The 144179-nt window shown below is 35.1% G+C and overlaps 5 protein-coding genes and 1 pseudogene across 10 annotated transcripts; 2 read left to right on the forward strand and 4 right to left on the reverse strand.

Moving 5' to 3' along the window:
* The first annotated feature begins 19611 nt into the window (after positions 1–19611).
* On the forward strand, positions 19612–21357 carry LOC114425755. The gene is made up of 3 exons (XM_028392709.1): positions 19612–19822; positions 19917–20180; positions 20262–21357. The coding sequence occupies exons 2-3, from the start codon at positions 20010–20012 to the stop codon at positions 20457–20459; spliced, it is 369 nt and encodes a 122-aa protein (XP_028248510.1). The 5' UTR covers positions 19612–19822; positions 19917–20009; the 3' UTR covers positions 20460–21357.
* An 18615-nt stretch (positions 21358–39972) lies between these two features.
* On the reverse strand, positions 39973–42939 carry LOC114367350. Its single transcript, XM_028324514.1, has 4 exons — positions 42738–42939; positions 42374–42619; positions 41524–41664; positions 39973–40554 (listed from the first exon to the last, which is right to left on the reverse strand). The coding sequence occupies exons 1-4, from the start codon at positions 42744–42746 to the stop codon at positions 40231–40233; spliced, it is 720 nt and encodes a 239-aa protein (XP_028180315.1). The 5' UTR covers positions 42747–42939; the 3' UTR covers positions 39973–40230.
* A 25415-nt stretch (positions 42940–68354) lies between these two features.
* On the forward strand, positions 68355–75060 carry LOC114368190 (annotated as a pseudogene).
* Positions 75061–89288: 14228 nt separating this feature from the next.
* Positions 89289–93863, reverse strand: LOC114367155 (probable flavin-containing monooxygenase 1). The gene is made up of 5 exons (XM_028324263.1): positions 93252–93863; positions 92418–92655; positions 92110–92285; positions 91251–91609; positions 89289–89674 (listed from the first exon to the last, which is right to left on the reverse strand). The coding sequence occupies exons 1-5, from the start codon at positions 93687–93689 to the stop codon at positions 89323–89325; spliced, it is 1563 nt and encodes a 520-aa protein (XP_028180064.1). The 5' UTR covers positions 93690–93863; the 3' UTR covers positions 89289–89322.
* Positions 93864–94714: 851 nt separating this feature from the next.
* On the reverse strand, positions 94715–99262 carry LOC114366823 (uncharacterized methyltransferase At2g41040, chloroplastic-like). Of its 6 annotated transcripts, none has more exons than XM_028323824.1 (8): positions 98929–99262; positions 97830–97930; positions 97579–97704; positions 97171–97252; positions 96784–96977; positions 96547–96658; positions 95356–95460; positions 94715–95105 (listed from the first exon to the last, which is right to left on the reverse strand). In XM_028323824.1, the coding sequence occupies exons 1-8, from the start codon at positions 99133–99135 to the stop codon at positions 94977–94979; spliced, it is 1056 nt and encodes a 351-aa protein (XP_028179625.1). In that variant the 5' UTR covers positions 99136–99262; the 3' UTR covers positions 94715–94976. The 6 variants fall into 6 exon arrangements, with proteins under 6 accessions (XP_028179625.1, XP_028179624.1, XP_028179623.1 ...); XM_028323823.1 differs by having other exon boundaries at positions 97171–97249; positions 97579–97719; XM_028323822.1 differs by having other exon boundaries at positions 97579–97719; positions 98929–99260.
* Positions 99263–116282: 17020 nt separating this feature from the next.
* Positions 116283–119857, reverse strand: LOC114425343 (probable flavin-containing monooxygenase 1). Its single transcript, XM_028392236.1, has 5 exons — positions 119307–119857; positions 118667–118904; positions 118072–118247; positions 117424–117782; positions 116283–116888 (listed from the first exon to the last, which is right to left on the reverse strand). The coding sequence occupies exons 1-5, from the start codon at positions 119745–119747 to the stop codon at positions 116534–116536; spliced, it is 1569 nt and encodes a 522-aa protein (XP_028248037.1). The 5' UTR covers positions 119748–119857; the 3' UTR covers positions 116283–116533.
* Positions 119858–144179: the final 24322 nt, after the last annotated feature.

Below are 144179 nucleotides of genomic sequence, written 5' to 3' on the forward strand. Positions count from 1 at the left end.
CATGATAGTTCTCAACCTGCCAAAGAGCACTTTCACAATAATTTTGTACAAGCTTTTGATGAGTGAAATTGGCCTATAATCAGATAGACCTTCTGGAAATTCCTTCTTCGGTATAAGAGCAAGAAATGAGGCGTTTGTCCCTCTAGGAAGCTTCCTAAAAAAGTAGAATTTAGTCATCATCCACATAATGTCTGACTTTAAAACATCCCAAAAAAGCTTTAAAAATTTGAAGTTGTAACTATTTGGACTAGGACTTTTGGATCCATAGCATTCCTAGATTTTTGATCTCACCTCTTCTTCAGAAAACACTTGCTTCATGGATCTACATATACCCTCAAGCAACTAACAAAAACACCATTTAACCTCACCCGCACATCAGCCTGTTGCTAAAATCTCTATTGAAAGAAATGTTATTAATCCCCCATTTTAGAGTTTCAGGGTCATCAACCCACTGCCATCCATATGTAAGCCTCTTATGGTGTTAGACTTTCGCCTCTAGTTAACCATGGTATGGTAAAACTGGGTGTTTGAGTCCCCTTCTCGCAACCATATAACCTTCATCTTCTAAGCAAGGACCGACTCCAGCCTTTTACTATACTTCCAAAAATCAGCCATCACCCCTCTTTTTTTTAGAAACCTCCTTTGCTGATAGTTGTTGTTGTTCCACTTTCAGGTCTAGGGCCACCATATTTTTTTGTAACACCTCACATCTTCCTTCCAGATCTCCAAAGTTTGATTTCACTCCTTTAAGTAAACCTTAAGGGTCTTCAATTTCTTCTTCAATACGAAGGCATCCCTTTACGACGACCTTAAGGGTGTTGGAGTTGATAAAGTAATTCAAACTCACTTACTTAATCTATTTAACTCACAAAATTTAATAAGCAGGGTTACATATACAAACATTTACAGTTTTGCTAATGTACACGGTCTTGTTTTCTTAGTATGAGTTAATGTAGCTCCATGTAAAGCTTGTAGGCCTTGGATCTTCTTCATCAATGAAGTCCCTTACTTCTTGAAGATCAATGACAACAGAATAGAGAAGGAGGAAAGGTGATTGGAGGCGCCACTTCAAGGAGAAGATGAGTCAAGAACAAGCTCACCACCATAAGAAACCATGGATAAGAGCTTGAAGGTAGAAGAAGATAAGTGGAGGAAGAAGGAAAGAAGGGAACAAAATTTTGAGAGAGAGAAGAGGGAGAATGAGGTTTGAAATTTGAAGTTTAATTTCTCAAATGATCAAAGTTGCAAAATGCACACACAAAATTGGAGTAAAATTTGAATTTCTATTCAAATTTTATTTGAATTCGAATTTGAATTTGTAAAGTCAAATTTGGAGTCAAAATTTTACTAATTATGATTAGTGAATTTCAGCTATGGTTCAACCCACTAATCTAAGATCAAATCCAAGATTCTCTACTAAGTGTGCTTAGGTGTCATGAGGCATGTAAAACATGAAAGACATGCACAAAATGTGATTATATGATGTGGTAATGGGATGTAGTAAGCAAATGCTCACCTCCCCCATAGGATGGTTCGAAATTTAATTGGATTGGGGTTCTCTCGCAATTCAATTAAATTTCTCTCCCAACACACACATCAAATAAAGCACTTAATGCATGTGAAATTATAAAACTACCCATAATATAAAAATTAGTCTAGGTGTCCTAAAATACAAGGGTTGAAAAATCCTACATTATTAGGGTACCCTCCTTACACTATGGAGCCCTAAATACAAGGCCTAAAAATAATGAAATCCTAATATAATGTTGACAAAGATAAGTGAACTCATACTTAGCCTCTGAACCCAAAATTTACCCTAAGGCTGATGAGAACTCTAGGATCTTCTCCTATATCTCTGCCTCAATCTTCTTGGAGGCTTCTATTCAATGTCCTTGGGGAATAAGATTGTATCATGAGTGCATTAGCAAACTATAACTAGAAAATATCTTAAAATATACAATAATGTAACTTGCTAATGCACTCAAAATAAAAAGCTTAGATGTGTACGTTAGCAAATGTGTGAGATTTATTAAGATACATATTCTTATTTTTTAGTATAAGTATATTAACAAATTATAATTAAAGAATATCTTAAAATAAATGATGTAAACACATCAATTATTCAACCGGTAGGATGAAGTTAGTGGTGAGGTGGGACGGGTTAATTTATTGGATTATTTTTATTTCCTAATTATAAATTTTAAATTAGTTTCCAATTCTTACTTTTCGCCATTCCCATTTTTTATTTCTATTTACATTTACCTTTTTAAAAATCTTTTTATTTTCTCCCTTTTGTTATTTTTTATTTTTATTATTTAAGTAGATTAACTAACTAACCTACTAATTTGTTACAATGAAATGAATTGACATTTTCCACTTTAAAAAAATCGGCGAATCAATCCCTTCCCATTTTTTGTTGATGTTGATAGATTGGTGATAAGACAAAGCAATTGTCTCACTTTAACACCTTTATTATTAAGCTATAACTTAATTGGATCTAATATAATCTAAGAATACGTTAACCAAATAGCGGGACAATCTAAATTAATATACAACCAAGATTAATCCCTCAAGAGGCAATGAGTGAGATAGTCAGGTTGTTGAAAATTTTGGATTTCTTGTGGGATTAAACTAAGAACTAAACTGTTAGGGTATTCATGTTTTGTTTTTATCTCTTTAATTTCCATTCCATGCATTGTAAAACAAATATTAAAAATTGGGTTAATGTAAACAATGCAGAGATTTATAAAGTAATCAATTGCACTTTAAATTAATTGTAAGAGTAATTACACGTTGAATATGTATCCCCGCCAAAAAAATTAATTAAGTGGAATATAATTAACTATAAACTATAGTTCTTTAATTTTGTATTTAGTGAGGTTCAATTATTGTTCCATATAAACCAAGGCGACCCTACAAACTGCACTGAATATTTTCGGCAATGCATATTAATTACTAATATATTTTATGTTCATGCATGCACCTGGAAGAAAATCCCACTGTCAACAATAAAAGACATTTTATTATGAATCATGAAACTTTTCTGATGTGGCTAGAACCATCGAGCTCTTCCCCACGAAGCTGCCATTTTATATCAAATACACAGGTTTTACCTTAAAGTTGGCAACTTTTTATTGTTTCCTTTTAATTTATTGATATAAAATGTTAATGACCTTATCAATAGATACGGTTTTTCCAAAAGCAGTTATAAAATTATCAAAAACAAAATCTTAGCTATACTGTGCCTGCAATATTATTCACGTAACAATATCTGTGAGTATATGTTAATAAAAGGTTTAATTATGATATTGATGTAGTTTCTTAAAACAATAAAAATAAAATCTAAATTCTTTTATCCTAAACATTATAAATATATAAAAAAATGTTTGATGGACATCAAACTTAATTATTTTATAACTAACACCTAGAGAAGTAAAAAAGTATAAATGTGATATGTAAATATGCAATATAATAAGATAAGAAAAGAGATTTTGAGAAAAAAAATATTAATAAAATATATAATACATACAGATGTTTATATATCATTACTCAAATTCCACTAGCAATAGCAATGGTATTTAAATGTTATTCTTTTTCCAAAGTAGGACATTATAACCTAAGGCTAGCTAGGCGGTTTCAGCATGGGAAAACTTCCTGGGTGCTGGGTAATGGCTGAAAGGTGCATAAATAAAGACAACATTATTTGTCTTATTATCTTAATTTAGTATACTTAACTAGTCCCATCGTACTTATAAAGTGTTCATTAGTGGGTATCCCTTTAAGAACACCATATTAAGGGGCCGGAAATCACACAAGATTATGTTAGGTTGGATAAACCATTATAAACTAGATCTGATTAATTATAAATATGAGAATGAAAAGGAACAGTAGTAGTAATGCCTCCATTAGGAATATAAACAGTACATTAAATTAAACAAGAGCCGAGTAAAATAAACAAAATTAAATCATAAACTTGACCAATGAGAAGGATAGAAGGTCTAGTGCCTTTTTTGTGGGAATAAAGCTGAAATAGTCATCAAAATTGGAGCATTATATATGTGCATGAGCATGACGTGACTCTACCAAGGGCGCATCATAATCTGTCGTTAGAGGTAAAGCTTTTAATTAGAGGCGAATTATTTTGAAGGTCATGATGCTTTTATCTATACCACCATGCAAATTAATGCTTTGATTGACAAATGCTTTAATTCCACAAGTTGTAGCTTTTTTTTAAGAAAAAAATGTATTTGTGTAATAAATTTATATAACTTTTAACGATGAAGAGAGAAATAAAATAAAAAGAGATAAAATAGATATTTTTTGTGTGTGATAATCAAGGCTTAAATATTAAATTTTGGAGAAACTAGCTATCTCAATCTCACCACTAGATGGACCCTAGTAAGTTATAAAATATAATTGATATGATGAAGAGTGATTGAACAAGTATTTATCTATAAATATTTATATGAGAAGAAAATAAAATAAATTAAAGTTTTTCTATTCATTAAAATTAACTTACACACTTTATTTTTACATATATAAACTCTCTCGTTTATTAACATATTGTCGGTCCGAGTGACAATTGATTTAAATTTTTTAAATAAGGTTTTAAGTTTAAGTTTTGTAATTGAAAAAAATGTTAAAAAGAGAAATTCTACTAAAGATATTTAGGTATGTTTTTCAACGGATATTAATAATCGATAAAATTATTGAATACTAATGTGATGAAAAAAACAACTTACTAAAGATAATCGGATATGTTTTTCGATGAATATTAATAATCAATAAAATTATTGAATACTAATGTGATCAGAAAACCACTTTCATATAACTTCCCAATCATTATTGTCAAAAGAGATTTTTTTTATGAAGTGTAATGTTTAATCATTATTTTGGGTTGTAGTTTAATTCCCTACAGTTATTATCCATGATCTAACCAGCTTATAAGCTAGGCAAAGAACTTCTAAATTATCCGAATATATTTTACCAAAAACCAAAGAGTCAAGTATATATGGACATCAAAAGAAAAAACAAAAAGAGATAAGGATGAAGTTCAGGCGCGGCACTGGATCATAATACACTATTAAAGGTCTTGAGATATGGTAATAATAAGAACTTGAGATAGTGGGAAATAATTCAATTCGGTTAATCATGTTTTACAGTAATAACAAAGAATGTTGAGATGAAAGTATTGATCTTTTATAGTGAGTGAATATGACATGATAGAGACAAAACCAGATTTGCAAATCTTAAGTCTTGAGTGTATGATTGAAAATGTAAGTTTCACTTGCTTCTCAATCTACACTTATTTATGGGTAGGGATTAGCATATGTATTTATGCGTCATGGCTTGCAACGTCCTTTTGTGTTGGATGGCCTTAACTTGTGACCAAACGTCAATGCAATTCGCACGATTGCAATATTTTACTATTGGTATGAGTTGCAAAATAGAAGGAAAACTTCATTGAATTCGAGGTTTTTTTTCTTCTTTTTCTTCTTTTTTTACTGAATTTGTGGGGGTTCTTTCTCCATTGGTAAAAAAGACAAAAATATTTAATATTTTTTTTATTTATGATGATATTAATATAAAATAGTATTTGTTAAAAAGGATGATTAATTTTCGTCAAAAATCATAAATACACACAAATGAGTATTTTTCTTTTAACATAATTTATTTCATATCAAGTATCAACTACTAAGATTTGAATAAGGAACAAAAATCTCTATCACTTGCGCAAATCAATCAACCGTGTTAGTAGTTAAATATTTGTTACAATATCTTCTATTTTTGGTTATGCTTTTTTTTTTTATAAAATATTTTTTATCTTAGCATTTTTTCACGCTAATATATTTTTAAATTTAAATAACATTATTAATAAATGTAACAAAATTTAATAAAATAATATCTCTAATATCGTTTTACTATAACCATGCATATTTTATTAGTCTAATAGTTAAGTCATGTGACATTCTTGTGAGGAACACATATATAAAATTTTATATGATTGACATTCGTTAAAAAGTAATTAAACGGTAATTGTTAATTTATATTTTAAATAACATTATTTTTTAAAATAAAGTGAGACCGTAAAGTATCAATAATTTTTTAATCAAGTAAAAATTTATAAATTTGAATGACTTTATAAAATTTACTTTTAATAAACATTATTGAATATGTTATTTTACTAAATTTGGCATTTTTGGTATAATGCTAATGACATTATGCTATAAAAATAATAATATTAAATTTGCTAGTCATTGAAAATATATTATTTTAATTTCATAACTTAAAAGATTAACTTAAAATAAAAAATCTAAAATTTCAAAAGTAGAAAATGAAAATATGCCTATGGCAACAAAAAGAAAATGGGCACAAATAATGACCAGTTATTTGTTATTGCAACTTTTTTCTTATCCTTGTTAATTTCGGTCCAAATATTTATATTTCTGAACTTGCGTATAGAATCCATTCTGTACAACGGATAAATGGTTGTTTTCAGGGCCAAGCCCAGTACCCACGCACAAACGAAACATTTTGTAAGAAATGGATGAGGCCCCACTTAATGGACCACCATCTTGTCTCATATAATAAGTCCAAACAAAGTTTGGACCAAATAAATCTTAGTGCAAATCAAGTAGACATTTCACTATCTTCCCTAATTTTGAGAATCACATGTAGACCATTAAGTGGCAAAAAGGAAAATACATGTAGACTATTACTTTATTTTTTTTTCAATTTTATTATTACATTTTTCAAATTTAATTTTTAGATTGAATATATTATTAAATATTTTTGAATGTTTGTGCAGCAGTTATTCTACGCAACTTCATTCTCCATCTTCTGAACCTCTTCTTGAGTTTTCTTCATCATCTATGCTCTTCTTCACTGCCAAGACAATTTGCACATTTTGAATTTGAAATGTATCCATTGAGTGCTAGATGTTGGTGTTAGTGGTTCCTTATGGTTTTCGAATTTGAATCATGGAAAGTCTTATGAAGTTTGGTTTGCATCATGTCTTTTGTAGATGTTGTTGTTACAACACAATGTGTTAATGTGCTTCAATCTTCATTCTACTGATTGTTTGTTCTTTGACTAGGGCATGTTGTTTTCTTTGAGTTCCTTGTTTGAAAATCTCCAAAGATAGTGAAGAACTCATAAACACTAATATATGTCTTCAATTGGGTGTGTGATTTTCATGGTGTAGACACGTTTGTCTTCATGAACCAATCCAACAATGCAACTTTTGATAATCCTTAGTCATGTGTAGCTTATGATATCCGCCCCTCGACTAATGCTACCCTCAACACCATGCTTTGTTGGACCTTGTGGCCTCAATAACTTAAGAGGGATAGGCTTAGAATGCAGAAGAAGCAACAATCAATTTGATAATGTTCTTTAAACATAAAATACAAGATTGATTGCAACAAAATAAATGAGATAAGGAAAGAGAGAATGCAAACATAGTTTTATACTGGTTCGACCACTTCCCGTGCCTATGTCCAGTACTCAAGCAACTCACTTGAGATTTCCACTATCTTTGTAAAATCCTTTACAACTTCTGAACCACACAGGGACAATCCATCCCTTGTGTTCAAGAATCCTTACAACTCAAGAGACCCTCGGTCCCTTAATCACTCTCATTGAGTAAGAAGACTGGAAGAAGAATTCTCTCTTCAAGAGAAGAATATTACAATGAAGATCCATGGATGAACTCTTAATGGATTTGCAAGTGTTTGGCCAAGAGTTCTAGAGAGAGCATTTGACAATGAAGTTCTCTTGAAATCTCTCTCATTTTCTTTTGAGAGGATAAGATATTTTGGACCAACAAAACTCTCTCTTAAAAATTCGTGCCCAAGTTACCTATTTATAGGCCTTTGATGGTCATTCATAAATCTAATGAAAAGATGTGACTGTTGGCAGATTTTCTGAAAACTTTCCACTGGTAATCGATTACAATGTTTGTATAATCGATTGCACAGTTATAATTTGAAGGGTTATGACTTTTGAATTTGAATTTCCAAAGTTCCGTTGCTGGTAATCGATTATAGACATATGGTAATCGATTACATGTTGAAAATTCAAATTCAAAACCTTTTTCAATAGCTATTTCTCAACCCTGTCTTCTGGTAATCGATTACACTTCCTGGTAATCGATTACTAGAGCCTTGCATGTCTTGAAAGCACTTTGTTTTAAGACAAGACTTGGTCTTTAGTAAATTTTGAAACAAGGCTTTGTTTGTTGAAACAATCTTGAATTATTCTTGAAGCAAATGCTTATCATTTGAAGCAGCCTTGTTAGATTCTTCTTTGACATCATCAAAATCATGTATACATACATTCACATGCTTATGATCATACATAACTTATATATGCACTTTTGACCCAAAAAAATATAATTGCCTTTCAGCTTTTGAATAACTCTCCTTTTGATGATCCTGCTTCTAAATGAAAATCCATATCTTGAAAAGTTTCCACTATATGCCTATGCTTCACACATTTTCTATGGTTCCACATTCGTCCTGTCTTATTTAAGAACACTTAAAGCAACCATTAATTAACAACTAAGTTTAAATAACTTGAGATTTGCTTCTTGATGACTTGTCATCATTAAAACTCTAGCTTCTAGAGAGACTTTGTCTCAAGGTTCTCCCCTTTTGATGATGACAAATACTTAGCAAAATCAAGTTTTTAACTTAGGAGTAGAGAGACAAATGTAGAAACTTACTCCCCTCAATAGGTGCAAAGTTATCCTGTTGCATATATAAGTTAAACTCCCCCTTAATTTATGTTCCCTTCCCCTTAGGTGGACATAATTAATATCAAGTAGAAATAGTTGGAATCATAAAAAATCATGGATTTCATAGATGTTAAAAGGTTACACAATAAAGGTATTCCATAATACAATTAAAGCATATATACTGCTATAAGAAAACCATCATCATTCTAAACTCAAAAAGATAATGAACTACATGCTTCAACTATCTCCTAATTTCTTAATGAACTCCTCCTAAGTCTTAATAAACTACTACTTCTTCTCCCCCTTTAGTCATCAACAAGACAACTTCTACCATGGGAGACATTGGTAGGTCTCCCAATTTGGGGAATTTCTTTTAACCATTAGATTTATTAATATTTAAATGAAGGGTTTAGATTATTATTCCTTTTTTTTTCTTCTTCTTTTTCTTTGTATTTCCCGACATCTCCCTACCTATTTTTCTCACTCCAAATCATACACTATTTTTGTCACCACCTACCAACATCCACCAATGTCAATGTCCTCCTTGCTTCATCTTCTATAGCTATTGTGACCACTTTGGCGATGACACCTCCACTGCAACCACCTTCAATGGAGACAATCAGCATCGACTCACTTGACAAAAGCCACTCACGTTGCTAATCTCTCTTTCACCAACCACACAAACCCATTCACCCCAAACCCTAATCTAGAACCTTCAAAGCATTATTAAACTTTAATAGATTCAAGCAAACATGATTCAATCACCGATGAAAAAAAAGAAATAAAGCAATCAGAGAGGCACAAAAACAATTTTGAAATCCCAATGCACCGAGTTGGGGTTTCATTGCCATTGTGGGCGCGACCTAAAACGTTTTTAGTTCACCCCTCACTATCAATGACCACTGTGTCATTGTGTGTCAACCACCATGGGATCCAGATCTGGTTATTTGTCTTCATTTTTGATCTCTAATATGGTTTTGGATCTCAGATTTGGTTGTTTGGTTCTTCTCTCGGCATCCTCGAGCAAACAACCATGGATTTGGATTTTTTGGCACACTGGGACTTGGTCATGGCAGTGAGCAAATAAGATTAAAATTAAGATTCAGAAGGGGGAAGGACAAGTACATATCAATGGGTTGCGAGGAAGGTGGGGGAACATAAGGGAAACTTGGGTAAAAGGAGGAAAAAAGAAAAAGGAAAAAGGAAAAAATGAAAAAAAATTAACCTTTGATTAAAAACCATTACATTTAACAATTAAAAAAAGTTTCTCAAGTTGGGAGACCTACCAATGTCTCCTATGGTAGAAGTTGTCCATCAACAAAAAAAAAGTGGAAAGGAAGATATGTAACACCCCATTTTTTATTAAATAAATTAAAAATGATTTTATTTAAAAATAAATAGAATTTTAAGAAAATAATGAGGTTTTTGTAATTAAATAAATAAGAAGAAATAATTTTATTAATTAAAGTAATGGTTTTAGGGTAAATAAAATAACTATATGTTCTTAGAACATAAAAATGATGTTTTATTTATTCATTTGATAGGGAGTAAAATAGTGTTCCTTTTTATAAAATAATAAAATATAGTAAACAATAGGCTGAGAGTACCCTAACTATAAATAGAGACATATTAGATTAGTTTTTACATTTATGATACGTCACTACGCTCTCTCTCCCTCTCAGCTCTGTTTTCCTTTCCCCCTCTTCCAAAACCCTCTATTTTTTCACATTCACTCAAACACATCCTAGTAAAACTAAAATCTTAGGCTTCTTAATCATTGGATTGTCATGAAGTTTGAATATCAGGTTTGGAGTGCAATTTTTTACATCCCTACCATTGGGATTTGCAAAATAATGTCTATGGTGAGATCAATTTCCCTCGCACGTAGGTTTCTTTTTCTCGCATATACCCAAACTTATCCCAGTAAAACTACAATCTGAGAATTGTTAACCATTGGATCGCTTTGTAATTTCAACATCATGTTCATAACTCATTGTCTCATATCCTCACCGTTGGGACTCGTGAAATAATGTTTTTGGTGAGAGAAGTGTCCCTCGGACAAAGACAATAAAATGGAGGCTCCAATCCCTTCTCTTTATCTTTAACGCTCGAAAACCCTAGCAGAAAAACTAGAGGGAAAGCTTGAAGAATCTTAGGGAACCACTAGAGACGTCGCTATCACTGTCGAACTACACACGTGAACCCGCTTAGAAGTAAGGGATGAATTTTTCGTAATTGGGGTTAAAATGAATATGTTTAGGGATCCTTAGAGGATCAAATTGGGATTTTTTTCGGGATATTTACTGTATTATAATTCTACCTCTACAATTATAATTACAAGATTATTATGTTTGATAGGCCAATTGATGCCCTGATGCGATTTGGTTGATAAAATGGAATGCTTTTGGTGTTTTCGTGTTTTTGACTCATGATTTTGATTCATTTGATTTTGATATGATTATGTAAAATTGTTTGAGGGGTTTAATCATATGAACATAACATATTAATATTATTAATTTATGACATGTATATGATGAAAGGGGCGTGATAACGTGTTATCTTGGGATTATGGAAGTGTGATGAATTGTGTGTAAGTGACAAGTTGAGTGTTAAATTGTGAGATCACACATGTATTGAGATATTGTGTGCATCGAGTTGTGAACTATGAGCTGTACAATCACACGACTGTAACACTCTTTAAGGGCGACGAGTTAATTTGCGACGAGTATTGTGATGAGATCCACTGTGGGAACCCGATGAGATTAATCACTTTGAGACTCGATGAGTTAAAAGTATTTTAAGAACAATTGATGAGTCATGTATTTTGTACAGTTCATAGATAGAGTCTGTATGCTAAAATATTTTATGAATTGGACCTGAATCAGGAGGGAGAGTCCCTGACGAACTCTTCGGAGTGTAGGCCTTGGGGGTAAATATCACTACTAAAAAAATAAGTTTTAACATCGTCCTATTAACATCAATTATTTGAAAATTGATGTCGTTAAGCACTTATAACATCAATTTTCAAATAATCGATGTTAACAACTCGATTTAGTGCGATTTTATCACCGGTTATTTTAAAACCGATGTTGTAAGTGCTTAACAATATAGGTTTTCAAATAACCGATGTTAACAGTTAGATTTAGTGCGATTTTAACATCGATTATTTTAAAATCAATGTCGTTAAGCACTTACAACATCGGTTTTAAAATAATTGATGTTAATATAAACTTTTTTTTAATTATTTATATATTTTAAAAAAATCATATATTGAGTTATTAATTATATTTTAATTTAAAAAATATAATAATTAATAAACAATAAAACATTCAAAAGGTAAGAATTTAAAAATTAAACTAAATTTTTAAAATAAATTCTGTAATTTTAATTTTATTATTTCATGATTATCATTTAAATGTAATACACATTTATATTAATTATTCCATATTAGTTCATTTGAAAATTAAAAAAAAAACTTTTTCTAATAGTAGAGTTAACTTTTATAGAATTTTTATAGAATGTTGGTAAAAACAATTATATCGTCAAACAATTAAAATTTATTATTAATATGTTTTATTTAATTATTATAATAAAAAATTTATCATACAAAAGCATTTATACAAACAATGTATATATTATTTATTATCAAAATATCTAATAAATATTTAAAAAATATATTTTATGAGATATTTGTCATCATTCTATAAATAAATATTAAATCATCATTATATTTTAAAATCTTTACAAACTTATACCTACAACTACTTTTACTTATGAATGTAATTAACTGTAGATTAAATATATATAATTTATTATTTTAAAAAATTATATTTTTTATTGATGTAAATATTTTTTTATTTTAATTTTAATATGCATAAATAATTATTAAGATTATTCATTAATTTTTTTATTTTAACATTATAATTAAGTGTTATTTTAACATTAAAATTAAGTGTTATTTTAACATTAGATTTTTTCTTTGGTAATGATGCATATGTGATGTTTCGGACACTAAAGTGAGTTCTTCTTTGTTGCCTCTTCCCTCTCCCATTTCTCTTTCTTGGCCAACTGTTCCTCCTTCCATTCCAACAACAACAACAAACTAAGTGTTGGTGTGGTGAATGCCCTTTCTGTTCTGCGTGTGCATGTCACCTCTCTCAACTAGTGTTCACTACACCCACGACACAAGCTCACTTTATTAATTTTCAGGTGCACACTCCGCGATTCTCTTGCTTTATTTTCTTTCTAAACTCCTGTGTGAGGGTTAGGTTATTTTTCATTTCTTTGTAAACTCCTGTGTATGTAAGAGTAAATATTGGTCATTAATGTTTCATCCAACTAAATTTTAAATTTATAAACATTTAATGTTATTTTATATTTTAAATCTATAAAGAAAAACCAAAATGTTTGTATAAGAAAGCATATTTATTTAATAGTTTTAGGTAAAAACAATTATCAATAGGACCAAATCTATAAAGTTTTAAAAATAGATCAATGTTTCACAATATGGAAGTTTAATATGGTCAATGCACAATTTAAAGTAAAGAAACTAAAAGTATTACTATTTTTAAGTTAAAAAAAAAGACAAGAAAAAGGAAGGAAAATAGCACAAGTGTACAATTCATTGAGTAACGCTTGTAACGGTGCATCATCATAAGCAAAAAATTAGACACCAAAACATCATCGTTTTAGTGGTGAGAACTAGGGAAAGAAAAACACAAAATGAAATAGGAGAAAAACCCTTCACTCATTCGCTCTGCTTTTTGAACCCGTGATTGTGAACGCGAAGAACACCTTCCTCTTTGCACTTAGCATAGTCGCATAGTTCTGAAATTCGACGCTCAGGGTAAGTTATTTGAATCTCTACATTTGTGTTCTAAGAATGCCTTTTTCTCTTTTGGGTTTCTGTTTTTGGATTAACTTTACTTTTAAATCCATTTTAGTTGTGAATTTCTTAAATAAGTTCTAATTTTAGTGGGTGTGTTCTGTGTTATAGACTCATTAGTTTTCAAAAGATTTGAGGTAATTGCAAGCTGTTATTATCTGTTGATTTTCTGTTTTTGTGATTTCGTGTTTATTGTTCAAATTTTCAAAATGCATAGGGAAATGGGATTTCATGTTTATTGCTCAAGTTTGACTGACAGCTGAGTCTTTGCGGGGAAGCAATATTTGGCTGAGCTTGCTGACTGACTGAGGTTAAAGGTGATTAACAAATACTTAGGGAAATGGGATCCACTGACTGAGGTTAAAGGTGATAAACAAATGCTTAGGTGATAAACAAATTGCTCAATCTATTTCCTTGCTTATGTTTCTACTAAAATACCAATCACCAACGACTTCTGCAAGTGAAACAATTGTGTAAGTGCCTAAATTAACAAAACCAAGATAAACAAAACCACTTTGATTTAAAAAGTGGTTTAAAAAATGGTTTCCTTGTTAGCTTAGAATATGGAGGTAAAAGACTCAAGAAAATCTTTCATTGTAACAATTGTGTAAGTTACCTATCATTGTACCAGTTTGATTTAAAAAGTTAAGGAGCAGATTAAAGTAATAATCTTGACGGCCACGTAAAAGACTCAAGAAAATCTTTCATTGAAATTTACGTACCTTATTTTAAAATATTTAACTCTAAAATTACATTATATTAAGATATTTTTATTTTTAGTGGGATCATATATAATTATGTAGAAGAGCATAGAAGTTCTTTTAGAGTAGGAATTAAAGCGCCACAAGCTAGCCAGAGCATGCAGCTCATTACGACATTTTTCTTCTATCTCTTTTTGATACATTTTTTCTTCGTAAATAGCTCTTGGTTTACTTTTATTTATTTATATAACATATAATTGCTTTTTTTTTTTTTTTTCTGTTTTGATCTCTGTTTTTTATGTTAATCCCTAACGTCGGGATTCTACATGAATAACAAAGATTAAAATATAAATTTGATGGTCTAAATAATAGAGAATTAAAATGAAGCAAAAATCAATATTATAGAAAGAATCTATTAAAAAAATTCACATTTTGAATTTGTAGAGTTTAATTAAAACAACAATATTAGAAATTAAAATAAAACAAAAAATTTATTAAATTAGTCACATAGTTCCTTAACTTTATAGTAGGTTACAATTTGGTCCCTATTTGTTAAACAATGTAAAATAATCCCTTAAAATTATAAATTGATCCCTTAATTAATTATTTTGTAACAAATTGGGATTAATTAGGCTACAAGGCCATTAGAAAATAGTAGAAAATATATACTAGGAAAACGTTTTCATATATCTTTTCATTTAAGTCATATTATATTATTCAAATAATGTAGTTAATTGTTTGGACATGCTTTTCCAAAAAAATTAATAGTGTAACAAAGCAAACTAATGCATTTTTTCTTAGCTTGGACATGTTGATTTGGATTCTAGCACGTGATATTAACTTGGCTTCAAATAGGAATTATGAAAGTGGGTATATATTCTTTATTAAGGTCAATATATTGGATAAAATGACAAATAGGCTTGATATGATTCTTAATGAATTAAGGCTAATGTTCCCGATGGAATTCACAAACATTAGTGGTCTTTATTCATTGATTATCATCTAGGTTTTTGCATCATGATCACCATATTCACTACTGCACACTGTTCTGGTCATCATAACAGGTACCAAACTTTTTCATAAACTTTTTATGCTTAATTTTGTTACAATTGTTTTTGTATGTTATTAATGAATTTTGCTTTAATTAGATACAAGTTTTGTTCATAAAGAGTGAACCTTAGATTCTCGTTTGAGATTGAATACAATGATTCCTGTAGACAGTTTGCATTAATCATTGTATTGAATCTTGAATTGTCCGTTTGGATAGTTTGGGGATACTCATATTTTTATGTTAGATCCATGCTTTAAGGTTAACATTATTTTGTTTAGTTTGATTAAATTTCGGTATAATGCATTTCTAGTTGTTCTCTGAGTGCATACTTGATTATCGGGGAATTAATGTCACCAATTTCATGTTGTGTACTTGAGACCAATGCAAAATCCTGTCGAAATTTCATCAAATTTAACAAAATAAGATTAACCTTGACACATGAATCTACCATAAAAAAGTGTCTTTCTGAATGGGATAAGGCCACACCTTAAATGAAAAAGTGAGATTTCATGCATTGAATGAGTTTCGGAGTATGACGGAGTTATTATTTAGATGGATCGAGGTTGGATGAATGAAAATCGCTTGAGCCTTGTGTATGAGGAAGGCGTGGAACAGTTCCTACAATTTGCTTCAGAAAGAAGTCGATCGGATGAAAATAACAAGTTTTTTTGTTTGTGCATAAATTGTTTGAAAGGGAGACGACAAAAAGTCGATGACATACGGGAGCATCTATTGTGTGATGTAATTAAGAGGAATTATACGACGTGATGTGACATGGTGAATTAACAGACATGCAGAGTGGGTCCCAATCTAAACCGTTTGATGTGGAAATGGGAGATCGCTTGGAGGATATGATTCGTGACCTTGGACAAAAGTCTTTTCAGCAAGCACATGCCCCTATGTAGGATACATTGCAAAGTGATTCAAAGAAACCTTTGTATCCGGGGTGCAAGAATTTGTTGGCGGTGTTAAGTTTGGTTAATGTCAAGGCCAGATATGGGTGGAGTGACAAAAGTTTTAGTTCGTTGCTTCAAGTAGTGCACGACATGCTTCCAGAGGAAAACACATTGCCTAAAATTTACTATCAGGCGAAGAAAATATTGTGTCCGATGGGTATGGAGTATCAGAAGATTCATGCTTGCTCGAATGGCTTCATATTGTACATACATCAATTTCAAGAAATGTCGAAATGCCTTAGGTGTGGGGTATCACGGTACAAAGTCAAGGATGATGAGGAGTGTAGCAGTGATGAAAACTCAAACACGGGCCCCCCAACAAAGGTGTTGTGGTATCTTCCGATCATTCCAAGGTTTAAGCGTTTGTTTGCTAATGGATACGATGCAAATGACCTTACATGGCATGCAAATGGGAGAAACTGCGATGGAATGCTCCATCATCCGGCTGATTCCTCGCAGTGGAAGAAGATAGATCGTTTGTATCCGAATTTTGGAAAAGAGGCAAGAAATCTTAGGCTTAGACTAGCCATTGATGGAATGAATCCATATGGCAGTTTAAGCACTCAACACAGTTCGTGGCCAGTTCTACTAGTAATTTACAATTTGCCTCATTGGTTGTGCATGAAGCGAAAATACATGATGTTGTCTATGATGATATCAGGCCCAAGGCAGCCAGGAAATGACATTGATGTTTATCTAAGTCCCTTGATTGAAGACTTGACAAATTTATGGGACGAGGGGGTTGTAGTGTTTGATGGGTTTCGAAATGAGACTTTTCAAATGCGTGCAATGTTTTTTTGTACCATTAATGACTTTCCAGCATATGGGAATTTGAGCGGTTACAGTGTTAAGGGTCATCGTGCATGCCCCATTTGTGAAGAAGACACAAGCTACATATAATTGAAACATGGTAGAAAAATAATGTACACTAGGCATCGATGTTTTCTAAAACCTCATCACCTTTACTGCCGATTGAAAAAAGCATTTAATGGAAGTCAAGAGCATGGAAATGCACCGGTACCGTTGACTGGTGAGCAGGTGTTCCAGCAGGTTCAACACCTGAATACAATATATGGAAAGATCCAAAAGAAGGACAAAAGTAAGACTTGCATATGGAAGAAAAGGTCAATTTTGTTTGATCTTCCATACTGGGCTGATCTAGATGTTAGACATTGTATTGATGTTATGCATGTGGAGAAAAATGTATGTGATAGTGTCCTTGGAATGCTCCTTAACATTCAAGGCAAGACGAAAGATGGTTTGAATACTCGTCAAGATCTAGCTGAGATGGCTATACGACTGTCGTTACATCCAAGGTCTGATGGTAAAAAAATATACTTGCCTCCAACTTGTCATACTTTGTCCAGAAAGGAGAAGATCAGTTTCTGTCAGTGCCTACGCCGAGTTAAAGTCCCACAAGGATACTCTTCAAATATTAAGAGCCTTGTGTATTTGAAGGATCTTAACTTGGTAGGCTTAAAGTCTCACGATTGTCACATCTTGATGCAACAATTGTTATCTGTGGCCATACGAGATATTTTGCCTAACAAAATCAGGCTTGCCATAACTCGGCTATGCTTTTTCGTTAATGCCATAGGTAGCAAAGTCCTTGATTTTGTGAAGTTAGACGAGCTGGAAAATGAGGCTGCTATTATATTGTGTGAGTTGGAGATGTATTTTTCGTCTGCTTTCTTTGACATCATGGTTCACTTAATTTTTCATTTGGTCAGAGAAATCAAATATTGTGGTCTTGTTTATTTGCGGTGGATGTACCTGGTTGAGCGATACATGAAGATCTTAAAAGGGTATACCAAGAATCTACATTGTCCGGAAGCATCTATTGTTGAAAGGTATATTGAAGAAGAAGCCATTGAATTTTGTTTAGAGTACATTGAAAAAGCTAAACCTGTTGGCCTTCTCGAGTCTTGACATGACAAAAGAGTGAGAGGTAAGGGTTCAAGAGGATTGCATGTCATCACTCCAAGTGTAGAAGATTTGCAACAAGCTCATTTGTATGTGTTGAATAACAATAATGAAGTTTTGCCATACATAGTTCATCATGAAGGTTTATTCAAACAAAGTAATCCAAAAATTTTGAAGAACTAGGTGTTGAAAAAGCATAACAAGACTTTCCTAGATTGGTTTAAAGACACAATCTTGGCCAATGATAATGCTTTTGAAATGTTGAGAAAGTTAGCAGATGGGCCTAAAAGAAATGTTATAACTTGGCAAAGATATGATATAAACAAGTATTCCTTCTATACAAAAGCACAAGACCAAAAAGGTACAATGCAAAACAGTGGGGTTACCCTAAGGGCTGAATCTCAACACTTTGCTAGTGTACATGATGACAATCCCCGTGTAGCTTTCATCCCTTACTTTGGTTTCATTGAAAAAATTTGGGAGGTTAACTATGTCAAATTCACTGTCTGTGTTTTCAAATGAAAGTGGGTTGATAGTAATACCGGTGTGCGGACCGATGATGTAGGATTTACGTTGGTGGATCTTTACAAACCTGCTTACCATAATGATCCTTTCATCATGACAGAACAAGTGAAACAGGTATTTTATGTGGAAGACCCTTGTGATCAAAGGTGGTCAGTGGTTCTACATGGAAAACAATAGGTGTCAATGTTGAAGATGATGATTCATACATTGATACTTATGTTAGTCCTTTGTACACATAAATGTCGCCTAATATCATCAGAGAAGAAGAAGCTGACGATGTTCATGCTAATCGTAATGATCATGATGAAGGAGAATTAATTAACATCGTCTAATGTAATTTTTTTATTTTGTACTTAATTTTAGTCCATTGAATTACATTGATATGCATTTATTCTTGATAACATCCTAAATTATTGTTTTTTTCTTGGTTTACAGCCAAATGGCTACACTGCCCAGCTTTCCTCCGCCTCTTCCTCCTACTGGTGCAGCATCGCATTCGCCATCAATGTTGAAGCGGACTAGAAAGGCCTCACGCCTAAGATCATTGGCGACTAGACCAGTTGGGGCAGAGAGACCTCTGGTCCATGTGGATTCTGCTACCGGCAAAGCGGACGGTCCCCACAGCAAGAAATTAAGAACATATTTGGGGATCGTTGCTCGTGATAAGGTGGATGTCACATACGACAATTGGAAGCACATCCCTACTGCTCAAAAGGATTTGATATGGGAGGATATTCATGTATCATGTAGTATTTCATGTTTCATATTGTTTGTTAGCCAAATATTTGAATTTAGTAATAATAAAACCTAATTTACTCTTTGTCAGGATGAATTTGATATCCCTGAAGCATCTGATGTAAGGACAAAAAAGAAAATACTTCAGACTGTGGGGGAGCGATGGAGACAGTTTATGTCTGATTTGATGTCAAAATGGGCACTTGCAACTGACAAGGATAGTGTCGATGACACTATATGCAAAAAGTACGACATTAGCAGGAGAAATGGACCCAATTTTGTCAGAGCCGCAGAGATCCTTTGTGGGAGGTAACTAATTTGTGATTTTCATTGTTTTCAACTTTAAATTCACTTATTATAATACATTGTAATCATGATTTTCATTAATGTTGCATTTTTGCAGGATGTGCGAAAAAAGGCATAGGCTATCTAGAAGCAAAACATTTCCCTTCATGTGTTGTCTCGTGGGGGTTATGAATATTTAGAAAATAAGTTGATGGATGAGAAGAGAGAGAAAAAATTGAAGGAAGTTGCTCAATCCAGGAGCACTGACACTATCATTGATCCTCCATCTCCCATCAAACGACACGTGAAGTGGAAGCTAGCTCGCACCAAGAAAACTGGCCACATGTCATCTGAGGTAGCAAAGGAAATTGTTGACAGGATTGTAAGTCACTTTCAATTCATAATTGTAATTATTTTTTGTTTATTGTGTGATTGAGTAAACCAATAAATGTGCTCTTCACAGGATTCGTTGGAGGAGAAAGCCTCACAGGGTTCCTTTGTCATCCATGGACGTCATGATGTACTGACTGTTGCCATTGGGCAACCAAAACACCCTGGTAGTGTGCGTGCTGCAGGAGCCAGTGTAACCATCAAACAATACTTTGGATCGGCTTCAAGGACCTCCTGCACTTCTTCCTCCATGGCTCCCGAAGACCTATAACAGTTGACGCAACAAATCAGGGACCAGTTGGAGGACTCGATCACAAAAAAAGTAACTCAACGGCTAATGTTATCGTTCAGCCAGATGTAGTCCTAGTTTCAGTCGCAGATGCAATCACAGGGACTCGCATTGCCTCCTGAACCTAAGGTTGGTCCTTCAGCTGCTCATGTCAGCATAAAGGAGAGTTGTGTTAATCCCTGTCATACATTAATTTCGTTCAGGGACCATTGTTTGTCGGTATGCGACTTTCATTTGACCACTTCAAAATATTTAACATCCATCGCCATGGAATCTATAAACTTCCGAGATGTTTCGAAGAGAAACCGACCAAGAACACGAAAATGAGAGTGTATTTAGCAAAGTGGGGGAGTGTGTAAATAGACTGTTACACCCTAATTTCATCTGGGGACCGCTGATGATCGCTTTGGAAGGCATAACACCCATCGCCGTGGAATCCGTAAAGTTCCATGAGGTTTTAGAAGGAAAACAGCCAAAAAACACAAAAAAATGGGAGGTGAACTTATCAGTCTGGGAGTGTAAATAGCAATTTTAAAATCTGGGCCCCTCTAGAAGATTCTGGGCATTTCATTGCTTAAGGTGGAAGCAACCTAGCTCTCCGGGGCGAGCTGGGCGGCAACCACCTCCTTCGTTTTGTTAAAAAATGGCTTCTAGGGCTTTTGTAATGCTTCCATAAAATTTCCGAAAACCTTGGATAAGCATATTTAACTTTATATTAGTGAAAGGGAATAGAAAAAAAGAGGAAAATCAAGTCCTATATGCTTTCGTAAGGCTTCTGTAACTTTTCTGTAAATTACGAAAAAGGGGGGGAGAACTTATCAAGATGGGGGTGCAAATAGAATTTTCAAATTTTCGAATCTTGGTCCTTACAGATCATTTTGGAAGCTGGATTACTTAAGGAGGAAGCAACCCAGTTCGCTTGGGCGAGCTGGACGGCAACCTCCTCCCCACTTTTCCTATAAATAGGTGAAGGGGGGGGGGGCTGTTCCAAAGGGTCCCTAACCCCCTTAGCTATGCATTTGAGTTGTTTTGGGTGAAAAAATGTATTTCCGTGAAGAAAATCCAAGCAGAGGTGCTTCCATAACGCTTCCAAGACGTTTCTCTGAGCAAATCCGTGAAGATTTTCTGCCGTTCTTCACCGTTCTTCGTTCTTCAACCAGTAAGTTTTTGAATCCGAGGCTTTCAATTTATTTCTTGTTTTGTTGGATTTTGTCTTCATTTTGTTCACTTTCGGGTTTCTTTTCTTCCGTTTTTAACGAGCTTTAACCGATCGTTTAAGCTGTTATCTCACCTAATAAATGATAAAATGAATTTCAACCGATCATTTGTGTTGTAATCTCATTTAATCATTGTAAAAACAAAATCTAACTGATCGTTCACCTGTAACCTCAGTTAAACCAAAAAAAGCAAAATAATAATAAAATAATCAAAATATCTTGAAAAAAAAAATAATCAAAAAAATCAATCAGACATTTTTCTTTGAAAGTTTCCTTGAATGAATTGATTAATAACCAAAGTGAAACTAAAGTTAAAATCAACTCACAAATCAAGCTTTGTCCACAAAAATCACTAAAAACCGTTTTAAGGTCCAACGCCTTAAACGATCCTCTTTGCTTTTATCGGTTAATATGGACCGTTCAAAAGTATAAAATCAACATGTAACTTTACCGCTTTTGCAAGAACTACGTAGGTCCAATTTCCTCATCGCAATTGAGGATACATAGGAGCAAAAACCCCGCTTTTGTCGACCACCCCAAGAGATCATTAATGGTCCAACGCCTTAACGTTTCTCTCCTTTCAAAACCAAGAGATCGTTAATGGTCCAACGCCTTAATGTTTCTCTCCTTTCAAAATCAAAATATTGTTTAATGGTCCAACGCCTTAAACGATTTTTGTGCGGTTAAAATTGATCTTGTGGAAAAAGATCAAAACAACTTAACCAACGTATAATTCTCTAAGAACTAAGTAGGTCTGATTTCCTCATCTCAATTGAGGATACGTAGGAGCAAGGGAAACACCCTTGTCGACCACAAAAAGATAAAAAACATAAAAACACATAAAAACGTAAAAAAAGGAAAATAAAACATTTTGAAGTCATATTTGCACATTTGACTAAAGGCTGTCGTCCCTTGTGACAGACGCGTGGGGTGCTAATACCTTCCCCGTGCGTAAAAATAACTCCCAAACCTTTCACGATTAAAGTTCGTAGACCACACGTTCCAGTTTTTCCGACGTTTTCCTCGAATAAACTTTGGTGGCGACTCCGCGCATTTTCGTCCCTTGGAAGACGCACCCGTGAGCCCTCCCGCCGAAGGGTAGGTTGCGACAGTTGGCGATTCCACTGGGGACTGTTTTTAGAGAGTTAGGCCTTCTAATCTCGTGCAATATCATGACTTCCTCTTTTGTCGGTTTCCTTTTATTTCTCTTACGTTCTTATATATAACTCTTTGATGCTTTTAATGTGTTTTTGAAATGTATGCATGAGATAGATATTTATTCATTGATGCACACAAACATCAACACTATTTGTACACACAGTGAGTTGAAAAGGGGCCCTATACCCGAGTCCATGGGAATATAAGGAGTGGAGGTGAATCTGTGGTCATGCTGGGTCTCCAACTTGCTTGATAACAGTGAACCCTCATCTAGAGTTTTTCTCTTTGATAACATATTGTTGCTGGTAGTCCCTACTGCCGCAATATATTTTTTCGAAGGGGATGATACCTCTAGAAACCATCAAGAGAGATATGACCACCTTGGGTATTATCACTAAAAGCCTTTTAGTTCCTCCCGTTTAGGTTCCTAAAATAAGGGCACGAAGCGAACACGCTGCATGCCTTTTAAACACTACCATTCATATAACCTAAATGTCATGTACGCCTTTGCTGTATGATTATTTGAGGATATTACCATGTTGTGTACATCCCCCTGTTGCGCTTTTACCCATCTGCATCATGTCGTCACGCATGCATTGTATGTTGGTCTCGTCTTTTGTCACGGGAAGCCGGAAGGTCCATATCACCTTTTTAACTGCACACATGGGGCACTGCGCCCTCGAATGTGCAAGTAAGAAGAGATGACTTTCCGGGCTCTCGTGTCCGTAAATGAATTCGTATCATGCATCACATAAGCATCTCTTCATGGCATCATAATGGGCGTATCATTCATGCATTTGTCACGTATCATTTCATCACCATGCATCTGCATCTAACATGTTTTTTTGCATACCATTTATTTTCATGTTTACTCATGCATGATCCTTGCATTTTCCTCTGCAAAACAAAAACAAAAAAGGAAGCGTGAAAATTCACATTGCATTCTTAGTTGCATGTGTTAGGTACCATGAGCCAACCAGGTTGGGATCATAAACCCTTTTCTAAAAAAAAAACAACAACAAAACAAAATGATTGAGCATGGTACCTAATGCGTGGTTAACTAGGAAATGATGTCTCTTCGGGCATCTCAATCTCATAATTACGTTTTCCATGAATAGCATACGTATTCCTGAGTCTTTCATCCCTATGAAATGTTGTCGAAGTATTGGCGATCAGAATTGTCATTCCTTGGATTATAGGGTTGAACCAAGCTCATGCTTTTACGAAAAGGTTCATCAAGTCAAGTTAAAGTATGGAAGTAACCATCTTGCAAAAAATCGGGGCAAAAGATGGATCAGGTTACATCGCTGCTTCGTTTACTGCCAAACACATTTAGGACTGTTGATGTTCTTGTTACTTCTAGTTTCACCTTGATAAAGATGTCATGCACCATGTTGAAAATCTAAATTGATTCAACCCCATGCCCTGCGTAAAAATTCGCAATACTTCAACTGCGCATCATTCGCATACATCCTTGCTTTTCATTGGTTGCATTGCTCATTGCATTTTTTTCTTGAAAAAAAATGAACTTAATCATTGTTATCAAAAAGAAAAGAACACGCTTTACGACGCCCTTACCGAACCCATGCTAGAGCTAGAGTAATGGGTGAAGTAAAGGAGGTGCAAGAGCAGATCAAGGCTGACATGGAGACCATGAAAGAGAAAATGGACATAATGATGGAGGCCAATATAAGCATGAAGGAGATAATGGAGGTCAATGCGGCTGCATTGCTGAGGTGGACCTGACTCACCTATCTAGCCTTAATCAAATAAGTCATCCAACCTTGGATGTGAGAGGCAAAGAGTTGGCAAGTATGGGCGGCCCCCATTGTGTGCAAATTCAAAATAAGCATGCCTTCACGCCATATGACTTGCCTCTCAACTATACACCACCTAATACGGCGTACACTCCCGGTGAGGATGTTAATAACTCCCTCTCCCATACTCATTGAGAACCGATAACCTCGTCATGCACATATCTCTCAACCCATGGGGGAGACATATGAAATACCCCATCACAATCTAGCCAACTTCGAGCCTCGCCTCGGATGTGCCACTAAAGGGCAAGCAGTTCGTGGTATACCCTTGCAAACACTTTGGAGGGCCCTCATTTTCGCCCACAACCGCAACCCTTGCATTTTGCGGTGGGAAGAGCCCCTCCTGCTATGGCTGAAAATGGAAAGTTGGATCAGATAGAGGAAAGGCTAAAGGTCATTGAAGGAAGTGGAGATTATGCCTTTGCTAACCTAGAAGAGTTGTTCCTAGTACCCGATATCATCACCCCTCCCAAGTTCAAGGTGCCGGACTTTGACAAGTACAAGGGGACTACTTGTCCCAAGAACCATCTAAAGATGTATTGTTGAAAGATGGGGGCATACGCAAAAGATGAGGAACTGCTGATACGTTTCTTCCAAGAAAGTCTTACTGGGGTAGCTGTTACCTAGTACACTAACTTGGAACCTTCCCGAGTCCATTCATGGAAGGACCTAATGGTTGCCTTCGTTAGGCAGTATCAGTACAATTCTGATACGGCTCCAGATAGGATGCAACTATAGAACATGTGCAAAAAGGGGCACAAATCTTTCAAAGAATATGCCTAAAGGTGGAAAGACTTGACAACCCAAGTGGTTCCCTCAAATAAAGGAGAAAGAAATGATAACAATGATAGTAGACACATTACCAGTGTTCTACTATGAAAAATGGTGGGTTACACACCTTCAAGCTTTGTGGATTTGGTCTTTGCCGGCGAAAGGATCAAAGTGGGTCTGGAAAGAGGCAAATCTGATCATCCTACTTTGATGAATGCGAAAATTGGGGCAAATGAAGAGGGTGAGAATGAAGGAGAAACCCATGCTGCGACTGCCGTTCCTACATGGAAAATCCCCCACCAGCTCAACAACATCATTACTCAGCCAATATCAGCCCTTCTCATTACCCACAACCCAGTCCATCCCTAAATCAACCACAAAGCCTGTCTATCGCACGCCCAATGCCCAAACACCACCTTTAGCGAAAACCAAAAAGGAATTTTGCAACAAAAAGCCTGTAGGATTCACCCCAAATTCCAGTGTCATATGCTAACTTGCTTCCATATCTACTTGATAATACAATGGTAGCAGTAACCCCTGCCAGGGTTCCTCAACCTCCATTTTTCCGAGGATACGACTCGAATGCAACATGTGCATATCATGGAGGAGTTCCGGGACATTCCATTGAGCATTGTATGACCTTGAAGCGTAAGGTGCAAAGTCTAATTAAGGCAGGCTGCCTGAAATTTGAGGAGAATTGCTTGTGAATCCTAACATTGACAAGCGATACCACACACGGGGCAATTTTGAAAGCTGTTGTTAGATGTCTCTAATGACTCATCAGGATTTTCAAGTTTATGCCATTATTGTAAACCACAGTTACAATGCTAAATAAAATGGATAAATTTGACATCTTTGTCCCTCATCCTCTCGTAATTACATCTTTGCTTCCACTGGAATGTGGGTGCAAGCCATTGGTTTGTTTGCTCAAGCAACCTACGCTCCTGAGTTTGGACTTCCAAAACCGTTCAATCAAAAATTACTCGTGCTACACATTTGGTGAGGATGCCGTAAACAACGAGTAAAGCAGAAAAGTTCAAAAAGAAAAGGAAAAAACATTTGATTGACTGTGTTTTCAAGTAAAAATATAGACGTTCATGTGACCTCATTTTATCATTCTCGAAAGTTTGTCCTTTTTAGAGAGAAATGAGTTATCAAGAATAGGAGTCATTTGACTTAATCCATCAACTGAAAAAATCCTTCAACTATTTCTCGTACTTGAAAAATTCTTTTTACGAGAATCAACCGCTTCTTTCATTCTTCCTTGCTACAAGGTTATGAAAAAAAAACAACAATGGATACCTCAGAGCCCTACACTGGGGCAATGAAAGACACCATGCATAAATCTCAAGCGAACCTAGGGGCAGATTAGAAGTTCTCACCCAATAGATTCCCTGCTACAAGGTCATGACGAAAGACAACGATTGGTACCTCAAAGCCTTACACTGGGGCAATGAGGGGCACCGTGCATGAGCCTCAAGCGAACCTAGGGGCAGATCAAAAGTTCTCACCCGTCAATGTTTTTTAAACAAAAAAGGGGGGACAAACCCAGGGATTTCAATGGATTGATTAAAAGTCAAACAGCTCCATTACCGTCACTCCAAAATGGTCAAGTGACTAAATCAAACAGGACATACACTCTGAGGGACTTCCCAGAGAGATTTGCGAAAGATAGGATAAGGTTGCATGAATTATCACCTCTTTCAAAAGGACAATCAATCTGTGTTTTTTCAAAAATCAAATCAAAATCACAAAATAAGGAAAGAATGTCATGAACATTGTACAACTTTCCATGACATTGCATTGTTGCATACGAAGTCTGCATTTACCGCATTTCAAGACAAAGGTTGCATGCATTTGCATCCCTAAAAATCATGTTAACTGCATAGATTTCTTACCTCTAATGTCCAATCTTTTGAATTTGGGATGATTGGCCCTCACAATGACTCAATCTCTTGCTTTCTCATAAGGGTGGACCATTAGGTACTAGTACCCTCGCCTTGAGAGAGCTGCACGCCCTCGCCTTCAGAGGGCTACACGCCCTTTCCTTCAGAGGACTACACGTCCTCGCCTCCAGAGGACTACACGCCCTTGCCTTTAGAGGACTACACGTCCTCACCTCCAGAGGACTACACGCCCTTGCCTTTAGAGGACTACACAACCTCGCCTTCAGAGGGTTACACGCCCTCGCCTTTAGAGGACTACACACCCTCTCCTTCAGAGGGCTACACGCCCTCGCCTTCAGAGGATTACACATCCTCACCTTTAGAGGACTGCACGCCCTCGCCTTCAGAGGGCTACACGCCCTCGCCTTCAGAGGACTACACGTCCTCACCTTTAGAGGACTACACATCCTCGCCTTCAGAGGACTACACGTCCTCTCCTTCAGAGGACTACACGTCCTCCCATTCAGAGGACTGCACGTCCTCACCTTCAGAGGACTACACATCCTCTCCTTTAGAGGACTACACGTTCTCCCTTTCAGAGGACTACACATCCTCACCTTTAGAGGACTACACGTCTTCCCCTTCAGAGGACTACATGTCCTCGTCTTCAGAGGACTACATGTCGTTCCTTTCAGAAGACTACACGTCCTCGCCATCAGAGGGCTACACGTCCTCGTCTTCAGAGGGCTACACGTCCTCGCCTTCAGAGGACTACACGTCCTCGCCTTCGGAGGACTACACGTCCTCGCCTTTAGAGGACTACACGTCGTCCCCTTTAGAATACTACACGTCCTCGCCATCAGAGGACTACATGTCCTCGCCTTTAGAGGGCTACACGTCCTCGCTTTTAGAGGGCTACACGTCCTCCCCTTCAGAGGACTACACATACTCGCCTTCAGAGGACTACACGTCCTTACCTTCAGAGGACTGCATGTCCTCGCCTTCAGAGGGCTACAGGTCCTCGCATCAGAGGAGTACACATCCTCGCCTTCAGAGGGCTACACGTCCTCCCCTTCAGAGGACTGCACGCCCTCGCCTTCTTAGGACTAAACGCCCTCGCCTTCAGAGGGCTACACGCCCTCGCCTTCAGAGGGCTACACGTCCTTACCTTCAGAGGACTACACATCCTCGCATTCAGGGGACTACACGTCCTCCTTTTCAGAAAACTGCACGCCCTCGCTTTCTTAGGGCTACACGCCCTTACCTTCAGAGGACTACACGTCCTCACCTTTAGAGGGCTACACGCCCTCGCCTTCAGAGGGCTACACGTCCTTTCCTTCAGAGGGCTACACGTCCTCGCCTTCAGAGGGCTACACATCCTCGCCTTCAAAGGGCTACACGTCCTCGCCTTCAGAGGACTACACATCCTCGCCTTCAGGGGACTACACGTCCTCCCCTTCAGAGGACTACACGTGCTCCCCTTCAGAGGGCTACACACCCTCGCCTTTAGAGGGCTACACGTCCTCACCTTCAAAGGGCTACACGCCCTCGCCTTCAGAGGACTGCACGTCCTCACTTTCAGAGGTTTGCACATCATCGCTTTCAGAGGGCTCCACATGTGCGCCTTCAGAGAACGCAAGGTCCTCTGCCCTTAATGCTTAATTGAGGCTTGCACTCCCTGTGAGGGGCTAGAAGCTTGCTTTTATCAGTTCCTGGGTCACCCCCTAATATTGGAGGGTGACCAACTGTGCAAGCATAACCAGAGGAGGAGACTATTGCACAGCTACTATACATACCGGGGCATGATTTCACCCAACCGTTGCAAGGAGATGAGTGTGGATCGTGCGTACCAACATATGGATGATGTTGCTACTTAGCAACCTTCTTCCCAGCGACCACCACTCCGATCTCCCCCTGCTGAAGTGTCAGCTGGTTTATGCCATCATGACATAGGTAAGTATGCACGTGGCTCAACTGTTCGCTGATGCCATCTACTGTTTGCAGGGATCACGCCCGCAAGACACCCAGTAAATCCGAAGAAGTTCAACAGGGCCCTGGGGTACTAGCTCTAATTTAGGGCCTCTGTCGATTCTATGGAGTGATCACCACTTCGATCTCTCCTTGCCGAAGTGTCAACTAGTTTATGTCATCATGACATAGGTAAGTATGCACGTGGCTCAACCAATTTCTGATGCCATCTACTGTTTGCAAGGATCGCGCCTACAAGATACTCAGTGGACCCGGTGAAGTCCAACAGGGTCCTAGGGTTTCCAGCTCTGATTACGAGCCTCTGTCAGTTCTACGGAGTGCTCGTCACCACCAACAGGGTCATTAGGCCCCTATTAATAAGGCTTTCATCGAGAAGTACTGCGCCCCCAGGCAGGCGCAAGGAGAGGCATCACAGTAACGGGTAATAGACGCACCGCCACCACCTCCAGAGTTCGCCTCAGCTCATCTACAAAAAGGCTGGAGCGTTGCCTACGACACATGGCCGACCAGTAGGCAACCAAGTCCAAAGCCAAAGGTATGAGAAAATACTAGGCTCGTGACCGACAAGTCATCACGCGTCCGACTCAAGACGTTAAAGAAGCGCTACTAGGAGGCAACCTAGAATTGGCTGCGAGGAAGCTCCCCACGAAGAGGTCCAGGAAAGAACCATTGGAGAGGGTTCTAGTGCGGCCCTGCAAGCCGACACAGACTTCGACAAACAATGATTCCAGAGCATGGAACATTAGTAGCATTTCGAGGACATTGAGGGATGGCGATTCCTCAGACAGAGACAGAGGCAGCTAAGGGATGATGAATTTCTGGATTTCCTTGGAGGAGGCGGACCCATACGACTAGAATCGCCAAACTTGTGATTTATCCTTCATTATTGCTTTCAGTTATTTTGTTATTTCCCTTGTGATCTAACATTGGTTGCTTCCAATTATTATGTCCATTGTGATTAAACTGAACATGCAGTTATCTGTCGTATTGCGAGTAATTTATCGCTTTGGGCATATGGTCGTACTTACTTTACGATGATTTGTCTGAAACGTACAAAAATGTGTAGGTCTTGTGCACTTTCATTCGCACGCCTTTTTAAAAAAAATATGTGATCTCGGGCATCAACCGTGTCCAGGTTACAAGCTGTTTTTAATCTTTTGAAAAAAAAGAAAGAAAAAAAACATCATTCCTGAAAAAGTTCTATTGATCCATGATCATGCATGTAATCTTTGATTTGATAGGAAATGATTTGCAAAATCAAGTCATGACATATCTATGGTTCGAAATTAGGATAAAACACTTGTCTGTGTGAGATTGATACACTTCGAGTGATTTTCTTATATGTTGTTGGACCCAGTGATTCCTCTAAATGGTCGTTTAGAAATGAAACGCTAACATCTAAAATCTCATTTGTGGTTATGAGAAAATTTCATTAGCATACTCTACTTCCCCAATAGACACATTATTTTTCACCAAAAATCATATGTTGCTTTGATCAGTTTGGAGGTTTTGTTTCTTTACTAAAGCATGCTCACATTTTAGTGAAAGAACACCGAGACTATTTTAGTGTCACAAAATCAAGAACTACGTAGGTTTTAGTTCCTCATCACAAATTGAGGATATGTAGGAGCAAAAGCCCCACTTTTGTCGACCACCCCACCTTTTGCTATTGTGACCTGCGAGTCCGGTGGCATGCGGACACACCTTATGGTTATCCGCACCTTTTGTCAGCTAGAGGCAAGCGAGCCCATTGACACGCAGAGACAAACGTCGTCATCTGCACCTTTGTCATTCAGAGACGACGAGTCCGATGACATGCGGAGATACCTTATGATTATCTGCACCTTTTGTCAACTAGAGGCAAGCGAGATCATTGACACGTAGAGACTAACATCGTCATCTGCACCTTTGTCATCTAGAGAAGGCAAGTCCGATGACATGCATAGATACCTTATGGTTATGCACATCTTTTGTTAGCCAGAGGAAAGCGAGCCCGTTGACACGCAGAGACAAACGTCATCATCTGCACCTTTGTCATCTAGAGACGGTGAGTCCGATGACATGCGGAGATACCTTATGGTTATCCGCACCTTTTGTCAACTAGAGGCAAGCGAGCCCGTTGACACGCAGAGACTAACGACGTCATCTGCACCTTTGTCATCCAGAGACGGCAAGTCCGATGACATGCGGAGATACCTTATGGTTATCCACACCTTTTGTTAGCCAGAGGCAAGTGAGCCAGTTGACACACAGAAACTAACGTCGTCATCTACACCTTTTGTCATCCAGAGACAGCGTGTCCGATGACATGCGGAGATACCTTATGGTTATCCGCACCTTTTGTCAACCAGAGGCAAGCGAGCCCATTGACACCCAGAGACTAACGTCGTTATCTGCACCTTTGTCATCAAGAGACGGTGAGTCCAATGACATGCACAGATACCTTATGGTTATACGCACCTTTTGTCAGCTAGAGGCAAGCGAGCCCGTTGACACGCAGAGACAAATGTCGTCATCTGCACCTTTGTCATCCAGAGACGGCGAGTCCAATGACATGCGAAGATACCTTATAGTTATCCGCACCTTTTGTCAGCTACAGGCAAGCGAGCCCGTTGACACGCAGAGACTAACGTCATCATCTGCTCCTTTTTCATCCAGAGACGGCGAGTCCGATGACATACAGAGATACCTTATGGTTATCCACACCTTTTGTCAGCCAGAGGCAAGCGAGCCCGTTAACATGCAGAGACTAATGTCATCATCTACACCTTTTTCATCCAGAGACGGCGAGTCCGATGACATGCGAAGATACCCGAGTGGTTATCCATACAAACACACTTCTATTAATCCTGACCCATGAAGTCAGGTGGTAGGCGGAGATACCCGAGTGGTTAACTGTACAAGCACAACTTCTGTTAATCCTGACTCGTGAAGTCAGGTGGTAGGCGGAAATACCCTAAGTGGTTATCCGTACACAAACAGTTTTGCTACCCCGACCTGTGAGAAGTCAGGTAGCATGCGGAGATGCCCTATACAGTAATCCACACACATTTCAAAGACAAAAATGTCTTCAGTCATTGCATGCCTTCAAAGGCGACAATGACCCTCATTTACATTTCAAAGACGACAATGTCTTTAGTCATTGCATACCTTCCAAAGGCGACAATGTCTTCGTTTGCATTTCGAAGACGACAATGTCTTCACCTCAAAAACTTCAATATCTTTTTCCCCTGTGCTTCGTAGGACTCGACGTCCTTTGTTTGTACGCTTAAAAGAAAAAGAATGAAAATGAAAATGAATTAAACGAGAAAAGAAGGAATTTCAATGTCTTCATGCCTTCACGGGTTTTACTGCTTGGATATGCGCTAGTGGCCGGTCGGGTAAAGATTCAGCTCGAACGAAATTAGTGTCTTATCTTTACTTCCCTTTTATCTCCAATAAAAGATAAGTAAAGAGAGACAACTGTCATTCCCTAATTTCGTCCGGGGACCATTGTTTGTCGGCATGCGACTTTCATTTGATCACTTCAAAATGCTTAACATCCATCGCCATGGAATCTGTAAACTTCTGGGATGTTTTAGAGAGAAACCGGCCAAGAACACGAAAATGAGAGTGTATTTAGCAAAGTGGGGGAGAATGTAAATAGATTGTTACACCCTAATTTCATCCGGGGACCACTGATGATCGCTTAGGAAGGCATAGCACCCATCGCCGTGGAATCCATAAAGTTCCGTGAGGTTTTGGAAGGAAAACAACCAAAAAACACAAAAAATGGGAGGTGAACTTATCAAGCTGGGGGTGTAAATAGCAATTTTAAATCTGGGGCCCTCTAAAAGATTCTGGGAATTTCCTTGCTTAAGGTGGAAGCAACCTAGCTCGCCTGGGCGAGCTGAGCGGCAACCACCTCCCCTATTTTGTTAAAAAATGGCTTCCAGGACTTCCGGGGCTTCTGAATGCTTTCGTAAAATTTCCAAAAAACTTGGGTAAGCATATTTCACTTTATATTGGTGAAAGGGAAGATAAAAAAGAGATAAATCAAGTTTTATATGCTTCCGTAACTTTTCCGTAAATTATGAAAAATGAGGGGGTGAACTTATCATTATGGGGGTGCGAATGGCTTTTTTTTTCAAATTTCCAAATCTTAGCTCTTCCAGAACATTTTGGAAGCTAGATTACTTAAGGAGGAAGCAACCCAGCTCGCCTGGGCGAGTTGGGCGCCAACCTCCTCCCCACTTTTCCTTTAAATAGGCGAAGGGGGGCTGTTCAAAAGGGTCCCTAACCCCCTTGGCTATGCATTTCAGCTGTTTTGGGTGAAAAAATGTATTTCTGTGAAGAAAATCCAAGTCGAGGTGCTTCCATAACGCTTCCAAGATGTTTCCCTGAGTAAATCTGTGAAGATTTTCCGCTTTTCTTCACCGTTCTTCGTTCTTCAACCGGTAAGTTTTTGAATCCCAGGCTTTCAATTCATTTCTTGTTTTGTTGGCTTTCGTCTTCATTTCATTCACTTTTGGTTTTCTCTTCTTCCGTTTTTAACGAGCTTTAACCGATCGTTTAAGCCGTTATCTCGCCTAATAAATGATAAAATGAATTTCAACCGATCATTTGCGTTGTAATCTCGTTTAATCACTGTTAAAACAAAATCTAACTGATCGTTCACACTGTAACCTCGGTTAAACAAAAAAAAAACAAAATAATAATAAAATAATCAAAATATCTTGAAAAAAAAAATAAAAAAAATCAATCGGACATTTTTCTTTGAAAGTTTCCTTGAATGAATTGACTAATAACCAAAGTGAAACTAAAGCTAAAATTAATTCACAAATCAAGCTTTGTCCACAAAAATAACTAAAAACCGTTTTAAGGTCCAACGCCTTAAACGATCATCTTTGCTTATATCGATTAACATGGATCGTTCAAAAGCATAAAATCAACATGTAACTTTACCGTTTTTTGCAAGAACTATGTAGGTCTGATTTCCTAATCGCAATTGAGGATATATAGGAGCAAAAGCCCCGCTTTTGTCGACCACCCCAAGAGATCGTTAATGGTCCAACGCCTTAACGTTTCTCTCCTTTCAAAACCAAGAGATCGTTAATGGTCCAATGTCTTAACGTTTCTCTCCTTTCAAAAACAAGAGATCGTTAATGCTCCAACACCTTAACGTTTCTCTCCTTTCAAAATCAAAAGATCGTTTAATGGTCCAACGCCTTAAACGATTTTTGTGCGGTTAAAATCGATCTTGTGAAAAAAGATCAAAACAACTTAACCAACGTATAATTGTCAAAGAACTACGTAGGTTTGATTTCCTCATCGCAATTGAGGATACGTAGGAATGAGGGCAACACCCTTGTCGACCACAAAAAGATAAAAAGCATAAAAACACATAAAAACGTAAAAAAAAGGGAAAATAAAACATTTTGAAGTCATATTTGCAAATTTGATTAAAGGTTTTCGTCCCTTGTGACGGACACGTGGGGTGCTAATACCTTCCCCGTGCGTAAAAACAACTCCTAAACCTTTCACAATTAAAGTTCGTAGACCATACGTTCTGGTTTTTCCGACGTTTTCCTTGAATAAACGTTGGTGGCGACTCCACGCATTTTCCTTCCTTGGAAGACGCACCTGTGAGCCCTCACATCGCCCTACCACCGAAGGATAGGTTGCGACAATCCCTCAGGGAACGATCTAGATACGGGTGACTCAGACAAATGCGAGTTGTACATTAAAGAATATCCTCCCCGCTTGGTTGTCTTAGGAAGAGTTTATGAGGGATCCACAACCGTTCACAACATTCCTTTGTTGCATGATCAAGTCAAGGTTGGTGTTGAGGAGGTTTGAGATGCAGATGCTCCCATTCTTGTACCCGCTGAAGAGGTTAAGGTCATAGGGCAGACACTTAACACCTTCCTTGCTTGGCTGACACATCTTGTCAAGCGTTTATCAGAACATGTATTTCAGTGTCATTAAATGCTTATTTTTTCCATTACAGGGTTCACTGTGATTAAATTATGTTAATTAACTATGTTGGATAAACAGGGAGTTGTGGGACCTGCAAAACCTGCAGATAGGCCGAATCATGAAGTCGATGATCCCCTATATCTGATGACATTGACCATTCCACAACTTTTTTTGAAGCCATTGCAGGTTATGTGGGATGCTACCTTTTTTGGCCTGTTTAATGAAGATTTTCCCTTGTACATAAAGCATGAAGATCTGTCTAAAATAGCACACGGTGGTCAATGTCTCAGCATCTCTATTATACAGTTGTGGATTCTGTAAGTCAATTTTGATTGTTATTAATTACCTAACTTATTGTTTTACCTTCATACATAATTTACTTTATGTTAACAACAATAGGCATATGACTGAGACAAGTATGCGAGCGGGGAATGATGATATGTATGGATTCCTCGAGCCACGGCCTATCAAGAGATCTGGCCAATCACAATTTGAATCAGAAAGTTACATTAAGAACTGGATGCAAAATTCAAAATGGGACGTGTACCTAGGAGCTTACCTGAATGGGTAACTTAAATTGAAAAAATGAATTTAAATAATGTATAATAGTATAATAACCTATATTGGTCTCCACTGCAGTGTACATTGGTAAATGGTCGTCATTTTGCCTAATGAAAATGTTGTCATCTGGTTTTGTTCGTTGCATAATAGGCCAGACAACTACCTCAAAGGCATAATTAACAAGTCAGTGTTGTTTTTCAATACATTTGCATTAGAATTAGTCAAGAACATCAAAATTTTAATTGTACAATAAACATCAATGTTTGTATTCAACAGTGCTTTGAAAGGACTTGATGATACTCAACAAAGTAAATCCAAGCCTGCGGCTAGGTGGAATGTTGTTAAAGTAAGTCATTTAAACAATATGCTTCTACTTATATTTTAGTATTGTGTAGACTAATTTGTACTTAACGTTGAATATCTACATTTCATAATGTATTTAGTGTAATAGATAAAAAGGAAGCACTGAGTGTGGGTATTACGTCATGCACTGGATGTCAATTATAATCGTAGGAAATTTCAAGAATAATTGGGAAATGATAATTTTTAATTCACCAAATTTCTTTTTTTTATGATTGCTATTATATTATTAACTTATGTTTTATTATGTCATGCAGTATTTCATTGATACTAGACCATTGGAACCAGAGAGATTGAAGGCGCTTCGCATTCAGTGGGCAAAGTACTATTTGAAAGTTAAAAATGAAACTTAGGATGTTTAGGCAATTTTGTAATTGTAGTTTATATTTACTTACTTTACATTTTTTACAATTCATGTCTCAACATTAAATATGTCTTTAATTCATAGTAATTAGTAAATTTCTCATGGAATTTCTGGTAAAAGCTGTTTAAAAACAGAATGAAAATTATATGTTGTGTGGTCTGGTTTTAAAATTTGCAGGTTAATTTTGGGTTTATTGAAAAAACAAACAACATATTATAAAAAAAGTTCTAAAACAACATTGGTTAACATCCTAAGTTAAAAAACCAATCTTGTTAGTGTCAGTTAACATCGGTTTTTTAAAAATCAATTTTTTAAAAAACCGATGTTGTTATTGCCAGTTAACATCGGTTTTTTAAAAAACTGTTGTTGATATGTAGATTTATAACTTTCTTTTTTCATAATTCTTATCATATAACATCGGCTATTCAAATAACCGATGTTGTATTTATTAGTTAATATCGGATTTGAAAAATCGATGTTAACGATATTACTTTCAACATCGGTTAATAATCGATGTTGAAAGTCTTAAATAACCTATATAAAAACCTTATTTTCTAGTAGTGTACACTTGGTTTGAATGTTCCTTCAAGCCTATGTTGATCCCATATGGTTGGAGTGTTCTCACAAAATAGAGCGACCCTGACTGGTTTTCTTATGATTTTACCTAGTGAGAGTGACTTGACATACCAATGTGTGGTCTGTCTTGTCATGTACTCCTAGGCACTCGACGAGGTATTTCACTGACATGGTACCACATTGCATATAAGATTGAGTCGTAGTATATTTTTTGCATAACGCTTGTGTATTGATCGATAATGATTGGTTGAGTGATATTGTGTTTCAATCCTTGAGTACATGAATGATGTGAAAATGTGTGAGACGTGTAGTGTTGAGATGTGATGTTACTAGATAAGTGGTGGAATGATGTGAGCTTTATTGAAGTCAACTGTATTTCATTTATATGATATGTATATCTATGTTGTTTCGTTTCTCTCTATTAGTTAGGAATGTGATAACTCACTCCCTGTGTATTTTTTGTGTTTGGATCCTGTAATGATCTCAAACTTTGTGTTCGTGGAAACAAATTGTCAGGTGGATGACTATGGAGAACCTCACACTAGAGGACGTCAAGACATAATGCTCTGATAGGATGTGACATTGAGGCATGATTTCTGCATTAATTGCATAAAGTTTTGGACATGTAGTTTTTAACATTTTGTTTTACATGTTGAATCTTTAGTTCATTCTTTGGAGTTTTGTTTGGTGATTAACATGAATGTAAACATTTTACCCACGTGGATTTACTTACAATTTTATTAAATAAAATTAATTTAATTAGATTCCACATTTTATGTGTTTTTTCATTTATATGTATGTTGGGATAGAGGATGTCACAAGTTACACTATATAATCTATATACACTGATGATGAGGAATCTCCGAAGGGGACTAAGGCAAATAAGGATAACAATGGTTGGATAACACACGTTGAGTTTAAGCGGAAGAACTTAAATTCGATCCACGTAGCCTTAAGGAGTGAGGGGCTTTAAGTGTGAATAAATACACAAACCTATGATTAGTCTCATAACCAATCCAAAGAATCAAAACTTCTAAAAATACCTTATGGTTCCATCAGAAAGTCAAAGATCCCAATTAAAATGGTTACTAAACTAAATACTTATAATGAACATAACAACAACATATATACTTGAAGTAAGAGAAAATTAAATCCTAACAAAATAAAAGGCTAGCCTTATAATGCAACTTAGAAACACTATTGTAATTAAAGTTAATTAGTATTTTCAGATATTGAAGTTAATTAGTATTTTGAGGAAGGCTTCTCTAAAGAAACATTATCTTATTTTTCCACAAACATTTTTTAGAAGCACTTTAATAAATAAGCATTATTTTAAAGCATTAGTAGTATTAACGAAAACCTATTTTTTTCTTGTAAAAATTAACATCAATTAATTATATATATCAAATATGCTATAAGTCTTTAACTACTTTCATTTTGGTTAACTTATTAGGTAAAGGAACAACATTGCGCCAGGCTTCCGACATCCAACATAAACTTTGTTAATATCCCAACATATATCATTCACGATAGAATATGTGCTAATGTAGGATGTCAAAATGGACCAAGACTCTATAGTCACTCATAAAAGTATTTACAAGTAAGGATAGGAGTATGTATTTACTCGTAAATTTTTGAGGGAATAAGTATAAGTACGGAGTACAGGTACTATAATATTCATCTCGTCCCACCCACATATACCATATATATTATATATTAATATAATTAAAATATGTTAGTTAAGTAAATGATTTATTTTACACATACTTTTATGTAAAAAAAATAATTATATTTTTCTAATTAAATTGGTATTTTAAAGTCAGGATTCATGTTTTCCAATTCAAGTGCTGATGTGTGGTAATTAAGGTTATTGAATTAAGGATGTGTGATTGATTTTATTTCATGGAAATATCTTTAAATTTATGTTGGAACGGTGAAATATAACCATGATTTTAGTTTGTAAATTTCATGTTAGCACTTTTATATTGAAGTCAATATTATCCATATACTTTTAAGTATCATTTTGGTTTTGGATTGACTTGTAAATCCATAATATTATTTTGTGAAGAAGGATGATATTAGATTTAGCATACATTATATATATTTGTTTCACTCTACTTAAAAATATTGAAATTATTATTTACTTTTATGTGTATAAATTTATGACTTTGTTGATAGGTCTTAGAGAATATTATTATCACATGATGTCCAAGTTTAATTAGAGTTTTTGTTAAATAATTTGAACATTAACTTTAAGAATTGGTATGCTGGATGATTATCTTTTTAATGTTGTTTATTTATGACCTAAGTTTGGAGGAATCAAGTTATATTTGTTTGTTTTTAATATTATGTGTGAATGTTTTTAATGTTATGTTTGAATTATTTAAGAGTGAATTTTTAATTTACTTGTAATAATTTTTTTAATTAATATATATTTTTTATTTTTATAAATAATTAAAGTGTGAATCGTGGATATGCGTATGAGTATATATGTAATTAGCGGGTATGAGAATAAACTTTTGTTACCCGTATGAGTATAAGATGGGCTATAGATATTTTTTTCAAATACGAGTATGAGGACGAATAAGATCATATCCAAACCTATCCATTTTCATCCCTATGCTAATGGTAAGTTGTTAGCTAGAAGTAACATGCTGCATCATGATTCAAGCACAATTTTAAACAGCCTATATATACTGCTACTCCATACGCATAATCGTAACTAGGGGAAACATTTATTTTATTCTTAAATTTAATTAAAGATATTGAATATATGAGTTTTTCAATCGTTATACCATACTTTAAACGAAAACTATTTCAAAAAAATGAAGAGTATTAAAATGAATCAATGTACCATTGCTTGGAATGGGCAACCACGTGACACCACCGAACAAATGCTCCGACCAAGTGATTAATTAAAATAAAGACTTCAATTTCGAGAGTGGGAGAGAAGATTTTGAAAATCCCACTTCAGTCAAAATATCCTATTATTAATAAATAAAAAAGTTAACATTTTTTTGTTGTTGTTGTAGTAAACTAACAGTAATTAATCCTTTTGTTTTCCCCTAGTTAGGGTTACGCCTCCGGATGATGGTTCTAACACAAAGGAGATCTATGAGGGATGCCTTTCCTTCTACTAATGCTTGTAACCATGTCTTCATGCGAAACCTTGTTGCTCATTGATGTTGCACACACATTCCACCCACTACGCCTCTTCCTAACAATTTCGGTGCAAGCCATGCTCATGTTCTCTGACCCTGAAGACGAGCTCATTGGTTCATCAAAATCCACAATGGTTGAACGAGTTGTTTCATCATCACCCATCTCTTGTGGGATTAGGAAATCGGGACCTAGATGCAAGGACTTGCATGTTCTCAAATAGGGAGAGAGGTCCTTGTAGTGTTTCAGCACAAAATCCACCTAAAAATATTAACATACAAATGCACATGAGCTATACAAATTACAAAATCAAATTATTTGTGTTGATACTTAAATTCTCACGTTTGATTTAATGGGATAACATTAGATCATTCATCGAACACTTATTTATTTTTTATCGACTAATATTAATAGTTAATTTGTTAGAAAAAATTAAACCCATGATTTTATATTAATTTTCCTCCTTTCCTTCTTTCTAAACCACTCAACTAATTTTATATCTTCTATTCATGGATGACTTAGATCATAGTTATTATTTTTATTGTTTGTTTCATAAATTCATTCGTGTTATTTAACCTAACTATTTAAGCTAAGACATCTAATAGTTTGAGATTGTCAGTTCATATATAACAATCTGGAAAATAATGCATGAACACTCTATGTTATTTGACATCCATCATAGAATTGAAAGAGATAGAAGGTACATGAGTCTAATTGTGATAAATGATATGATGCAAAAAAAGAAAGAGATAATGAAAAAATGTGTGTTAATGAAGTGCTTTCACTTTGAGTTATCCAAATAATATTACTCTAATAATATATGCATTCTTCATTTGTTGATGTCTAAAAACTTTACGCTGTGGTTAGTGCATGGATGCTTTAAATTGCAGTTGTAGTGTTGTCTATAAATTTTACATGGGAAATAGTGACCAATGTGATCACATTGTGGTTGCATAGAGTAAAAAATACCGTCGTTGTTGTTGCGGCTGAAATTTTGATCATAGATCATCTTTTAAAATCATGATGTGGTCACATCTGTGACCCCGTAAAGAGAAAAAAAAAACATGACGTTGCGGCTAAAATCGTGGTCACAGACAATATCTTAAAATCATGATTTTGATTAATTTGCTTATATGTAATCAGTTGCACAATTTTAAGTTAAATTGCAAAAGGGTTTTAGATTGTTATTCACATCAGCAAAAAGGGTGGAATATTTTTGTTTGTATGTACCTTGCATCCTAGAGAGCAATGGATAAAAGGTTCTTGAAGACTTCTATCACATGAAGTGCAGTAGTTTGCTGACCCCTTGAGTTGCCTGTTTTGTGGTCTCTTCTTGATGAACACCACCTTGGCACTATTGATGGTGTAAGGCTAATAGAATTGAAAAGTTTTTGAATTAGCAAACCACATACTATTGTCAAGTTATTACTTTAGTAAGAGCTAAGAAACATTGAATTGGAATATATATTAATATTCTAATGAATCAATTAACTTCTCATATACTTTCTCGGTATCACATTATAAAGATTAAGCTACTTAAAAAAAGTAATTATTATTGTATTATATTTATTAACTATTTATACTATCATTTTTAAAATTATTATTTTTATTCTCTTTCTATCCAATTTATTCTTTCTCATTAATGTTTGAAGAGAGAATAACTAAGAATATATAAGAAAAAATAATAATTAATACACTAAAAAATTAAAAAATAGTTTTATAAAAAAGGATAAACAAATTTTTGAAAAGAATATTATGATTAGGGACAGAAGAAGTAATAAACTAGCTAGTATTTTTTTTCTATTTTTTTTATGGAATACTACTAGCTAGTACTTTCTTGATTCCTAATTATAAGATCTTAGTAATTAGATTAGTTAATCATATTATCATTTCAAAATCACCCTTTTCTTATCTCTCAACTCAATTGCTTCTTATGAATGTTTAGAGAATATAATTAAGTATATGTATGAAAAAAAAATCAATGCATCTAGAGAAAAATCTTATAAAAAAAACAAATAATTTTCTTAAAAGTATCTTATAATTAGGAATGAAAGAAATACTTAATTGTATAGAGTTATACCTGCACGTTAGAGCAATCTATGAGTTTCTGAAGATCTTCCAATCTGACAACATCATGATAAACGTAACGGCGAACCTGAAGAAGCCTATGGCAGCGATGTGATGGCAAACAGTGAGGGCAAATACTGGTGCAACAATCTAAGCAGCATATGTTCTTCTCGTTTTTTTTAGCATTCTCATGGTGAGAGCACCCCACAAAGAACTTTTGTGCGTAAAGAGCTTCCAACCATGCTGGTTTTTGGTGTCCCTACATCAACCACAACAGCCAAGAGAAGCCTTGTAAGACATTTTGAACCAAAGGGTCATCAAAATCAATAAGAATTTGCATATATAGACAGAGGAGAAAACAGGGGAATTCTTCAAACCATGATCATGTGTGCAAAGTGCAAACACTTAATTGCAAGGCTAATTAACTCAATGATCTTCTCCTTGAGTTGTGACCAAGGCAGTGAGAGAGAGAGAGAGGGACTTAGAGCATGGGAATAAGAGTATTTATGGAGAATCACAAGATAAAGAAAAGGACATTATATATTTATTCTTCCTTGAATAGGTAGACACCATTTTGTCCATGGGGGAAGGGTTATTATATGAGAGAGAGAAAACCCTAAGCCATAAAAAAACAAGTTGAGATATGAGAGAGGAACGTGCGCGTTGTTTCCGTGTCTCCCATTTCTCTATTTTTAGGCTTTTAAAGTATTCGCAGCTCTCCTTGGCTTAAGAGCTCTTTTGTTAAACAACCTAACCTCTCTTTAAACCAGCTGCAATTCCATTTTTTTAAAGGATCAAATTGGTATCTGAAAAGAAAATATGGGAAACACTTTGGTTACTCAAAAAATCCTTTGGATTATGAAGACCCATCAGGATTAAGATAAACTTCAAAACTAAAAAAATATTTACAAAGATACTTACATATTATCTACAAATTTAATAATACTAAAATTTAATTATTTTTCTTTACTTTTAATACATGATTAATCCTTGAAAAAATAAATCATATATAGCAATAATAAAAGAAAAAAAGCTAGTAACACTCCTTTAAATACATTCTTTTTAAATACATTCTTTGCTGTAAGCCAAAATATATCAGAATTATGTAATTTTGTGTATCATATTTAATATTTAATGAGTCCAACTCATAATTTTATAATTCATGATAAATTTTAACTAATTATATCAAAAATAATTTGTTTTTAGCCCTCCTTGTAACAAAATCATTAGTAACCAAAATTAATATTTTAAAATATAACTCAAATGTATGAAAAGACTAAACTATCTCAAATTTATAATCTCAAGAAATTAAATTATTATTTTTTAGGAATTATAAAATGTCACCTGTCCTTTCCAAAAGAAAAATGTCATCTGTAATTTTCTTAGACCAATATAAACATTTGCTCTTTTTCTAATTGTTAAATCATCACCACTTTGATTCTTCCTCAATTTGTAATATATAGTTGATATATAGGACTTTGAAAGAGAGAGAGAGCATTTTTTTTTTTTGTGTGGACTTAATTATTATATATTCATTTCACACTTCAGTAATGAATGTGGTAGTAGTTTCTTTTCTTGGGTATACACATTCCTGCTCTGCGGGTAAACATATCAAAATTGAAAGGATTTTTAATTGTCAAATGCAAGAGAAAAACGCCTCTGGCATGCACCCTCAAGGGATGAAAGAGAATGTTCAATATTTGCTCAATAAATTAAGTGAGCATTATTAAGCTCCTAAACTAATCTTATCCCCGGTTATATAGAGTTCGATAAGCATCCATTATGCATCATCATTTAATTAGAAATTATTTTAATTAAATAAATATTGTAAATATTATTTAAAAAAATATAAACATAGTAAATTTATTGTATATAATAGTTTATAATTAAATGACAATATATAATATCTTTTCAGTAACATTGTTTATCCTTATATACAAAATGTAGCCCATGCATTAATATCATCTTTTAGCTTTTTCAAATAAATATAAAATGTAGCACATAAATTTGTAATCTCGTGACTCATTGTGATTTGATGACCCCTTATATAAAAATACTTTTATTATTATTATTATTATTATTATTATTATTATTATTATTTTAGGATTTTTTTTTGTCATGCCACACTATATTTTTGTCCATGCCGTAACAAAAACTAATTAATTAATTATGCAGTTTCTAAACCTAATAATTAATTTTATAGAGCTTGCTCATACAATCAGTTACTTCAACCTTATATTTGAAATTAATTTATCCAAACTATACTGTTTGGGAGTTAAAGATCTAATATATATAAATTTTTATATTTATTTGGAACACAAATTTGTGATCATTGAAAATGTTAACTACCCAAATTTTAATAATTTTTATATTAAACTAATTTCAGGTACGCAAATTTTAATTGATCATTTATTAAGTGATAATAAATTAATAAGGTTGAAATACTTTCACTCAATTTAGGTTATGTTTAACAAAATTAGTTAAAAATTAAAAAAATTAGTTTATTAAATTATAATTATTTAATAAAATTAATTATTAAAATAACTGAAAAATATAAAATGACATATAAATAATAAAATCATGATTTATTTTAAAAATATAAGAAGAAAATTTGATAAATATATTACGGATAAAAAACTAAAAACTAACGTTTTAAAAAATATTGCTTGAAATGTCACTTCAAATAACATTTAAAAAATATTAAAAATTACTAAAATAATTATTTATCAAATAGTAAAATAATTTTTTTATTTAGTAAAAAGAAAAGTAAAAACTAGCTGACTGAATTGCCCTGGAGAAAGTAACGTTAGTTTTCTTAATTTTCAAACTTTTTGTATCCAAGCCTTTTTTTGTTATCCCACCTCAATCAACATTATCAGTTACAAAATGTGAGTCAAGACTCTTTTTAATATCCACCCTGGAATCGAGGGTTCATGCATGCACCTTTATGGCTTTATTGCCATTGATCTGGCATAAAAAAGACATTCACGATTGGTGAGTCACCAATAATAGAAGGTCAAATAAAAATTCTAATTGCAAGAATGCACTGGTCTAAGAATGATGCATGCCTTAATTCGAGTTCATACGTAGTTACGTACTAACAAAATTAGAAAGAGACATGCATCAACAGTCATTAGCAATTCCTGTTAGAAGTGGAGGGTAGGCCAGCGTAGACATAAAGCGGTCCAATCTCTTACTTTACTTTTTCTGAAAAAATGTTATTTAATATTTATATTTTTTATTATTAAGGTAGTTAAAGTGCATTGAAAGAAAACCAATTTTTATTTTGTGTAAGACTCCTATTTTTTCTGTTATTTTATTAATTTTAAAGAAGGTTTTACTTCAAAATCTGTCTTATGCCTAAAAATATGTTGTTGAGTTAATTAGCCCTAAAATATTGACTCAAGTAAACTTGAATTCCCACTCAAGATTGGAGCAAACTAGGCTTTTGTATCAAAATAGTGCAATTTTTTCCATAAATTATCAAAATGGGTAAATTTAAAAAAAAATTACAAAAATGGATACATCCTACTTTTAAAGACCATTTCAACATGAAAAAAAACCATACTCCCAAAGACGATTTCAACATGAAAAAAATCCTACTCCCAAAGACAATTTCACTTATCCAATTCTTTGTTTTTTTTTTAAATTATGACAGTTAAAAACCGTTACAAATAATTTCTTTAGCCCCCACCAAGTAGACATTTGTCTTGTTTCTTTAGCTGCCACAAATTGCTACCTAGCTTGGCAATAATTCCTACCAAGGTCCAACCTAGTAGGTAACCCATTCTTGACGTACTGTGACGTATCAAGGAATAATGTATTGTTACCAAATAAAGTTACAGTTAAGAATGCTGCCATAGTAACAACAAACGAAAATTTTCGTTTGTTACACGAAAAATCTTTTGTGGACCAAGATGTTATTTCAATTTATCTTCTTTTTCACCATGAAATCTTTTCTGTTTGCTGCTTTAATTTCCCAATTGAGTTTGGAAAATGAAGCAGCTAAAGGACGAAATTTAGATGGATTTTTTTAGTGTTATTTTTTTAAATTAAAATTGAAATTTATTTTGATAATTAATGTAATATCTATGTTAACATAGGTGATGACTGTATCTTTTCAGTCAGAAACACATAAACTAGCTCATTAAAGAGCTGAATTTGCTTTAGTCTCTTTCATATTTCAAGATGAATTTAAAGCTGAAGAGTTATATATTCTTCCAACTTTAAGGGGTTATTTTGCTGTGTGAAAGAGAAAATATAGAAAAAAATTGAGAAAAATATTTAAATTAAAATAGAGATAAAGAGTGTGATACCCACACAAATTTTAGAAATTTTTTTCTCCTTTCCTCTCCTTTGAACACAACCAAATCATCCCTAAGGTATACTACTTTATAATATATCCCTCAAATCAATGAGAATTTTGAGCGCTAAGGTTTAAAGTTTAAAATGTCATAATGTGCATGCTCGGTTGCGGATGATGTGTTGGTTGGTAAGACTTTATTGTGAAAAGTATACAAGAGATAGTTCACAATCAAAGTAATCGTCACTTGATTCCAATAATAACTATTCTAATATAACAGGAGTGTTTGATTGAATAAAATGAAATAGAACAATAAAAAAAATATTTAAATTAAAGTATTAAGATAGATATATATGTGAGGCTTATTATTTTTTGAAAAATTTCGTCCATTTTCCTTGTACAGTGCACTCATCAAACACAATTTTCTATAAACAAACATAATCGATATTCAAATCGATCTTTTAAAAATCTTCCTTAACTCGTATAATTACTGAAGTGAAACTTCAATTATGATTTAAAGAAAAGAATCAAAACTATCAAGGTTTCTAGGCTTTAACAACTAAAAAGACAAAACAAAAAAGACAAATGAAAGTGTGTACTTGCCCAACCTTTCTCATTTTCCATTCTCTCACTAATAAAAGCAACAAGCTGTTCCAACCAAACCAAATTATTCGACCCATACCGCAGCAGCAAAGATTGTCCTTGGTGCTATGTGCTGTGCATGTGGCAGTACATGGAATCGCAGGATCGCCTAAACTTAGCTGCAAAAATCTGAAAAAACAAGACATGTACGACGAAATGCCATGTTTTGTGGGGAATCAATCAGCAAAGGGCAACAACATTCAACCAATTGGCCACTTCAATTAAACCAATCATCACTGAGCAGTGTGTACTTTATTAATTATGTGGATTTGTAACCAACTTTTGACAGACAAGGACAACACATTTAGCACTACCCAGGAAAATATAATGACAAATTAATTGTTTAAGGGGCTTGATTTAGTGCTAATTTTGAGGACCTTAATTACTCATTGTGCTGCCTCTACTCTATAACCAAGACCTTTCTTTTCTTGGGCTTTGAAAGAGTGGTTTGTTTCTTTAGGCTTTAGGCTTAATTTTAGTCATTTGAGATAGGTTTTGCAAAACCCGTTCCCGTGATCAGACATTTTGGCAAAGAAGATATGGAACACAAGTTGATCCCTAATTTCATTTCTGTGAATGTATAGGTCCTGATATATGGTTTTTTTTTCCTCCCCTAAACAATCATTATAATCTCTCTTGGAAAGCTTGTCCGGCTTTTTTTAGTAGGATCTCTTCTTCTAATCATATTTTTTTTTTTCATTCATAAGGTTCAAATATAAAACTTAGATTAAGGAATTATGTCTAGGGAAAATGCATTATCAAGTGATGGTGCAAAAATATTTTATATTAATAGTAAATATAAATTAGATTCAACAATAATTATACTTTACATATTTTTAGTTTTGATAATATTATTGATACGAAGTATTTGCTGATTTTATTGATAATTAAACTTCATCATAGAATCTAATTAGTCATATTTAGTGGAGTCTTCCTTTTCAACTATGTTTTAATTTTTCATCCACAAGACTTAAATTCGAAACCTTATTTAAAGGGACCAAATTTTATACCACTTGGGTTAACAGCCTATTAGTATTGTTTGCATGTTTACATAATACCAAAATGGTGATATAATATTAAAATATAAAGATATTTTTACTCTAATATTAAAAATTTAATTTTCATGTATTGTATGTATAAAGACTCTTATATTTTCAATTAATCAAAAAATCATTTTAAAGTGTGAATTTTGAGATAATTATTACAACTTTTGTAAAAAAATAATTATTATAAAAGTTAATAGATTTAGTATATAATAATTTATTTTTAAATGATACTATAAAAAAACTTTCACATAGTAGCCAAATTCTTTTATTAATACATATATAAACAAATTTCTTGTTCCTCAACAGAAATGCAATTTTAAAGTTTAAAGGTTAAAACCACGTAAAGGTCTATATAATCTCCTTTTCCTCATCCTTATAGTAAATTAAGTTTGCTTAATTGACGTAGCAAGCAGTCAGAGGTCAAACATCCATATATATATATATATATATATATATATATAGGGAGAGAGAGTGAGATGAGTGTTTTATTATAAAAGGTGAGATGATTAAATAATAATTCTTACATCAAAATAGAAGATTCAAATTTAATTGCAAATTAAAGCTGCATGTGCATCTAATTTTGACTCTCCCATATGCAATGTTTTTCTCACTTTTGAGTTCCTAATTCTTTCATGCGTATTATAAGTTTGGGTGTCAAGGAGATTTTTTTGGTTCGAACTATCTGAGAACAATCGAAATTTTAAGTTTGTCTATTATGACTTTTTCTTTTAAAATGGATTCACCCGTAAGACACCCATTGATTTGTAATTTCAAATTCCTAGTATGGTATTTTTATTTTGGCTAGGTGTTTCAAAGTTTAATTTGCTCATACTTAAGATAAGAAAAGCAATTTGAAAGGGTCAGATTCTCATTTTCTGCTACTTACTAACTTGGCCAATTTGGAAAAAATGTGAGAACTTATCAAACAAAGAACTGATCACCACATGTACAATCTCCCAAGTGATGTATATTACTCGGGCAAAAATAAAATAGTGAAATGCATTATTTGGTAGACATTTAATACATTTAAATTCAAAGGACCGATACTTTCAAATGGTTATTTCCAAATAGTTATTTTCACTATCATTGACACCAAAAACATATTAATTGCTTCACAATTAACTGATGCAGAAATGCATATTTAAACAATGATACTTGAGTTCCCCATCAAGCTCAAGCAGAACAAAGTGCTAAGGTATTAACTTATGCACCAATACATTTAAATTGGAAGGACTGATATTTTCAAATGGTTATTTCCAAATAGTTATTTTCACAATCATTGACACCAAAAACATATTAATTGCTTCACAATTAACCGATGCAAAAATGCATATTTAAACAATGATACTTAAGTCCCCCATCAAGCTCAAGCAGAACAAAGTGCTAAGGTACTAACTTATGCACCAATAGTTGTACTGGCTACTAGCAGAATACTAGTGTATGATAGATGGTACATTATACCCTAATGACTACAAATTCTTCCTTACACTTTTAACTCAACATGTGCATTTTCACTTGATATTAGCAAAAACATTGAAGCTTGGTTGCTCCATTTTTCTACAATTTTTTCTTCATTTTCTTCCTTTGCCAATCCTCCAAATTAACCTGATAAGCATAACATATAACAAATAGAATTTGATAAATAACAAAATAGTATATAACAAAGATGATAAAATACAATTTTTCATGTATATTAGAGGAAAGTTTCTTACCAAAATTAGGGAGATAATTTTTGGGGACAATTACGGCTATAATGAAATGCTTATTGGCCACATGTTTTACAAAGACACATTCTTTTTTATTGTTGTTCAATAGCTTTCTCTTTGCCGCTTTTGATTCGTTTACCACTTCCTTTTGTCTTTGAAAATTATGGTGGAAGAATTCCCACTTCTTTAGGAATGCTTGATCCAACAAAGGTTTGTAAATCTTTGTCTTTGTTTGCTTAGAATCCCCTTCATACTTAACCAATTTTTTTTCAATGTTCACAACTCCATTCATCACAAGAAGCAAGTTTTCCTTATGTTGTCCAACCTTGTCCATACACCTAAAGAAGTGGCCTCATACATCTGATATGAACTTACTCTCATTTTCTGGCTTAGAAAATGTGTCTAGGACATTGTCAGCAATATCAAAAACAAGTTTTCTATTTGCCAATTTAATCCACCTATTCACATTATAATTACTCGGTATCTCAGTTAAACCTTTCCCTTTTAGGACACAAAGTATATGTCTACAAGGTATGCCCTGAGATTGAAACATTTTGCATGAACAAGTTGCATTGTGACTAGAAGAATTATAAACCACTCCTCGCAATCTCCCATTGGTTCATTGTTATCAATTACATGTAATATTTTCATTCCATGTTCTTTTGCTTATTTTCAACCCCACAATCTACACATGCAATCCACAACTCTTTGAAATATATAAAAGTTCTCATGAGTATAAATATCTCTTCCATGCTTCTCTAAACTGGGATTCAACTTTAATTCAGGTAAAGAATGAAGTGAATCTTTGCCAACAAGTAATTCCTTCCGCCTCTGTGCTTCTATTGAGAAATCAAGCCTCATTCAAAATTCAACCAGGCTAACATTAGGATTCAAAAAGTTACCATAAAAAGAATTCTCACTTTCTGATCTTGATGTTGTTTTCAATATTCCAACCAAAAACATGTCTCTAAAATAAGCTGGTATCCACATGTCTCTAAAAACATGTGCATCAAAATCTTTAATCAAGGTCTTTAAATCTCTTGTTAGGAAAGTTAATATTGTATGATTCTTGTTATTATGAGAGTTAATTGTATCCCATGATTCTTGCTTTAAATATGGTAACAATCAGTCATATTAGAATGACTTGATTATAGGAATAGATTGCTGAGTTATAGGGGCAGAATCATCTAATTAGATATATGTATTTGTGTATATATTGCCTCTATGATTCTGAATGAAAACACAACCAAATTATTTTCATCTTCTCTTTCCATTTTTTACATGGCATCAGAGCAGTAACGATTTGCTTTTTCTCTTTCCCATTTTTTTACCTTTCAAACATTTTTTTTTCTAAACCATTATGGCTAACGATGGAAACAAATCTTATTCCAATAGCTCTTACTCTCTTCACCATTCCTATCATCCTGGAATGGTCCCATCAGCACATGTTCAGCCCCTTGTGAATGGATTGACTGAATTACAATTACAACAAATTTTGTCTATTATGCAGGGCAATGGAGCATCTCAATCAGCTTCTCCCAAGGCAAATAATGTCAATGTTTCTTCAGGTTTGTCCGCACCCAAGTTGATAATTGATAGTGGTGCAACAAATCACATAACTTCTTCTCCATCTCTACTTGTCAACCGTAAAGAAAACACTTCTTTACCACCAGTTGTTATGCCAAATGGAGATCAAGCTCCAATTATTTATACTAGAAATTTACCTTTGAGTCCTATTATTTGTTTGAAGAATGTACTTGGGGTACCATCTTGTAAGGTGGATTTGATGTTTGTGAGTCAAGTCACAAGAGAATTAAATTGTTCAGTAAACTTTTTCCCTTAATTATGTATTTTTTAAGATTTGATGACGGGGATGATGATTAGTTTGGGTGAACAACGAGATGGACTCTGTTACTTGGTTTCAATGAATAAGACACACAAAGTAAATACCATCAAAGCTGCCTCCACTTCAAACACCTCAAGTATATTGTGGCATAAACGTCTAGGACACTTATCCTCTTCTCGATTAGACTTTGATGGCCAAAAACCTCCTTCATTTCCCTTTCAAGCAAAACAATGATTGTACTGTTTGTGCTCTAGCAAAACAAACTAGGCTTCCTTTTTCCACAAGTTCAATTTCCTCTGATAAACCTTTTGAATTAATACATTATGATATTTGAGGGCTTTTCAAAGTTCCTTCCCTTTCTGGTGCAAAATATTTTTTGACTATTGTGGATGACTTTTCTCGTTTTACTTGGGATTTTCAAATGTATCATAAAAGTGAGACAAAAAAATTTCTAACCAATTTTTTCTCATATGTGAAAACCCAATTCAATACTATAATAGCAAATATTCGAGTTGACAATGGAGGAGAGTTTTTCTCTATGCAAGATTTTTTTCCTAACAAGGCACTAATTATCAACATTGTTGCATTTACACACATCAACAAAATGGGGTGGTTGAGCCCAAACATAGACATATCCTTGAGTCAGCCCAAGCTCTTCATTTTCAATCTCATCTCTCTTTACACTTTTGGGTAGAATGTATCTCCGCTGCTGTTCATATAATTAATAGGTTGTCCACATCTATACTTTCTCACCAAACTCCTTTCGAAAAAATTTATAAAAAAAATTCCCTCTTATTCTCACCTTAGAGTTTTTGGATGTCTAGCTTATGCTACAAATGTTCATGTACCCCATAAGTTTGCTCCTCGTGCCACCAAATGTGTTTTTATTGGTTATCCAGTTGGTCAGAAAACTCACAAATTATATGATATTGAAACCAATAAAGTCTTGACTAGTCATGATATTATTTTCCACGAGGATATTATTCCCTACGAATCCATTTCTCCTTCCCCAACTAAAACAGATTCTGTCCTACCCATTGTTGTCTTAGATTTCTCATCCATCCAGCCAACACATGCGGAATCTAACCCTGCCACTACTGCTTCTCCAACAACCCCTTTGCGTCGTTCTCAAAGAGCTCATGTCCCCCCTATAGCCTTGAGTGATTATGTTTGTAATCAAGTAAGTTCTCCCGAATCATTGTCATTCTTGTCATCTTTTCCAAGTAAAGGTACACGATATCCTCTATGCAATTTTGTCTCATATGATTGTTACTCACCACAACATAGATCCTTTATTGCTACTATTACTAATAATGTTGAACCTACATGTTATGAACAAGCTGCTTCCCAATCTCATTGGCAAATAGCAATGTAATCTGAGTTGGCTGCTTTAAATAGCAATGTTTTTGAAGGTTTCTCCTGTAACCGGGGTCGGAAGAGCTCTCAAATCTAGGAAGTTGACACCCAAGTATCTAGGTCCGTATCAGATTTTGAAGAAGATTGGGCCTGTAGCTTATCATATCACCTTACCTTCGAGTTTATCGAATTTGCATCCTGTGTTTCATGTCTCTCAACTGAGACGGTACAACCCAGATCCATCACATATACTTGCAGTGGACGAGGTACAGGTGAAGGATAACCTCACCTATAAAGCACAACCTCAGAAGATCACTGACCGAAGAATGAAGTCGTTGAGAGGAAAGGAGATCGCGTTGGTGAAGGTGTAGTGGGGAACCGATGAGGGTGATTCTACATGGGAGTTGGAGGATAGGATGAGAGAATTGTACCCAAGTTTGTTCATAGAGTAGTTAATTTCGGGGACGAAATTCCTAAAAGGGTGGGAGTATTGTGACATCCTGGAAATTCTACCCGGAATTTTTGGAAACGATGTATTTTGAATGATTATATATATATATATATATATATAAGTATTATTCAGTGCATATGCATATATGTTCTTGATAGAAGTAAGAATGGTGGAGGCAAGATATGCGGGTTAGGCTAATTAAGGAAGAGAAGTCCATAACTGGGAGGTTATGGGTTAATTCTTAATTAATTAGTTTAAAAATCATCGTTTTGCGTGCGACTTAAAATTTAACAAAACCAACCTCTGAACCATGCTCGGGGTTTTATTCTGAGCGTTTTGATATATATATATATTGATTACTTTCGAAAACTGGCCCCGACGGACGCAGAGAAACGCGAGGAACTGGAACCAGAGAAACGGAACGCAAACCGAGGCAAGATTTTAGCGTTTCAAAGGTCAGATTTTTCTCACTTTTTGTGACTGAGTATGGGTCACAATCAAAAGAGAAAGTGGGACCTTTTGCTCCACTCAAATGGGGACATGTGGCATTGCTTAAATAAAATAATAGAAAAAGAGAAAACCCTTTTTTTTAAAACCAAAAAGCTATATTCGCTCTCCTCACTCAGCCCAAAAATTTCAGAAGCCTTTTCCTCTCTCTCTCACGTTGCCATTCTCTTCTCCTTCATTCTCCATTGAAGCTCCAAACAAAGCTTCAACCTTTGGTGCCCATTTCTGCTCCAAATCGCGAAAGGAGGGCATTTTCGGAGTCGTGAAGCGCGTCTCTACGTGTGGGACTTCGAAATTTCAGGTTTGGGTGGACTTCTTTCTCTCTTGATTTTCGTGGGTATGGGGTTTTGGGAGATATGATGGGTAGTTTTGCTAGTTTTCTGCTTCATGATAGTTATTTGTGAAGACACTTGTTGAAAGCATGTGGAACTTGCCATGTTTGGATGAGTTAAACATACCCATTCTGTTTTAGGGTTTTTATGATGATGCTTGTGATGTTTATGTGCTGAAATTGCTTATGGAAAACTATTAGAGATGAAGGGTAGAGTTAACCTAGGGTTAGAAAGTGAGAATGTGGCGTTATGAGTGGAAAAAGAGTGAGGCTTTGAGAGTGGGAAGATTAAATCTGGATTCTGTGGTAAATGGAGGTTAAAGTGAGTTAATCCTAGCTTGAAATGTCATTTAGGACTTATGAGAAAGCTTGGACTGTGCTAGAGAGAAAAACAAATGACCAAAGTGAACCAAGAGCCATTTCTAGGGCAAAATTGGGTGTTGAGGAGTCAAATTTTGATTCGGTGGAAGTTTAGGTGTAAATCCAGTTTGAGAAAGTTTAGATTGATGTTATAGACTTGTGTGAGTTGAGAGTTTGCTCCAAATTTACATCATTCTCAATTTCACTTCTCAAACCTAGAAAACCCATTGAATTGAGGGGTATTGGACACCTAGATTCTGTGTTGTTGTGTTTTGAAGCTTGACTTTGGTTTAGACATGATTGATACATGATTTGGGACTTGTAGGATTTGATTTGGGCAAGATTGGATGAGGGAAAGTGTGATTTTCGAAATCTGCACTTATGCAGAATTTTGCTGTCAAATAGGTACAGCAGAATTTTGGCTTTGTGCAGAAAAATGCTATGCATTTGCTGGTTGTGGAAAGAGTAGTGCAGAATTAGTTCTGGATGTTTGCTAGTAGATCCCAACGGTCAAAATGTAGGCTTATGTACTAGAGACTTCCAGTAAACTTTTCGAGTCGATCCAACGGTTAACGAACTGGAACGAAGGAATTGTTACTGGGGTCTTTAAGTGAGAAAAGCTGTGATTTTGGTTGGTGTTTTGGGCAGAGTTTTCTGCCTTTGCCCTGTTTTCTTTGGCTGTGATAGTTTGTGTGGTTTGAATGTTGAATTACTTGGATGTTGGGGAAGCTTGGGAGGATTGATGGGGACCCGGTGTTGAGAGAAACGAGGATATGGGCTACGTGGGAGTACGTGAGCTCGGTTGGAGGTGGGCAACAGGGGATGGTGGGTTTATGCACGATTTGTGGATGTGGAAAACTTGTTGTGCACCATCGCCCGACCGCCACCTAGTACCACATGTGATGGGTACCCCATAATCCTACAAGCTTGAAAAGAGGAAGTGTAGAAGGGTGAAACTTCCTGCTTTTATTCGTTGACCACAGAGTGGTACCTGGAGATATGTCGTGGGGGTCAGGAGACCTTGGGGACGTCAGGTGGGGTGCTATTTCCCAAAACCAAGCTTGACCAATCCCGACCCAACCCAGGCATAGTCGGTCAGTGAGAACCTGTGATGTACCTAAACAGGCGAGCTCCTGGCAGTCAACAGATAAAAGGAACAAAGACCACAAAGCAAGGAGGCTTGTGTGGTGGCTGGCCAGCTGTGAATCTTGTGTGATATATGGGTTATGGCCTCTGGTAATCGATTACCAAGGGTGGGTAATCGATTACAAGGCTTAAAAATGAAGACAAGAGGCTAAGATGTGTGAATGTATGTATACATGATTTTGATGATGTCAAAGAAGAATCTAACAAGGCTGCTTCAAATGATAAGCATTTGCTTCAAGAATAATTCAAGATTGCTTCAACAAACAAAGCCTTGTTTCAAGATTCACTAAAGACCAAGCCTTGCCTTAAAACAAAGTGCTTTCAAGACATGCAAGGCTCTGGTAATCGATTACCAGGAAGTGTAATCGATTACCAGAAGACAGGGTTGAGAAATAGCTGTTGAAAAAGGTTTTGAATTTGAATTTTCAACATGTAATCGATTACCATATGTCTGTAATCGATTACCAGCAACGAAACTTTGGAAATTCAAATTCAAAAGTCATAACCCTTCAAATTATAACTGTGTAATCGATTACACAAACATTGTAATCGATTACCAGTGGAAAGTTTTCAAAAAATCTGCCAACAGTCACATCTTTTCATTAGATTTGTGAATGGTCATCAAAGGCCTATAAATAGGTGACTTGGGCACGAATTTTAGACAGAGAGTATTTTTGGTCCAAAATGTCTTATCCTCTCAAAAGACAATGAGAGAGATTCCAAAAGAACTTCATTGTCAAATGCTCTCTCAAAAGAAATCCTTGACCAAACACTTGTAAAATCTATAAGGATTCTTACATGATCTTCATTGTAATATTCTTCTCTTGAAGAGAGAATTCTTCTTCCATTCTTCTTATTCAATGAGATTGGTTAAGAGACTGTAAGTCTCTTGTTGTAAAGGATTCCTGAACACAAGGGATGGGTTGTCCCTGTGTGGTTCAGACTTTGTAATGGATTTTACAAAGATAGTGGAAATCTCAAGTGGGTTGCTTGAGTACTGGATGTAGGCACGGGAAGTGGCCGAACCAGTATAAAAATGTGTTTGCATTCTCTCTTCCCTTATCTCATTTATGTTATTGCAATCAATTTTGCCTTGGATGTTTATAGAACATTATTAAATTGATTGTTGTTGCTTCTTCTGCATTCTAAGCCTATCCCTCTTAAGATTATTGAGGCCACAAGGTCCAACAAGTGGTATCAGAGCAGGATTCTTGTATAAAGTTTAAAAACTTCAAGAATAGATATGGCCTCATCCAAATTTCCATTTCCTGAGGGAAATTATATCAATAGGCTCTTATGTTCAATGGTGAGGGTTATCATTATTGGAAAACCCGAATGCAGATCTTTATAGAAGCCATAGATCTAAAGATATGGGAAGCCATTGAATTTGATTCATTTATTCCTACAGTGGTAGAGAGAAATGCAACTACATAAAAAAAAACTAGAGAAGAAAGAAGATGATGATGAAAGAAGAAAGAAGAAGGTTTCTCTTTAGCCCCAAAATGCTGAGTGCGATCAACTTGGGCACATGAGATTCAATTGTCCTGTGTTTAAAAGAAGAATGGAAAAATCCGACAAGATGAATTTCAAAGAGCAGAAAGAAAAGAAAGGATATATCACTTGGGAAGATAATGTCATAAATTATTCAAGTGATTCAAAGAAGAAAATCATAAGTCTGGGTATCATGATGAAAGACTATGAAAATGGAGAAGAGCAAAGTCGATACATTGATAGCAATTTCTCCAAACACATGGCATGCATCAAAGTTTATTCATATTTCTCCCCAAGATAAATGAATATGTGATTTATGGAGACAACAAACGAAGGCTTCATTTCTCACTAAGAAAAGTGAATATGCGATTTATGGAGACAACGAACAAAGGCCACTTGATCAACAAGCCCAACAAGTGATATCAAATGATACCAACAAGTCACTTGTCTTTGATTAATTACTTTTGATGCTTGTTTGCTACTTGAGTTTAGATTTTCCTTGATGATTGTGTTTGATGATTGATTGATTGTGTTTTTTGATTAATGTGTTTGTTTTTGCTTGTTTGATATTTAATGTTTGTTAGTTTAATTGATTGATTATATTTTATATTTGATTAATTGTTTTTGATGATTGTGTGTTTGATTGTCTTTGATGTTTGTTCCTGATTGAGTTTTTGATTGTTTTTAAAGAATCTATTAAACTTTTCAAATTAGTTTCATGTTTTAAGAAAACTATTTGAAATTTAGAAAAGGAAATTTTGAAATTGAAATTTGAAATTGAAAATTGAAATTTGAAAAGTTAAATTTGAAAATTGAAAATTAAAATTTGAAATTTGAAATTAAAATTTGGAAGTTGGAAGTTGGAAGTAGTTATTGGAAGTTGAAAGTTAAAAATGGAAGTTGGAAGTTGGAAGTGGAAGTTACTGGAAGTTGGAAGTTGGAAGTTGGAAATGAAAGTTATTGGAAGTTGAAAGTTGAAAATGGAGGTTGGAAGTTGGAAGGGGAAGTTACTAAAAGTTGAAATTGGAAGTTGGAATTTAAAATTTAAAATTTAAAATTTAAAATTTAAATTTTAAAATTTGAAATTTGGAATTTGAATTTTTTAATAATAGAAATTATTGTGTATAGTTAGTTGATTGTTAATTTAATTAATTTGATTTGAAATATTTGATGATTGATTGTATTTGATTGTGTTTGATTGATGTGTTATTGTACTTGTTTTTGCTTGATTAATATTGAATGATTGTTTTAATGCCTTTTGGTATCACTTGATTCTCATACATTGCAACAAGTGGTAACATCTTTCTCCTCTCTATTCATGATTTGTTTTTGATGTTGACAAAGGGGGAGAGAAAGATAAAAGATAAAATAGTAAGAAAAATTATCTATTGTTTTATGAGACAACTTTTTATATATGAAAAATATGAAATCTTCAATTGTCTCATATAAGCAATCATTGTAAAACCAAGGGGGAGTAAACTATATGCAAATAGATATTTTCTTTGTTGTTGCTCCTAACCTACAGGTGGTTGTCATCATCAAAAAGGGGGAGAATGTAAATCATGAAGATTTTGATGATATCAAGAAGAATTTGCTTGAGAAAGAGGGAGATGTAAATCATGCAAGCTTTGATAGTGTCGAGAAGAAATCACATGTTTGTCATCATCAAAAAGGGGGAGAATGTGAATGTATGTATACATGATTTTGATGATGTCAAAGAAGAATCTAACAAGGCTGCTTCAAATGATAAGCATTTGCTTCAAGAATAATTCAAGATTGCTTCAACAAACAAAGCCTTGTTTCAAGATTCACTAAAGACCAAGCCTTGCCTTAAAACAAAGTGCTTTCAAGACATGCAAGGCTCTGGTAATCGATTACCAGGAAGTGTAATCGATTACCAGAAGACAGGGTTGAGAAATAGCTGTTGAAAAAGGTTTTGAATTTGAATTTTCAACATGTAATCGATTACCATATGTCTGTAATCGATTACCAGCAACGAAACTTTGGAAATTCAAATTCAAAAGTCATAACCCTTCAAATTATAACTGTGTAATCGATTACACAAACATTGTAATCGATTACCAGTGGAAAGTTTTCAAAAAATCTGCCAACAGTCACATCTTTTCATTAGATTTGTGAATGGTCATCAAAGGCCTATAAATAGGTGACTTGGGCACGAATTTTAGACAGAGAGTATTTTTGGTCCAAAATGTCTTATCCTCTCAAAAGACAATGAGAGAGATTCCAAAAGAACTTCATTGTCAAATGCTCTCTCAAAAGAAATCCTTGACCAAACACTTGTAAAATCTATAAGGATTCTTACATGATCTTCATTGTAATATTCTTCTCTTGAAGAGAGAATTCTTCTTCCATTCTTCTTATTCAATGAGATTGGTTAAGAGACTGTAAGTCTCTTGTTGTAAAGGATTCCTGAACACAAGGGATGGGTTGTCCCTGTGTGGTTCAGACTTTGTAATGGATTTTACAAAGATAGTGGAAATCTCAAGTGGGTTGCTTGAGTACTGGATGTAGGCACGGGAAGTGGCCGAACCAGTATAAAAATGTGTTTGCATTCTCTCTTCCCTTATCTCATTTATGTTATTGCAATCAATTTTGCCTTGGATGTTTATAGAACATTATTAAATTGATTGTTGTTGCTTCTTCTGCATTCTAAGCCTATCCCTCTTAAGATTATTGAGGCCACAAGGTCCAACAAGATGGTCTCTGGTAATCGATTACCACGGGGTGTAATCGATTACCAGGCTTGAAAACGAGGTCAGGAAGCTAGGGAAGCCTCTGGTAATCGATTACCAAGGGGTGTAATCGATTACCAGGCTTCAAAAAGGGAACTGGAAGACTATGGAGGCCTCTGGTAATCGATTACCAGTCTGTGTAATCGATTACACAGAGGGATGGGTCACTGGTAATCGATTACCAGGTATGTGTAATCGATTACACAGTGCCTTTCTCAGGTTTTCATGTCCTGAAGCTGTGTAATTCGAGTTTGGCCTCTGGTAATCGATTACCAAGGCTGTGTAATCGATTATCGGAGATGAAAAGCCTAAAGATACCCCTTTTACTTGCATGTAGTGGTTATGAGACGAATTGTGTGCGGCATAGTTAGATTTTCGTGAAAGAGTCTACCCCTTTCTTTTCTTTCTTGTAGATCGTGATGGCGGCGCAGCTAATCCATGATCGAGTAGAGATGGAGTGCCTAGAGGGAGCTTGGGAGACCCTCAAAGGCAACGCGAAGTTCCGATTTCGGGGCACGATTCGATTCACGGCTACTTCTTTGGTGCATCCAGATGAACCTGCACGGACGCTTCAGCGCACTGTGGAGTGGATACTACCCACGCCTACACCATATCGTCTAGAGGAGCCCGTCCAAGTGATCGAGGTAACGTCATCCGAGGAAGACCCCGAGGAGGATCTTGAGGAGCTACCTCCTGAGCCTGCTGTGGATGCTCTTGACTTTCTAGAGGGTGATGAGGATCCACTTCTTGAGGTGGATTCTCCCGAGGAAGTCATGTCGGCATCTGAGGCAGATTCTACAGAGGATAGTGGCCCGGGGGAGATGGCGATCAGCGGAGGCTCTTCATCCTAGTGGACAGCTCTTCGGACTAGTTTTATATACTTTTTGAGGGTGGGTGTATCTAGGACTAACTGTTAGGTTTACTCTTTTGTTTTTGTATGGGTAGACCTGTTGTATAGGAATTTGACGATTGTATACATGTGGCTGAAGCCACCACTGTGGACACCTTTGCTCTGGATGACACTATGTATTTTGTAAAACTCCCATATTTTGGACAGCTTTAAATGATGAATGTATTTATGATCAATCTTGTTATTGGAGAAGAAAGCATTTGCAACTTTATTTGTAAAAGAGTTTATTGACCGTATTTTATTCTTTTATTTTCACGTGACGACCTAAAGTAATGGCTGGTACATTCTTCCTTTTGAAACAACAAATTAGTTTAGAGATTATGCGCGGTAAGAAAGAAATGACTCCGAATAGAGTTGTGAACTGGCCATTCAGGACTCTATAGTGAGGATTTTCCTTCTAAACCTAGTTATGGTGAAAAGAGAAAGAAATGAAAAAGAAAAAGAAGAAAAAAAAATTTACCATGGTTTTTGTTATTTAAATTATTACCATCAAACCAGTCATTAATTTAGGGACGCCACAGGGTCTACAAAATCAAGCGCAAATCAGATGGTTCTCTTGAACACTGTAAAGCATGGTTAGTAGCAAAAGGTTACACACAAATTGAAGGGATTGATTACCATGACACTTTTTCACCTACTACTAAAATGGTTACAATACGTTGTTTATTAGCTTTGGCAGCTGCTCAAAATTGGTCACTTCATCAACTTGATGTCCACAATGCATTTCTTCACGGAGATCTTTCTGAAGAAATTTATATGTCTCTTATATGGATTAAAACCTTGTGTGTCGCCTCAACAAATCCTTATATGGATTAAAACAAGCCTTTCGCCAATGGTTTGCCAAGTTCTCTACAACTATTCAAGGTGTTGGATTTATTCAATCAAAAGCAGATTATTCATTGTTTACATGTAAGAAAGGCAAAATCATTTACTGCCTTATTGATCTATGTTGATGACATCCTCATAACTGGTAATGATCCTAATGCCATAATTGCTCTTAAAAAGTTTTTGCATAATCAATTCCGGATTAAAGATTTGGGTGACTTGAAGTATTTTTTGGTCATGGAGGTTTCTCGGTCAAAGAAAGGTATATTCATTTCCCAAAGAAAATATACTTTGGAAATTCTAAAAGATGGAGGATGTTTGGGAGCTAAGCCTGTGAATTTTCCCATGGAGCAAAATGTAAAATTGTCAAATGAAGGAGAATTGTTGAAAGATCCATCCCCATATAGGCGACTTGTAGGACGCCTAATTTATTTGACTGTTACTCATTCGGATATCACCTACTCAGTGCACATATTGAGTAGATTCATGCATGCTCCTCACAAACCTCATATGGAAGCTGTCATGCGAATATTTCGGTATCTAAAGAACAATCTAAGTCAAGGTTTATTTTTCTCTTCCCAAAATGATTTATCTTTACGTGCTTTTTGTGATTTAGATTGGGGAGGTTGTCCAATATCCAGAAAATCAACTACAGGGTATTGTGTTTTTTTGGGATCCTCTCTAATTTCTTGGCGAACAAAAAGACAAAAGACAGTTTCTCTATCATTAGCTGAAGTAGAATATAGAGCTATGACAGGCACATGTTGTGAGTTGTCTTTGCTACGTTCATTGTTGAAGGATTTGGGGATATTGCACTCAAGGGCAGCACTGTTGTATTGTGACAACAAAGCAGCTCTTCACATTGCGTCTAATCCAGCATTTCATGAAAGAACTCGACATATAGAGATAGATTTTCATTTTATTCATGATAAAATTCAAGATGGTTCAGTTGCAACTGAGTATGTTCCTTCAATAGAATAAGTTGCCGATGTGTTCACTAAACCACTAGGGAAGGAATCCTTTCTTACAATGAAGCGCAAGTTGGGAGTTCTTGATATCCACTCTCCAACTTGAGGGGGAGTGTTAGGAAAGTCAATATTCTATGATTCTTGTTATTATGAGAGTTAATTGTATCCCATGATTCTTACTTTAAATATGATAACAATCAGTCATATTAGAATGACTTGATTGTAGGAATAGATTGCTGAGTTATAGGAGCAGAATCATCTAATTAGAGATATGTATTTGTGTATATATTGCCTCTATGATTCTAAATGAAAACACAACCAAATTATTTGCATCTTCTCTTTCCATTTTTTACATCTCTTGAATAATTTTGAAGATCTCTATCATGCACCCAATATTTTGATAACCCCTAAACTATTTTTTCAATAAGTTTTTGAAGCCCCAATATTTTCCCTATCATATGCATGCAATAAATTCTTGTGGACATGATTCACCTTTCTTGTTGATCTTAGAAATCGTCTCTTCATAGGTGAAGCAACTGCATGTGTATGGGTTTCGTGAAATTGAATAAGCTCATATTTACCTTTCTCTACCAGTTTGAAGACAACCTTTGCATTGTATCCTTCTCTTGTAAGACTCCTTCTTCTAGACTTAATAGTTTATTCACTTTGCTCCACCACTTTTGTCGTATTGGATTTGTAACATTCTTTTGAGCAAACAAAATACTTCCAATGCTTCAAACCTTTTTTATCTTTTGTTTCTGATGAACAACACACACTAAATCCAACATTATATGCATATTTTTTTTTGTGAAATTGTTCCCCTTCCCCTTCCTCTAACCTTTCAAATAGTTTTTCCAACCTTAGGCTTTAATTCTTCATCACAATTTGGCACCCATTCGTTTTCCTAAAAAGAAAAAAAAATCATAATGTAAATAAAATCATACAAAAAAAGCAATATGATTTTAATAACAAAATGACAACTCATTGATGGTTTGACAGAGGTAATTACCAAATGAATGAGTGACGTAGGCCTTGCCGAGTTGAGCTCAGAAGTGACATGGGGTAGAGGACTTTGCATATCTTTCGTAGTGGTGCCATGGGTGAGGCAAGTCCTTGATGGGGATATGGTGCTACTCATCTCTAAATATAGCAATACACGTTAATTCAGATACTTTGATATGGTATTACTTATAAGAGGATTTGAAGATTACTGAATATTAATTGTAGTTGCTAAAAACATAATCGAGAAAAGGATCACCCAAAAAGATTGCATCTTAAATAAGGAAAAGGTTACTAAATATTCCTATCATGGCTTGGTGTGTATTATTAGAAGTTACGTATTAAATTGAAAGGGAGGGAATGAGTTGAATTTTTTCACCACATAAAACTATAATAAAACCTATATGTGGGCAAAAGCCACGTTCACGATTTGTTGTCCCAACATTTTTGAATAATAGTAAAGTAGTGCTACCATTATCACTACACCACTAATAAATCATACTGATATATTTTGCAAAAATAAACATTTTCATAAAATACCTTAAACCAGAAAGTGCTTGAGCCTTTGTGCAGGAAGGCAGTGAAAACAGAGCAAGCTGAAAAACCCAAGAGAAAGAAGTGACATGGAGAGGCTTGTTCTTGATAAAATTTATACAGGTACTGATCTAAACATGCAAATCAATTTAAATGGCATATTCAGATCAAACAGTGGAAACTAAATATTACGAGCGTACCTCCATCCATTGCAGATCAAACGCGAAGCAACGCATACACGAACCCGAAGGCAACTTTGTTCTTCCGAACCCTTACTCACTCTGAATAAATGATGTATTTTTCTGAATAGAGAAGTGGGTTTGGTGATACCAAACTGAGAGCATCCCATCCTATTTATAAAGTTTGTCCATCACAGAGCTCAACCAATTCGTTATCAGAACGTGGACTTGAGGATAGGTACGTGAGTTTGTTACTGAAGGTTGCTGAGATAAAGGTTGAATGTAGAAGGAAAATAGACCAGATTTAGAAAAAAGAATTCCCAAAAAATTGCAACGGGAAAAAATAATAAAAAAAAAGAAACATGGAATGTGGGCCGAACGTGGGCCATTCCATCATTCTCCCACTTGGTCCATTTAACTCTAACATCAACCGTAACAAGAAACATAATATATGAGTCATGGCGATAGGTTCTCTGATGATGAGTAATATCTTCCATGTACCACAATATATCAAGTTTCTCAACGTTAGCTCTTAACTTAATGAATAAACCATATGTTTATTCTAGATCTAAACCGAATGATTTTTCTCGAAATAAATAAATATGTGCAAAAAACCATTTGAGAAAATATCTAATTGAATAAGAGTTTCATTGAAAATAACAAATGTACGTACAATGAAATTACATCATGGAACCAAGTCCCATTTGTACTACATGATCCTTAAAATTCTTTGGTGGCATGCCTTTAGTTAAAGGATCAGCAATCATCAACTCAGTGCTGACATGTTCAATGACCACTTTCTTCTCTTTAACACGTTCTCTTATGGCTAAGTACTTGATGTCGATGTGCTTACTTCGACTTCCACTTTTGTTGTTTTTAGCCATAAACACCACAGCAAAGTTGTCACAGTACAACTTTAATGGCCTGGAAATAGAGTCCACAACTCTAAGGCCAGACATGAAACTCTTCAACCATACATCATGCGAGGTAGCTTCAAAATAGGAAACGAACTCAGCCTCCATAGGGGAAGTAGCAGTTAAGGTTTGCTTGGCACTTCTCCAAGATATAGCTCCACCGGCTAACATAAAAATATAACCAAATGTTGATCTTCGTGAATCAACGCAACCAGCAAAGTCTAAATCGAAGTAGCCAATCACTTCCAAAAAATCAGTCCGTCTGTACATGAGCATGTAATCCTTTGTCCCTTGAAGATATCTCATCACTTTCTTTGCAGCTTTCCAACGGTCAATACCTGGATTACTCTGATATCTTCCCAAAACTCCAACAACATGTCAGGTCTGGTACAAATTTGTGCATAAATAAGGCTTCTAACAGCTGAAGCATATGGAGTATTCTTCATGTGTTCCCGCTCAAAATCATTTTTCAGGCACTAACTCAAAGCGAGTTTGTCACCTTTCACAATGGGAGCTACACTTGGTGAACAATCTTTCATGTTAAATCTCTCTAAAACTTTGTTAATATAAGTCTCCTGAGACAAACCCAAAATGCCTCGAGATATTTCCCTATGGATCTTAATCCCAATGACATAACATGTCTCTCCCATATCCTTCATATCAAAGTTCTTCGAGAGAAATTGTTTCATCTCATATAGCAAACCTTTATCATTAGTTGCAAGCAAAATGTCATCCACGTATAACACAAGAAAGCAAATCTTACTCCCACTGGCCTTTTGGTATATACATTGATCCATGATGTTCTCTTCAAAGCCAAATGAAGTGATAACATCATGAAACCTCAGATACCATTGGCGGGAGGCTTGCTTCAAGCCATAGATTGATTTATTAAGCTTGCAAACTAAGTGCTCACCTTTAGCAGAGGAGAATCCTTCAGGTTGTTTCATGTAAACCTCTTCCTCTAGATGACCCTTAAGGAATGTTGTTTTCACATCCATTTGATGTAACTCAAAGTCAAAATGAGCTACTAATGCCATAATTACTCGGAAAGAATATTTCTTAGATACAAGAGAAAAAGTCTCTGTGTAATCAATTCCTTCTCTTTGAGTGAACCCTTTGGCAACAAGTCTTTTCTTATGTATCTCAATGTTGCCTTGTGAGTCTTTCTTGGTTTTAAAAACCCATCTACATCCAATGGCTTTTACACCACTAGGCAACTGTATGAGATCCCAGACTTGGTTAAACGCCATAGAATCTATCTCATCTTTCATGGCATTGTGCCACAAGTTTGATTCTTTAGAACTCATGGGCTGTGAAAACGTTTCAGGATCATTTGCAGCTCCAATGTTGTAGTATGAGTCTTGCAGATACACTACATAGTCACTAGGAATTGCTGACCTTTTGACTCTAGTAGATTTTCTTAATGTTACCTCATCACTTTCTTGAGAAACTTGTTGCTCAACCGGTTGTTCAACAGGTTGTTTAACATTATCTTGATATTCCTAATCAATAACTTGATTTGTATGATTGTCTCCAATAATTTGTGGATTTTCAATCATTGGTTGTCTAACACCTGTTTGTACTTGAGGGGTATGAATGGCAACCAATCTATTACTTGAGCTAGAGGGATGAGCTTCATAGTGATCTTTTTCAAAAGCAATGTCCTGAAATTGATCACTCCCACTAATCAAGTCATTCTCAAGAAATTTGGCATTTCTTGATTCCACAATCCTAGTGCTATGTGATGGACAATAGAATCTATACCTTTTGGACTTTTCAACATATCCAATGAAATACCCACTAATAGTCCTTGGGTCTAGTTTCTTCTCTTGTGGGTTATAAACTTTCACTTCAGATGGGCATCCCCAAACGCATATATGTCGCAAACTCAGTTTCCAACCTTTGAATAACTCAAAAAGGTGTCTTTAAGACAGCCTTGGTTGGAACTCAGTTTAATATATACACAATCGTCTTTAATGCTTCAATCCATAAGAATTAAGGAAGTTTTTTTATTACTTCTCATACTTCTTACCATGTCCATTAAAGTTTGGTTTCTTCTTTTTGCCACGCCATTCTGATCCGGAGAACTAGGCATAATGTACTGGGCAACAATCCCATGTTCCTGAAGAAACTTCACAAACAGACCAGGTGCTTGTCCATTCTCCGTGTATCTACCATAGTACTCTCCACCTCGATCAAATCTCACGATCTTAATTTGCTTTCCACATTGTTTCTCGACTTCAGCCTTAAAAATTTTAAAGGCATCCAAAGCTTCATCCTTAGTACGAAGTAAGTAGAGATACATATATCGTGAATAATCGTCTATAAAGGTGATAAAGTATTTTGGACTACTTGCATCCATATCTGGACAACAAATATCTGTATATATGATTTCTAATAGGTTTGAGCTCCTCTTTGCACCTTTTTTAGATTTGTCAGTTTGCTTACCCTTAATGCAATCCACACAAGTCTCAAAATCAGCAAAATCCAAAGTACTAAGTACTCCTTCATTTACCAATCTTTTAATTCTCTCGATAGAGATGTGTCCTAATCTACGGTGCCACAACATAGAGGATTCCTTATCCACTACCACCACCACCGCCCCCGCTGGCATCACTGCTCTCCTTTGTTTGCTGGATCACGGCGGCAAAGATCCCTCTTCCAAGGCCCATCGCATCAGTCTCTCCTCGTAAAACCCTAACCGCACTCTCCCTCTTCTCTTCCCCAATGGAGGTCGAAGTCAAGCTACATCTTGCAGATGCCAACGCCCACTGCCACATCACCACTCTACTCTCGCCCTTTGATGTCATCATCCACCGCTAGCAGAGCCTCTTCTTCGACGGTGCTACCTCTGAGGTCTCCATGCGCTGTGCCGTCCTCCGCCTCCACTTCTACGGCGACGACGAGCACTGCATCGCTTCGTTGAAGGCGTGGGCGATGCTGGAGGATAGCATGAGCCGCGTGGAGGAGGACGAGGAGGATTTGGACCCAAGCATCAGGCACAAATGCATGGCGGAGCCGACGAAGTTGGGGTCGGTGGAGTCTACGGTTTTGAAGAGGGTGCAAGAGGAATTTGGAACTGCAAAATGATTGGAAGGGTTTGAAATTGGAGGTGGATGAAACCAATTTTGATTTTGGAACACTCTATGAGATTGAATGTGAGAGTTCTGATCCTAAAAGAGCTAAACGCCTCCTTAAGGAGTTCTTGAAGGAGAATGAAATCAATTATTCTCTGCCAGAGAGAGAGAAAGAGAGAAAAACGAGAATAAGGAAAGAAATAAAGGGTCTATGTTGCCCGGCCGATAAGATAAGAGAGAAAAACAATGAGAAAAATATAACTATTCAAAGACGGTTTTTTTATTAACCGTCCTTAAACTTACAACTTAATTACGATACTGCCATCCCATTATCTTCAAAGACGGGTTCTACCAACTGATGTTATTAGTGCATCGTAGTAAATAGGTTTTGTAGTAGTGACAACTGGAAAAAGAAAAAGGATGGGAATTAAACACTGGGCACTACTATTGCCTTATTTTCATTTTCTTGGGTGTTTTTATCTGTGATAAAAAAATTTATTTTAACTTTTTTTCTTTAACATATTGTAGATGGAATAATTTATCATTTTTTGTAATGTGGAGTATGAATTAATTAAACAGTGACAAAGATGAGCGGGTATAGCAAGTAGCTTGACAAGCATTAGATGTGGTTAAATCTTGAAAAACATAAGGCTTCTTGGAGCTTTGTTTTCTATTGTACTGATTTTATTGATGTTCAATTCATTGAGCTTTCTCTATAAATAGCACTTTTTATTTTAGGAGAGTTTTGATGTTTAGTTATTCTATTAGATATTGTCCTCTTCTAGATCTATAAGTGTTGAAGTATTTAACTGGTGATGCTTACTTTATATAAGGCATTATCTTCTACAAACAATTAATGCATGATTAGTTAGACAAATCACATCATATTATAAGCTACCCTAAATGTATTTCACTTTTCATTATTTGACTGTGTTACGCTTCTGCATAATTTCTTTTTCATTGTAGTGTTCAATTAAGCTTTCATGCTGTAGTTTTTTAATTTCCTGATTAATGTCTAATATAAGGATCTTAGACATTTGGTTTGGGACAATGAAAAATTAAGTCTTCTCATGTTACATTATATGCATTTTTGGATATTTTTCACAAAAATGTTCATGTGTAAATGTTTCTCTTTGTAGATTGTAGTCTTAGGAGGGAATGACTTTATTGGTTCTGCCATATTTATTTAACAAACATTTTGTTTTAAAAGTCAGGGGGACCTACTTACTCAAGTGCATGGGTAGACCGGAGTGAACTAATGATAATTATTTTTTCTGGTGTATTTTTTTTATAAAAAGACATTCTCTGATAGTTCTCTAAAAAATCGTCTTAGAATCGTCACTTTCTTTAATTTTAATTTTTTTTAAAAAAAGACATTTGAAGACGGTTATTTGAAAAACCGTCTTAAAATTTCTAATACGGTTTTCCAAAAAATCATCTTAGAATACTCAATTAAAAAAAACATTTTAAGACGGTTTTTCAGAGAACCATCTTAGAAGGTCTACTTTCTAAGATGGTTTTTCCCAAAATTTGTCTTGAAAAGGTCCATCTTTTTTAAATTTTTTAGAAAACAATTTCTATGACGGTTCTTGACAAAACCATATTAAAAATTGGATATTCTAAGACTGTTTCAAAGACAGTTGAAAACCATCACAAAAATCCCTTCTAAACCGTCATGGAAAGCAATTTTTTTAGTAATGTTTACAGAGATTGATTAAAAAAGTATATTGTAAAAACAAAAGTGATCAAAATTTAAAGACAAAAAAAGATATTTAAGCCTAGACAAAACATGGAATAAGATAAAATGAAAGTAAGACTTCCTCACATTATAAAATAAGTATATTGGTATGTTGTACAACAATATGCCAAGTTCCTTTGAAGCAGAAGGGCCTGCCATTACCACCCCACAAATCCCATAACTTAATTTCTTCACTAGACTCTGCACCAACATAATCTATATCAATGACTTTAGAGTTGAATCTAATGTAATAAATAAGGGGAAAATGTTCATCATAGGAGTTAAGATAATCAAGCACTTGGTTATTACTTGGATTATCTTCTTTAATTGAAGAAGGCCATGGAAAATCCATGAATTGGTATTCTTGTTTCTTGTTTTGGAGCTTGGTGGACTCTATAGTATGTCTCCATAGTTCTCCAACACCATCATCAACTTCAAAGATAATTGGATTAAATCCAAATTCTATAAGGTATTTGCAGACAATTAGATTACAACCCTTCTTTCCATTTAAGCTATGGAGACAACAATTGCAAGGAACTAAATTAATAGCAAAAAAGATTTGTCACTAACATGATTTCAGAAAATTCAAAACTTAGAAAATAGAAATGTGCTTAATTTGCATCGACATGTGCACTTTTGTTATATAGCTCAATCTGACTAGTTTATATTAATCATGCAATGCAGGGAACAATTAAAAACTATAATATTCTTAATATAAGAATTAATAGTACATGTATTGGTTATATAAAGATATTACATCTATTCGAATCACAAACAATGAATTAGTATTATTAGGATGTGTAGGGCCCTAGTTTTATGATTTCCTAGTCAGCTAAATCATTTACATAATGATTTTTTTATGGCAGACTCTATCTGGAGCATGGATAATATATTTTAAATGGTGAATGATTTAGATTTTAGATTATAAAGTCTCATATAGCACCAAATTTGTTGTTGTTGGCTTGGGAAAATGGTTTCACCAATGTTTAGGTGGAGTGACTCCAAAGTTGTTGTTGATCTTCTGATGTTGAATACTACCTGCTCATCATATATAGCAACCCTTTTTGCCTTAGCTAAGCATCTCTTAAATAGATAGTAGTCTATCAAAGTCTCTCGCATGTATAGATTGAGAAACACATTTTGTGGCTCATAAATTAGCTAGTTTTTCTTATACATTTCTATAGTGATTCTAAGTTATAAGATTGACTAGGAGATTGAGAAGGAGGTTTAAGGGTTAAAGGAAGAGAGAGAGAAGAGATTGTGGGTTCGAATCATCCAACTAATATTCTAACAAACTAACAACTAACATTAGTTTATTTATAAAAAAACACTTGTATAGTGATCCACCTTCTACTTGTAAATTTTTTTCCTAGTGGGATGTTATTGAGGTCAGTTAGCCTCGATCTACATTAATATGAAAAAAAGCACACATATGTAGCACATCAAATGGAAATTAATAAAGATGAATAGTCAAATTAGGAAGCAAAAACTATGCTACTCTACTCCTAAGGAAAACACCATTAAAGACTATAGAGAAAACAATAAAGAAGATAAATGGGAAACGATAAAAATTTCATTCATTTCTCATTAATTAGTTTCCTAAAAGAGGAATACATTTATATAGACCTAATTGATGCTAATCAATGAATACTATCTATTCATGTGTCAACATCTAATTATTTATAATAAAAATAATATACAAATATCAACTCCAACCTATATAATCTTTTAACCACTTGAATTTTAGGATATATTTGGGCCTTTTAAAGCCCATCCCAACACTACTACTGGAACTAAGAAGAATTAAATGCAAGGGAAACTAAACAAATAAAACAAAAGACTGTCGTGTTCATCTTTCATAACCTTGATCTTCAACCAATATATATATGGGGATAAAAGGTTTAAACAACAAGGCCCATTAGGGCTACAATCCCAAAAATAAATAACATAGTCTAAAATATAGAGGGCCCATGAAGGGCTACTAACAGATAAAAGGAACAACATCAAGGACCATACTAAGCATAGTTCTTCAACCACACTAATTTTTGAGGGGTTCTTTTTTATCTTGATTAGGCCAACAGATTCGGCCCACTAATAATACCATCCACTTTAGCTTGCACTTTGTCCTCAAATTGTGAATTGGTTTTGGTGGAAAGAGAGTCTATGGCACAGATTGCTGATGTGGAGAGGTGGGGAGTGTTGATGGATATTGGATGAATGGGATCTAAAGGAAGGATGGGATGGATCAAGGTGGGATAGGAAATTGAGTTTGGAGTGTTTAACGAGGAAGGTGGAGTAGGTGGGGGGTTTTGTGTGTTAATGGGGCCATGTTACCAGTGAAGGCTTGGGAAGTTGGGAACAGCTGGTTCCCAGCTGGCCTCATTGGGGATAGGAAAAGTAAGGTCAAGATGGAAGAAATCCAACGGTTGGGATGAAGCTTGGGAAAATGAAGGCATTGGGGATACATGTTTGGCAGGGGAGGGAATAAAAGTAGATTTGGGATTAGATATGGGTATGCTACTCTACTTCAACTCCTAATAAAACACCATAAAAACCTAGAGAAAAGCAATAAAGAGATAAACAGGATAAATTTCAGATTTCTTCATTGATACATTAATAGGTGAAAACCTCACATTATATAATATGATGCAATCCTACCCCCCTCCCCCAAGGGCATTGGATAGAAGACTCTAAGAAGATTGGGCCAGAGATGTAGGAGAAGGCCCTAGGATTCTCATGAGCCTTAGGGTAGATTTTAGGCAAATGGGCTAAGTATAAGCCCACTTTTCTTTGTAAATATTAGAATAGGTTTTCCTTCTTTTGGGCCTTGTATTTTGGCCATTTTAGGTTTGTAGGGCCCTACAAATTAAGAACACCCTACCCTACGAGTTAAGGGTACCTTAGTAAGATGGAGTTTTAGCCTTGTATTTCAAGGCATTTTGAGTAGTTTTTGTAGTAGGGACTTTTTTGTATTTTCATGTATTTTGGCATGAGGGTGAGCTAAGCTATTAGAGGGGTGTGTGTAGTTTCTCCCCCCTAGCTTCTCAAGGAATATGTTAAGATGCCTTTGGCATATTCTTGGAATATTCTTGTGGCATATTCATTTCCCATGTGCTAGAGTCACACCTTTCATTCTTGTGGCATCTAAAGGGAATATGCTAAGATGCCTTTGGCATATCCTTGGAATATTCCTCTTAGATTCACATTAGTTAGTGACCTAGGCTACAAATAGAAACATGTATAACACTTATCACAACTTTAATGAATGTGAAACTTGTGAGACACACTTCAAAATTCAATTTCTCTCCTTCTTTTTCTCCCTCAATTTCGTGTTCCCCCTTTCTCTCTCTCTCATTCTCTTCCTCCATTGAAGCTTTCTCTCTAAGCTTCTTATCCAAGGCACTCTCTTGGTGGTGAAGCTCCTCCTTCCATGACTTATTCCCTAGTGCATGGCGCCTCCTCTCACCTCTTCTCCTTTATCTTCCGTTGCATCTCCATAGTTGAAAATCACCATTGAAGGACCTCATTGAAGCTCAAAGATCCAGTCTCCATAGAAGCTTCTCAAGCAAGCTTCCATTATAATAACCCTAATGGATGACAACCATACATGTGTCACAATCTAGGATTTTAGGAAATTTAAATAAAATCAAATAACATCAAAAGGATAATATCTAAATTGCCTAATATATAAAAGCCATCTATTTGGGCCTCCTAGGCCTATCCTATCATTGCCGACAAATTCAGTTGGACCTTTCCCTCAAGGTTCGTAGAAGAAATTGGACTTGTCGAAAAAGAAAACATTAGAACATGAAGGAGGCAAGTTTCATTCATTTGTTTTTGTTTATATGTCCAAGGGAATGAACAAAAATTGAAGGAATAGATTGAGAGCTGATAAAAAAAATTGCCACTGTTATAGGACAACCTGTATGAAATTGTAAATTGGTGTTGAGGGTGTACAAAGTAAGACCGTGAAAATTGGGCTTTGGAGGTGGTGTGTGGTGGTATAAAGGATGCTTTGGGTGGGAGTTGAAAATTTGATGCATGGAAATGTGGGTAATGTCAGATGGAATTAAAAAGTTGCAATGTTGTGAAACGTGTCTTGCAATACATGGCGTTGCAGTAGTGGTACAAAAATTGTGTGGGTAAGAACACATGCAGTTGGGGTTTGAAAAATTGGATTCAATGGGGACATGTGTTCAGTGGTGATGTTTGCTAAGATTTTAGGAAATTTTTTTCTTAAAGTGTAGATTGAAAGCCTTAATTTGGTGAAATGGAAGGTGGTATTAGGTTACCAATGAAGCGTTAGTTTTATGAAGCCAACCCAATATAAAATAAACCAATTTTACAATTTTGTGCAAATCAGAATCCATATGCTAGGGTGGATGTGGTCTTTGTGGAGAGGAAACCACATGACAATAAAGGTGACTGCGACTACGACCATGGTAGTCTCCACCACGTGCATGGTAGGAAACTTGGGCTTCGCGAGGGCATGTGTTGTCATGAATACGGTAATAGAAGATACGACTCCTACATTGGTGAATGCGACAATAGAAGTGACTCCTATGCGTACGAATGGACATACATAAGGTGCAGTGGTGGGAAGTATGACCTTTGTTGAGATGAGGAAGTGTGCAAAATAAACCTTGATGGCATTGAGGATGGGTTTGCAGAGCAAGACGATGACAACATGGATGGATGTAAGAAGGTTGAAGATGACAACAACATGGACGGATGTGAGGAGGTTGACGATGAAAACGTGGATAAGGTTGTGGCAGATGACAACGATGATGCAAAAGTGTTTGCAAATGAGGACAACGACAACTCCATAAGGGGAATAAAGAGAGATCTGGATGGTGGACTTTCATCAATATTTCTTGGGCCGTCAGTGACTATTGCTTCATTGGAGTGGTCAGCTTCTTTCGTCAAGACTCTCAGTTTTGTCATAAGAGCTTGGAGGGTGGTTTGTATGTTTTTGGGGTTTTTGAAGGAGGAGTTGGCATTTGATGGTGGAGATAAGGCTTTGGATATGTCATTGTTGAGTTGTTGATGGGGAAGAGTGATGCAATCCTACCCCGCAAGGGCATTGGATAGAAGACTCCAAGAAGATTGGGCCAGAGATGCAAGAGAAGACCCTATGGTTCTCATGAGCCTTAGGGTAGATTTCGGGCCGATGGGCTAAGTATGAACCCACTTATCTTTGTACATATTAGATTAAGGTTTTATTATTTTTGGGCCTTGTATTTAGGGCTCCATAATATAGGTAAGGTACCCTAGAAATGTAGGATTTTTTAGCCCTTGTATTTTAGGGCACCTAGACTAGTTTTTTGTATTAGGGGTAGTTTTGTAATTTCACATGCATTAAGTGAATATTTGATGTGTGTGGTTGGAAATAAATTTAATTAAATTGGGAGATGCCCAATGCAATTAAATTTTAGAAGGGGAGGTGAGCATTTGCTTGCTACACCCCATTGCCACATCATATAGTCACACTTTGTGCATGTCCTTCATGCTTTACATGTGTCATGACACCTAAGCACACTTAGTGGAAAATCATGGACTTGATCTTGGATTAGTGGGCTGAACCATAACTAAAATTCACTAATCATAATTAGTAAAATTTTGGCTCCAAAATTTGGCTCCACAAATTCAATTTCAAATTCAAGTGAAATTTGAATAAAAATTCAAATTTCCCTCCAATTTTGTGTGACACTTAGGCTATAAATAGAGGTCATGTGTGTGCATTTTTGGGAACTTTGATCATTTGAAAATTAAACTTCAGATTTCAAAGCTCTTTTAGAGCACAAAATTTCGTGCTCTTCTCTTCCTCACCCTTCATTCATCTCCTTCTTCCTCCAAGCTCATATCCATGGCCTCCTATGGTGGTGAGCTTCTTCTAGACTCATCTTCTCCATGAAGTGGTGTCTCCTCTCTCTCTTCCTTCTCCATTCCGCAGCCATTCATCTTCCAAGAAGCAAAGGAATCCATTGATGAAGAAGATCCTAGGCCTACAAGCTCCAATAGAGCTTACATCATGTCGTATCCGAGCATATTCATCTACGTCATGTTCTTTTGCTTCCTCTATCTTTTTGTTCGGTGAATTCTCTTTAATTCCTTGTTCTTCATTTTATTCTCCATGTATATCCTCCATTGTCTTGTGATTTGGTGCTGTTTAGAGTAAATTCAAAAAAAATAAACCGATTAAATCTTAGATCTACACTTGTTCTTGCATTTTTATGGTTCAAATTTTGTAGATCTACTCTTGAATCTTGTTTTTGTGTTGATTTTAGGTTCTATCAATTTTCATTCATAATATTTTTGTGCTGAACCTTCAGATCTAAATTTTCTTCCAAAATATTGATTAGAAAAAAAAAAGCACAAAAATCTAAGTGTAAATCACTTAATCCATGTTGTCTTAGAGTCATGTTTAGTCATAGTAATTATCACATTATGCTCTAAGTTTGTGTTGAATTTTTATTTTGTTTATTGAATTCTAGATACATTTGTTCATTTATTCTTATCATTCTTATCCTATCTTTTGAATTTTGAGTCTAATTCATGCATGTTATTTAGTTCATAACATGTTCTAAATCAATTCCTAGAAGTAGTCTTGTTGTTGAACTCTTTTTTTTTTTGTTTTCTAATTTTCCTACATGATGCCTATGATGAAGTTGAGTTGTGGTGCTGAGTTGTGGCTGGATTTGTGAATCAAATAAGTCATAAGCTCTCTTGAATTGTGTTATTCAAGATGATTGAGCATAAGCAAACACAAATTGTAACTATCCAAGCCTTAAGCAACATAAACACTACTCTTGATTTCTAGGTTGAAATCGCTGGTGCTGGCAGCTTGAACATACAAACTTGTATAAATTACTGGGAATTGGTAACTATGTTTTTTGAGCTGCAACTTTTACTGAATTTTATATACATCTGGACCAAAATTATAAAAAAAGAACCAAGTGATTTGGATTAAATTAAAAAATAAGAAAAATCACACAAGTTGGCAGAAAAATCAGTGTCCAGGAAAAAAAAATTGAAAGGGAAGTGTGCTTGTTGTTTTGACTCAAAATTTGTTCTATAATTGGTGCCTATTTTATACCAATCCTAGTTCTGAAATTTCAATTTAAAATTATTGCGAAAACAAGTTCCAAAACTAGAGGTTTCTTGAGTCTTTTTTTTTTTAGTTTTTTTACTCTACTCTAGAGCCATTCTAGGTTTCTCTTTGAGTCCTAGCTTGCTTTTGTGTGCTTTTCATTGCTTTAATTGTTGAATAATCCTTGAAAATTTGTCTTGTTAAAAATCTATTGGTTTAGCTTTCATTTCATTTTTTTTTTTTGGTCTTTGGTTATTGCTTGTCTCTTTGTTTCCTTGCTTGTGAGTTGCCATATAGGGAATTGGAAATGAGGATTGGTGCCATTCCATTTGAGTCAAGAAGCAAAGAGCCAAACACCTTAAGAGCTATTGGACTAAGAAGCACTCCAAATTGAGTGAAACACCAAAGAGAGAATAGCCACCACAATTGAGGACTTTTTTTTTTGTAATTTTGTAATTGGCAATTTGTTTTGCTTTCAAATTTTGTAACAAAAAGACCTTTCATTGGAAGTAAGTTGGGAGCCTCCAATAGGTCACCCTACTTCCATTTGTGTGTAATAATTTTAGGCAATTTTCCCTTAGGATAGTGAGTGTTTTGTTGGGAACCTTAAATGAGGTCATCCAAACACTCTTAGGATCCGCCTAGTTTGCATTTCTTGCACTTTAATTTCTTGCTTACTTTCATAGCTTATTTTCTTTACCCTGCATTGTCAAACCGCCTAGATAGCTTGCCTTTTACCAATTAGTTTTTACCTTTTCTTTCACACCTCTTTTAGTGTTTATTTTGGCTAGTTTCAACCATAGTTTCTTTTACCTTTTTTTTTCAAACCCCCAACAAGAAAGAACCACAACTTAGAAACCAACATGAGTCTTCATTCTTCATCTAGTGTTAATGGTGAGGGTTCTACTCCTAAGGACCCCTTGTATAAGATATTAGATGAGTTGAGATCCCTTAAGTTGTGGAAAGAAAAACAAGAGAGAAAAGAAAAAGGAAAAAAAAGAGAGGAAGAAATAAGTCAAGATGAAAAAGAGAAAATAAGGGAAGAAGAAAGAAGGAAAATACTAAAAGAGTTAAGAAAAGAAAAACATGCCTCCTATAGTAGTCATAACTCTTGCAAGAGCCTAAGTGAAGAACTTCGTGACTATTATGAAGGATGGCATAGGGCACATCCTAGACCTCACTCCCATTGGAGAGAAAAGGAAAGAAAGTCTCAAGAGGCTAACATTAACCTCCTATACTTCCATGGGAAGGATAATGTAGAGGCTAACTTAGATTGGGAAATAAGGGTAGAGCAACAACTTAAAAGAAAGTCTACTTCAAAATCTTATGGCTCTCACTCTTATCCAAAGAAAGACCAAGGTCAAGGCATCTTAGGGGCGACACCTTCTAAGCCCAAAGATGATAAGGGGAAGACAATAGAAAAACAACCCCTTAAGGCTAGTATACAAGAGAAGACTAGCTCCATAAAGTGCTTTAAATGTCTTAGAAGAGGGCACATTACTTCTCAATGCCCCACCAAGAAAACCATGATTATGAGGGGCCAAGACATTTATAGTAACCAAGATGAGGCTACTACTTCACCTTCCTCTAGTGAAAGTGAAGAAGCAAAAGGAGAAGAATCTAGTAAAGAGATCTACCCCCAAGAAGAAGGACAACCTTTAATGGTTAAGAAGGAGTGTAAGGAGGTAAGTGTCTCCTCCAAGAGGTTAGCTAAGAAGGAAAGACATTTTGAAATAAAGACAAATATTAAAGAAATTTCCCCTCTTAGACAACCTCCACATTTTTTCCTTTGTAAAAAGACATTTGTTAGCATTGCCACACCTCTTAGGCTTGAGTTTATTCCTCAAGTAAAGGAGTTGTTGGATGAAGGTTTGGTTCGCAAGAGCTTAAATCCTTGTGCTTTGTTGGTGCCCAAAATAGGTATTATTAGGCAACAAATCCCTAAAATAGGTGGTATGATGAACATGATGTAAGCTCCATTGGAGCTTGTAGGCCTAGGATCTTCTTCATCAATGGATTCCTTTGCTTCTTGGAAGATGAATGACAGCGGAATGGAGAAGGAAGAGAGAGAGGAGATGCCACTTCATGGAAAAGATGAGTCTAGAAGAAGCTCACCACCATAGGAGGCCATGGATAAGAGCTTGGAGGAAGAAGGAGATGAATGAAGGGTGAGGAAGAGAAGAGCACGAAATTTTATGCTCTAAAAGAGATTTGAAATCTGAAGTTTAATTTTCAAATGATCAAAGTTCCCAAAAATGCACACACATGACCTCTATTTATAGCCTAAGTGTCACACAAAATTGGAGGGAAATTTGAATTTCTATTCAAATTTCACTTGAATTTGAAATTGAATTTGTGGAGCCAAATTTTGGAGCCAAAATTTCACTAATTATGATTAGTGAATTTTAGCTATGGTTTAGCCCACTAATCCAAGATCAAGTCCAAGATTTTCCACTAAGTGTGCTTAGGTGTCATGACACATGTAAAGCATGAAGGACATGCACAAAGTGTGACTATATGATGTGGCAATGGGGCGTAGCAAGCAAATGCTCACCTCCCCCTCTAAAATCTAATTGCATTGGGCTTCTCCCAATTCAATTAAATTTATTTCCAACCACACACATCAAATATTCACTTAATGCATGTGAAATTACAAAACTACCCCTAATACAAAAAACTAGTCTAGGTGCCCTAAAATACAAGGGCTAAAAAATCCTACATTTCTAGGGTACCTTACCTATATTATGGAGCCCTAAATACAAGGCCCAAAAATAATAAAACCTTAATCTAATATGTACAAAGATAAGTGGGTTCATACTTAGCTTATAGGCCCGAAATCTACCCTAAGGCTCATGAGAACCCTAGGGCCTTCTCTTGCATCTCTGGCCCAATCTTCTTGGAGTCTTTTATCCAATGCCCTTGTGGGGTAGGATTGCATCAAAGAGGAGGAAAAATATATGGTTTGGTTAATGGCGGGGATGGTGATGAAGTGAGGGAGGTGTTTTGAATCGTAAAAACTTGAGATGGTGAAAGGTTTTGGACGATGGAGGTGTATGGGTCAATTTGTGGAATCAATAGTGATGATAAGAGTGAGGTAAATGTGTGAACATAAGGGTAAAGAGGAAAAAAGGAGGGACCGATGGGGTTTGCTAATGTCTTTGGGAGGTTTATTGGGTTAATGGTTGGTGAGGGGTATGGTTGAGGATAAAGGTTAGGAAATGTGTGAGGGGTATGCGATGGTGTTTGGTGGGAGGAAACAAATTCATGCCATAGAGGACCAAATGTGCTAGGTAAGGAAACTGGGTGGTGGTGGCCACTACAGTGAAGAAGAAGGGGTTTGTGAATGTTAGTATTGTTATTGAGAGGAAAACCATGGGTCTTGAGGAGGTGGAGATGATGGCTGTTGTGGTGGCCAAAAATAACAGTGATGGCATGCATCCATGGGAGGCGAGATCGAACTATTGAAGCACCATTGTTAGGAATTAAGAAGCTCACCATTGTTAGGAATTAAGAAGCTACTCTACTTATACTCTTAATAAAACACCATAAAAGACTAGAGAAAAGCTATAAAATGATAAAAAAGATAAATTTTAGATTTCTTTATTGATACCTCAATAGGTGCAAACCTTACATTATATAATAACCCTAATGGATGAAAACCATACATGTGTCGCCATCTAGTATTTAAGAAATTAAAATAAAACCAAATAACATAAAAAAGGTAATATCTAAATTACCTAATCTATAAAAAAAAAACCATCTATTTGGGCCTCCTAGGCCCATCCTATCATAACCGAATAATCTTGCACGAATAATGCTTCAAGCCAATAGCAAAGTATTGTTTCTTAAGTGTATATGTAGTTTTGCATTTTAAATGAGCTTTAATTCCATTTTTTACATGTATTGTAATTATACAATTAAAGGAAGGGTAATATGAGATTTAATTTTATCTGAATATAATGAACACTGACAAACATGCTGCAATGTCTAGGGGTATTCATTACATGACTTTGTAGAAGCAAATAACACAAGAAGGGGGGTAGAATTGTGTTTTTAGAAATTTTAAACCTTTACTTTGACCAAAAACATTTTTATCGTCTTATACATGTTTTATAGAAAATAGATACAAAATTTTGAAAAGATCTTCATCAGACGATGACTTTCTTTATCAGATCAAAACAAGTATAAGATCTAAAACCAAATTCCAATCCTTTGTTAGAAAAACACAAAGATAAGCAGTAAAGAATAACACACAAGAATTTATATTGGTTCATGTCTACCTCAAGACTACGTCTAGTTCTTGGCAACCTACTAAGTTTCCACTAACTTATCAAAAGTTACAAGTACTCTTCACTCCCACTTATGGCTCTTACAAAGGCAAGCTCTACCCCAAGCTTGACTTCAACCCTGTATTCTTTGTCCTACCAAGCCACTGATGACTCTAAACAAAACAACAAGATTTGTTGGAAGTTTGCACAATGACTAAGATATTATCATCTTCCAGACGAATATATCTTGATGTAACAAAAAGACAGGGTTCAAAGTAAGAAAGAAATGATGAAGGACATCATAGTCATTCTTGAGTAGGTGGTAGTAAAGGTGGTGGTTGAGTTAGTGGTGGTGAGGTGTTTCAAGTGGATGGGTGGAGGCATAATATTTGGTGGCAGAGGTTGAGGAGCTGGTTGTTGAGGCTGAGCAACAAACTGTTGAGGGTAGATGATAAGATTAGCAACTACTCCAAGAAAATTAACTTGAGCCTATTGAAGGTTTTGCATCTACGTCTGAGAAAGACTAGTGAATTGAGTAGCAATGACTTTTTGGATGGATAACCTATACTACTCATTCTCCAACTTTTGTTGTTCAACAAAAGCTTGTAGTTCCTGTTTTGTCTCCTCTCTTTGGTTGAACAACTCTTGTTTTGTCTCTTCTTGTTGCTTCAGAAAGGCCTGAACCATCATTTCTTGAATTCAATCTTTTGTTACAACAACAGAAGCATAGTAGTTTATAGGTGCAATATCTTTTAGGATTGCTTGAATTGGTAGAGTATACAACTATCTTCTTATGTGTTGAAGTAGCTTCATTTGACAGTTCTGGCTGAGTTGGCGCTAGCAGGTGTTGCTCAATTGCCTTTTCAACATTGGATGTGACTAGAGCCCCCTCTTCATGTTAATCACCAGAGGTATAAGTTCATTGATTACTTGTTGGATCTTGATAGTGTTTGCATCTTGTTGCAGCTTTTTCTTCCTAGCCTCTTATGCCGCTATTTGGATTTCATCATCTTCTCCCATTTTTCCCTTTCTGGATTTAACCCTTCTTAGACATGCACGACACAGGCAATGAACTCTTCTTTATCTATCTTATTTAGATTAAAGTGTTCTATTGAAAATGATGGGGAACTTTGCCAATCTAGATATAAAACTATCTTTTGAATATTTTACGAAGCATGTGAATGGGTCATCAAAATGATAAACCTTAGTTAAAAGCAATACTTGTATCGAATCCCTATGATCATCAATGGACATATCTGCAAAATTGGAAGTGGACACTTTCTTTGTATCTAACCTAACAGTTCGGTACCATGAAATGCGAGTATTGTGGCTATCCAGCCTCCTTACTAACTTGTTGTTTCTAGACAAGGTCTTCTTGTTTCTTGTGTAGTTGGTACCCTTCATCCTAGACTAACAGCCTAGGACAGGTCCAGTCAGGCACCATCTTGATATCAGTTGATCTCCTGATAAGCAGATTTGGTGGATATGCTTAAGCCTGGTTGGAGATGTATATCAGTTTTAGAATACTTCCTATCATGTCCAATTAAATCTTGCATAGATTGCAAATTAAGGCAGAACACCATACTACAAGCATACATAGAATTATAAGGTTCTCATAACAAGTATATAGCATACATATAAGAATAAAGAATTGAACAGTCACTAAGAGTGTATTTAAGGAATCATAAGTTTCAACAATCACGGTTATGGTCACACACAAAGAAAGAAAAAAAGAAAAGAAAAAAAAAAGAATTAGTCAACACATTGATTAAACACACTCATTCATAACACACCTGCAAGTTCAAGGTTTTTGACAATATTACTACACATATCAAGTTTTCAAGACAACTTGTATCACTTAACGACTTGCCATGACATCCTACCGCACTTCACGAATTATAGAGATGGTTAGTCTCATAACTCATGACTCAACAGTGGATTTATGATATAGCAGACATTAGGGATGCAACGCACATCACAAGCATTTTTATTAAGTCTCATTTGATCGTACATAAAAAATACAAAATAATAATTTAAGCATGCTAAACAAAAGTATTCATAAGTAACCACACAGAGTGCACACCAGAATATGGTAAGCGCATAACACACTGGCTGAAAGGTTCGACCTGCTCTGATACCACTAAATGTGACACTCTCTACCCCGAGATATATGTAAATAAATAAAATATAAAAATATATTGGTAAACAAATTCACGTGGATAAAAGGTTCACATTCACTTCACTATTACCAAATAAAGCTTATTAAAAATATATTCGGCTCAAAACAAGGTCGTCAAAATTTACAAAATAAAAATGTTTTATTAAATCAGAGGTAAAATAAAATAGACTAACATCATGCAATTAATATAGAAACTTATGCCCCCAATGTCACATCCTATCAGAACATTGTGTCCTGACGTCCTTTAGCACAAGGTCCCTTAAAGCAATTCACCTACTCATCTGCTCTCCCAAACACAAAGTTCAAGATCATTACAGGATCCAAACACAAACAATACACAGGGAGTGAGTTATCACATTCCAAACTAATAGAGAGAAACAAGATAACATGTAGGTATAAATATCATATAAACAAAATAAAACTTACTTAAACATAACTCATGTCATTTCACCATTTTGTCACCCAACATCACATCACAACACGACACATTTCATTCATTTTCACAACATTCACGTACTCAAGGATCAAAACACAATGTCATCAAGTCAATCAATATCGATCAATACACAAGTGTTATGCAACATATACACTAAGACTCAATCCTATATGCAATGTGATACCATGTTAGTGAAAAACCACATCGGGCACCTAGGAGTACATGACAAGACAAACCATGCACTAGTAAGTCAGGTCACTCTCACTAAGTAAAATCATAGGGAGACCAGTCAGGGTCACGCTGTTTTGCGAGAATGCTCCAACCATATGGGATCAACATAGGCTTAAAGGAGCACTCAAATCGGGTGTATTTACCCCCAAAGCCTACACTCCGAAGAGTCCGTCAGGGCCTCTCCCTTCTGATTCAGGTCCAACCCAGAAAACATTTTAGCACACAGACTCTATCTATGAACTATACTAAATACACAACTCCTCAATTGTTCTCAAAATAGTTTTAACTCGTCGCCCTTTAAGGGTCTTAGCATTATCTCGTCGCCCTTAAAGGGTCTTAGCATTAACTCATCGCCCTTAAAAGGTCTTAGTATTAACTCGTCGCCCTTAAAAGAGTCTTATAGTCGTGTGATTGTACAATTCATAGTTCACAACTCAATGCACACAACATCTCAATGCACATATATATCTCAATCACATACATACTCAATTTATCACATACACTCGATTTCAATCACAATGATATAATTTCAATTTAACACGTTATCACACCTCCTGAATCATATACACTTTACTTATGAACTATGCAATACACACAACTACTCAATTGTTTTCAAAATCATTTTAACTCATCGGGTTCCCACAGTGGATCCTATCACAATACTCGTCACCCTTAAAGGGTCTTACAATTGTGTGATTGCACAGTTCATAGCTCACAACTCAATACACACATCTCAATACGCATTTATTTCACCATTCATCATAGGTTCAATTTATTACATACTCACAATTTGAATCACTATTTCACAATCTCAATATAACAATTTGTACAAAAGGTTTATCACAACTAGGGGAGTATAACCCCTTAAATGATTTCACACAATTATATCAAAATTAATTAATCCAAATTATAGGTATAAAAAGTGAAAACACCAATAACACTCAATTTTATCAACCAACTCACATCAGAACATCAATATTGTATTTATAATCATAAAGGAAAATATTATAATTCAATAAACATCCCAAAATAAACCTCAATTTAATCCTCTAAGGATCCCTACACATGTTCTCATTGGGACATCAATTGGTTCATCAAATATATATAATTCACAATTATAATTATAAGGATAAAATAAAAAATTACAGAAACACCCCAAAACCAATTTCAATTGATCCTCTAAGGATCTCTACACATGTTCATTCTAATCCCAATTATGATAAATTCATGTCTTACCTCTAAACGGGCTCACGTGTGTATTCCGATGATAATAGTGGCATCTCTAGTAATTTCCTGTGATTCCTCAAGTTTTTTCTTTAATTATTCTAATAGAGTTCCCAAACGTCAGAGAGAAGGGAAAGGGATTGAAGCCTCTATTTTATACTGTCTTCGTGTGATGCGTATTTCTCCATCCATATACATTTTTTTTTGCAAATCACAACTGTAAAGGTGTGCGGAATTGAATTTCGAACAGCATGTAAAAATTTCACAGCAATCCAACGGTTAACAAGTCCGGGATCGTAGTTTTACCGAGACAGTTTTGGGTTTCTGCGGGAAAAGAAAAGATTACTATGCGAAGTGTATTTCTCTCATCTCAGACATGATATCGAAATTTCCAACGGTGAGAATGTTCAGAAATGAGTTTCTAACCTCGTGATTAAATTTCACAATGATCCAACGATGAATATGTCCGAGATCGTCGTTTTTATGGGACAAGTTTGGTGGTATGTGGGAAAAGGAGAGATTTTTGGGAGAAAGAGAAGGGAAAACGAGATTGAGAGGAGAGAAGGCTGAGAAGCTAGCGTCAGTCTCAAACTGACCTAACATATTGCTATTTATAGCTAGGGTACTCACAACCTATCATTTACTCTATTTATTTATTTTTATTATTTTATAACAATAAATTCTATTTTTTTTTCAATCAAATGAATAAATCAAATATTTTCTCTTTTTTTTTTTACTTTCCTTCAAACCATTATTTCTCATTATTTATTTATTTATAAAAATTTCATCATTTTTCTAAAACTCTATTTATTTATAAATAATAATCTTTTTTAAATTAGTTTACCAAAATTAGGATGTTAGAGGCACTATCTTGATATCAATTGATCTCCTGATAAGCAGATTTGGTAGATATGCTTAAGCCTGGTTGGAGATGTACATCAGTTTTAGAATACTGCCTATCATGTCCAATTAAATCTTGCAGAGATTGCGAATAAGAAAGATTTCTAGGTAGAATCTTTGGAATGGAAGTCTAGATGTTGACATTCCTTGACCATTGAACTTGAGGAGACAGATTCTCTTGTGATGGATCTATTCTAATGATATTTTGAGGTTTAGCATTAGGAGATTTTAGAAAAGGATCATTACTCCTTGTCAACTTCTTCTTTTTAGGCTTTTCTCTGCTTTCAGAGGACGGATGGATGGTCTATTGAGTCCCACTTATGATCCAATGAGGTGCCATACGAACCAGGTTGGGATACACTGGTCATTTCTAAGAGGGGGTTTCCAAAGATAGAATTCCATATGAAGAAAGAGCCTCATAGGCAGTAGAGGGTTGGTGCTCATACTAAAACCTCGTCCATGGTGTTGGAGGCACAATGATGTGCTGACGCTGGACGGGTTCTTTGTAGCCCTGCAGATAATTTCACTTTTCTTGCAGTAATTATGCTTGTTTTTGTTGAAGAAGACCACGAGGAACTTCTTAGATTTTTCTTCAGCAGTCAAAGGCTTTCAAGGTCTCCATAAAACTTTCCAGGCAAAAAGCGTGACGCTTGAACTAGAAAGATTTAGAGGAGAAAGAGGTGGACACTTGTGAGGAGGAGATTGAGGACGCACAAGTGAGATGTGAGTTGTTGTTTCATCATCACTCTCGGAGTTGCTTGAACTGTGAGATGGAGATGGCGGAGTTACTTCTTTTCCGGTGAACGCTTTGTTGGCATGAGTTGCCCTTGTTTTCTGTTTTCTAGGAATTACAATAGGTAAGATGGATTCTTTACCTCTATTCCTTCACAACCTCTACTTCTTCTAGACAACAAGAGTTGGTTGAGTATGACCTTTGCCCTTCCTTGGGACGAGAGGAGCTTCATCTTCTGTTTCATTCAAATCCCTTAGCACTTGGATGGTTGTCTTATTCTCCACATGTTTCCTTGGACTTTTCTTTGAAAGTGTAGTCATTGGACACACAACTTGAGGAGCTGGACGAGGTGGATTGGATGCGGCAGTTTCTTCATGTTTTTTCTTGGTTCTTTTCTCTTTAGTTAAGAGCTCTTCTTTTGCTTCAATTTGTTGAACCTGTTTCTTTGTTTTTTCCTATTAGCGTGCTCTTGCATAATCTTGTCAATCCTATTAGCAATGCCAAAGGTTTGTAGTGCCTTGTCTTCATCAACAGTAATATTTGAAAGTTTCATTTGCCTAAATCTTTTGGTAGCTTCCTCGTCCACTTGAAGAGGTTCTCTTTGATCTAGTTTCAGCTCTAGCTTTATTGCCTTGATCAGATTGATTTTTCTAAACTGTTGCTGCTTTGCAATGATAAAGCCTTTAACAATTATCATATGCTTGGATTCCTCATCCATTTTGTCAAACACATGATAAAAGTCATATTCCCAATGCAGTTTGTTGATTAAGGCTGCATATAATGTTGATGAATATAGTGTGAGGAAAATCAAAGGGAAGGTTTTTCATCAGATGGAACAACACAAACTTATGCAGGTCAAAGACAAAGTCCTTGGATCCTATCTTGTGCATAAAGCTCTTGCTGACGATGTTCGCCCATATCCTTGCCCTTTCACACATCAGAGAGTATGACACCTGCTTCTTTCCTTCAACCTTGGAGTTGTTTTCCCTAGGCAAAGCCCTTTCACATATCAAGGTTTTGGCATTGTGTTGGGGAGTAGTTGTGTGGTATCAAAAAGAAGAGAAATTTTAATTGATTTGGGTAGTTTCATTTTGTGAATGAATTACTCTTTTTTGTGTTATTTTTTTCTTCTCTTCCTCTAATTTTCTTTTTCTATCTCCATTTCTTTTATTTTTCTTTCGTTTATTTGGTTGCTTCTCTAATTCTTGTTGCTTTCTTAGTTACTCTTATTTGTTTATGCTAACTTAATCTTAGGGACTTGATGTGTTTTATTTTGTAGATCTGGGACAATAATGGACACAAAACATGGTGATTTTAGTCTCAATTCATCATACAAAGTTCGAACTAATATCATAATACAAACAAACTAAGGTGGTAGTAATTAGGTTCCCAAATCAACATTGAATCAAAGAAACATGGCAAGAACAAGCAATCCTATGGAGAGATAACGGGATTCTCTCAATTCTAACATCCAAGACCACTCATACAAAGCAAAACCTCCTTCCCCTTTACCTGAGTGAAGTGAAATAGTAGTGGAGAAATGAGAGAAAATTATGCATGGAAGGCACACATGTAAATCTCAATGGTTCTTTAAGTAAAACAAAGTCTATCATTGCTTTTTTTTTAATTATCTAGCATTTGTTTCATAATTTTATCTCTTTAATTTAATTTATTTATTACAATAAATAAATAAAATTAAAGAAATACATTTTTTTTTAATTTACACCCCATCAGGATTTAAAGACACGGTCAAATTCTCGTTATGAAAGAGATACAACAACCAAAGAAACTTAAAAGAAATTTAATTGCATTAAAATTTTCATTTGCGAGTAAGATCCATGTAATCAGCGTGGCCATATGGTTCAAACAACTCCGCAAAAAGGCCTTTCTTTCTTCTGGGGTTACGCTTCATGTCTTTGCACAATTGATCATGATACCATATGCCACAATTAGCAATGCATGATTTCGAATAATATTTTCCACCATATTGCTTCATATTGTCTTCCCACAATTTCACGTCCTTTTCCATCTCTCTTATACTAGGCAACTCTATGTTTCCATCCAAGAAATGCACCAGCCACAAGCTTTTCATTTCTGAGGCAAAAATATTTGATATGCCCTCGGCATATCCTACCATTGCCAACTGTGGGATTCGAGGGTGAATTATTTGTCTGAATTGGTACAATATAGGTAAGGTTTAGAATTAATCTTTATATAATAAAATAGTGCAAGAATAAATAGTCTATGTATTACCAGGTATAAAAGGTTATTCGATTGACATTTAATCATAAATTGACACGTATGAAAAATTAATAAATAATACTAAGAATATTTTTTGTAACAATAATAAAATCTTCCATTTGTAGTTCGTATTAACAGACATAGCAGACAAAATTTACAAAAGTCTTGCTTGAGCTACTTTAATGGTAGTTTTTTCATTTTCTTTTTCTCTCATGGTATAGGGAAGAAGTGAATTATAAGGATACTAGTAATTGAGTTAAGGGATCAAAATATCAATTTTGTTTCCTAACATGGTATTTGTTGGTCATGGCATAGAGCTAAGTTTGGATTCCTTAAACAAAGTATTGAGTTTGAACTTTGTGGAAAAAAAATGTTTAAAAAGATTCAATTATAGATGATTAATTAGATTTTTTAACAAAAATTATTCATTATCAAAATCAAAGATTACTTTATACCAGTATTAGTGATCCAAAAAAAATATATCAATTTAGTTACATATCTAGTTGAATTTTTTAACATATTTTTTTTGTAGCGACACAGAAATTACACTCATAATATAATTATGAGAATATATCTTTAATAGTAATGAAGACTTAAATACATCTTTTTGATTTTTTATTTTCTGAAAATTAATTTTAATTTAAGTTGTCATAATTTTTTTTATTTGATCTCTAAGTATATTGAAATGCAACAACACATGCATCTAGTTGTTATTGTTAGAATAAGTAATACCATAATTCACCCAAAAAAAAAAAATTAAGTGATACCATTGCAAACAAATTACCCATGGATATACATAAAAAAAAATACCTATGTATATAGTGTTTTAAAAACTAGATTGGTCCTCGACTAGGTCAAGGGACTGGATTTATGTGTCATTAATTGAACTGGTGAGTTAATAATTACACCACATGAATCAAGATATGTAACAGAATATATATATATATAGTTATGTTATAAGTATATTAATTATTAATTAGTGATGGTGGTCTAGTGGTAAGTTAATCTACTAAATATTTTTCAAGTCTTGAATTTGACTTTTGAGTGTGTATTTTTGTTGTATTTTCATTAAAACTTACATTTTAAAAGTTATAAATAATGGTTCAATCATACTGATTTATTGGGGGTTCACTAGTTCAACCATAGAACCATGTCAATGATACATCTAGTCCAATGGCTTAGACTGGTTACATCACCGATTCCCAGCCAGTCTAAGAAGTTTTTTAAAACTATACATGTATGACATAACCTAATTATGCTCTGTCATCAAAAGAAAAACTAATGATAAGGACTAAATTCGTTTTAAACATGTAATTTAATAAAATCATAAATTAATAAAAAAATCTTTTAAAAAGACTAAAATTAAAATGAATAAATTTGTATAACTAATTAATAACATCTTTAAAGCTACACTAGATAACTTGTTTGGCTCATTTTTCTTCCACAACCTGTTAAAAAAGTTAAGAGTTTGCGAAAGAAAAATTGCCAAACATAGAACACACCAACCTGTAGAGAGGAAGTGTTGAGGTTGCTGGCCCAATGATGTAATTTTGAAAGATTGGAGATTTGAATATGTTTTTGATTTTTTGGTCACCTTTGTATCCAGTGGCAAAAATTACTATATTTGTTTCTAGGGGCTTAGCTTCTCCATCAATGATTACACCTTCTCTACAAAAGCTAAAGCTTTGCGATTTCTTCATAAGAATGGATCCTTCTTTTAGCTTGTCAAAGAAGTTATCAGGAAACACCCCAAGCAGACATGTGGAGAGATCTTGAAGAAAGCTGTGATTAGGTACCAATCCATACTTCTTTAATGGCAGCTTCCATTTTAGAATAGTTTCAACAAATTTAGAAATTCCCCATCTCTGAAAGTTAATAATAGAGCCATATATGAACACATTATTGTTTACTTCTAAACTACAAGTATCAATATGAAATATAAATAAATATATATATATATATATATATAAGAGGAGAAAATAAAAATATAGAAATGATATTGTTGGTATTGGTTTTCAATCAAATTTAAACTTTCAACATTTAATTGGTTTCATTGTTTCATGTATTATCAAGGTGAAACTTTAAATCTGATTGAAAAACAACACCAATAGTACTAATGATACGGTATCTAAGTTTTTTTTCTCCAAAAAATATAAAATAAATAGATATTGTTGGTAAATTAAAATCAAATTATGTACTTAATTTTTTAGAAATTCTCTCATTTAATTTCTCCAAAAGTTGAGGTACATAAATTTATTTTAGTTTAGGATATATAGAAGCTCAATTCATATTATTTTCTTATTGTCTTCTTTTTTTAAAATCCTTGTGAATATGTTTATTTAAAAATGATGTCATTTATTATTACCAGTGGTGAAAGTAAAGTGGCCACAAGGCCAAGTAGGAAGGGTTCTCCTGGCTTGTGAATTAAAAGCTCCGCAAAGCGATTTAAGAAAAAGAATCCAACAATAACACCCCAAAGGTCAAAATCTGGAAGAATCCAGTGTGCGGTCCTTTGAATAATTGTGCAAGGATACATGACTCCTATAAAAGTGATTAATGGAATATGAAACATCAGAATGGGAAATTTGAGAGGGAAATATAACTAATAACTAGGTAGTGATGCAGGAAAGCCAAATAAATCCTTCTGTATTTTGTGTAGAAAATAATTCTCACCATTTACATTTGCACATTCAGCTGCTAGATCAAGACCAGATTTCTGTGAGCCTATTATTGTAATCTTTTTTCTTTTGATGAATTCAGCAGCAGTCTCATTGTCCAAATTTGAGTAGTCCATGGAGTGCATGACCCTGCCATTAAAAACTTCTGGGCCTTTTCCTGGTGGGAATTCAGGAATGTTTGGAAAACCACTATATTTCCCAATGCAAAGAATGACAAAGTCAGCCTTGTGCACCTGTTCATATAAATGTGCAATTTGGTCAATTATTATTAATTTACTATAAAGCAAAAGTGACCCTTGAAAATTATAAAAGAATCTAATAAACATGTTTATTTGTTCATTATTGGAACTCGAACTCATCTTGCAAGTCATTCAAAAAATTTAAATTTACTTAAATATGTTTTTAGTCTCTTGAATTTGGAGTCTGATTTTGTTTAACCTCCCAAATTAAATTTTGTGTTTTTTAATCCCTCAAATTCATGAAATGCTTTTTTAAATCCTAACTGATTTTTGATGATTTGGATACAATTTCTGACGATTTTTCACCAAATGAGAAACCAAAAAAACATTTTGTGAATTTTAGATACTAAATTATACAAATTTTAATTTGAGGTACTAAAAAAGATAGACTCCTAAATTTGAGAGAATAAAAACATATTCAATTCTTTAAAATATGATGTCAATTAGTTATTACTTTTGTTTAGTGAGAAACAGGATACAGATACCACAAGGAGATACTTGACAAAACAAGAAATAGATAAATGAAAGTAAGACTTCCTCAGATTATAAAAAAAATAGCATACCAAAGAAAACAAACTATAAATACATACCTCTATGGATAAATTCTTGGTATCTTGCACAACAATATGCCAGGTTCCCTTGGAGCAAAAGGGCCTGCCATTACAACCCCACAATTCCCATGATTTCATTTCTTCACTAGACTCTCCAACATAATCTATATTGATTACTTTGGAGTTGAATCTAATGTAAGAAATGAGGGAAAAATGTTCAGCATAGGATTTAAGATAATCTAGCACTTGGTTGTGACTTGGATTATCTTCTTTAACTGAAGAAGGCCATGGAAAATCTATAAACTGGTACGTTTGTTTAGTATTTTGGAGCTTGGTGGACTCTATGGTATGTCTCCATAGTCCTCCAACACCATCATCAACTTCAAAGACAATTGGATTAAATCCAAACTCTATAAGGTATTTGCAGGCAACCAGGCCACTTGTTCCTGCCCCAATAATTGCAACCCTTCTTTCCATTTCAGCTACCGAGACAACAATTGCAAGCAACTCTTTGCTCCAATGGTCAAATATTCAGGGCTGTAATATTTTGAACCGAATGCTTTAGAACTATATTAATAGTAAAAATGGATGTCATATAATAACACGATTTCAGAAAATAGAAATGTTCTTTGAACAGACGTGTGCAGTTTTGTTATATATCACTAGTTTATATAAATCGTGCAAGGTGGGGAACAATTAAAAACTATATTGTTAATATAAGAATAAATAATATATGTATTGACTAACTCATCGAATCACAAACAAAATGAATTTGTACTATTAGAATGTGTAAGGCCTAAATTATTTGCAGAACGGTTTTTCTTGGCAGCTTCTGTCTGTAGCATGAATAATTTATATTTTACATAATAAATGATTTAGACTTAAATCGAATGGAAAATCCTGTACAGCGATTATAATACAAAAATAGAAAGCCGAATGGTCAAGGAACCCAATAATCTAGCACAAATAATGCTTCAAGCCCCAAGCAAAGTACTGTTTCTTAATGTGTGTGTGTGTTTTTTTTAAACCGGTATCGAGCGAATGACCAATCCCTCCAGATAGTCCATTTGAGGGGTGAATCTCTTCCAATAGATATTTTTTCATACGCTTATCAAGAATTAAATTTCTACCACAAATTTAAAGAACAAGATTATCTATCAACCATATCATACTAAAATGATATTGTTTCTTTAATTCCATTTTTTTAATTTTGTAATTGTACAACTAAATGAAGGGTAATATAAGATTTAATTTCATTCGAATATAATGAGCACTGACGACATACTGCAATGTGTAGTGGTATCCATTACAGGACTTGGTGACAATATCAGAAATGCAGCCCCCAAAATGTCAAGAAAAACTTTAGTTTTGAAAAGTCACTTGCATGAAACCATATTTACAACTTTAGAAAAACAAATTAATTACATTTTGCAAGGACTAAAACAAAAAATAAAAATAAAAAAAATTACAGGAATGAAAATGAAAAAAAAAAAACCACTAAATTACTAGAACCAAAAATATATTTAAGCCAACAAAATATATATTCTTTACAAAAATTGTCAGAATTTGGATATATTATTAGGCACTGATACACGATGCATTTTACAACCTGCGAACTCACCGGACTCTGGTTTTGACCTTTTCATTTCTCATTTATTTACAATTTCTTCTTTACAGATGAAACAAGTGATACAATACATACATACAGAAGGAATTGATAAAATGCAGTGGAGAATCAATGTTATAAATAGATCAAACCCAGTTTTATGGCTTCTGAGCTGTGAACATAATAAAAGCCTGCTGAATTTTGCTTGAGTAATTGGTAAGACCACATGAGGTGCAAAGGTCTTTGATCTCTTCCTCTGTTAGATAGCCATAGCCTTGTGGAGTCCTCTACAAACCAAAAAAACCTTTAAATCAACTTAGTTGGGAGTTAAGGAAAACTTATTAAATGGTAAAACAGAAATCGAATTTATAAAATCAGGAGATAATCGCTGATAAAAAAAATCAGGAGATAATCAAGTAGTCACTTAAATAGGTAAGTCACGCAAAAAGGCACACACAATGAAACATTCAGCATGCAAAATGTTGACACTTCAGAATATATGACAAAAGATCATAGATAGTTATGATCAGAGTTTACCTCCCTGAAAGGGCGTAAAAACCAGGGAGTTTTTGAACTATAACGCAGAAAAGTGCTCCCAACAAATACTCCACCATTTTTTAGTGTCCGGGTGATTTCAGCAACCTATAAAAAAGTTTATATTGGGTGTGCCATCATGAAAATTAAAATATTTAACTAGTGAGAAACATATATGGACAAACAAGCAAATAATATAGATCAGGTAACAATAAACACATTGATGATAAAATATGCGAAAACCATAAAATATGGACATGGCATCCCATGATTAATTGTTTTGAGAATTTCTGGGTAAATATTAATAGAAGGAGGTTATGGAGACGGGGGTAAGTGATTTGAAGTAGTGCACACAACTGCAACACTAGCACCTTTAGTCTGCTGCAGGAACTATTTGTCATGTTACATCTATTCACAAGAATTAAATTCTCATCTAGAAGATTTTTCATGTATTGAATTCAGTTATTCATTTTGAAAAGAAAAAAAAACATAATAGTTCATTTTTCTTAGCTAAGAGAGCCTTTGAAAAATAAGCTATTATTTCTACAACGTAATTAAAACCAAACATGCACTTAAGCTACAGGTGTCATTTATAATAAGCATGCACAACTTTCAATATACAAAACATGCATCTTTATCTTTGCATGTATCATGTATGCATCTGTGTGCACATTACAGGCACGTATATTGAAAAACAAAATCAGGGAGGGAAGAATTTCCATTTTATTTCTGTGCATTTGCCTCAAAACAAAATATTACATTCAGACACTCAATCAGGAGTCAGGACAATAATTTAAAGCAGAAATTTCTGTCAGTTTGCTCTTTATAATCTCCTAGTATATCTCTGGAAGCAGAAGTCTTGCTTTTATGACATTGACACGATAAATATTCTGTTTACTAAACATTTCTTACTTCAGAAGAACCAATTGAGCAACTGGTTTGTATTTATAAACATCCAAGCAAAATATATTATTTGAAGCTCATACGGTAATTCTACGAAAAAGTTGTACATATATTAAGTAAAAATGCAGCACGACATGCATTTTTAGAGTGAATGGAAGACACAGCCTTTTTGTCTAAAAGACTGGTTCGTGCTTTTAATTGACATGGGAACACACAATAGCACCAATCTGGTAAAAAGGTTAACCTAATCCAAACATACTACTGTTCATCACACACTGACACAGCACTTACAGCATTGGAGGGAGATGGCCAGCAATGCAAAGCTGCACCAGCATGAACAGCATCAACCGAACCTGATGAGAAGGGAAGTCTAGAAACATCTGCCCTTACAAGAGCAATATTACTGCAAACAGTGAAAGGAAACAGTATTAAGGGCATCTGTGTCTTCTAATACAAACAAAAAAAATGAATTTCTCATTCTTTACTGACATTAAATTCAAAATCAAGTATAGGATAAGAAAAAAATACTTTGTTGAAAGTGTGTCATCTTTCTCAATGAAATCATAACATTGACGAAGCATATTCTCAGAAAAATCTAGTGCTATGACTCCCGAATATGTTCCAGATTTGGCGAATTTTCGGGAAAATAAACCACTACCACAGCTAACATCAACAAGAAGTCCACCTTCAGCAGATTCAAAGTACTCTTGAGCCATTTTGAACTGCATAACAAAGAAAATGTAGTGAATTACTATGAGGTAAGCCAAATGCCAGAGCAAAATAGAGGAAAGATACATAGCCTCTACTTCCATCCTGTGATATATATGTTATTAAACAAAGTTGGCTATGTCCACTAAAATAATCTTTGGAAAAATATCGAGAAACCTGAATATTATTTTTCAAGTAAATGCATACCTCTTCATCAGGACCAGGAAAGCCACTTTGCCTGAAATTCTGACGCCAACCTCTTTCATACAAGAATGAAACCAGGGGACTTCTAATAACAAGGTTAAACACGAAGGAAAACATAAGAACTTTCCCAAACAATTGGGCATGCAAAAACTGAATTATACAACTTATGTCACATGTTAAAACAATAACTCAAAAATGGCAAAAATAAGAGAGAAAAAAATCCTCTAATAAAAAACAAATGGAAAAATGGACATAGAACGCAATATTGTTGGTAAACTGGTATGTGCAACATATGATAATAATTGCTCATCAAGGATATGTACCTGACACCATTATATCACATAGTATCAAGGAGTTATTAACACATGGCGGTCTAATGCCATGAAACTGGAGTTATATCACTAATCATACCTGAAAAGCTCAGTCCGAGCAGGTTGAATTTCAGTGTAGTCTCTCAATCCAGCAGTTACAGTCAGATCCAGATACCTATCTTTGCTAGAATATGTCTTCTTACATCTCTTACACATGAAACCAGACCTGTAGATTGCAGGTCTGAAGATCAAAAACCATTTAGTTAATTACTAAAAGTACGACACAGGATTTTGAAAACATACAGAACTAATTACACCTGCCATCATGCATATGATATCTAGCTGACTTACAAGTTAAGGCCAGAAGGACCTTTTCTTATCAATGGTTCATAACATACAGGGCAAGCAAAGATGTCTGCTTCAATTGCATGATCCTGCTGTGTACCTAACTCCTGAATGAAACATTAATAAAACTCCTAAGTTCCTAACACAAGTAAGTTTTTTGTTTATGGTCTTAATATAAATTGATATTAGCAAAAACAGATATCATATAGGCTATAGCGGTCTCGAATTTCCTGGGGTACCAAAATTTGCAGTTCTTGCAAATGAAATAATTGACAACTTATAAAAAGCAGTGCCTTATACTGTTCATACAACTTCTGCCAAAAGAAAAAAGAAATTAGCCTTACGAATTAGTAGTATATGTTATGATTTTAAACTGTATTATTACTGATTGCAATTGCAATTGCAGACCACAATTTAAAATCATGTACCACTTACCAGCACATTTTTGCACTCGTCTTCCATACCTAACTAATCGAACATCATGTGACGAAATCTCTCAAGCAACAGAGCAGAATAAAATAATTTCAAGTATTTTAGAAAAAAAAAAAAAAAAGTAAACCATAAGGGTAAATGATCAGTTTTGCTCCCTGAACTTAAACATAATTTAGTCCCTAAAAGAACAAAAATTCTGATTTAATCCTTTAACATGTATAAAGTGCAACAATTGCATCCTGCCATAAGTTGTGTGAGATCAATTTGACACTAAGTTGTAATTTTTTAGGATCAATTTGACACTAAGTTGTAATTTTTTAGGATCAATTTGACATTAAACTATAAAATTCAGAACCAATTTATCATTAACTTGTGCAGTACTTTTATACTTTTTACACATTCAGAGACTAAATAAGAATTTTCATTCCTCCTAACGACTAAATTATCATTGGTTTACACAATTTTAAGGACCATAATTATCATTTACCCTAAACCATGATCATACCATATACTTATTAAACTCAGTTCCTAAGAGGAAAAAACAACAACTATAATGGTAAGTTTAATAGCATGAAAAGAGCATGATATTCAGCCAAAAAAGAAAATGAAAAGAGCATGACAAATATTATATTGAATATGTAAGTGGCAGTGTTGCGTTAAATAGGGAAATTACGAATATGATTGGAGGAAAAGGAAAGAGGGAAAGGGTGAGGTTTACTGATTCTGCGGCAACTGCGGAGATAGCGCGAATGGTTCTTTGGGATATGGAGCGGAGGAGGCGAGGGCGAAAGTGGGATTTAGAAGAAAGGCGGGGGCATTTCGAGAATTGAAGTTGATGCAGAGGATGAAAGAAAGGAGGACTAAGAACAGACGTGGCCATTGCTATAGAATGGAGCTAGAAACAACAAAACATATATGGTTTAAACGTTTCCCTCGTCACTCGCTTTCTTCTTCCTACTTGCTCCAGGAACTTTTGACTCCGGAGCCATAAAAATATTTAAGAAAAATAAGGGAAAAAAATGTGGTGGGATTATGGTTTTTGCCTTTTTTGACCGGGAAAATTAGATTTTCCCCCACACAATTTTTTTCCAGATAAAAAATGATTTCAGTTCTTTAATTTAAGATTTTATTTTTAATCTCTCAACCTAAGTCTTATTTTTTATATGTTCTTAGTTAACATTTATAGTCCTTACCTAGAATTAGTGTTAAATGATGATAAGGTATTTAAGTTGGTAGTAACATGACTTATGTGAAATACTAATTTAACTTGATAATTATATGTAAAATTTGTAGGTATATTATATTTTTAGTCTCTTATCTTTTTATCAAAATTTTACTTAGGCTAAGGTTAAGCTTTTAGCCATAATATTAGGGATTACTTAAGCTTGGACATGCAACATTGAAAATGCAAAATAAAGTCCTTGCATGGCTTTCCAAGAGTTCCAAAACTCAATAAACTTCCGATAAAGCCAACATATGAGATTCAAAGTTGAAAATTAACATATTCAAACAATAAAACTAAACTAGTATTTTGGTGTTCTTGTACATAAGTTTAGTCTTGTTTTTAATTCATTTTACTTGATTTTGTTGGCAAAACTCATGGAATTTTGTGAAGTGTGACAAAGTTAGGACAAGGGTGGAAAAATGTGGAAACCTTGCATAAAAAGGTTGAAAAAGCGTTAGATGAGTGCTTCAATGAAGAGTACCACCATGCTCCTAGGAGAACAGTTGTGCTTATTCCATAACACCATGGTTGGCTACAGGAAGGTCGTTCTCAATTTTTTCATAAAAATCCCATCAACATCATCAATTTTCAAGATTGGCCCATTCTCTCCAAGGTTCAAATTTTAAGTTGTTCACTCAATGAGAATGGTTGTACTCTTCAACGGCATGGTTGTGTTCTTGTCCGCATCAGTTACATTTGTATTTTATAAAAGGTAAATTGGGATCTTTGGATAGATTTTTGAAATCTCTTGGTAGGTTTTTATAAGCTTTTGAGAGAATCCATGAGTTAGATAAAAGTTCATCATAGACTTTTCTAAGAGACTCAAGGTCATCGAAATTTACCTCATCGTCCTAGTCTGATTTGGATCCTTCAGAAGTTGTGTATGCCATCAGGCATATGTTTGCGTCTTCATCGTCTTCATTAGACGAGGTGTAATCCAAATCTTCCCACGTGTTCATAATCTCCTTCTTTGCTTTAGTCTTAAAGAATTTCTTCTTGTTTTGACTTTTCACCAAATATGGGCATTTCGACTTGAAGTGTCGAGGCTTTTTGTACTCATAACAGACTATGGAGCTTTTGTCTTTGTCCTTCTTGTCCCAGGGCATCCTTCTTGAAGAGTTTGTCCACTTAGACCTATTTTTGTTTCTCCACATCTTGCAAATTTTGCGAGAGATGAAGGCGAGCTCATCCTCATCTGAGTCTTTTTCATATTCATTATTAGATGAATCACTTACTTTAAGCGCTTTAGAGGAGCTTCTCTATACTTGTTTTCAAGACGATGGTTCTTTCTTGTTCTTTTGACTACTAAGAGCCAAAGATTTTTCTCTTCTAAGACCTTTGCCTTGCTGGAGCTCTTGTTCATGAACCTTGAGGGTACCAACAAGTTTCTCAAGAGACATAGACTCAAGATTCTTTAATGCTCTCAGCACTGTTACCTACAGTCTCTATTTCCTAGATAGACTTCTTAGAATTTTTTCAATGTGGTCATAATTATTATAAGTTCTACCTAAGGATCTTAGTTCATGAAGAATGGTTTGAAAACATCCGAACATACATTGTATGTCTTTGTTTTCTTCCATGGAGAAGAGCTTATACTTATGTGTGAGGAGACTGAGTTTGTTCCTCTTTACCTATGAGGTACCCTCGTATGTTATAGCTAAGGTGTCCCACATTTGTTTGGCACTCCTAAAGTTGTGTACCTTTGTGTACTCCTCTTCTAAAAGAGCACACAACATCGCATTCTTAGCCTTGGAGTTTAGCAAGAATATGAGCTTTTGTTGCTTCATCCACTAGCTTTTAGGGATCTCATTTAGCTGATTGTCGTATGGTATGTAATTTTCATTTTCCACCACATACCATAAATCTATATGAATGGATTCAAAATGGGCCATCATACTCTCCTTCCAGTAGTTGTACTTTAACCCTCTTAATAGAGGTGATTTGTTTGTGACAAATCCTTCTTTCACATCTTTGATATATATGGGATCTTTTTCTTAGTATTGTCAAATACTCAACCTTTAAGGCCAAGCTCTGAATAGTGTATTTATCAAAGATAAAAACTTTTTGCAATAACAAGGATAGTATGAATAATACAAAGACAAACACTGGTCGTCCACTGAGAATAAAAAGACCAAAAAGGAAAGAGTGATCCTCTAGTTACAAATAAAAGTTTCTTAAAACAATTTTTCAAATAAGCACTTGTTGTAAAGTGGTGTTAAAAAAAGTAATAATAACACTTGATAAAACAATATGGAGAAAAGTAGAAACCCTTGGTTAATACTGGTTCGCTCAACCTGAGCTACGTCCAGTTCTTCTTTACTCACTAGTAAAGGGTTCCACTAATCAATGACTAATTACAAACAAGTATTATAACCCGCCACTCCTTGCTTTACAATTATTTCTTAACACCACTTCTGATGTCTTCTTAGACTTTCATTGAATCTAAGAACCCCAAGTATTTTTTAACACTAAGCCACTCCTGACATTCACAAACAAATGTTTGATTGAATACAAGTATTCTTAACACTCAGAGAACGAATATACAATTAAGCATAAATACAAACTACTTTGCTTTTTAAAGAATAATAACAGTGTAGAACATATATTGTTTATATCAGAGTTTCGCCTCTTGCGTTCTTTATCTTTCTTTTTATCGTTTTCCAGCATTTTGCTTCATTGAGGGAGACATCCTTTTATGGACTTCAGTGAGATATCCGTTGTGGGATTTGTGTCGTTATCTTGAAAGGACCATTGTCTCACATAGAGGAATTGTTCAATGTGTCAAGCTCTGAAGGGCGAGGATTTATAGGAAGTATAGACAACGTCATGTGCTTTTTGACCTTTGTGAAAGCAACCTTCCAGGGCATATTCCTCGGAGGTCTTCTAGTCTCTTCTATGTTGTCTTTTTCTTGAATTCAAATGTTAGTTTTTCAAACGTAATAAAGACAAATGGGATTTGCATAAAACAATACATATGCACTTTCCTTTTCCATGATACTTAGTCCTTGAGACTGGACACAAGAATTTACCTTATAACAATATGTTGTGTTGTTATGCACAAGAGTGGACACTCACTGAATATAGCATTTTGGACGCTAGGTTGAAACAGAGCATCCTCTCTATAGTTGTGGGTGATATTCCTTTAACATAATAATTTTGTCCACTTGTCAAAAACTCATTAGAATATCAATAATTTATACTTATGTTATACATCAAAATCTAGGATGGATGAAAGCATGATCATCCATACCTAACAAGCTCATCTTCTTCCACATCATCAGATTCTATGACACCCCTTGGCTTTGTTTTGATTATAACACACCAACCACGTTTGTCCATTGTTGTAGCACGATACGAGACATAATACACTTGCCTTAAATTATTCACAATGATAAATGGATCAAATTGTTCATATCTTGCATCCATTCAAATATCCACAACATTATATTTTGAATCCACTCTTGTACCTTTTCTTGATGGATCAAAGCAATCACAATAAAATACCACCACTTTCTTATGATAGCTTAAAGTATTGTACTCAAGCTCATATATGTGTTGAATGATCCCATAGAAATTATCATCACCTCCTTCTATAAGACCCTTTACATAAACCCCACTATTTATGTTTTTTGGCCCTTGCACCATGCATGAGTTTTGAACTTGTACCCATTGGCAAAGTATGTGTGCCATTCTTTAACACATCTAAAAGGCTTTTTTGATAAATCCCTTAAGTGTTAGTTTCTTTCATTTAAAGGATCGTTGTGAGCCTACGCATGTAAGAAACATGAAGAGTTATACTTTATTTAATGTATATATAATGGAAAATTAAAATAAATTGTTAGATACATACTTGTTCCTTGAATCAGGTAGGAAAATCAACATGTATACGAGTGGAAGCATGCTACTGGGTTTGCATGAATGAATTGCCCAAATATATCACTCGAAGGGTGAATTTAAGAGAATAATGTAAGTTACATTGTGAACAATAATGAAAATGTCAGTTCTCATATACTTACTAAAGGTAAGGTTTAACTTCAATGTAATTTATCAACACATGAACATGGGCTGATTTGTGTTGTTTATCAATTAACCAGTGGGTCAACTCTTTGCCAGAATGACGACCAGGTTGGTTGAAAATTGATAACATTGGTGGATGCCTTTCACTTGATGTATCCATTTCGTTTCTAGTAATCCTCGGTGATAACATGAAGTTTTTGAAATAATGAGAACAAAAGAGTTTTCTCATGATGGAAGTAAGCCACACAAATTGATCCTTTAACCCTAGCTTTATTTTTCATCGATCGTTTAGAAATGCCCATGAATCTACAAAATTAATTAACTAGATGATGATTGAGAAGTATAATAAATGAAACTCAAATAAAATATGGTGATATTTTTAGTACCTTTCAAATGGATAGATCCACCAAAAGCCCAGAGCAAAGGCTAGGGGAAAGAATGCATTTTTAAAATCTCAATGTTGCCCCACCAAAAGACGAGAACCAAATCCCAATCATTGATTTGTTAGTGGATAGAGCTTATAGGCAATCAATTCTTTCATTCATGGACAGTCTCTTAGGATATAACCTTTTTCATCTCCAAAGAGGATGAGGCAAAAACAATGTTCTGTTGTTCGAGTGCTGTTGATGGACTATCTGCTAGCAAGTGATGCCCTTTGGTCTGAATAACACTATAGTTACCTACCAGCAAACAATGAACCTTATCTTTTATTACTTTATTGCCAACATCGTGGAGCTGGTGTATATTAATGATGTAGTTGTGAAGTTTTTCCCTATTTATTCGGGTTATTTGTCTGATCTCAAGACAATGTTTGAGCACGAGAATATGGCTTGAAGATGAACCCGTAAAAATGTGCATTTGGCGTACTATAAGGAAACTTTCGAAATTTCTTAGTGCACAACAGAGAGGTTGAAATTGACAAGAAGAAATTAGACCAGAAGTGGAAGAATGCCTCTCACACAAAAGTCTTGCTTCATATGCAAGATGAATAGGAAGATGCTCTATTGAATAAAAAAATCCAAGAGGAAATATTCTTCCAAATTTGCAAATAATTAATGGAATGTTCTCCTCTATCCTAGCTAGGTCATTCTCCCTCAACATTGTAGAAGATAAATCTTTGAAGAAATGAAAAACTTTAATAAGTGGATTTAAAACATGCATCAACAAGGAACTAAAGGCAATGGGAAGTAAGCACTTCGTGAATACATGACAATCATGACTTTTCATCCCATGCATCCTTTCCTTGTGAACATCAGCACATCTTGCTAAGTTAGAAGAATAACCATCGGGCATCTTTAGTTCTTTTATCCAAGAACAAACTAACTTTGCTTCCTCTGCAGTTAAAGTGTATTTTTCCTTTGGCTTTAACATCTTTCCATTACCTAGTGGCTCCAACAACAAGTCTAATCGCCTACAATACAAAGTTAGATCCTTCCTTGCCTTCTCATTGTCTTTTGTGTTGTCACTCACATTCATCACAATGTTGAATATGTTGTCAATTTTTTTTTCTCTATGTGCATAACATCAAGATTGTGAAACAACAAATTATCTTTTCCAATACGAAAGATCCCAAAAGATACTTCTTTTTGCCCAGTTATGCCACTCCCCATGTCCTTCTATTGTTTTAACACCATTTTTTGTAACTTTTGGCAAATTCCTTACTCTATGCTACACTTGATTAGGTGTCAACCTAGGTGGTAGCTCATCATATTCTTCTTCCCCTTTTCTAAAGGTTTTTTGTTAGTCCTAAATGGATGAATGCTGGGTAAGAACCTACGATGCGAGTCAAATGAACAACTTTTCCTCTCATATTGTAATGTAAACAACTTCTTATGCTCCATGCAATGCGGACAAAAAAATTTATCATGAGTTCCACAACCAGACAACATGTCATAAGTAGGGAAGTCATTAATAGTCCTCATCAAATTTTGCTTCCTTGACACATCATGTGTCAAAACACGACTCCATAACTTCTCCAAATCATCAATCAAAGGCTCTAGATAAACATCAATACCGACCTTTGGATTAGGTGAGCTTGGTACAAGGCAACTAAAAAACATATAAGCTTTAGACATGCACATTTTAAGAGGAAGCTTGTGTGGTGTAATAATTACGAGCCAACAAGAATAAGGTGAAGATGATGCTTAGATATACAGATTAAATTCATTAGAGCATAAACCAAGTCATACGGTTTGTGGATCAACAACAAAAACAAGATGTACTTGATCAAAGTGCTTCCAAGCTTTGCCATTAGATGGATGACATAACATTTAAAAACTTCTTCTGTTTTGGTGGTTCCATGTCATTTGTCCTGCAGTTTGCATTGATGCAAACATTCTGTGTAGCTAAGGAATTATAGGCAAATAGAACATTGCCTTAACTAGAACTTGTTTTTTGTTACTTGATCCAGTGTTGCAGTCATGATACATTGACTTTTAACAAAATTGCATTCAACTAATGCTCCATTATTTTTCCCATATTTATTGTCATAAAAGAGCATACAACCATCCACAGATCAATCAATCCTCTTAGCCTCCAATCCCAACTCCAATACCAATCTCTTGGCATCATCATAAATTTTTGGCAAACTCCCATTTATAGATGTTATGTCCAAAAACATTTGTATAATAAACTCTAAGCACTGATCAGGAACATTCCAATTGGACTTGCAAGCTAAAAGCCTCACACATATTGATAATTTAGAGTCTTTGGCCCCTTTAAACAACAACTTATTTGACTCTGTCAACATATTATAAAATATCTAGGTTTTTTCATTTGAAGGCTCTTCCATGTTGTTTAACTCGGGTGAATCAACTAACTCATGTTGCCCAAGAGCATCAGGCACCATGTCTTGCATTGACATAAATTATTCCACTTGAGTCACATCTGCTCCACTGCTTAAAACTCCCATACAATTATCTTCAACAAGTAAATCAACATGTGACGTCTCTTCACCGTCATCAATCCAAATCCAATAATTAGGTTTGAAGCCAACTTTGTAAAGGTGAACCTTCACCATCTGATCCCTCAGAATGGCACAACAATTGCATTTAAGGCATGGGCATTTGATCCCTCCAATACCTATATAATATATATGTTTTGTCGAGCTTTGTCTACAAACTCATCAACCCCCCTTACAAAAGAAGTTTTCAAGCCTCTTATACCACTATCAAACCTATCGTACATCCAAGCACCATTCAAAATAAAGGACTCCACATTATGAATATTCAAACCAATTTCCTATGTGAAAAATGTTAAAAACAAATAGGTTAGATATGACAAAACTAACAGCTAAAGTATCTATATCAATAACCAAAATATCAACTCTTATTTAAGAGTTCTCAAAATATCATTGGTTAAGAATACTATAGTATTATTTAGCATGTTTTCATATATTAGATTGAATAACAATTCTACAAGGAATATTAGCAACTATATCAAACAAAATAGTGAAGGCATGTAAGTAGAAAACGAGCATGACACACATAAATCTAATTAAGCATATCTATTATCTATCTTAATTTGATTTCTCAATCAATGAAGCAGAAAATAAATATATTATGAACAAACAAGTGCTTAAACATTAACAAACAACGCAATGAACCTGACTTGGCAATAGTAGAAACCAAGTTGGGGTTTCACACAATGAATCTAAACAACTCATTGAAACAACAACGAACCAAACTCACTGGAAATTTTAAGAAGTATAGAATAGAAAAGAGAAAATGAAATGAAGTGTTATGTTTCAATAAATAGAAAGATCAATGAAAAAAATTGTCAAGATAAATTAGGGTGTGAATTGTTTGATGTAATTCTGACTAATCCACACACTTGTAATTAATTACTCCTCCTCTTAAGTCCACACACTATTACTACCCATCTAAATGTCAATATTTAAAATATAAAAATAACAATTCTAACAATTCAAATCATTATCTCATTATCTAAAAAAAAATCACTATCTTATAAAACATGGAAACAACAAAGTCCTTTTTGTTAATATCTTTTTAAAAACTTTTTATATATTAGTAATTTTTTAACCAATGTTCATATTTCAAAAATCTCATAATGAAAAACAAAATAACAAAATATAAGGTGACATTATAGTCTCTTAAATATATTTTTCTCTCTCTCTTTCTCTACTTGGTTTGGTACGAATCATCATTAACTTCTAGCCTAACTGAGAACTACCTTATCTAAGACTGATTAAGCCAACCATTAGCACACCAGCAGTAACAAGTGTATCTGAAATTAACACAACAAAGTTAATCAAAGGAAACTAATGTAAACTTAATGTATCCCTCAATTCCAACTTATATTCCATCACACATTACAATTTAAATTTGAAACTATCAAATTCCTTATTGTCACTCTAAAAGTGAAAATTCTAATGTCGAAGTTATAGGATTCATATCCTAAATTCATTAGCATACCGTGATCAACAACTTAGTAAATTGATTGATCACACTCAAAGTTGGTAGAAAGTAACGTAAAAATAAAATCAACTTATTCATAAGTTAAAATTAAAATTAACTTATGTACAAACTATGGGTTGAATTTTCAACATTAACGATATTTGTACCAAAATAGAAAGTGTATCATCCAGAAACTCAGAATCCCAACACAAAAGGCAAATATCAAAATACATCATTTAATTGTTAATGAAACACAACATGTAAAGTAGGTATTATTACAACTCAGGTAATTAATCTGGAAGATTGTAATTGAATAAGAGACTTGCTATAAACTCATAACTATTTGTAGAGTTATAGACACACTAAAAACGCGTGCAGAAAAAGGGGAGGGTGGGCAAACCAACCTCAAGAACCTAGTCTGAAAGAGGCCTATTATGATGAATAGCCATGAATAGTATTCCCTTGTTCCTGCATGCAAATTCATATGAATTGAAATCTATTACAAATTGAGTAGTGGATCACAATCATTGATGTACAAGGCAGGCCACAAGTACGATCCATCCATGTATTCAAAATTTGTGAGATTTAAAAAATAAAATAAAATACAAGTAGGAAGGCTAAGTTAATTGTGCTAGTCTGGGAGCATCAAATCATTGATATATCAACAAAATGAAAATAAAATAAAAACAGTGTATACATAACAAATAAATAAGAATGGTACTTTGTTAGAAAACAAAACAAGTTTAATAATAGCTCACAAACCACTATTTTTATTACGTCTCATCACTGGAACCAATAGAGAATTAGACTCATCACAATGTCTACTTCCACTCATAGAAGCTTGTATAAAAGAAGCATGGTTACTGCTAGACTACATTCAATCAAAATCCTCAATTTATGACTTTATAGAACAATACTATAAGACTTCATCTATTTTAGTATTTCCTATCAAAGTAACACAACTAGAACATTGGTTGCTGCATTTTTGTTGGACGTGCTCTTAGTAATGCCTATTGATTGAATATGGTCCTTTGCTTCAAATTTTAGTGTTTTGCTCCTGCATTTCTGTTTTTAACATCTTTCTTTGAAATATTTATTTTTGATGGTTAGGCCTTTGATATAATGTCTCAATCAAGAGCTGCATCTTCTTCAAATGTTAGCAACAATGAAAGTAAGAGTCAAATATTTAAAGAAAAACTATTATTACCTTAAGAAAGGTCCATTCACAGAGTTAATTCTTAATTTGTTATTGAGTATTTAACAAAAATATTAGGACAATTTGGTCTGCTCACATATTTCAATTGACGTTAGTTAACAACGTTAACAAAATGGGGATAAAAGTAATGTAAAAAAGGGAGGGGTATAGGATGCAATTTGAGAAAAAAAACACAAGGGTACAAGTGTAACAAAGATGTTAGGGTAATTTCGACTACTCACATATTTCAATTGACGTTAGGTGACGATGTTAATAGAAAAGGGGTAAAAGTAATGTAAAGAAAAAGGAGTATTGAATATAATTTGAGAAAAACATAAAAGGTATGAGTGTTATTTACTAAAAAAAATTAGCTAATCCAAAAGATAACATCAATTGACTGCTTTCTTTTATCTTTGGAAGAAATTGTTTCTTATTCCGATGCATTACCTTCTTCATGTACAGTAACAATATGGAAATAGATAGTCATGCATTTGACAAAAGGAAAAAACATAAAGAAAAAAAATTGTAAAATAAAAATAATGGCGAAAGCTATCACTAGTAGTCTAGAACTACAAGAAAAAAATCTTGAGAACAAAAATATAGCACCAACTACGTTGCACAAGGGTCATGCATTATTAGTTAACATCCAAGTGCCCCCTATTAATCGTTTAAAGACTATTTCTTCCCTCTACATAGTTTCAATCCCTACAAACAATTCTACCATGGAGCTGAGACATGCATCTATGTTATCAAATAACTCTTACAAATAAGTAGATAAAGCAAAGTTTCACACTTCAAAAAGATATACCTATTTGAAAGGAGGGGGCACATGTTATTGGTGGAGCACAAAAAGGAACCAAGAAGACAATTGTTTATGTAAGTGAAACTATGTGTAAATGAAGCACTAATAGGTTTGTTGAGCTCATTCAACTTATGACCCATTTGTAGTCGAATTTTTCCGATAAACTGGACAAGATGGTCAATCACGTAGCAGCTCTAGAATGATGTTTTCCAATCTCGTTACATAGTATCACTCCTTTGATGCACACTCTCACTCCTTCACATAAACATCTCTAAAAGATGCATGTGCCATGTTTTGAAGGTGAGGATCCTCACAGTTGGATCTTCGAGGTCTCACAATTTTTCAACAATTATGATACACCCAAAGAGGACTGCATCTCAATATATTCATTTTATTTGGATGGTGCAACACTTGTGTGGTATCAACAGGTGTCTAGGAACGATCAGATCCACTCATGGCACTATTTCCTTCTAGCCCTTGAAGATTCACTTTGCACCCTCGGATGGCTATCAACAATACGCACATTACTCTGTTGTAGCAACAATAGATAAAAGAAGTGAAGAGGTCACTTTGTTTTCATTTACATATTCTAATTTGGATGAAGCCTTATGTTGCATGACTCAAACAAATTCAAAGATGCATAACCTTTCTCCAATTGCTACCCCTAGTGCCTTGAAACCAAATTTAGCATTATCATTCTCAGAAATTAATTCATTTCCCCATTCCAATACCAAAAATTCAAAGCACACAATGTAAGAATGTAGACAATTCAACAAAGCCACAATCAAATTCATTTTTTGTGTAATGCAAATCCCCACTTTTATGTTTGTTCCATGTGATCCTGCAAGCAACTAGAAGTATACTTCACACTATTGGTTGATTGGGTAGTTAATGTCTACCAACTATTTGATGACACGGGTTGGGTAGCAAATGAAACACTTGTGAACACATTTGGCACATGCTTAACAAAATCCAAATCTAATGCCTCAACAAAATGCTTCATTTAATGATTTTGCACATCCAAAGAGGAAGTTGGATGAGAGGTACTTTATGTTAAATTTCTATAATTGTTCATTGCATGTTGTTATTTCTACATCTGTAAATGTTGAGTTGGAATCTTATAATATCATTGTTGGACATTGTATTTGGAGTTCCAGAAATGCAATTGAGTTGTTCTTGGTGGATTTGAAAAGCTTAAAGAAAGATCTTCAATTTGTATGAACAAGTCGTGGTCTTATACAACCTTGATCATGGATAAAATTAAGCCTAAAGTTGCAGACGTTGGTTTGCCTAGACAACTTGATATGTGTGTAGTAGTAATTAGTAGACTGCTTAAGCTACAAAAGTGTATTTGATATTATCTCAATTGATGTGGAAATCTAAGAAAAAGATATACATCTTTCATGAAGAAGTTAGGGGCTAATAAGGTTTGGATCTTGGAAGAAACTGATCATGAAGATAAAGATGTTATTTTATCCTTACAATATAACGTAAGTGCAATGCTTTGAAGATTTATTATGTGTTATTGGTCCAAATGACATAAGACCAGTACCTAAATGTCAAGGATATAATTCTCTACAACTCTCATGAAGACATCAAAATCCAGTTTGGCCATTCAAAGGGTCAAAGAATTAAAAAATAACAGCAAACATAACATGCTACAACAAGCTCACACAATACAAGCTTGTCATGTCATCTCATCAAAGTCTTTCTATAAAAAGAATATACAGTGATTTTCCATCTATATCAAACAATTCAATCAAAAGTAAACATGATATGCAGAAAAGCTATGCAAGCCAACATATATGCAAATGATACATATACAAAGAGTAGAACATAACAAGTGTTCTGATGAGTTCAAAACAAGCTTAGAATGGATGTCTTAATTATACTTTCAAGTGCGAAGCTTCAGAAGATTTGAAAGAAGCCCATCTATTGATGAAATCAGTGCTTCCCTCTAAAGATCTCAATCTTACCATATCCCAAAGACATCAAGAAGGCCTTACATAGAAAATTATCAAAGGCTACAAAGAGCAAACAACATCAGAATGAAGCTCATCAGAGTCTACATCAAAATGATGAATATCTTGACTTTGAAGAACTGAACATCATAATGGTTCAGAATTGCTCAGAATGCACCACAAGGACTAAATTAGATCTCCCATATAATGCCACATATACAGAGGGCACACCATAAGACTAAAGTTGACAACACTTCACTTTCCATATGTTGCCACATACAATAAGGGAACATCAAAAAGTGAAAGCTAACTGCATAAGGAGATGCAAATATGTTGAAACTTGAATCTTTCCTTGAGAAGAACTAATGAGAAGCATTAGAATACAAGACTGAAGATACCACATAGTCTAACCTTGGACAAAACACCAATACACCAACAACTAAACTTTCACTTAGTGTTTATGAATCTGTAATACTTTAGAAAGGTATATCATTTTATCTTCATCAAAAGGATCTACTTCAAGTATGGATCCTTTCTCAACTAATATCATAATGGTTATTTTTTTGTTACTTCAAAATGCTCATTAGAAAGGTTCCTCAAAATGAGAACCTCAAAATGGATACTTTAGAATGATTGGTGTTGTGATAAAGTGTTTGGATTGAGGAAGCTGAGTTATCTACAATGTCATATCATGTTATCTTCATCAGAAGGAACCTACATCATAATAGGTCATTCCTCAGCAACATCATAATGTATTTCTAAGAGGCCATAAAAAAGATGCTCAAAATTTTATCATTAGAATTGCAACATTAGAATGGACTGAGACAACTATAAAGTTAAAAGCAGTATGTCTAGTTCAAAAAGAAATCACCCGGTTTTCATAACAACTAGATAATAACTAGTTTGACATGTGAGGCTTATAAAAGAAAAAAAAACAGTTGTAAATCATGAGAGAAAAGGTACAAGACAACCTAAACTGTGTACAAACAAGACTTAACTCCTCTCCCTACTCAAGATGCGTTTTGAGCTCAAAATTGTTGCAGTAGGAGTGCATACAGCTTAGAGCTTCAAAGAAGATTCACCCCTAATGAGTGTTTTAAAGCTCTGAAAAGCCCTCAAACACCTTCTCCCAGCTTGTAATGTGTATATATGTAGGTTTGTCTCTCCCATGATCAAGTGGGTGTCGTAGTTAGTGGGTGATGTCCAAGCCAAGACCAAGTGTGGTGTTGTAGGGAGGAAATGTTGAAAGTCCAGTAGGTGGCTGGTAAGGAAAGTCTAACATAGGGTTAGCAATGAAAGACCAGCAAGGGTGTTGGCAGTTGTAAAAATCCAGCAATTGGTTGCTCCAAAATGTTGTTGGTTGTGTTAACATAAAATCTCATCTAGTAGGGTGAGAACTGAACGTAGCCCAAGTTTGGGATAAACCAATATAAAAATCTTTGTGTTGAATCCTTTCTTCCTTTCCTTTTTACAATATGTTACATGTTCTCATATATATTTCATCTGCATTAGAATTTTCTAAGCATCATAATGACTTTCATAAAAATGCATACTAAAAGAATATTTTCATAATAAGCATAATTTTTTTCGTTAAATGACATATCTGAACTAAATCATCTTTGTGATACAATATTTGTTTTTAACTAGTTCAATCATATGCATCAAAGTATGAAAGCTTTCAAAAAATATGAAAACAATTTTTTGCATGAAAAGTTGGAAATAACATTCTGAACAGTAGCTTTCTGAATACAACATTCTGAGTACTACATCTGTAAAACAAATTTTTGACTGCTAAATCATCATTACATAATACATGTTTTTGATAACAACTAACAGATACATTTATTTAAGTAATGGACTTTTGAACATGTGCAAATGTGCATTGACATTAGGTTCACATTATTATATTAAACATTTAAAAATGAATGTTGTGACTAACCATTTAGAAATCTTGGCTATCTAAGTGCTTGAACCTACATATGTCAAGACTTTCGGAGCACAAATTGAGTAAAAGTTCAGAAAGGTTAAAGTCATAGGAAAAGTTGGCAAAATCACAATTCAACCCCCTTCCTTATGACATTCTGATCATTTCAACCTTCATATGCTTTTAGTGAAGATAATTGGATTTCTTGTTTTGGACTTAGAGATGGACTGTGGTATATGATGCAGACATTTGATGATAATATCCTTTCTCGGCCATTTGGAAATTTTCAATTTATGAATTTTATTGAAATAATGAATGGGCTACTTCATTGTTGTGGTGATATAGGTGGCAACCTAGATGATTTTGTAGTCTTGGTTCAAGACCATGTTTCTACTAATGTATCATTGCGCAACCAAGTAGAGATGGACTCTAAGGTCAAGTTACTCAATATTGTTCAAGTTGAAGAGATTTCCCCTCATAAGGAGGAGTTAACAATTGTGTTTAAGTCACTTATGCAACAAAGATATACTCTAGTAGTTGCAATTGGCATCATATCAAGTTTCATGGACTATGACTTATATGTAGTATTGGTGGGAGCTTACTTTCTTAAACCTCATTTTGGTCCTCCACCTGCTCAAGTTGATAATCTCCCCCTTTAGTTAGTGGATATCAATTATGTGATCTCACTTTTGATAATTTTGCATTTTAAGACTAACTTTATTGAGGATATTCCTACCAAGTTTGATTCAATTCAATGGGATGGTCCTTCCCCGATTGATACTTCATGGAAAAGGTAGCATGATTTGCAAACAACTTATAACCTATATGACAAGGTTGTTTTGATGGGGAGGACATTTTTAAGGCTATGATTGGTGAAGCCCAATCTGTGAATAAGGAAGCCCAAAATGATAGGCCTAAAGGACTACAAAGCACAATCGTGGTTCAGATTTTGTTTATAGGAAGAATAGTAGAGTCTAGAAGGTGATTGTTAGATTGATTATGATGCATTATCTTAGTGTGAGCACATGTCATATAAAAGGTCAATAAGATATCTTTGAAGGTGATTGGATGATCCTTGTATATGTTAATGAAAAAAACTTTCATACCGCTAATTAAGATAAATATGGTGACAAAGTTATGTATCTTAGATATTCAAATTATTTTAAACTTAATCTAAATGAAGATTATTCTTACTCCTATGTTTCTAATAAAATTGTCAGGACCGCGAGCACACAAAGTAAATATTCTTCTCTTAACATAATTTATTCCATACCTATGTCAATTAAGATTCAAATCCTGAATCACTTGATTAAAGGACATAAATAATCTCTATCACTTGTGTCAATTGTTATTAGTTTTAATTAAAAAAGTTTCTGCAACTGATATTTCATCTTGTGCATTGGTATGTTTTTCCATATTTATTTTTCTTTTTTTGGGATAAAAAAATAGTTATATAATATATGATTAATGTAATTGGTAATGTCATTTGGTTTTTGTTAGCATGTTTTCTCTAAGAAAAACAATCTGGTGATTCTATTTGACCAATTAGGAAACAAGTGGTCATGCATGCAAAATCAGCTAAGAGATTGATAGTGGTTCCTCATGAAGATTTATTGATGGTTGGATTGATTGTTGTCAAGTTAATCATTTTATAGAAGGGAAATCCATAAGTTGAGGTTTATGAAAACAAGCACGATGAATTATTTTTCTAGGTTGATTTATTTATATTTTTAATATTTTTCAGTTCTCATTGTATGGTATGGAGTTTCATTTTAAAGAATTTTAATGACAATTGTTATGGTTGGTTTTGTAATTCATTTGGTTTTTTATATTATAATCTATTTTTCATTTTTCATATCTTATATGTTAAAGTTTGCTATTTTATTCCATATATAAAATTTTCAAGTGCAATAAAGTTACATAGTGTCTACTTTTTTATTGATATAAGGAGTATTTATAATCTATTTTTCATTATTCAAAGTTAATAATTTTGAAAAAAAAATTGTATTACAAAAAAACCCCATGAAGTTCATCATTGTTTTCAATAAAATTATGTTTAACCGGCAAGAAATTAATTGTTGTTTTCAATAAATTATGATTTATATAAATAGAATAAGATTTATTATATTGCATATGTTTCATAATTTAATGTTGACAATAATTCTCTTGTATCTTATATGGACAATTGATCGTTAATTGTTTTTAATATTCTTCAATAATATCTAAGCATTTTTTTTAAAAATATAATTAAATTTAATATTACAAAAACTCTTGTCCCCTGCATCCCAAAGGTAAGAGGTGACTGACTAGTTTAGCTTTAAAAATATTTACTTTACCTATGTATTTAAAATAAATTCTTAAAAGAGTAATTGCAACTATCAAATGTAACTTAACTAATAAGTTATTGGTCCAAATAGTATGTAACTCGATTTGCAAGGTCTCGGGTTCAAACTTTATTGATAGAAAAATTGTGATTAAAAAAAAAATCTATCAAAAATGATAATTCTTTATGCAAAGAGTAAGGCATCAACAAGAAAAAAAAAACCAAGAAATGCAACAACCAAGACTGACCACTTTAATTAGAATTTCCTCTCCCAACCTAATTCGTACCAATAATATAGTGATAAAGAAAATCTAATAAAAAATTAACATGCAAGTACCGGTGTAATCCAAGACCCATACAAATTCTCATTATGGAAGAGATGCAACAACCAAACAAACTTAATAATTTCTTGCAAATTATCTTTTACGAGTAAGACCTGCGTAATCAGCGTGGCCATATGGTTCAAACAACTCCGAAAAAAGGCCATTCTTCCTTCTAGGGTCATGCTTCATGTCTTTGCACAATTGATCATGATACCATATGCCACAATGAGCAATGCATGTTTTCCAATAATATTTCCCACCATATTGCTTCAAATTGTCTTCCCACAATTTCACGTCCTTTTCCATCTCTCTTATACTAGGCAACTCTATGTTTCCATCCAAGAAATGTGATAGCCACAAGCTTTTCATTTCCGAGGCAAATATATTTGATGGGCTCTCGGCATATCCTATTATTGCCAACTGGGGGATCTGAGGGTGAATTATTTGTCTGAATTGGTGCAACATAGATGACGTTTAGTGTATATATAAAAAAAAAAAGAATAAACTATTTATGCACTAATAATAATGAAGACTTTTTTTTTTCTTTTCTAAGATTAATTTTGATTTAAGTTGTTATAATATTTATTTTATGATTTCATCTCTAATCTATTGAAATGCAATAATACATGCTTTTAGTTATTATTCTTAGATTTTTAAGTGAGACCATTGCAAACAAATTACCCGTGTATGAATGACATAACCTGATTATGTTCTATCGTCAAAAGCAAATCTAATGACAAAGACTAATTTCATTTAAACATGTAATAAATAAATTCATTAATTTCTCCATCTCTGTAAAAACATTTAAACATGTAATTAGGGATTTACAACACGCACAGGCGCTACTCAATCCAAGTGAGATAGATTCCTTTGATTATGAAAAAAAAAAGTCTTAAATTACATAAAAATGACAAGAGAATATGTTTAACGTTATAATGAATAAATAAATAAAGAAAAATGGACCAAACCAAGCAGAGACTGACCTGTAGAGAGGAACTGTTGAGGTTGCTTGCCCAATGATGTACTTTTGGAAGAGTGGAGATTTGAATATGTTTTTGATTTTTTGGTCACCTTTGTATCCAGTGGCAAAAAATACAATATCTGATTCCAGGGGCTTAGCTTCTCCGTCAATGATTACACCTTCTCTACAAAAGCTAAAGTTTTGCGATCCCTTCATAATGATGGATCCTTCTTTTAGTTTGTCAAAAAAGTTATCAGGATACACCGCAAACAGACATGTGGAGAGATCCTGAAGAAAGCTGTGATTGGGTGCCATTCCATACTTCTTCAATGGCAGCTTCCATTTTAGAGTAGTTTCAACAAGTTTAGAAATTCCCCATCTCTGAAAAGTTTAATAATGGAATTATATATGAATGTGACAATTTGTTCCTGTTTTCCATAAACACTTATATAGAAAAAGAAAATAAGAATGTATAACAAATGGAATTTCTTCCATAAAAACTAAAATCAATTTATACACTTAATTTTTTTAGAAGTTCTCTTATCTAACTTCTTTCAAAATTGAGGTGCATGATTGATTTTGACTTTGGGGAAAAACTTAATTTATTTTTTCTTATTATTTTCTTTCATAGAAAAAATATATGTCCAAATAAAATTTAATTTATTGTTACCCATGGTGAAAGCAGAGTGGCAACAAGGCCAAGTAGGAAGGACTCTCCTGGCTTGTGAACTAAAAGCTCCGCAAAGCGATTGAAGTACAAGAATCCAGCAATAACACCCCAAAAGTTAAAATCTGGAAGAAACCAGTGTGCGGTTCTTTGGATAACTGTGCAAGGATGCTTCACTCCTACAAAAGTGATTAGTGAAATGAAATATCAGAAAGGGAAAATTCAAAAGGAAATATAACTACTTACTAGCTATTTTTTTTTTGTTGTCAAATATTAATTTATTAGTTTTTTTAGAAATGTTACTTGAGGGGGATTTGAACTCGCCATCTCCCCCTGCAACCTTAAACTCATGGTTTTAAATATCGTCCGCAATTGCAATTGTGGAAGCAAAGTCAAGTATTTTGACTCTCCACAATCGCAACCTGACCGCATCAGTCGCATTTTCCCGCAATTGCCGGTAATATAAAGGTTTTTTGGTTCACTGCAACTGCGACCCTAATTTAAAATCATGCTTAAACATTATAGCTAGTGATGTAGGACAAAGTTAAATAAATCCTTCTTCAGGTTGTGTAGAAAATTTCCAACAAAAAATTCTCACCATTTGCATTCGCACATTCAGCTGCTAGATCAAGACCAGATTTCTGTGAGCCTATTATTGTAACTCTTTTTCCTTTGATCAGTTCAGCAGCAGTCTCATTGTCCAAATTCGAGTAGTCCATGGAGTGCATAACCTTGCCATTGAAAACTTCTGGGCCTTTTCCTGGGGGGAATTCAGGAATGTTTGGAAAACCACTATATTTCCCAATGCAAAGAACAACAAACTCGGCCTCATGCATCTGCTCATACAATGTCCAATTTGGTATATTATAATTGCAAATTATAAAAAATCTAATAAACAACATGTTTCTTCATTCATTTTTTAAACTAAAACTCATCTTCAACCAAATAATTTTCTTTTTTGGTTCATAAGGAATCAAACTTGATACCAGGATGTTTAAAACAACTTACCTGTACACTGCTGAACCAATTGAACTGGACTTTTGATACAATATAAAATTTATACGTGCATAACCATGATGACAATTAGCCACTATTATTTTATGTTAGTGAAAAACAGAGCACAAGAATCCCAAGGGATACTTGATGACAAAACAAGCAATAGATAAATGAAAGCAAGACTTCCTCCAATCATAAAATAAAAGCTTACCAAAGTAATAAACAAAACTATAAATACATACCTCTATGGATAAATTTTTGGTATGTTGCACAGCAATATGCCAAGTTCCCTTGGAGCAAAAGGGCCTGCCATTACCACCCCACAATTCCCATGACTTCATTTCTTCACTAGACTCTCCACCAACATAATCTATGTCAATGACTTTGAAGTTGAATCTAATGTAAGGAATGAGGGAAAAATGTTCAGCATAGGAGTTAACATAATCTAGCACTTGCTTGTGACTTGGATTATCTTCTTTCACAGAAGAAGGCCATGGAAAATCCATAAACTGGAACATTTGTTTATTGTTTTGGAGCTTGGTGGAGTCCATGGTATGTCTCCATAGTCCTCCAACACCATCATCAACTTCAAAGACAATTGGGTTAAATCCAAACTCTAGAAGGTATTTGCAGGCACCAAGGCCACTGATTCCTGCTCCAATAATTACAACCCTTCTTTCCATTTCAGCTCTGGAGACAAGACAACAACAATTGCAAGAAGAAAATCTCAAGCTGTATGTAGCGAAGCGAATGCTTTCGAACTACATTAAATTATTAAAATATAGTAAGAAAGATTTGTCACGGACCAACACTATTTTAGAAAATCCAAAACTTACTAGAAATGGTCTCTGCAGAGGCGTGCCCGTTTTGTTTTGTAGCTGAGTGGTATCATATCTTTTCTCTTTGTGGGACATGAGTCGTACAATTATCTAAAGGTAAAATTATATTTTTATCTTTAATTTGTCTTCAATTTTAATTTTGGTTCTTTTTTAAAATTATTGATGAATATTGTCTTTCTATTTTATTCAATCACACAATCTTGATTCCCAATTCAAAATTTAAAGTTGTTGACTGTTATAAGAAAATATTTACGGTCACGTGTTACATTTTTATTAGATGATGATGTCACAAGTCATGTTCTGACCAATGACAACAATAATATATTTCATCTTCTATGGATTTAACATTCAATTAAAACATGACATGTGTCAGTCATCATTCAATAAGAACGTGACACGTGTCAATCAACATTCTTGTATGGATTGGAGGACCAAGATTGCATGATTGGATAAAATGGGATCACAAAATTAACAATTTTAAAGGGAAATCAAAATTAAAATTGAAGACAAATTAAAAGACCAAAAATATAATTTTACCTTATCTAAATAGTGAGAGGCATGGAACAATTAAAAAATATATTTATAACAAAACGAAGAATAGAGAGTTTAATGGTCATAAGTATAACTATTTGTACTGGAAAATAGTTTTACGCGTAATTCAATTATAAATTATTATGTTGAGGAAATTTATTAATTTTTATAATAATTATTTTATAAAACTATCAATAATTTATAATTAAATAATAATATAAAATTATTTTATACTAGTATGTAAATTTTATTTTTTTCAATAAATAATATATGATAAAGATTGTCATCAATAAGGTTAGTAAATATTTGATTAAACTATAATTTTGGTTCTCCTAATTTTTTAAATTCATGATTTTGATATCTTAATTTTTAATTGTAACATTTGATCTTTTTAATTTTATAAATTAACGATTTTGATCTCCAGTATATTATTAACTAATATTTGTAATTTTTAACTTTAAATTAAATATAAACTGGAAGAAGGCCATGGAGAAAATCTCAAGCTGTATGTAGTGAAGCGAATGCTTTCGAACTACATTAAATGATTAAAATATAGTAAGAAAGATTTGTCACGGACCAACATGATTTTAGAAAATCCAAAACTTAATAGAAATGGTCTCAGCAGAGGCGTGTGCCGTTTTGTTTTATAGCTGAGTCGTGCCATATCTTTTCTCTTTGTGGGACATGAGTTGGACCATTATCTAAAGGCAAAATTATATTTTTTTGTCTTCTAGTTTATCTCTAATTTTGATTTTGGTCCTCCTTTAAATTTATTAACGAATTTTATCCTCCTATTTTATTCAATCACGCAATTTTGGTTTCCCGACCTAAAATTGGACTTTGATTGTTACAAGAAATGTTGACGGTCACATGTCACGTTCTTATCAGGACTGTCACGTGCCATGTTCTGATTGACCAATGACACCAATAATGCATTTCATCTTCCATGATTTGACATCCAATCAGAATATGACACGTGACAGTCATCATCCAATAAGAACGTGACACGTGTCAGTCAAGTCAATATTTTTGGTAACAATCAACGTTCAATTCTGGATTGAGAGACCAAAATTACATGATTGGATAAAATGGGAAGACAAAATTCGTCAATAATTTTAAAGGGAACCAGAATCAAAATTAAAGATAAATTGAATAACTAAAAATACAATTTTAGCTTATCTAAATTGTGAGAGGCATGGAACAATTAAAAAATATATTTATAACATAACGAAGAAAAGAGAGTTTAATGTTCATAAGTATACCTATTCATACTGCAAAATAGTTTTACGCGTAATTCAATTATAAATTATTATGTTTAAGAAGTTTATTAATTTTTAAATAACTATCTTATAAGACTATCAATAATTTATAATTAAATAATAATATAAAATTATTTTATATTAATATGTAAATTTTATTTTTTTCAATAAATAATATATGATAAAGATTGCCATCAATAAAGTTAGTAAATATTTGGTTAAATTATAATTTTGGTTCTCTTAATTTTTTAAATTCATGATTTTGATCCCTTAATTTTTAATTGTAACATTTGATTTTTCTAATTTCATAAATTAACAATTTTGATTCCCTAGTATATTATTAACTAATATTAGTGATTATTCAATTTAAATTAAATATAAATCATTAATCGTTAGAAAAATTTAACAAAAGTATTAACTTTATTGTAATGTTACTGTGAAGTTGTGTGGGACAGTAATGGTGGAAGAAGAGTGTTTGTGAAGAAGAATAATACAATGATGTGGAGAATTAGAATTATTAATAATTTTTTATTAAATTTTTTAATATTTAATGATTTTAATTAATTTATAATTAAATTAAGAACTCAATTAATTGGAATGATTTGTTAAAAATTTATCACAAGAACCAAAATCATCGATTTATAAAATTAAGGGATTAACTATTACAATTAAAATTCAGGGGCCAAATGTTACAATTAAAATTTTGGGATTTACTATATTTTTTTATAGAAAGGGTTTATTTAGTTACTAAATTTTAAGAAATTATTCTTTTAATCTCTGGATTTTTTTTATTGGTCAACGTCTCTTAATTGTTCATATCCTTTACTTTTAATACTATTTTAAAGAACCAAACGTAAAGATGAATACAAAAGTAAGACTAAAAATAATGATAAAAAAAGCTTAAGAATGACGAACGATCATATAAAAATTCAAGAACTAAAAATAAAAATACTAAAAAAATTTAAGGTCCAAAATGATAGTGATGGACTCATCTTATATTTTAAATGTTTAAATATATTTTTAATCTTTATAATTTATGATTGTTTTGTTTTTCATCTTTGAAAAAAAAATTTAATCTTACAAATGTTTATTTTATTTTTGTTTTTAAGTGATTTAGATAGTGTTTCGAAAACTAAAAAAAATATTATTTAAATCTCTTGAAAGACAAAAGAAAACAAATTTATAAGAATTAAAAAAATTAAAAAAAACAAAAAATATTAATTTATAAGAATTAAAAAAAGTATTCGAGTCCTTTTTAAACGTTAAACGGTCTAGACTTTAAAGTTACATATAGCCCATTAAATGAAAAATACTATGTGATTATAAATACAAATATAGAAAGATAAATGGTCAATGGAACTCAATAGGCTAGTACAAATAATGCTTCAAGCCAAAAGCAAAGTATTATTTATCATTGTGAAGTCTATGAGGTCATGTATTTTAAATACAGTTTAATTCTACTTTTGGTATGCTTGTATGACAAGTTACAATATTGGCTCTTCGTATTTCAATTGTTTGAATGGATTTTATCATTTTTTTTTTTATAATTGAGTGTCTTTTTTTTTTTTTTTTGCTGAATAATTAAGTGCCTTTGTTATGCTTTTAATCTCTGGATTTTTTGATTGGTCAATGTCTCTTAATTTTTTATATCCTTACTTTTAATATTTTAAAGAACTAAACGTAAAGATGAATAAAAAAGTAAGACTAAAAATAATGATAAAAAAAAGCTTAAGAATGACGAACGATCATATTGGTATGATGTTAGTTATGTCGTGGGTGGCAGTGATGATTGTCATGGGCTGGGTGCAAAGGTTAGTGGTGTTGTAGTTGGCGGTATAATGTTGGTAATGTCATGAGGGGCAGTGTGTGGTAGTGCTTGTCATGGGCTAGGTACAGAGGTTGGCGGATGGCTTTTGAGTGTAGAACAGTTAAAGAAAGAAAAGAAAAGGGTGACTATTAATCAATGTGACAAAATTGATGGTAAAGGTATGATTGTAATATTTTTAAACAATTAAATGATACAATTAAGGGATTAGTTGTATAATTAAGCCTATCTAAATTTCTCATAAGCATTATAGGTACACCGTTTTTCAATATTAATCAGTGGTCATGAAGTCCAAAACACTTTATATCATTAAGAAATTTTGTTGTTAACCAATCAGCTTGAACACCAATGCCTTCATTAACTTTCTACATAGAATCAAAGCTTAGATAAACTCTATCTTCACTAAGAAATAATGACATTACATATACATTAACAGAATTGATCACTTCTAAGGGAGGAGCCAAAATCATTTTATCTTTAAAGCATTCAACATTGCCAAATAGATCCAACAAAATAGGATAAGTTATGGATACTATGTCTTGGATAGGATGTCCATTCTCTTCTACTAAGAAACTTGAAGGCATTTCCAACATCATCTTAACTATCATTATAACTTCCCAACCTACCATCACCTAGGGCCAAAATTCAATAAGCAAAATCCTTCTTTTCTTTTTCATCAAAAGTATTGAATCCACTTTTCAATTTCATATTTTTAGTTAACTCAAAAAGTTTACAATATTTTTACAACCTCAAAGAATTAATTGTTGTCATGCAAATCTCATAGCTTTATTTGCATTGAGATTAATTGGAAATATTTATCTAAAACCACCACCAAGAACAACAACTTTACCAATGACACATAAGGAACTTTAAAATTGAGTATAGTAAGTGATAATATGCAACAATCCAATCAATACTTAGTAATATTGATAGTGACAATTCAGAATGATTTGAAATGCAAAAGTAGTAATTGGGGGTGAGATCTAATCAATATAGTGAAACTTGGTGAGGAGAGAACCATGAATGAAACATAAAACTTCATGAAAGCGTATGGAATCTCTTTTTGTATGGGAAAGTACTTGAACCAAAGTACCTTTGTGAATGAATAGTGTGCATGGAATGTGATTGTTGTTTCAAATATTGAGTAATATGAAAGTAAATATGTGAAAATGGTTGAATTTAAATAATAGATATCACAATAGAAAAGGGGGGGGGGGGGGGGGGTTAAATAGTGTGTTAGATAAAATGATTTTTTTTTTTTGCAAAGATGTTTATGTAGATACGCTAAAAACCAAGTTATTGACTATGTCATCGTTAGGGTCATTCGATCTAATTATTCTGGAGATATGTGTATGATAAATAGAAATATGTGAGGTCAAAAAAAGATGAATTCGATTCAATATGTTGAGAAGTGGTAATATAATATTTTCAAGTATATTAATTTGAAAGAAGAGAAGTCGATAATGAAAAATCGAATAGGGATTATTCAAAACAAGAAGAGGCATGAAACAAGTGGAAAAATTTGAAGGGATCAATGTGAGTTTGAGGACATGTGTCGTAATCAGCTACGAAGATCAGTTATTTTGTATTTTCTATAAATAGGTAGAAATGTATCATTTTGATTCGATTACAAACATTTGCATGCTTCTTGTATACCAAACCATGTCGCACTCATGGTTTTTTTGGTTCTATGGAAATATGTATGTTCTTGCCCATTGCTTTCATTTTGATTATGTTCCACATCTATCTTCTAATTTCTATAACTTCTTCTCTTTTCGATGACATCCTCTTCTATCTATAACTCATTCTTCTTCCTAATAAGGCACATTCTTTATTATTTTTTAATGTTTACTTATAGTCTTGTATTATTATGATTGTTCTTATGTATTCATAAATGCTATTAGTTCGAGTATTATTTTATACTTATCTACAAAACTTGTTCACATTTGTATGAATTACTTATTTTAAACCAAATGTTTGTTTTGTACTTGATATAAAAATCATTCTTGTAACAAGTTTCTAAAAATATACCTTGTTTGTTAAATTGAAAATGTAAAGATTGCTAGTTTCAAAGCAAAGAACCCTGAAAGTGTTTTGGTTTATTATAATTAGTCCAAAAATTCAACTCTTATTTGTTGATTTAAAGTAGTCAAACCTAATACCAAAATTCTTGATCAAGAAATTTGCACACCCAGTGGGACTAACATTGCCAACAATGTAGAAACAAACAAGTTTTAACAAAAGTGTATGGTTTTGAGGAGTGGACGTGTAAAAATGTATGGTTCTAATGCAAATTTGTCTCATAATGAGACAGTTACAAAACTCAACTACTTACCATGCAACCAGCAGTTATACAATCGGTGGTTTCTAAAATCGCCACAACCCAACCACAATATAGTCAAATAACTAGCAAGGTAAGAGTAAATGTTGGTGTGTTGTCCTCACCACAAACACTATTGGGAACTCCAGGAATGTCGAAATGGGTTCCATCCCAAATTAATATGGAAATGTCTTTTGGGCATATTCCCTCTATTCAACAATTGATATCATTCGTTTAAGCAAATATACTAGGATCCTTAAGAAGGTTTAATTTTGAACAATTAAACCGAATTGGAGCCAATAGAGATGATCATTTGTATTTGAACAATGATAAGATTTAGACAATTCCCACTAGAATTTTGAAACAAACATTATATGCATTTCGCCAACAAATAAATCATAGTAATCAGAAGATTGTCTACATGTTAACTAACCAACTCGCGATCATTTTCAATCCCATGATCTAGAATAAAAATGACTCTTATCAACAATTTCATGGGATTTTAAATAGAATTACATAGGCAATAACAAACCTGATTAGGCCATAAAATGGAAATGATGGCAAGAATAATGTAGGAGGAAATCAAAATTTGGTTGGGAATCCATTAGTTGTTAATCGAAATCAAAATGTTGATAATTTGTTAAAAAATAATAGGCAAAACAATCAGAACCAAAATCTTGGCTAAAATCAAATTCCATTGTTCAACCAAAATTTCAAGAATATTAATTTTGGTTTAGGTCAAAATCTAACTTAAAATATTCAAAATCCTCAAAACCTTTAAGATCCTTGGAAAATTATTTATATGATCGAGAAAGTTTAAATCAACATGGTTTTGAAGTAGGTTTTTATAATCAACCATATTTTATATCTCCCTTTCCTGGTTATGTTTTACAAATTGAATTATCAAGGGGGTACAAAAACCTAAGTTCTCTAATTTTTTTAGAGAAGTAGAGGAATCTATTGTCAAGTATGTGGCTCATTATCAAATCGAGTGTGGGGATATCACAACCAAAGAGTACCTTCGGATGAAATATTTTCCAAGTTCTTTAACAAAAAACACTTTTACATAGTTTACAACTTTTCCACCCAATTCAATCTTAAATTGGATCCAACTCGAAAGAACTCTTCATGAATAATTTTTCAAGAGAGAAACTTGTGTTAGTCTAATAGATTTAGTTAACATTCAAAGGTTCCCTATTGAATTGATTGATGATTATTTGAATTGATTTAGGCAGAGGAAAGCGAGGTGCTATACACAAATCCTTGAACATGAGTTAGTAAGAATGATAACTGCAAGTCTTGACTTTTCAATTCGTAAGAAATTAGTCAATGAACAATTGAGAAATATGTCACAATTGGCATATAAGGTAAGAATCTATAAGGATCAATTTGAGTTTGAGGACATGTGTCTTAATAAACTATGAAGACCAGTTATTTGTATTTTCTATAAATAGGTAGGAATGTATCATTTTTATTTGGTTACGAACATTTGCATACTTCTTGTTTACCAAACTCTGTTGCACTCATGGTTTTTCAGTTCTATGGAAACATGTATGTTCTTGCCCATTTCTTTTATTTTTTATTTTATTTCTCATCTCCCTTCTACATTATATAACTCATTCTCCTTTCGATAACATCATCTTCTATCTATAACTCATTGGTAGTGGTGCAACCAGCTCATCTAATGATGCAGGACTCTAAACCAGTTGCATACTTTAGTGAAAAGCTTCATGGGGCAACATTGAAATATTCCACGTATGACAAAGAGTTATACACTTTGGTAAGAGCTTTGCAGACATGGCAGCATTATTTGTGGCCAAGGGAATTCATAATTCATTTTGACCATCAAAGTTTGAAGTTTCTAAAATCTCAAGGTAAGCTTCAAAAGAGACATGCCAAGTTTTTGGAATTCATTAAGATGTTTCCTTATTTGATCAAGTAGAAGAATGGTAAGGAAAACATAGTGGTTGATGCTTTGTCCAGAAGGTACGTTTTGCTTACTTCTTTGTAAACCAAATTGCTTGGTTTTGAGTTTGTGAAGGACTTATATGCTAATGATTTTGACTTTGGAAAAATATGGGATTCCTATTCTAAACATGCTTTAGGGAACTACATGATGGTTTCTTGTTTTAGAAAAATAAATTGTGTGTGCCCGTGTGTTCCTTGCATGAAATGTTAGTTAGAGAAAGTCACAGTGGTGGAATGATGGGACATTTTGGTGTGAAAAAGACTTTAGAAGTTATGCATGAGCATTTTTATTGGCCTAGCATGAAGCATGATGCGCAATATGTTTGTGATAAGTGCATACCATGCAAACAAGCAAAATCTAAAGTCATGCCCCTTGGTTTCTATACACCTTTGCATGTGCCTAATCACCCTTGGACTGATGTTTCAATGGATATTGTGTTAGGACTACCTCAGTCTCAAGGTGGCAAAGAATATTTGTTTTTGTTGATAGGTTTAGTAAAATGGCGCATTTCATTGTGTGTTCCAAAATCAATGATGCAACGCATATTGCTGATCTTTTCTTTAAAGAAGTAGTGCACTTGCATGGATTGGCAAAAACAATAGTAAGTGATAGAGAAGTGAGGATCCTAAGTCATTTTTTGTAAGCTTTGTGGAATAAGCTGGGAACAAAACTCTTGTTTCCCATTATTGCACATCCTCAAACGGATGGACAAACTGAAGTGGTAAATAGGACACTTACCACCTTGTTGTGTCCTATCATTAAAAAGAATTTAAAAAATTAGGAGAAATGCTAGCCACATGTTGAGTTTGTTTATAATAGGTCTGTTCATTCTACTACTTCTTATTTTCCTTTCGAAGTTGTGGATGACTTTAATCCTTTGACTCCTTTGAATATCTTAACTTTGCCTTCTAATGAGTATGCTAATTTTGATGGTAAGAAAAAAAGGCAGGTTCTATTAAGGAGTTGCATGCAAAAGTTCGAGCCAACATTGAGAAAAAGAATGAACAATATACAAAGCAAGAAAATAAGGGTCACGTTAGAGTTATTTTTGAACTAGGGAGATTCGGTCTAGGTTCATATGAGGAAGGAAAGATTTCCTGCTCAAAGAAAATCAAGGTTGCAATCAAGAGGAGATGGGACTTTTCAAGTTCTAGAAAAGATAAATGATAATGCTTACAAGTTGGACTTGCCAAGAGAATATGGTAACATAAGTGCTATATTTTCGAGGATGAATCCTTTTAAAGAGAGAGGAAAGATAGAGGTGTAACCAGCCTGTCTAATGATCCTTTACATTGGATTAGAGGTCTTATGACAAGGTCAAAGACTAAGAAGATGAAGTAAGCATTGCAAGGCCTGATTCTAAAGATCAAAGAGAAAGAAGATCAATGTGAAATAAGGGTTGCTCTTAATTGGGTCACTTTCCTACAAATTGATGAAAATGCTTTGAGGCCAACTTGAAGAATCACTTTGGGAAGTCCAATTTACAAGAAAAGAAGCATCCATGGGTTGAGTTAATCAATTTTGGTGTACTATTAATATTGTACTGATTAGATAATAACTAAGTCCAATTTCTGTCATTCTATTTGCAATTTTTTACTATTTTTTGGCTGAATTTTTTGCTGACTTTTCATTTTCTCTTAGCCTTACTAAATGTTTTCTAGAATGCTCCAGGTTATTTAATGGCTAGTGGGAATTTATTTTCATTTTTATTGTCATTTAGTGGCATGCAATTAACAATGCATTTGGTAAATGCATATTAGTGGAAATTTACTATAGCATTTCAAGATTAGCCTATAAACAGGGAACTCTTTACTCTCCAAAGGCAGAATTTGAAGATTAATGAAATTTAAGAGTTTCTCTATTGTGAGAGATTTTCCTTTGTTCTTGGGTTAAGAACTCGATAGTGTTGGTTCTACTGGCAAGTTGCAATTCGGGTCACGCTCATTTTGATAACTTTGGTTCTACCGACAGGTTATGATTAGGGTCAAGTTCCTTTCTTTTTATACCTATTTTCAAGACGATCCTAAGTTTTCTTTTTATTATTCTTGATTGTTTATCTATAGTCTTTTGTTATAATGATTGTGCTTATGCATTTGCAAATGTTAGTAGTTCGAGTATTATTTATACTTATCTTCTACAAAAGTTGTTCACATTTGTATGAATTACTTAATGTCAACACCCAATTTTGTCTGGATTACTTGCTATTTTATATATAAAAAGAGTAAAAAATAAGAGAAGATAAAAAAATTTCATAGGTTTCTAATTTTCAGTTTGATGTATCAAGCACAAATCAAGTGTGATTGGCCCATTAATTCATCAGAGCCAAGAAAAAAAAAAGGAGAAGAAAGAACCATTACTTGAACCCGACCCAACACCCATCCTAAACCCAACTCATCCTGACCTATCACAAAATCCTAATTTCCTATCTATCTCTTCCAAAACGGCGCCCCTTGTTGGACAAGTGGCCTCAATAACTTAAGAGAAGGGGTGAATTAAGTTTCAAAATTTTCCTACTAACAAACTTTAACCCCCTTTTAAATGATAGACTCAGAATATAGAAGAAGAAGCAACAATCAATTTAAGAATGTTCTTTAAATGTGCAAGACAAAATTGATTGCAATAAAATAAATAAGATAAGGGATGAGAGAAATACAAACTCAATTTATATTGGTTCGGCCACTTCCCGTGCCTACATCCAGTTCTCAAGAAACCCACTTGAGATTTTCCACTATCTCTGTAAATCCTTTACAGACTTTGAACACACCTCGAGATCCCTCACCCTTGTGTTCAAAGATTCTCCAATAGACAACTGTTAGTCGGTTAATACGACTAACTTTTGTGTAAGAAATTGTTGTAAATTGTATACAACTCCTCCCATTTATAGTTCTTTTTGTAATATTGTAATTACTTCTTGTTAATATAGGTAATCAGTACTCAGTACTCAGTATCCCAATTTTTTGCATTTAATGATCCTTCCATCTCAATTTCAGGTGAAATAGGAAAGATTGGTGAAGTGTAGAAATTGTCAACTCGCTAAGCCAAATCCTCTGCTGAGCGAGCAATCCGCTAAGCGCGACCACTGTTGGCTGAGCGTAGAGAAGAATCTGGAAGATGGATGAGCTGTACAAGCCCGTTGAGCGAGTGGTAATTCGCTAAGCGCATCGCCTGCTATCCTCCGCGCTGAGTGAGAAGATTGACGCTAAGCCAAAAGCCACTTATGCGCGCTAAGAAAGCCATCTCACGCTAAGCATGCGACCACCAGCAAGATTGCCTACTTAAAGCTGAAATCTTGAAATTGGAAGGGAGGTGAGCTTTTTAGAGAGTTAGCTTTTGGTTTTGGCTGTGGAGAGACTGAGAGATAGCTGAGCTTGACGAGGAAGCCATCTTGTGGAGCTTTGGATGAGATCTTGAGTGATTGTGAGGTTTCTAGAGGTGGAGGAGACATCCCCACTACTTGTACTTCGTCAGTCTTTCATTTTCTCTTTTCATTGTTGTAAAAGAAGCTTCCTTGCTATGGAGAGCTAAATCATCAGTTGGTTCTTCCTATGGGGTACTTGATGTAAATAATTTCATATTTATCTAATGATATTTTATGTGTTCACTGTGCTATCAGTACTCAATTCTAGTGTGTCTTTGCCTTGATCACGTAACTGCATGCTTAATTAGGGTCACTCAACATTGGGAAATGGTTTGATCCTTAGAACCTGATAGGACGGGGCTAGCTTATCGTATTTTCACGAGACATCGGGGTACGATAACTTAGTTTTTGGTATGTTATGTCTTAATGCGGTTCTGGTTAAGTTTAGTCCAACAAGAGACATCTGAGGACGACGCTTGATTAGGATTAGGCTAAACATGCGCGAGACATCGGGGTTTAGTAGTCCAGGAGACAACATAGAACACAGGAACATTGTTAGGTAGAGAACATCCTTAATAACATTAGTCCACCCTGTAAGAAGACCAACAAGTTGTCTATCTGTCTTTACACACCGCTACTCACCTCTACTTGCTTTTGAATAGTTTAGTTTACATACTTGCTCCTACCACACACCAACCTTTTATCACAAGACACCTATTTACTGAACCACAACTTTACTAAGTAAAACAAGTTCCTCGAGAGTTCGATACTCAGTATTCACTTACCGTTTTATACTACTTGAGTGATCCGGTGCACTTGCTGGCTGTCGAACAACAGCCTGTCTCTTGATTACAATTGACTTTTTGAGATGAACAGAAAGATTTCTCTCGTTTAGAGTGGATGATACAAATTGAAGTTCCTAGAGGAATTTTTCTCTTTTAGAGATGATAATACAATTTGAAGTTCCTGGATGAATTCCCAATAGATTTGCAAGTGTTTGCCCAAGAGTTGTTGGGAGAGCATTTGGTAATTAAGTTCTCTTAGAATATCTCTCTCTTGCTTTTCAAAGTCAGACACATATATATAGGCCCTTCATGCCTTTTCAAAATGGTTTGAAGAAATATGTCTTTTCAAAAAGCTTTTTCTGAAATTCTTCACTGGTAATTGATTACATAGTTATATTTTGAAGGGTTATGACATTTCAAAGTGTTTTCTGAAGTGTCGTTGCTGGTAATCGATTACAAACATCTGATAATCGATTACATGATTCAAAATTCAAATTCAAAATACTTTTTAAAAGTTGATTTTCAAAATTTTCTTCTGGTAATCAATTACACTACCTGGTAATCGATTGCTAGAGCCTTGATATCTTGGAAACACTTTGTTTTGTGGAAAAAGCTTGATCTTGAATTAATCTTGAAGCAATGCTTATTTGTTGAAGCAACCTTGTATTAATCTTGAAGCAATGCTTAACCTTTGAATGTTTGTTGAAGTAATCTTGAAAGCAACCTTGTTTGATTATTCTTTGGCATCATCAAAATCATGCATTCATACATTCACATTCTCCCCCTTTTTTATGATGACAATTATTATCAAGTAAATTCTTTTCAGCATCATCAAAACCTGCATGATTCACACCCCTCTTACTCTTGTGCCTGTATCCGTTTTATCTAACAAATCTCTGTCGCAACGTGACCTTTCGTGGGCGAGCGAAGGCGAGGCTCACGGGTGCGCTTTCCAAAGAAGGAAAGATGCGCGGAGTCGCCACCAACGTTTATTTGTGGAAAACGTCGGGAAAACCGAAGGAAACCGGTCAAAATGAAAATTCTAAGTTCGGGAGTTGTATTTACGCTTGAGAAAGGTATTAGCACCTCTCACGTTTGTCTCAAAGGACAACAACATATTTTTTTAGAATTGTGGAAATTGTGTTACCTTAACTTTTATTTCTTTTTATTTTTTGAGGTCGACAAAAGCGGGGCTCTTGCTCCTACGTACCCTTTATCAAAGAGGAAATCAGACCTACGTAGTTCTTTCTTATGCGTGAATCAAGTGATTCTTTTTACTTGAAAGTTGATCATTTTAAGGCGTTGGACCTTAAAAATGATCCATTTTACTTGGTAAGAAACTGAAATGATAAACTTTTAAAACCCTATTTTTTGTGGACGAGCTTGACTAGGCGAGTTGATTTTAGCCTTAGTTTCACTTTAGTTATTAGTCGATTCAATTAAGAATGAGAAATCCCAAAGAAAAAACGTCCGATTGATTTTTCGCTTTATTTTACTAAAAGGGTATTTTTTGATTATTATATTATTATTTTACCTCATTTTTTATTTCTAACGTGGTTACGGCATGACCGAACGGTCGGAATTCATCTTAACCAAAATTAACGGATGATACAATTCAAACGATCGGTGGAAATTTATTTTATTTTTAGATTAGGTGAGAAATGACTTAAATAAATGACTGAAGCACGTCAAAATGGGGTATAGAAAGCGAATGAAAATGAGAATAAAAATACATGAAACAAAATGTGGACCACCACGGGTACATAGAATGAATTGAAAAGCTCGGTTTGAGGTACTTACCCGTTGAAGACTGAAGAAAACGAAGAACGAACGATGAATGTTGAAGAACGGTCGAGAACGACGAAGAACGATGAAGAATTTCCACAGAATCACTTACGGAAGCGTTACGGAAGCACTTAGACTCGATTTTTCTTCACGAAAACGTGTTTTTTGCCCAAAATAGTCGAAATGCATAGCCAAAGGGGTCTTGAACATTTTGAAACAGCTCCCCCTCCCCTATTTATAGAAAAAAAAGGAGGTGCTTGCCGCCCAGAGACTTAATGAAGAAGATTTCTAAGCGCACCCGAATTACTAAGTTCACCCCCCCTTTTCGTATTTTACGGAAAAGTTACGGAAGCCTTACGGAAGTGTTTTTGAATTTGATTTTCATCTTTTTTTCTCTTCCCTTTCACCAATGTTAAGGAGAATATGCTTACCCAAGGTTTTCGGAAATTTTACGGAAGTATTACGGAAGCCGCGGAAACCATTTTTCAAAAACGTGGAGGAGCTTGCCGCCCAATTGCTTCCTCCTTAAGCAACCCAACTTCCAAAATGTTCCAGAAGGGCCTAGACTCGAATTGCTATTTACACCCCTATCTTGATAAGTTTACCCCACCTTCTTTCGTAATTTACGGAAAAGTTACGGAAGCCTTACGGAAGCATATATGACTTAACTTTCATCTTTTTTCTCTTCCCTTTCACCAATGTTAAGTGGAATATGCTTACCCAAGGTTTTCGGAAATTGTACGGAAGTATTACGGAAGCCGCGGAAGCCCCGGAAACCATTTTCAAAAACGTGGAGGAGCTTGCTGCCCAGTTGCTTCCTCCTTAAGCAACCCAACTTCCAAAATGTTCCGGAAGGGCCTAGATTTGAATTGCTATTTACACCCCTATCTTGATAAGTTCACCCCCCCTTTACCTTTTTTGGTGATTCTTTTTTCGTAACGTTACGAAACTTTACGAATTTCGTAACGATACTTATTTTCTTTCCGTAAGATTACGGATCCTTACGGATCATGTATTTACTCTTTTTTAGCTTTCGAAGTAGTTACGGAAACTCACGGATTGCGTAACAACACCTCCTTTTGGTTTCCGCCACATTACGGAATTTCACGGATCGCGTAAGCCTGCTTCCTTTTGATTTCCGACATGTCTCGGGACTTCACATATTGTGAAACAAAGGATGCCAAGTATCTCAAAGCGGCCGATCAAAGGTTGCATATTATCAAGTAATAATCCCCGGACGAAATTAAGGTATGACAGTTGCCCCTCTTTACTTACCTTTTATCGGAGATAAGAGGAAAGCAAAGATAAGACACTGATTTTGTCCGTCTTGCCCTTTCCGTGACTAGTCTATGACGACTCTCGTCTCTACTCCTTCTTTTTCTGCACAACACAAAACAAAATACAAACAACAACAAAAACAACAATATCATAATATACATATACACGTTTGGCAAAGAAATCAATCGGGAAAATAACAAAGATCACATTTCCCAGTCAAGAGGATCCGCACTTGACGATGAAAACCCTGGAGAATGGAGGATTGCACTAGAGGGTCCTCACTAGTCAATCATGAAGTATGGCTCCAAACTCGAAGGTGGAGGATACATGAACAGCGCTAGGCAATGACATTCATGGGGCTCCGAAAAAAAGGGGAGAATGGAGGATTGCACTTGAGGGTCCACACTTAGGCAATCATGAAGCATAGCTCCAAACTCGAAGGTGGAGGATACATGAACAACGCTAGGCAATGACATTCATGGGGCTCCGAAAAAAAAGGGAGAATGGAGGATTGCACTTGAGGGTCCACACTTAGGCAATCATGAAGCATAGCTCCAAACTCGAAGGTGGAGGACACATGAATAGCGCTAGGCAATGACATTCATGGGGCTCAGAAAAAAAGGTGAGAATGGAGGATTGCACTTGAGGGTCCACACTTAGGCAATCATGAAGCATAGCTCCAAACTCGAAGGTGGAGGACACATGAACAACGCTAGGCAATGACATTCATGGGGCTCCGAAAAAAGTGGAGAATGGAGGATTGCACTTGAGGGTCCACACTTAGGCAATCATGAAGCATAGCTCCAAACTCGAAGGTGGAGGACACATGAACAGCGCTAGGCAATGACATTCATGGGGCTCCGTAAAAAAAGGGAGAATGAAGGATTGCACTTGAGGGTCCACACTTAGGCAATCATGAAGCATAGCTCCAAACTCGAAGGTGGAGGACACATGAACAACGCTAGGCAATGACATTCATGGGGCTCCGAAAAAAGTGGAGAATGGAGGATTGCACTTGAGGGTCCACACTTAGGCAATCATGAAGCATAGCTCCAAACTCGAAGGTGGAGGACACATGAACAGCGCTAGGCAATGACATTCATGGGGCTCCGAAAAAAGGGGAGAATGGAGGATTGCACTTGAGGGTCCACACTTAGGCAATCATGAAGCATAGCTCCAAACTCGAAGGTGGAGGATACATGAACGGTCCACCGGGTTTTTCCACCTGAAAGGCAAACATGCTTTTTGTATAGAAAAATAAATCATTCGCGAGAGCACCATATCTTAGAGAAACAATATACTTGTGCCAAGGGTAATCTTCCTTGTAACCGAGAATGAAGGGCAGGATGTCAACTTTTAGCTTTTAAATGAACAGGCAGGGGAAACATCGGGCTAAGCTGAAAATAAATCCCTCATAGTGTATAAACAGGCAGGGGTGAGTTGCAAGATAAATCTCGCGATATAATTCAACCTGCCCAAAAACCCCCGAACCTGCTTCTCCGTGCGTGGTTCCGGCATTTCAAGGATGGCCTTCACTTTCTCGGGATCTATCTCTATCCCTTTCTGACTTACGATAAATCCTAGCAACTTCCCTGACTTTACCCCAAAGGTGCATTTGGTTGGGTTTAGTTTTAATTGGTATTTCCGCAACCTTCCAAACAGCTTACGCAGATTGACAAGGTGTTCGTCCTCAATCCGAGACTTGGCAATCATGTCATCTACGTAGGCCTCTATTTCCTTATGCATCATATCATGGAACAACGCCACCATGGCACGCTGATAGGTTGCCCCAGCATTTTTCAGCCCGAAGGCCATCACTTTATAGCATAATGTCCCCCATAAGGTGACGAAAGTGGTCTTCTCTACATCTTCAGGTGCCATCTTTATTTGATTATACCCCGAGAAATCATCCATAAATGAGAAAAGGGCGAATTTGGCTGTATTATCTACCAATATATCAATGTGTGGCAGGGGAAAATTGTCTTTAGGATTGGCTCGGTTCAAGTCCCGGTAGTCTACACACATTCGAACCTTGCCGTCCTTTTTCGGGACTGGGACAATGTTGGCCACCCACTCCGGGTACTGCGCCACAGCTAAGAAACCCGCATCAAACTGCTTCCTTACTTCTTCTTTAATTTTTAAAGACATCTCGAGTCTCATTCTTTGTAACTTTTGCTTAACCGGGGAAGACCCAGGATTCAAAGGCAACTTATGTTGCACAATGTCGGAATCCAGACCGGGCATGTCTTGATATGACCATGCAAAGACATCTTGATACTCTTCAAGAAGGGTTATCAAGCCTTGGCGGATAGGCGCGGTCATACCGGTTCCTACCTTTACTTCTTTCTTTTTTTCCGTGGTCCCCAAGTTTACCAATTCGGTTTCTTCTTGGTGAGGCTTCATTTCACGTTCTTCCTGAGCGACCAACCTCTCCAACTCTGATGACAGGATGTCCTCTTCCTCTTCCTTGTTTATCGTTTGGCTTATATCTCGATCGAAATCGATTGTCAAACCCTCGTTGTTAGGATCCTCAAAGAATCGACCCTTATATCTATACCAAACAATACAAAAGAAACAAAAACATGCAAAATGATATGAGAAAAGGTGGAACTGCAAGAACAGATGAAACAAGATCTCTTTGTTTATTTAATAAGGTAGGTTTCACAAAACAAAAGAGAAAGGAAATCTATAGGCTCTAATTACATTGAATCAGCGGTATAGACTTCTGACTGGCTTATCACGCGCCAGTTCCCCACTTGGGAATTAGGGTGGCATGGTTGCACAAAACTTGGTGGGTCTTGAGGGAACTCCTTTTCTATTGCGGCCACCTCTTCCTCGGACACCATTCCAGCGCTGGTGAAACACTGGCTAATACGGCCGGGCCATATACCCTATCCGCCCGAAATCTTGATGGCACATTCCTCCTCCCCGGCATCCCGGGTTCATACCCTAATCCATACTTGTTTGGATTTCCCTTGATATCGACCACATCGGCATTTCCGAGGCCGTCCTTGCCTAGACCCATTCCGGGCTCAAATCCGTTGCTGAGCATAACACGCGCCACCATTATGGCCGCGTTGGAGAGAGAAGGCAGCAACGGACTTGGTTCCACAGAGGCGCAGCTCACCACTTCGAAGGATTGGAAAGCCGTTTCCAATGATTCTTTTGCCGCTTCTACGTATGGGGCGAAGGAGGGGCAGCTCACTAACATATCCTCTTCACCCGACACTATCACTAAAAGTCCACCCACTGCGAACTTCAATTTCTGGTGAAGCGTTGAAGGGACCACTCCCAGCGCATGAATCCAAGGTCTTCCCAAGAGGCAGCTATAGGCGGGATTTATATCCATTACTTGAAACACCACATTGCAAGTGTGGGGGCCTATCTGAATGGGAATGTCGATTTCCCCTATCACTTCCCGTCGACTACCATCAAAGGCTCGCACCACCATCGAGCTCAGTTTTAAATGTGACGCACTAAAAGGAAGCTTTTCCAAAGTGGTCTTCGGCATTACATTCAAACTTGATCCATTGTCGATAAGCACCTTTGCGACAACATGGTCCATACACTTTACCGACACATGAAGAGCCTTGTTGTGTCCTCTCCCCTCTACGGGAATCTCATCTTCCGCAAACGCGATATAATTGTTGGTGGTTATATGATTAACGATGCCTTCGAAACCCTCCACTGAGATATCATGGGCTACATGGGCATCATTGAGGACTTTTATCAATAGCGTACGATGAGGCTCGGAGTTTATGAGCAGTTCAAGCAACGAGATCCTTGCTGGAGTTTTATTCAGTTGCTCGACTACCTTAAACTCGCTTTGTTGGATGAGGCGAAGGAACTCATAGGCCTCTTCCAAAGTCACCGTCTTACCTTGAAGACCTTCTTTCTTTTCAGCCCCTCTTACCACTGGAGGATCTACTTCTTTCGAGGGGGTGGCTACGTCTGTGGGCTCTTGGACCATGGGCGCTTTTTCCTTGGAGGGCAACTCCGTCGGGTGAGGGGAAGCGAACACCCGACCACTGCGGGTTATGCCACTGAGGCCGGTGATGTTGGTCACCTTAGCTGACAGGGAGTCAACTTCGGTCGCAACTCTTTCACTGAACGCGGGAGGGGTATACTTCCACGGAACGACCTTATTACTTTGATATGCAAATGGCGTTGGCTTGGGCACTGTCCGGGGATACATGGGTGTGGAGCCGGTCCCTTTCCTAGTAAAACATATCACTAGGGCCTTGGGGGTTAGAGGAACCTTCTTCTCTTCCGACTGCATGCAAATTTGTGGTTCTTCCCTCCCTCCTATGGACACTTCAAGCTTCCCGCAATCCATGAACCGTTGAAGCAATTCTTCCACCGCGGGGCAGGTTTCCATGTCATGTGACTTCCCGAGGTGAAACAAACACTCGTCCCTTTCGCCTCCGCCACGGGAGACCATGCACGCCGCTTGCAGTGATTGATAGATGAAGCGTCTAGAAGTAGCCACCTCTCTTAATCTCTTTGCCCGCGATGGCCCATCCTCTTCGACAACGTTCACGCTAGCCCCTCCATGACTAGTTAGCGGGTTGGTTTCAACATTTGGGCCTTCCTCCTGAAACGATAGCCAGCCGGCACTAATCAGGTGCTGCACCTTATACTTGAACGGGATGCAGGAGTCAATGTTGTGTCCGGGAACTCCACTATGGTACGCACACTTGGCACCCGGGTCATACCACTTGGGGTAGGGTGGCTGGAGGACCTTCCCGGGTATGGCCACCACCAAGTGATTCTCCAATAATGAAGGCCATAACTCGGAGTATGCCATGGGAATAGGAGAGAAGTTATCTTTCGGGGGTGGGTGTTGTGCATATTTATAGCTCGCGCCGGGGGCTGTATTATTAACTGGTCGGGGAGCGGCTGGAGCTGTGCGTTGGGCTGGCGCTCTTTCTGTTGCGGGTGGTCTTTTTACTTGAGCCGGGAGGGAACTCTCGGCTCGGATTAAAAATTTTGGGGGATTGGGCTGGTATGAGCTTTGGATATTTTGGGGTGCTTTCATCCACGTCGGGGCAGTGGTGACCGCGTGGGCGTCTCCTTCCTTTTTCCTCGCGCCCACTACTGGGGCTCTTCTGTTGTTGTTGGGGGCCACATTGGAAGCATATTCGAACTTGCCTTTTCGTAGTCCAGATTCAATCCTTTCTCCGGCGAAGACGAGATCCACAAAGTTAGCTGGCATGTAGCCTATCAGCTTTTCATAGTAGAATGTGGGTAACGTATCTACCATAATTGTGATCATCTCCCTCTCCGTCATAGGCAGTACAACTTGGGCTGCAAGATCTCTCCATCTTTGGGCATATTCCTTAATGGACTCATGCTCTTGCTTAGTCATACTCTGAAGCTGGTTCCGATCGGGAGCCATATCCGTATTGTACTGGTACTGCCTAATGAAGGCAGTTGCCAAGTCCTTCCATGATCGGATCTGGGAAGCTTCCAGATTGGTATACCATGCTACAGCTGCTCCGGCCAAGTTGGCTTGAAAGAAATGGACCAACAACTTTTCGTCCGCAGAATACGCCCCCATTTTTCAGCAATACATCCGAAGATGCCCTTTCGGACATGTTGTCCCTTTGTACTTATCAAAGTCCGGTACTTTGAACTTGGGAGGAATGACGATATTGGGTACGAGACATAAGTCCGCTAGATCCGAGAATGGGTAATTGTCGAGGCCCTCGACTGCTCTCAACCTCTCTTCAAGCGCCTTAATCTTTCCCTTATCTTCCACGAAGGGAACAGATTCTTTTACGGGTGTGGGTGAAGTCGGGATATGGCGGACTATGTTTGGTTGGGGTAATTCATGGGGGGACGGATCTTTGAGGTGGAGCAGGGGACCGAGATAGGTATCTCCTTCCTCATCGTCTTGCCCGGGATAGTCGTCATAAGGTGGGAGCTGCCCCTCGAAAGTAGGGGCTTGGCTTAAATCTTCCGGGGTGGCACGGGGAGTGAATTCCGGAGGTAAGCCATAAGGATAAGCTTGTGGGCTATACCTTCGACCAAACACTGCCGTGTTTCTGTCTCGGCCCGGATTTAAGGTGGGCTGCAGCACCGGCTCCGCTTCCCTAACTATACTGGAGGCGGTTGCAGTGGCTTTATCCTCTATAGTTTTCTGGAGATTTAACATGACCTCCGAGATGGAAGCCATTTGATCTTTTAAGGCCGATAGATCGGCCTTCATCTGTTCCTGCACGCCCTCTTCATTATCCATTTTTCTGGATCGAGTGTTATAGGGGTGCCTTGGTGTTTTCTTAGTTATGATGAAATTCCTAAAGAAATAAACAACGGTGAGTATGCCACCAAAACATGAATATGCAAATGAATGATCGGAGCACTTGGATCCACCCCAAGGGTTTTTTAGATAACATGATGAGTTCAGAACTTCTCATTTTATAAAAAGAACAAGGCTTTCATCTAGCCAAGATTATACAAAGGGGTTACAAGAGAACCTAACGGTTTCTAATTATGTGGGCCATCAAATCTATCATGTGTTGACAGTAATTGATTAGCCCATGAATCTCCTCGGGGGCCGTACACACTTCGGCCATGGCTTTTTCTTTGGCTAATAGACGCGGGAGGTCTTGACTTCCATTCAAGGTCAAGGCGAACCTATCCATCCACATAGTTGCTTCTTGATGCAATGCATCAATCACCCTCCCTCTTGCTTCTTTTTCGGCGTACACTTGTGCAAAATCCTCCACTAGCTTTTGTTCATGGGCCACAGACTGGTTCAACTCTTCCTTGTATTGCCCTATGATAGCTAGCATACTTTGCTCTGTGGCTTCCAAGTGTTGAGCCAAACTCCTCTTGGATCTTGCGCACGCAGCTAACTCTTCTTTTAAGATCATGCCATGCACTCGTGACCGGTCTCTTTCCTCTCTTTGGAGCTTGAGCTCATTGTTGCTACCCCACAATGCTCCTCGGAATTTCTCTCGGCCATATTCCTCCTTGCGGGCCCTTTTAGTTTCTTGTTCAAGGGCTCTTGCAGTGGCCGCGTTTTCTTCTTGTAACTCGGTGCACTCTTTCCGGATGTGTGTAGCGGTTGATTTGAACTTCTCCTTGGCGAGTCTCGCCTTCCCTAGATCTAATTTGAGAGCTTGGACTTCTTCATCTTCCTCCAGAGCTTCGAAGTTCTCCTCATTGATAACTTTCAATTTGGAGAGCCAATCTAACCCTCGCGTGTGAACTCTTAGCCATCCATGATTACCACCGATGACGCCGTTTCGGATGCCTCTAAGCTCCTTGTCTTTCTTCAACGGACTTCTACACGCCTTGTGGACTCTTTGTATCACCTGGAGACTTTGCACGCCTAGATCCCTCACAAGGAAAGGCGAGAGACTTTCTTCGGTTGGCGCTCCCCTCATGGGGTACCCTAGCTGTCTTATGGCGAGTGCAGGATTATAATTAATACAACCCCTAGTCCCTATCAATGGAACATTAGGGTAGTCCCCACATGAGAAGAGAACTCCTTCCTTGCCTTCCTTCCAACGAGAAAACCAATTGATTGCGTTGCCTCCTATTCCAGCCAAATGTTGGTCCCAATCGACTCTTCCTTTTTCGGCGCATGAGCGATAGCTTTGAAGCGGACACGGGTGTCTTGTGTCTTGTTGGAATAGGTGTGAAACCAACCACACACAGAGAGCGGGTAAACAACAGACAATCCGTGCACTGTTTTTCTCACATCTCCGGTCAAAGGTATCAAACAAATCTGCCAAGATAGCCACCACTGGACTCTCCTTGCTATGGTGATACGCGAGGAAAGCGTCAATGGTGGCTAAGTCCACCAAACCGTCCACATTCGGAAAGAGGACAACCCCAAAAATCAACAAAGCTAGTATATCCGCAAACAGGCCCCACTTCTCTTGGCTCTCCATATCCCTTGCCTTGCCTTGCCTTCCAAGTATTTCTGTGGCAGGCCCACTACGCCGTTGCGAGTTTGCTTCATGCGATCCAACTCTCTTGCCGAATCCCCGACCACAGCTGCAATCTTGCTCAAGGAGGGAAGAAACCCGGAGAAAAGATACGGTTTTCTCCCCCCAAGAGGGCATCCTAGTATCTCCTCAAACTCTTCAATAGTCGGTACCATTTGGAAGTCCCCAAACGTGAAGCACCTCAGTGGCTGGTCATAGTATTGGGCGAGGGATACGACAGCCTCCGTAAATACCTCCGCCGCGGTCAAATCTAGAATCTTTCTGTACACTTTGCGAAAGGCTTTCCTTTGGAGAGGTCCCATCAATCATCCCAATTCCTTGAGGCTGGTGACATCTAGACTTTTAACCTTGACTTGATAAAACCTTTTGCCGTTTTGATTTGTCCCCATCATTTACCTAAAAAAGGGGTGGATCAAGACTCCGACATGAATGATGCAATGCGTATGCATGAAACGGAAAGAAAACAACACAAAAGGATAATTCACACATACGAGACTGCAAGGATCCAATTTTAATGCTACGTTTTAGGCATGATGGCGCCTCAACGTAGTATTAAAAAGGACATGTATTACCCTAAAGAAACCAAACATCACTAGCAAAACTATAAACTGGTGCTATTTACCAAAAAAATGCATGAGAACGATTGGCACGGAGCGTGTTTGCTCTTTTGCCCCTATTTGGGAACCTATAGGACAATATCTAGGGGTCTCTAATAACTACTCCCCAACAATTCATAACTCACACGGCTATTTTCTAGAGGTATCATCACTCAAGATAACAATATTGTGGCGGTATGGAATACCAGCGACAACACATTATAAAGAGAGAAAGCTCTAGACGAGGTTTCACTATTATCAAGCAAGTCGGAGACCTAGCATGATAATAGATTCACCTCCACTCCTTAAATTCCCATGAACCTGGGTATAGGCCCCCTTTTTTACTCAAACCCGTGGGTGCTTAGAATGCAGTGTAAAGAATGCAAAGTAGACAACAGTTATTTACATTTTACACAGTTCAACAAAATGCACACACAAAGTTTCACAATTCCACAATTCTTTAAAATAGGCCTAACTCACAAAAAGGTCCCCAGTGGAGTCGCCAATTGTCGCAACATGCCCTTTCGCGGGCGAGCGAAGGCGAGGCTCACGGGTGCGCTTTCCAAAGGAGGAAAGATGCACGGAGTCGCCACCAACGTTTATTTGTGG

The sequence above is a fragment of the Glycine soja genome, chromosome 9 (assembly GCF_004193775.1).
Source record: "Glycine soja cultivar W05 chromosome 9, ASM419377v2, whole genome shotgun sequence".
Lineage (NCBI taxonomy): Eukaryota > Viridiplantae > Streptophyta > Magnoliopsida > Fabales > Fabaceae > Glycine > Glycine soja.

Coding starts and splice junctions, on each gene's coding strand:
- LOC114425755 (XM_028392709.1), top strand. CDS start 20,010: ATGGATGAGAAGAGAGAGAAAAAATTGAAGGAAGTTGCTCAATCCAGG. Junction 20,181..20,261: donor AGGAAATTGTTGACAGGATT/GTAAGTCACTTT, acceptor TGCTCTTCACAG/GATTCGTTGGAGGAGAAAGC.
- LOC114366823 (XM_028323822.1), bottom strand. CDS start 99,135: ATGGCCACGTCTGTTCTTAGTCCTCCTTTCTTTCATCCTCTGCATCAA. Junction 97,253..97,578: donor GCTCGGACTGAGCTTTTCAG/GTATGATTAGTG, acceptor CCTTGTTATTAG/AAGTCCCCTGGTTTCATTCT. Junction 96,978..97,170: donor TTCCTGGTCCTGATGAAGAG/GTATGCATTTAC, acceptor TTTGTTATGCAG/TTCAAAATGGCTCAAGAGTA.
- LOC114367155 (XM_028324263.1), bottom strand. CDS start 93,689: ATGGAAAGAAGGGTTGCAATTATTGGGGCAGGAACAAGTGGCCTGGTT. Junction 92,656..93,251: donor CCAAGAATTTATCCATAGAG/GTATGTATTTAT, acceptor TTATATGAACAG/GTGCACAAGGCTGACTTTGT. Junction 91,610..92,109: donor CCACTTTACTTTCACCACTG/GTAATAATAAAT, acceptor ATTAACTTTCAG/AGATGGGGAATTTCTAAATT.
- LOC114367350 (XM_028324514.1), bottom strand. Junction 41,665..42,373: donor TAGATTGCTCTAACGTGCAG/GTATAACTCTAT, acceptor CAATTCTATTAG/CCTTACACCATCAATAGTGC. Junction 40,555..41,523: donor ATTGCTCTCTAGGATGCAAG/GTACATACAAAC, acceptor TAATATTTTTAG/GTGGATTTTGTGCTGAAACA.
- LOC114425343 (XM_028392236.1), bottom strand. CDS start 119,747: ATGGAAAGAAGGGTTGTAATTATTGGAGCAGGAATCAGTGGCCTTGGT. Junction 118,248..118,666: donor TGAATGTGCGAATGCAAATG/GTGAGAATTTTT, acceptor TCACTTTTGTAG/GAGTGAAGCATCCTTGCACA. Junction 117,783..118,071: donor CCACTCTGCTTTCACCATGG/GTAACAATAAAT, acceptor TAAACTTTTCAG/AGATGGGGAATTTCTAAACT.